At 32.5% G+C, this 144179-nt stretch overlaps 3 protein-coding genes across 3 annotated transcripts in view; 2 read left to right on the top strand and 1 right to left on the bottom strand.

Annotated features, from left to right (window-relative positions):
• The first annotated feature begins 6409 nt into the window (after positions 1-6409).
• Positions 6410-76826, top strand: LOC126887400 (F-box only protein 28). The gene is made up of 6 exons (XM_050654907.1): positions 6410-6708; positions 27996-28301; positions 33900-34344; positions 40763-41098; positions 43761-43925; positions 58471-76826. Exons 2-6 carry the CDS (start codon positions 28035-28037, stop codon positions 58713-58715), a joined length of 1458 nt encoding a protein of 485 aa, XP_050510864.1. The 5' UTR covers positions 6410-6708; positions 27996-28034; the 3' UTR covers positions 58716-76826.
• Positions 76827-94702: 17876 nt separating this feature from the next.
• Positions 94703-128595, bottom strand: LOC126887401 (serine/threonine-protein kinase 11-interacting protein). Its single transcript, XM_050654908.1, has 2 exons — positions 127371-128595; positions 94703-95592 (listed from the first exon to the last, which is right to left on the bottom strand). The coding sequence occupies exons 1-2, from the start codon at positions 128526-128528 to the stop codon at positions 94816-94818; spliced, it is 1935 nt and encodes a 644-aa protein (XP_050510865.1). The 5' UTR covers positions 128529-128595; the 3' UTR covers positions 94703-94815.
• A 1335-nt stretch (positions 128596-129930) lies between these two features.
• LOC126887402 (zinc finger protein 420-like) overlaps positions 129931-144179 on the top strand; it is a 35196-nt gene continuing 20947 nt past the window's right edge. The window contains exons 1-2 of the mRNA XM_050654909.1: positions 129931-130167; positions 143475-143600. Of these exons, the coding sequence (XP_050510866.1) occupies positions 130032-130167; positions 143475-143600 (262 nt within the window). The 5' untranslated portion in view covers positions 129931-130031. The remainder of the gene's footprint in view (positions 130168-143474; positions 143601-144179) is intronic.

The following is a 144179-nucleotide window of genomic DNA, read 5'->3' on the forward strand; positions in this document are numbered from 1 at the left end:
TTTACCCGTGCGTCATGTCGGTTTGGATCGCTAGAGTAACGCCCGGTTTCATAAATTCATAATCAAAGTGAACATTAACTAAAGTTCACTTTAACGTTGACATTTATCCATATGAATTGCATTGATAAAGCTACCAACTTAAAATTTAAAGTCCACATTAACTGATGTGATATGAAACCGAGCGAGGATCGAAGGTTCCAAGTCAGCAGAAGTAGAAATTAGGAGGGGAGTTAGACAGGGATGTGTTCTATCGCCTCTGCTGTTTAATCTTTACTCCGAGCTTCTATTTAAAGAGGCACTGGAGGACTTCAAGGATGGGGTCAAGGTGAATGGCATAAATATCAACAGCATCAGATACGCCGATGATACGGTGTTGATTGCGAATTCTGACTTGGGTCTACAACGAATTATCGATAAGAACTACTCGACCTGTGTGCAATTTGGTATGAAAATAAACATGAAAAAAACCAAAGTGGTCCAAAGTCAATCCGAAAAAACCAAAACGTACCTCAACCTTGCACAATAAATGGACACATTTTATAATTCGTAATAAAACTCGAAATTCGACTACGTTTATCCAAATGCTACGTCTGGTCGACCCTTCTCTATGCAGTTGAGACATGGACCCTTAAAACATCAACCGTAAATAAGTTGGAGGCCTTTTTGAAATGTGGATCTACCGGAGAATTCTCAGAATTGAGTGGACATCGCATACCTCAAACGAAGAAGTGCTGCATAGAATAGGCAAGGCAAGAGAACTTTTCAACACAGTGAAAATTAGAAAAACATCATAGAGTCCTTTTCATAAGCATTTTTCAGTGCGTCACAGATTTTCGATTTCTCTCTAACGCATTAAATTGTATGTGACAGAAGAAACGCACGTCGGTGATTACATTTCGTCGGTGACATCTATAACATTTATACTAGTTGTCAATAGATGGCGCTATAATCGACAAAAAAATTATTTACGAATTATATAATATATCTACGAATATAATCTGTAAAATTTATAAGACTATACAAATCAAAACACAATTGATTTGTTTTTATGCCAAATTGCAAATAAAATGTGAGAACTGTCAGATTTAACTAAAATGTCATGTTAGAATAAATGTTATAAATATGTATTATCATTATCACGGACTTACCTTTTTTCTATCATTTGTGACGCACTGACAAATGCTCATGAAAAGGACTCTACCTAGGCCACATACTGAGAAATAATAAGTACCAATATGCTCAACTTATAGTGAAAGGAAAGATCGAGGTAAGGAAAGGACTAGGAAGGAAAGACTATCGTGGCTCAGAAACATCCGACAATGGACAGGTCTAAATTTTGAATAGCTAATAAGAACAGCTGAAGACAGAGAGGAGTTTGGAATTGTAGTAGCCAACCTCCATTGATGAGACGGCACTAAGGAGAAGAAGACTAGAAATCTAAAAATGAAAGGAAACTCAGAAAACACAACAAATCGCCGATATAAATTAATTAACCTATGAAATGCCAAATGTATCAAAATTTCATAAATGTCATTAGTGTCAAAATTTCGTAGAGTAAACGCAAGAGTAAACGTGCCTGAGGTAAGACCAATTAAAAACAAGCATTACGGTAAATTTGAACAAATATACTATTATACATTCAACTCCCACAGAAATCTGGAGGCACGTTGCCGCTAGCGCCACTGTCGGCTTGAGTTTAACTACGTTTTGACAACGTAAAATTTGACGTCAACATTCAAATTTAATTTTATAAATTTTTGAATAACGAACTAATTTTGCTAAATTAAATTAAAATAAAAATAGTTCAAACACTTATACAAAAACAATAATAAATCAATTTTATAAATGTAAGGTTAGATTGCTCTGATTATCCGCTCATACCGCTAGATGGCGCTATTTTTTGCTTCCTCAAAATTAATGGGAATTGTCAAGAGTTGTATGTATTACAGTCTATAGTATTTGATTTGAATTACTTCTCCTGGCTTAAGAACAGAACAGACCATAGTCGCTGACCGTTAGCAAATAAATCATTACGTTTGTGCAAAAATCTGTTGAAACAACTATATAATATACCTTAAGGCGGCGCCAGATATGCGGTATTTGGCAAATATCGAACAAATTTTGCTATTTGCCTATCAGTTGCTTGCTATTTGGCATTGACCAATTTTAGTGCTTGTCGAATATTTGTCGTGTTCCCGTACTTTGTCGCTCTTTTCAACACTTCAAAGTAAACAAACATTCGCCGTTTGAATATTTTTAGTGTCATCCACATATTTTTGCAAGCACAAGCAAATTTTTTAGGTTAGGTTAAAGTTTGTAACCATTTTATAACGTTTATTAAAGTATAGTATTTTTACTACAAAAGCGATATTACGTAGGTCAAAATTTTTGACGTAAGAGAACTGTCAAAACATTAGAATGTGACTTTTCATTATTGCCATGTTTATAATAAAAATGGAAATAATGAAAAGTCACATTCTAATGTTTTGACAGTTCTCTTACGTCAAAAATTTTGACCTACGTAATATCGCTTTTGTAGTAAAAATACTATAGTTTAGTTATTGTCACTGAGTGTAGAAAATATTGAAAATAATAAATATGGAGTGGACCAATGAAAGTATTTTACAATTTCTGGATGCATATGAAAATAAACCCATAATATGGAATGCAAATTGCTTTTTTTCTGCTATTTAATAATAAACTTCTACTAGACATAATGACAAAAGCAGCTGAATTTATAAGAAGCTCTGTATCACTCAGTAGCGTACTGATTGATCAGCGGGCCTTGGTTCCAGTTGAGATGCGGGCCCGCCCGCCTAATAAAAACACATATTGTATATCAAAAGTTTTTACTTACTTACTTACTAAAGCCGTCCTCTTATATACCGTACGGTGTCGAGGATAATATTAAAGTTTCAACAAACATTAAATATAAAAATCATCATAAAATATCATAAAATATATGTATATCATATATTTATAACAACTCAAGCTAATTTACCATTTACTCACGGTTTTTGCTGTAAATTTTAAAGAACCGCTCGGATTGAGATGAAATTTGGCATACACAAAGCCAACATGCATGTGAAACAAAAAAAGTGATATTGTGCCGATATCTGTTTTTGCCCTGGGGGTGAGTTTCACCCCTTCTTGGGGGTGAAAAACATACGTTCAAGATAAGTCCGGAATTTGATAAACTGACTAATTCTAATCAACTTTAGTTCTAACAGTTTTTTCACTATGTCAATACTTTTCGAGTTATTTGCGACTGAATATGTTCATTTTTCAACAACAAAAAAACACGTTTTTAGACGAGTTTTCGTAAATAACTCAAAAAGTAAGTACATATTTTATCGAAAAAAATATTGTTAGTAAAAATATACCTTATAAAAAGTGAAAAAATATATGATATATGAAGTCTGTTTATAGACCCAATAGGAGAATAGTTGTAGGTAATGAAAAGTACGTTCTAATTCGCCAAATTCCAACTCAAATACTTCAACGTGAAATAACCAAAAACTAAAGCACTTTTCGGGAAAAGCTCATCACAACTTTCTATTTTTTTAAAAAGCTTTATATTTGTTTTTGTTTTTAGTTCCTAGCATCAACATTAAGTATGTAATGCTGAAAATAAAGTTGGTCCTTTTTTTGTAAAAAAAATCAGTATAAATCACCCCCTTAATTAATCGTTACTGCTTCACAAGTTGCTTTACCAATGTATTAATTATATGATCTAGGAGTGATTTTTGACGAAAGTTTGAGTTTTGTTGAACACATTAATTACGTAACAGTTCAGTCTTCAAAAATGTTAGGATTTATTTTGAGACACTGTAGTAATTTTTCAGTTGACACTGTAAGAGGAGTTTATTGTTCTTTGGTGCGATCTAAACTTGAATATGGCTCTATGGTATGATCTCCATACCATGTAGTTCATAATATGACTGTTGAAAAAATTCAACACAAATTTTTGAGGTTCTGTGCATTTAAATTAGGTGAAACTATTGTAGATCACGATTATTCATTAATAGAAAACAGTTTAAAACTTAATACACTGGAAAATAGACGTAATCAAGTAGGATTAGTATTTTTGTATAATTTAATAAATGGAAATTTAGATTGCTGTGATCTATTACAGTGTATTAATGTTGATATACAAACTAGAAATCAAAGAGGTGATTTTATAACATTTTATATTCCTTTCCATCGCACAAGTTATGGCCAAAATTCACCTATAGATCGTTACTGTAAACTTATAAATGACAAACACATTGAAATTTTTGATATATCTCTGAATATGTTTAAAAATAATTTAAATAGAGTATTTATTTAATTTTTTTGTTAGTTCTAAGGTTACAAGTACCTACCTATTCTTATTCTAATATTTGTTATCTAATTATAATGTTGTTAAAGTATCATTATAGTACATATTTAGCTCGTAAACTTATTATTGTTAATTGTATAACTTTTAATGGGGTAATCCCGTCAATAAATAAATAAATAAATAAATAAATGATCTGTAAGTTTTATCGGTTCAAAGTGCTCAAAAAAATGGTTTTAAATTAAAAAATTATTTTGTTAATTTTGAGAATAGTTTTTTTATTTTTAAAAAAATAGTTTTTTTTAAATAATTTAAAAATTATTGGTGATACCAAAAATCTTAACTATTAAAAAATATAGGTTTTGCTATTGTGAATATTTTGGATTTTGTTTTCCTGAAGACAAAAATTGGTTAAGATATCGCTGTTCAAAACAATTCACTCTTGTGTATATTTAGAATTTAATTTCAGCATCGAGACTATTGTATTGGAATTATTTTTATGACCCATCGTATAAAACTTGCATTGAATATCTCACTTTCCGAATTTCTGTAACTTTGTAATTTACCTACAACTTATTCATGGATCGTTCTAATATAAAAAATATAAGTGTTTGAGTTAACACGTGTAGGAAGGCACCGGCGGTTAGTCTTTGAAACAAGGGCTTCGGCTTAAGCCGTTAAAAACGAGGGAACCTTACAAAATCGTTCCCTGTTTCTTAATAAATTTTTTGATGAATGGGTATTCCTCGTTTTTATTTAAAAATATCTACACAAAAATTAAAATTTATTAAGCAGTTTCGTTTCCTAGTGTGTACTTGTGTAGTTCAAAACGTCCTCATCAAATTAGAAATAAAAAAGCAAAAAACGCATTAGAGCGGGCTCCTGCGGGGCCCGGGCCCTGGTTCCGCGGAACCATGCTCAGTACGCCACTGGTATCACTATCCATTCTGTACCTTTTTTTGTTCGTTTAGAATATATTTGTTGTTCCCACAGTGACTCGATATATGAAAAATCTCGAATATGTGGTGCAAGGTGCTTGCCGTTTAACGAACACTTTCATGAGCACTTAAATATTAATATATTTCGGCAATTGATGAAATCCGATTGACATAATTAATGATATTATTTTTATAGTAAACAAAAACAAAGAAAAATATCTGACAAGTAATGACATTAACGTGGCGATGATGAAAAGTCACAATCTAATGTTTTGACAGTGCTTTTACGTCAGAAATTTTGACCTACGTAATCTTGCTTTTGTAGTAAAAATACTATATTTGATATTTAGCAAGCACTTGTTCAGTATTTGCTATATACTGCATATCTGGCGCCGCCTTTAGGTTCAATAATTTACTAACCCTGTATATATAATTATCTCCGCTACTGAACAAATTTTTGCGCTTGGGCATGCGCAATCAAGTTTTCTTTGTGCTTTTATGCCAATTGGCAATTCAAACACCTCATACAATTGAACGTATTGTTACGCCTATGTGATTTTAGCAAAATTTTATTTTCTAATTATTAATACAAAGACTTTGAATCAAACTGAAATTCCAAAATCTAAATATCTTTGCTTATTAACAGTAATGAAAATATATTTATTTTAAACTTTAGAGTGCTTTAGATCTAAAATTTCTTAGCGCGCATCATCCTTCCCAAACTTAAATTTTTTTCCCCAGATCCAAGGATTTTGTATGCACATGAAGGCGTGAAGGTAAAGATTTTTCTAGCTTAATTTGATGATAATTCCAAATATATGTTTTCAACCAATTTATTTTATAATTTTATTAAATTAATTTTAATTTGTTTTTTATTCAATAACTTTTGGCTCACTGAACACAGTAAGATATCTCAAATAAAGTTGGTATTAATTTTTGCAAAATGTATTAGGTAACTAAATATAAAAAGAATTCTACTTCTTTTTATTAACAAAATATTGATACAATATGAAATTTTTCAGGTATAAAATATTGAATGATGTTTTACTTTGTTATTGCAATAATTTTCTAAGATGTCGGACATTATGATAATAACAAAACGAGATTTTTTAGCAAAGACTTGGCAACATCGACGCGCACATCGTGAAACCACCACGCATGCGTGTACAATGATGGACAAAATAATTATCCGTTCATTCTTGCAATGAAAACTTCGTCGTTTGCTTCTTCGAAATTCGTTAATTTTGGTAATTTTTTTCATTATTAAACAATATTTCAACATTCTGTTCTATAATCTTCTATTTTAAATTACTCTAAAGACAATCGGAACGCAAGAAGTAATGAATTGAAAACTGTGGGATCCTAACTAAGTGCTGAACTTCATAACAGAAAATTCAGGAAAGTTCGTCGAAAAAATGTCTCACTCAAATAAACTTTAAAATGTGTTAATTGGTAAGTTCGATATTTTGATCACTATTTTAAAAGATATTTTTACGTAAACGTATATTGCTGAAAATGATTTATAACAATGAAATTTAGCAACAGTTTCGACAGAATTTATTATCTAATAAGTCCAATCTTTAATCTGAGAAAATACAAGGTCTTAATTTTCTTGATATTTTGTTAGGAAATAATTAGTATCTGCATTTCCCACTAACCCTATCTTAACAAAGACATTTTCAGCATTTTGCATTAATATTGATAAAAACTGTTATGTTTTTGTTGTCCTAGAATTATGTACAACAATTAGCAACCTACACGTTACTTATAAATTAATTATTAATAATATACTACTACTTGGAAAGATGATATCCGTGGTAAAAAGACATTGAAATTGTAGTTACTTTTTTTTAATATTTAAAATTATAACTATTATAATATGATTAAATAGGTTTTTGTAGAACACTTTTTATCTTGAATATTTATACATACATATTTATTTAGGTGCATAAATATGTAGTTGATTATAAATTATTTAACATTTGTTATGAAGATAATTTGCAATTTTCTGAATGATGAAACCTACTTGTTTTTTAGTTTTTACATCTAAAAAATTAAAATTTCATCATAATTGCTTTTAATCTTAATGCTACATTCAAAGGCAGAAGGGTCTAGTTTGTATAAATTCTTCTGGTTTTCATTTCTTTTTATTCTTCCTTTCTGTTGATTCTTCCCACTCTTTCTTCCTTTTCTCCCTCTTTATAAGCAATTCCGTTTGTTCATTGGCAGATTGATACCTCTATGGAAGGTTGTGGAAGGGTGTCAGTCCTTCTTTTGCACAGTTGTCTTATACTTCTACTGATTGGTGGTTTATCTTTTGCTATTTTGACCACACAGGTCTCTCCTATTCTGCTTATGTTTCTTTTTTCTATTTAGTGTCCATTTGTTTATACACTGCTTTTCAGATAAAACTATCTACCTTAAATAACTTTTGAACCATTGATTTTTAGAAAAAGTTCAAAGACGTTTCAAATAATTTTTGAAGGGGGAGACATTATGCCATATAAGCTTGCCAGGAAAGGCACTCTCTTACCCTTAGAATTATCCCTTAATTTTTTAAATTACTTCCACCTTTTTTATTTGATATTTGGATTCTTCTTTTTGTACTGGTTTCAAAAATGTATAACACATGATGCTTAAAGTGATTAGTGTATGAGAAAAATAAATACAAAAGCAAGAAAACTGGATTGAAAAAAATATGTTTCTTTACAATTTTATTACAAACATTTAGAATGAACATTTCCCTACCAAAAACTTTAACCAATAATTTTTCAAAATGTTAACAAGACTTTTTGCGTAATTACTGTTAACATATTTTGTAGTGAAATGTTCATTCTAAATGTTTGTAATAAAATCATAAAAAAAAGATTTTTTTCCATCTAGTTTTCTTGCTTTTGTATTTATTTTTCTTAAAAACTAATCACTTTAAACATCATGTGTTATACATTTTTGAAATCTGTACAAAGAGGAAAATCCAAATATTAAATAAAAAAAAGATGGAAGTAATTTAAAAAAATTAAGGGATGATACAGATGTGAGAGGGTGACTTTTCTGGCAAGCTTAAGTATGGCATAATGTCTCCCCCTTCAAATATTATTTGACATGTTTTTGCGCTTTTGTAAAAATCAATGATTCAAAAGTTATTTAAGATGGATAGTTTCATCTGAAAAGTACTGAATATGTAGGTTATATTTTACATTACAGTCTATGTAATCTAAAATACAGGGTAGCGAGAAAGCATGGAAACACAGTGATTTCTCGGAAACTGCTCTAACAATTTTTATAAATTTTGGTGGGTAGGTGTGTCCTAATGCAGCCAATATTTTAGTGGTAACTACATTGTTGTCAAATCTTTTGTTTTTCTGGAAATCTAATGAACTTTCTTATTTTAAATGGAACACCATGTATATTTTTTGCGTTTTGAAGTCCTTAAGAAATACTGATTATTTTTTATCTTATGTTCCCTATACCTAAATGCCATAATTTCGGAGTTATTGCTACATTTATTAAAAAAAAAAATTAACAATTTATAAAAATCAATTTTTTCGGCCCAGGTAGAGATTATTTTAGGTTCTTTGAATCATTGGGAGCAAAAAAGGTCTTTTGTAATTTTCCTTAAAAGTTAATCGTTTCCGAGATATAAACAACTTAAAACTGAAAAAAATCGAAAAATGACAATTTTCAAGGTTCAAAAACACAAGTAAAAAATCATTTTTAAAAATTAAGAAGTTCCTTAATTTACGCTCAAACCTTTTTCTATCAGATCCCGATAAGAATTTTTGGCATACAGTAGAACTCCGCAAATCCGAACTAATTGGGGGGGACAGCCTGTTCGGATTCCGAAAAGTTCGGATTATCCGAAAGTTAGCCTTAACTAGTAATTCAAAGCTTTCATTGTAATTTTGAGTAGCCAAACGTTCTCGCAAGAGTGTGGACAATATTTTTGGACTCAAGTTGACTACGAGAGAACCAAAGTAAGTTTGTGTTTAACCTTTATAAACCTATATATTAAAGTATAATATTTATTTTTAAGAAATTTTAAATGTCAAAGTCCTAGTAATCCTACATTGTCCATGTTTTTAAGTTTTTGTCTTGAATTTTTAAATTTTTTTTATTTTCCATTGGTTCGGATTTGCCGAAAGTTCGGATTCGCGGGGTTCGGATTTACGGGGTTCTACTGTACTTTATTCTGAAATATTGTTATTTTTTTAATTGTTAATAAAGTTCATATGAGAGGACGGGCTATCGGGCTACATTAACAACTAAAAAATAATGTTTTATAATAAAATTAGACCAAATCACTTAAAGACATCTGATAAAATAACACACACAGTTTCAAAAATAATATCTTTTACTTATGTTTTTGAACCCAGAAAATCGTCATTTTTCGATTTTTTTCAGTTTTAAATTATTTATAACTCGGAAACAATTAACTTTTTAGGAAAATTACAAAACACCTTTTTTGTTCCCAATGACACAAAGAACCTAAAATAATATCTACCCGGTCCAAAAAAAAAAAAAATTAATTTGTATAATTTGTTAAAAAATTTTTTTTTAATAAATGTAGCAATAACTCCTAAATTGTAGCATCTAGGTATAGGGAACATAACATGAAAAATAGTCAGTATGTTTTAAGGACTTCAAAACGCAAAAAATATACAGTGTGTTCTATTTAAAATAAGAAAGTTCATTAGATTTTGATTTTCAGAAAAACGGAAGATTTGACAACAATGTAATTACCACTATAATATCGGCTGTATTAGAATACCCTTACCTACCAAAATTTATAACAATCGTTTAAGCGGTTTCCGAGAAATTACCGTGTTTCCATACTTTCTCGCTACCCTGTATAATTTTAATCTACACAACAACATTTTTGTTTAATTCATTAATATTTTTTGTATTTTGACAACGACACCCGATTTGGGCATCGAAACGTTAATAAAATCTTTTTTTAGTAAAATTGAGGCTTATTTCCCATCAAAACTAGTTAATTGCAAAGATGCCATAAGAAAATAGCTTCAAAACAACAGGATATGTACTTTATGTACTTGATCTCTCACTTTGTGAAGGTCTTTATAGCTGGACAGTGTAATTCCAAGGTATTTTATTTACATTTCTTGCTCAATACTAAGGCCATTAATTTCTATTTTACATCTGATAATTGGTTCTTTGCTGATCACTATTGTTTTAGTTTTCCAAGATGACAACATTAAATCATTGGATTAACAAGGGTCTACACAACCTACCTATATATTTGTCTAAATGGCGCTACATAATTTGTAGCGATATCCCATAAGCACAATGGAAATACGAATGCAAAGATTGCATTTATCTCAAAACTTCATTTTTATAGTTAGGCCACTGTTGCTCTGAGCGCCTCAATTATTTTGCTCTTGTGTTAAATCTTTCGATAAGTCTTTGCAGATTATCTTCATCTCAGCTATCAATATTGTGTCATCTGTGTAACAAAGTATTTTTCCTTCTTTGTTTCCTATTCTGTGTGCTCTTCCTTTGTTGGCACTTTCGATGATTTCATCCATGATATAATTGAAGAGCATAGGACTCAATGAGTCCCCCTGTGTTATTCCGTTGCCTATATCTAAGAAAATTAAATTAGTTAAGAAAATAAAATTTAGCAACAGTTTCGACAGAATTTATTATCTCATAAGTCTAATCATTTATCTGAAAAAATACAAGATCTCAATTTTCTTAATATTTCGTTAGGAAATTAGTATCTGCATTTGCCATTAACTGTATCTTAACAAAGACATTTTCAGCATTTTGCATGAATATTGATAAAAACTGTTATGTTTTTGTTGTCCTTGAATTATGTATAACAATTAGCAACCTAAACGTTACTTATACATTATTATTAATAATACACTACTACTTGGAAGGATGGTAGTATCTGTAGTAAAAAGACATTGAAATTGTAGATCCTTTTTTTTAATATTTAGAATTATAATTATTATTATATGATTAAATATTGAATTATAAATTGAATTATAAATCCTGAAAAAAATGTTCTTTTTTTGATTTTGGAATTCTTAATACCTATAAGTTGGATTTTTTACATATTATTATATTATATAGATATGCTGTTTACTTAGTTTTAAGTTTAAATTCCAAATAATTTTGATTTCTCGAATGTGTTTTTTTTTTGTTACGTTTGTTTATAAGTAATCTATATTTATTTAGGATTTTTCTATAGACACACACAGATGTTTTCACATCTAGGTGTCTCTCTGTATATTATATTATATGTACTTAAAAATGTAAATTTTGGCTAATAAATTGAAATTGAATTGAAATTGAAAATTGAAAATAGGTTTTTGTAGAACACTTTTTATCTTAAACATTTATACATACATATTTATTTAGGTGCATAAATAAATGTAGTTGATTATTAATTATTTAACATTTCATAATGTAGATAATATGCAATTTTCTGAATGATGAAACCTACTTGTTTTTAAAATTTCATAATAATTGCTTTCAATCTTAATGCTACATTCAAAGGCAGAAGAGTCTAGTTTGTGTAAATTCTTCTGGTTTTCATTTCTTTTTATTGTTCCTTTCTGTCGATTCTTCTCACTATTTCTTCTTTTTCTCCCTCTTTATAAGCAATTCTGTTTGTTCATTGGCAGATTGATACCTCTATGGAAGGTTGCCACTCCTTTTGCACAGTTGTCTTATACTTCTGCTGGTTGGTGATTTATCTCTTGCTATTTTGATCACACATGTGTCTCTCCCATTCTGAGTATGTGGCTATTACATTCCTTTTTTCTGTGTCTGTTTGTTTATACAGTGATTTTCAGATAAAACTATCCACCTTAAAAAACTTTTGAAATATTGATTTTTAGAAAAAGTGCAAAAGCATGTCAAATAATATTTGAAGGGGGAAACATGCCATATTTAAGCTTTCTGGGAAAGGCCTCTCTTACCCCTAGACTCATTTCTTATTTTTTTTTAAATTACTTCCACCTTTGTTATTTGATATTTGGATTCCCCTCTTTGTACTGATTTCAAAAATGTATAAGGAACACTTGATGCTTAAAGTGATTAGTTTATGAGAAAAATAAATACAAAAGCAAGAAAACTGAATTGAAAAAAAAAACTACCAAAAACTTTACCAATAATTTATTCAAAATGTTAACAAAAGTATTTTTGAATAATTATTGTTAAAATTTTTGGTAGTGAAATGTTCATTCTAAATGTTTGTAATAAAATTATAAAAAAACTATTTTTTTTTTCAATCCAGATTTCTTGCTTTTGTAGATATTTATTTTTCTCATAAACTAATCACTTTAAACATCATGTGTTATGCATTTTTGAAATCTGCACAAAGAGGAGAATCCAAATATCAAATAAAAAAGGTGGAAGCTGTTTAAAAAAATCAAGGGATGATACTGGGGTGAGAGGGTGCCTTTCCCGGCAAGCTTAAATATGGCATAATGTCTCCCACTTCAAATATTATTTGACATGTTTTTGCGCTTTTCTAAAAATCAATGATTCAAAAGTTATTTAGGTGGATAGTTTTATCTGAAAAGCACTGTAGGTATATGATTAAATAGGTTTTTGTAGAACGGTTTTTAGCCTGAACATTTTTAACATTTCTATAGATATCTATTTAGGTGCATAAATACATATATGTAGTTGATTATAAATTATTTGACATTTCATAATGAATATAAGATGCAATTTTCTGAATGATAAAACTTATTATTTATCTTTTAGTTTTTAAAATTTTACATCTAAAAAATTGCTTTCAATCTTAATGCTACAGTCATGGGCAGAATAGTCTAGTTTGTATAAATTCATCTGGTTTTTATTTCTTTTTATTCTTCCTTTCTTTGGATTCTTCTACCTTTTTCTTCTTTTTCTCCCTCTTTATAAGCAATTCTGCTTGTTCATTGGCAGATTGACACCTCTATGGAAGGTTGTCATTCTGCTTATGTGCTATTCCATTCATAGGCGTAATCAGGGGGGTTTTGGGGACCCCCCATTTGGATGTACTTTGAGCTTTATACGCATAACACCATTACTATTCCATACCCCCCAGAGACCATCAAGTAGTTGTAATCCCCCCACCCCTTAGGATCATCCTGGTTACACCTCTGATTCCATTCTTTTTTCTATTTAGGGTCCATTGATTTTTATATGTTACATTTTACATTACAGTCTATTTGCTTTATGTACTTGATCTCTCACTGCTTTTTCAAGGTCTCCGTAGCTGGACAATGTAATTCCAAGGTATTTTATTTCCATTACTTGTTCAATACTGATCCCATTAATTTCTATTTTACAGCTGATTGGTTCTTTGCTGATTACTATTATGTTAGTTTTTCAAGATGAGATTGTCATAATAAATTATTTTGCTCTTATCTTAAATTTTTGGATAAGTATTTTTACTTCTTTGTTTCCTATTCTGATTCCTCTTCCTTTGTTGGCACTTTTGATGATTTCAACCATGATATAATTGAAGAGCATAGGACTCAATAAGTCCTCCTGTGTTATTCCGCTGCCTATATCTATAGGTTCTGTAAGTTGCTGAACATCATAACAAGGGCGGAGCCAGGGAGGGGGCCATGGCCCCCTCCGAAAATTAAAAAATATATAAATTTAAATATTTGTAGTTCAAATGTTTTTAATTTCAAACACATATATATTATGTATATATGTTTTCTGGACTAGAAGTAACAGAAGCTTCAAGAATGACATAGAATGTTTTATAAATCAAAATGTTGATAATTTTACAAAGTGCCAATTGTTAGAACGACCTTGACAGCCATCAAAATCGTATCAATTTCCATATTCTATACACACAAAGAATAAAAAAGAAATGAAGCGTTATTTGGGTCACTAGCACTTAGAACAAAGGAGTTGGTTAGTATTTTCGCACAGTCAAAAGGAATTGTTTTACAAGTATTGCGTTTTATTTTTCTAATGTAAAATATGGTCACAATAAAGGGATGACAGCCCAAAGCCTTGTCACGAAACTTTTAACATCTATCACCAAACTCATGAGCAAAGACTCATGAGCCATACAAACCCATGAAAAAACATCATACCACAAGGAGTGCGTTCAGGTTGAGCTGGATTTTCTACAAAGTCATCGCAACCCTTCAAAAGTCAGTCATTAACCAGATAGACTCTCAGAGGTCTAAACAGATACAAAAAAAAAATAAAGAAAGACTACGACCAATAGTAGGGTCTATAGTGTTCTTATCTTAGGTCGACAAAATATTCCTCTAAGAGACCATCGTGATGATGGCCTTCTGCTTCTGGACGAAGATGCTGGACCTAGCAATGAGGGGAATTGTTAAGGTTTAAAATCGCATCAGGAGATAAGACTCTTAAATTACACCTATCCACAGCATCTTCCTGAGCAACATACATTAGTAGAACCAGTCAAAATCAATTAATAACATGTTGTGGTGAAGAAATATTTGAACAAATAATGAATCAGGTTCAAAGTGCAAATCATTACTCTGTGTGTCATATTTGACGAAACGACCGACGCCGACGTATCCCATGTGGAACAGCTTTCTCTAAATTTGAGATACATACACAATAACAACATTCGTGAAGACTTTGTCAAGTTCATTGACGCTTATGAGAACCTAAAAATAATTAGAGAAAATCAAGAAAGAGGGAAAGAACAATGCCTGACCGGAGAAGCATTGGGAAAAATAGTATTAAACTTGTTAAAAGAACTGCACTGGATCCGAAGAAATGTGTAGGAATCGGTACTAGGGCAGGAATTGTGAATTTTAAGGCACCTCTCACACATGGTAAAAGTGGGTGAAAAGTGCCTTAAAACTCACCATTTTAACCCTAATTTTTAAAAATTACCCCCCGTACCTACGGTACCTCTCCCCAAAAAAAGTTCATGGCCCCTCCCGAAAATCGGTCCTGGATCCGCCCTTGCATCATAACAAAAAATTAAGAAAAGTTTGTCGAAAAAATGTGTCACTCAAATAAACTTTAAAATGTGTTAATTTAATTGGTAAGTTCGTTATGTCGACCTTTATTTCAAAAGTTATTTTTTCTTTTCTTATTACAGTAGAGCGTCGATTATCCGAACTAATTGGGGGGCATGGGTGTTCAGAAAACCGATTTGTTCGGATAATCAAACTATATTGATATATATTGTTATGATCTGCTTTCTCTTACTTTTATAATAATTAGTATTTATTTAATTAATTAGTCAATTGTCGCAAATCATAAATAAAATTTAAGAAAAATCTCAGGGTGCCTTTTTATCATAAAAAAAAATAACTAAATTATCTAAGGTTATATTTATCCTTTCTCGTGGTTTCAGTATTTCTTAGTTGATCCTTATCGGGATAAAATAGGAAAAGGAAATAAATAGAAATACCATAAATAAGCACATACAAATATCTTTTATTATCAAAAGCAATACTCTGAAAATTTATCAATTAAATCCTGTGGGCATAACTGTCCCAATGAAACTCTTACAAACAAATATTTATCGGTTTGTTCTTGATAACATTGATAAAACAAACTAAACAAACAAATTTAGGTATTCGCAAAACTACTTATACTTCCTATTATTTTTGAAATATTGGAATCTTAGCTCATATGCTTTTACTCAAAAAAAAATTAACTTCTGAACATAAAGAAAATTTATCACATAAATGATTGACTGACCTTTTGATTCACACACAATGATGTCTCCTCTTGACCCAAACAGCTCTTCCTTGTTGATTATGTTAGGCTACCCGTCAAAGCCCTCTCCGTTCTCAGCATCAATCCAGCAGCATACCAGCAACTAATTCTCCAAAACACGAACCAGGCCTCTTTTGACCAGTACTCGTTAACAAAACTCCAAAATTCTCTCATCTCTTTCTCACAATAATATTCTCTCCCTTGGACTTTACAGAATCAAAGAGGTATTGGTATTTCTTCTCAATTTGATCTGTCTCTCGTTCCACTTTTCAGCTACACTCTCCACTATCTAACAACCACTGGTACTTGCTTCTGAACTATTCACGAAAACTTTGACTGCTCTTCCGCGATGCCGGTCACATACTAATCTCCTTTTCCAAACGATCTGAACATTCAACCTTCTCTCATCCCCATTCCAAATTTTCATTCGAAAAACCCATGCATCCTTCCAAACAAATACTTCTACTCATGATAATTACTTTTCGGGAATTCTACAAATTTACTTGGGGCTTAAACAAAGAGGCTTAAAATTCCAACTTTCTCTACCTTATTTTTCTAAATATAATAATTACCTGTGGCTTTTGGCCTCGCTCGTAACAAAGCAACCGTTTTAAAATTATAATCCCGAAATAAATTGTCTATTCATATCACTTTATTTACTAATGTCTTTAATTCTTCAGGGAAAAACTCATTAAGGATAAACCCACTGCTTAAAAGCTAACTTCTAATAAATAGTTACAAATCAATATACAGGGTGTATCAAATTTATGTGCCCGCGTTATATTAAAAAAAATAAAATTTTTATTCTATCTTTGATTGACAAAATGATACACAATAATATAATGTTGTTCTGAAGCTATTTCCTTGTGGCATTTTTATGATTAATTATTTATATGGGAAATAAGCCACAATTAAAATGAAAAAAATAATTTTATTAACGTTTCGACGCCCAAATCGGGTGCCGTTGTCAAAATACAAAATACAAAATACTACTAATGGAAACAAAAATGTTGTTGCTTAGTAAAAAAAAAATTCTTCTAATAATTTATTTAATTTGACTCATTTATATCGGCAATTCAGATACATATGATACATTTTAAAGTAGAAGACTTTAAAATGATATTGCCAATATTTATGAGTTGCGTTCCTGGGACGACTTTACTGAAAGATAGTTCATTCGATTACATGAAATCAACCCCAACTCAAGAATATCCGTCACAAAAAAAATCATAGCATGTGATCTGTCTTTAAAAAGACAACCACATGCAACGGTGACATTAAAATTCTAGTGTTAGAGATCTCATAGTAAATTTATTATTTATTGTATATATATATTATAAATATTATAAACATTCTGAATAACATGATACATTCCTGAATATTATAAACGATCAAGAAGAGACAATAAAATTTACAATGGAAAAGGAATATAATAACACCCTGCCCTTCCTCGATGTTTTAGTCTCAAAGAAGGATACTGGATATGAGACTCAAGTGTATAGAAAACCAACACATACCAACAGATATCTCAATTACAAATCAAATCACAACATCAGCGTTAAAAAGGGAATCATAAAATCCTTATATGATAGAGCCAAAATTACTTGTTCTAACGAAAATTCATTTTTAGAAGAAAAACAATTCTTAACATCTGTTTTATTAAAAAATGATTATCCTTTATCGTTTATAAATAAGGAATTGTCAAGATTGGATCGAATGGAACAGAACAACATAGAACGGGATCCTACAACATTCACAAGAAATAATACGAGGAAAATATCAATACCATAGATAAAAGGACTATCCGAGAAACTTAAAACAATAGGAAATAAATTCAACATTTCAACAACATTCAAAACAAACAACACATTGATATCTATTCTATCTAAGACTAAACCTAACAATGAACAAGAAAGGACAAAGAATTGTATTTATAAAATACCTTGTGAATGCGAGCAGTTTTATATAGGTGAAACATCAAGACCATTAAACGTTAGAATAAGTGAACATCAATCTTATATTAAAAATAGAGAGTTTGATAGATCTCAAATATGTCAACACGCATGGGATAATGAACATAGAGTTCAGTGGAGAGATTCAAGTATAGTCCTGAAAGAAACAGATAGTAAAAAGAGAAAAATCAAAGAAGCGGCTCTAATTATGCTAAACGAAACCAATTGTGTCGCAAATTCCTCGGTGGAATGCAGTAGGATGTGGATACCCATACTGAAAGAGGAAGTCAATAGAAAGAAAATACCACAATTAATAAGTCAATAGTCGAGTTAGTACATATTTTATATTTTAGTATTACTTATATATCCATATATTATTGATATTATTTATAATTTAAACAAAATTATAGTAAAGTCAGAATTTGGTATTAATTTTGAGAGTAATTTAAATGTAAGACCAAATACTTACGATGTCGGGATAGTATTACGAGGTTTTTCCTGGTTTTCCCTCGTGATTTACTATGAGATCTCTAACACTAGAATTTTAATGTCACCGTTGCATGTATTATTTAAAGACAGATCACATGCTATGATTTTTTTTGTGACGGATATTCTTGAGTTGGGGTTGATTTCATGTAATCGAATGAACTATCTTTCAGTAAAGTCGTCCCAGGAACGCAACTCATAAATATTGGCAATATCATTTTAAAGTCTTCTACTTTAAAATGTATCATATGTATCTGAATTGTCGATATAAATGAGTCAAATTAAATAAATTATTAGAAGAATTTTTTTTTTACTAAGCAACAACATTTTTGTTTCCATTAGTAGTATTTTGTATTTTTACAACGGCACCCGATTTGGGCGTCGAAACGTTAATAAAATTATTTTTTTCATTTTAATTGTGGCTATTTCCCATATAAATAATTAACAATAATATAAATAAATAAAATAAGATATAGTCATACATTACATACATATATAGTCATAACAATGATTCTTTAAAGTACGCAGAGTCATATTATGATTTTAAAAACGGTGATTACATCGATGTGAACTTTTTCTTGTCGGAAATAAATTGGTAGTCACTAAAGGCTTTGAATATTGAGGACGCTGTGTCTAAATTTTACGATATTATCAATCATGCAATAAATTCTTATGTTCCTCAAAAAGTATGTAAGACAAGTACATTTCCAGTTTGGTTTAGCCCAGAGTTAAAACGATTAATAATAGAAAAGAAAAAATATCATAAAAGGTATAAGATGTTCAACAATTATGATGATTTTATTATTTTTTTATAAGTTAAGATCTGAATGTAGTAGACTAAGTAAAGATTGTTATAATTTATATGTTAGAGATTCTGAATTTAGAATTAATAGTGACTCACGCACTTTTTGGAAATATATAAACACTCGCAAGAAAAATTATGAGGTACCTTGCCATTTATATTTAGGAAATGATCATAGTAGTCCTGGGGAGGAGGCTGTGAATTTATTCGCCAAATTTTTTCTACGGTGGTCACTGACCACACTACCCCCCACAATATCAATTTGAAAATGCTGGTAACATGAGTTCATGCTCTTTTAACATTAATACTATTTTTGAGAGTATTCACAATTTGTCTCCTAAACTAAATTTTGGCCCTGATGACATTCCTAACTATCTATTAAAACAATGTATTTGTACTGTATCTAAGCCATCGTATATACTCTTTAATAAATCTTTGCAAGAAGGGGTTTTCCCTGATTGCTGGAAACGTAGTTACGTAAAACCTATATTTAAATCTGGTTCAAAGTCAAATGTTGAAAACTACAGAGCAGTTTGTACTTTATCAGCAATTCCAAAATTATTAGATTATTTAGTTACTAAGCAGCTTACTTGTGAATTCAGTAGTATTCTGGTGAAAGAACAGCACGGTTTTGTACAGGGTAGATCTACAGTAACTAATTTACTTCTTTATCAGAATGACATTGTTATTGCTTTGGAAAACAAGTTACAAGTAGATTCCACCTATACTGACTTTTCTAAAGCATTCGATAAGGTCAATCATAATATCTTACTTGCGATACTTACAGCATATATGGTATTTCTGGAAGTATCTTTGATTGGATGCAAAGTTACCTGACTAATCGAAGTTTAAGTGTAAAAATAGGATGTTGTCTTTCTAATGCTTTTACAGCTACATCTGGAGTACCGCAAGGTTCCCACTGTGGCCCCCTTCTATTTAATTTGTTCTTGAATGATGTTCACTCTATTTTTAAGGAAGTTAATTTTTTAATGTTTGCTGATGATGTTAAAATATATAAGACTGTCAAAAATGAGGATAACATTTCTCAGCTTCAATCACAAGTAAATGATTTTTATGAGTGGTGTGGTAGAAATGATATTGAACTTAATATTAATAAATGCTTTTTAATAACTTTTGCTAGATCCCATTCGCCTATTCACCATCAATATTTTATTAATAATATGTACTCCTGTCACACGTGTGAATGAAATTCGGGATTTAGGTATAATATTTGATTGTAAATTAACATTTTACTCTCACATTGACCATACTGTTTCGAAGGCATTTAAGATGTTGGTTTTTGTATTACGTTCATCAAAAGATTTGTCAATTCACACAATAAAAATCTTATATTGCAGTATCGTGAGATCAATTATTGAATATGGTTCTATCGTCTGGTCACCTAGTTATGCATATCAAATTCTAAATATTGAAAAGGTTCAAAACAAATTTTTACGTTTTGCAGCTTTTAAGATGGGTTTAACAGTTAGAAATTATACTTATGACAATATATTAATGAAATTAAATTTACAAACTCTTGAACGCAGAAAAGTCATGTTGGATATTTGTTATCTTCGCAAATTATCTCTGGTGTTATTAACTCCGAAGAATTGATAAGTCTTGTGTGCTTTAATTTACCTGCTAGATTGACACGAAATCAACAAATATTCAATGAACAACGGCATACTACAAATTATGGTCAATAATATGCACCAATTAGTAGATTGACCCTGTATGGAAACAAGTTTAGTCATCTAATAGATCTGTTTGGTTCTTCAATTTCCTCTATTAAACAAGAACTTGAGCGTCTTGAATTTTGATTTTAAAAAAGAAAAAAATTAAATAGATTTAACTGTTGTAATTGATTCAGTTGTTTTCATCATTTGAAAATAATTTATATTCGTTTTTATTTTTTATGTTTGTGTTTTATAGTTGTAGTTTTACGTGTATCTAGAGTATCTAATTTTTATATTTTCATTATTATGACGAAAGCTCTGCTTTATTGTATTTTGTATGTATTAGGTTTATCCCGTTAATAAATAAAAAATAAAAAACATATTTATCCACAAGTGAATAAAAGCCATATTTATATTTAGTCCGTCCGCTATAACTTTTCCCATGCGGTGTGCGATTCATTTTCAATCAAATTAAGTCAAAACAGAAAGTAAAACGTACGCCGATGTGTGTAGTATATAGTACAGGGGTGGCCAAACTGTGGCTCGCGAGCCGCATGTGGCTCTTTGAAGGATCATTTGTGGCTCTCAATAAATATGGCCGAATTACTTTTAATTTTTATATTTCAAAATATCGTAAATTAGACAAGGAGACAATTAAAATATGTAATAAGTAAAAAAATATCATCTGAGCTGACAGGGATATTTGCGAATCTAGGATTCAAAAATAGAGAGAGGTGTTTTCACAACTCGAGGAAGAAACAGGTAGTCTGGGCCTTCGAATAAATGAAGAGAGGATGAAATACATGCTATAAAAAAGTAGTAACCAAAAATCCAAGACCAAGAGTTAGGCACAACATAACTATTAATGACCACAACTTCGAAGTAGTCTTCTTCTTTAGGTGCCGTGTCTGTATTCAGACGTTGGCCGTCATTATGTTTACAATTTGTTTTGTTTCGAAGTAGTAACAGTTTAAATATTTAGGGGCGATAATCACAGATGACAACCACATATAAAAAGAGGTCTCAGCAAGGATAGCTGCTTGGAATAAATTTAAACTCCCTGTCATCATTATTAAGATCTAAGCTTCTAATAATACAATCTAAATTAAGACTGTACATGCCAATTATTCGCCCTGTTGTTACATATGGAAGTTAAACATGGATTCTACATCAGCGGGAAATAAATAAGCTGCTCGTATTTGAAACGAAAGTTCTTAGAATGATATTTGGCCGTCAAAGAGATGAATTGACAGGAGAGTGGAGAAGGCGCAGCAAAGCAGAATTGGTGACTGTGTATGGTACTGAAAACATCGTCGAACATATAAAAGTTAAGATAAGATGGGCAGGTCATGTGGTAAGATAAGGCGAAGACAGAGTGTTAAAGGCAGTGTTTCTTGAGAGACCGTAGAAGATCAGTAGGTCGTCCTGGAAAAAGATGGAAAAGATAATGTGACAGGAAAAATTAAATACATACCTTTTTTACACTTTTTAAATAATTGTTTAATTGCGGCTCGCGAAAAATTTAAAATTTTGAAAATTGGCTCGGAATATCAAGGGGCTTGGCCACCCCTGGTATATAGTATACAGTATACAAAATGTATATACACATCGACGTTCGTTTCAATTTATGCTTTGACTTAATTTTATTGAAAATGAATCGTACCGCATGGGAAAAGTTATAGCGGACGGACTATACCTACATATTTATTTATATCTTGATAATGACAAATAGCAATTAAACAAAAAAGTGCAGTCTTTGTAACAACATTTTTTAGATACAATATTGAAGGAAATTGAAGATATTTTAAGCGTTAATTACTAACGCTTGTTCGATACTCAGGTGCAGGGCGCGGGTGTCGGGTGTTCGGATAACCGGTCGTTCGGTTGATCAACGTTCGGATAATCGACGCTCTACTGTATATGATCAAATAGGTTTTTGTAGAACACTTTTTATCCTGAACATTTATTACATTATATACACCGGAAAACAAAACTCCGGGTATATAAAACAATAATCAGGCCCATAGTAAGTTATGGCTGCGAAACATGGGTGGTGACACAGAAATCTGCCAATGCATTAGATGTGTTTGAAAGAAAAGTATTACGTAGGATACTGGGCCCAATAAGTGAAAATAACAACTGGCGAATTAGGTATAATAGAGAAATATATGAGCAATATAGCGAACCAACTCTAACACAACACACTAAACTGCAGAGATTACGTTGGGCAGGGCACGTGGTCCGCATGCATGAGAATAGAATCCCCAGAAAATTGCTGAATGCAAGAATGCAGGGAAGAAGACCTGTTGGAAGACCTAAAAAGAGATGGGAAGACGAAGTCGATGAGGATGCCAGGAACTTCCTGGGAACGCGTTCATGGAAAAGAACAGCGGTAAATCGAAATGATTGGAGAAGCTTATTGAAGGAGGCCAAGGCTCGATTTGGGCTGTAGTGCCATTGGATGGATGGAGAACACTTTTTATCCTGAACATTTATACATACATATTTATTTAGGTGCATCAATATGTAGTTAATAATAAATTATTTATCATACAGAAGTAAAAACTTCGTTTGTACAATGGTATAAAAGTCTATTAAAAAACTATTAAAAGGTCATCCAAAAGGATTCGCAAAACGTTTTCGATCTAGATCAGATCATCTTCAGTGCGTTCTGCTTAGTACATGAAACTAGCAACCTTATAAACTTGGTAACATCGAGAAATATGCTTTACATGGTAATAATGTGATATTTGTAGCGACTCAACTATTTAATAACTAATAACTATTTAGTTATTATTTTTTTTGCCAATTTTACCAAATTGACAAAATTACTTACTAAAATCACTAGCCAGTTGTGTCTGAGTTTAGCGAACCGACTATACCTATTTATTTAGTTGCATAAATAATATGTAGTTGATTATAAATTATTATTTAACATTTCATAATGAAGATAATATGCAATTTTCTGAATGATCAAACTTCCTTGTTTTTTAGTTTTTACGTCTAAAACATTAAAATTTCATCATAATTGCTTTCAATCCTAATGCTACATTCAAGGGCAGAAGAGTCTAGTTTGTATAAATTCTTCTGGTTTTGATTTCTTTTTATTCTTCCTTTCTTTTGATTCTTCTCAATATTTCTTTCCTTTTTCTCCCTCTTTATAAGCAAGTCTGTTTGTTCATTGGCGGATTGATACCTCTATGGAAGATTGTCACTCCTTCTTTTGCACAGTTGTGTTATACTTCGGCTGATTGGTGTTTTATCTCTTGCTATTTTGATCACACAGGTCTCTCCCATTCTGCTTATGAGGCTGTTTCGCTCTTTTTTTTTTTCTATTTAGTGTCCATTCATTTATATATGTTACATTTTACATCACAGTCAATTTGCAAAATCCACAAGGAAATAAAAGAATTTTTCCTGTAGCCTGTATACCGTCAATCACAAAAATTTATTGAGAAATCGCTTTTTTAGTGTTACAACAGTTGTTGATATGTCCAAATTATTCACACAATTGTTTAGTAACCTTATTTTAAGTTGAGAAAACTGTTTACAGCTGGGATTTGCTATGTGTAACATAATAAATATTATGTTCCATATAGGACAGTCAATGATGGTATTTGGCTCCGAATTCCATCCTACTACATCGATTTACTTGATATTTTCATAGTAAGTAGTGAATAGCTCAAGAAACATAGTCTACCCTATATACTATGGCGCTTTTTATCGTGGGGGCGGTTCCCACCCCTTGAAGGGGGTGGAAGTGGCTAGAAAACCTAATTCTGAGCAAAAACTGTATAATTTTTTTTAAAACTCAATCCTTTTTGAGTTATTCGTGGTTGAAAATTAGCCATTTTCATTGAAAAATTACACCTTTCCGGAACGTTTTTTGCGAATACATACCTTAAAAACTGTGCATCTAACTAAAAAAAACTATATAATAAAACATTTTTGTATCCTATAAAAAAGCAAAGGGATCTTCTAGTTATAATATAAAAAGAATTATGGTAGGTGAAAAGAGTTTGTTCCTTTGGTGCATGCTCAAATCGGTGTATTCAACTTGAAATATCAGAAAAACGGTCGATTTTAGGTGTATAATGACCAATACCTTCTGTAATACTTGAAAAGACCTTCAAAATGAGCAATGTAAATGTCAGTTACATTCAAACTAAGCGAAATATGCTGCAAAAAATTGATGACTAATGTATTTTAAGAAATAAGAAGTATTTTTAGCCCCTCATCCACCAGAATTTAAATACATCGTTTTCCTTCTACAATACCTTTTACTATAGTGTTATTTCTATGTTCAAAAATCTGGACGGGTTTAAAATGAACGGTTTTTGAAAAAAAATAAGATCAAATTATAGAGCGCATTTTTAAATTTTATTAAAAATCTTCCTTTATCTCCATGTAACTCGAAAATGATAAGAGATACGAAAAACAGATACCAAACAAAATGTAGGGTTTTTTTAGATAAACATTTTGTTTTTGTTTTTCATTACTGCATCTCTTATTATTTTCAAGTTACATGGAGAAAAATGAAGATTTTTAAGAAAATTTAAAAATGCACTCTATGCTTTGGTCTTATTTTTTTCAAAAACGATTCATTTTAAATCCGTCCAACTTTTTGAACATAGAAATAACACTATAATAAAGGGTATTGTAGAAGGAAAACGGTGCATTTAAATTTTGGTGGATGAAGGGTTAAATATAGGTACTTCTGATTTTTTCTTAAAATACATTTGTCATCAATTTTTTCGCAGCATATCTCGTTTAGTTTGAACGTAATCGACATATAATATTGCTCATTTTCAAGATCGGTAAACTGTTCGAAACAGTGTTATGTTTCAATGAAAATGGCCAATTTTCAACCACGACTAACTCGAAAAGTATCTAGTATTCAAAAAAATATATATATAGAACAGTTTTTGCTTATAATTAGGTGCTTTAGCTACTTTTGTGGTTATTTTAACCAAAACATTTTCCACCCCCGAGAAAGGGTGAGAGTGGGAACCGCCCCCAAGATAAAAGCGCATATCGGCATAGGGTAGACTTTAAACTAGGAGATAAGTAGAGGCTATTCCCAAAATATCATTAAAATACATGCAGTAGGATAGAATTCGGAGGTAATATCCTATAGTCTAAGAGCTAGTGAACCCTCTGACTAACGGTCTTCCAGCAAGGCTAGAAATTTGTATAGTGATAATTCATAGCACACCAAGACTAAAAACCATGACCTGGCAGGCATCAGCCCTGCACGTGTATCTACCAGGTCAATCGAAAAGTCCATAGTTTAGGGGTAAAAAAACTTTCCCCTGTAAGATTTCAATTTAAGTATGTGTTTGAGTAAGTCATTTAGAAGAAACGTGTACAATGACAGGCAATTCTGAACAGCATAAGACCTTGCCAGGCGAGGGGAAAGATTAGGGGTTTTTCCTAAAATTATTTTTTTTTGCATTGAACAAATTTTTTTTGAATAATTCCAAATACAAAGAGGTCTTTAGTGATTTTTCTCTTAGGTTAATAGTTTTTGTTATATAAGCGATTAAAAATTTTGAAAATTGTGAAATCTGCCATTTTTAACCCTAAATCGGACATTTAACTAAAAATTTCAATGTTGCCAGGGTAGGTAGATATTCTTTAAACATTGATTGATGAAATCCCGAAGAGTTTTTTGCAATACAATATCGGAAACCCCTTTGTTTTTTAATTGCTAATCAAGCGGGCGCGACACTCTAGTATGGGGACGTTTGAGTTGGCATAAATTCATTATCTCGAGAATGGGCAAATTTGAAAAGAAATCCTCAGACAGGTCGATTTTTATTTTTAAATTAGAACTTTTTGGCATATATATAATACTAGTGACGTCATCCATCTGGGCGTGATATGTAATCGATGATTTTTGTAAATGAGAGTAGGGGTTGTGTGATAGCTCATTTGAAAGGTTATTTAATTCTCTATTCAGTGATATAAACATTAACATAATTATTTATACAGCGTGTACAAAATTTTTTTTTATAAATTAACTTTGATTAAATTTGACAAAAAGAAGAAAACATTTTTTTGTACACACTACAAATAATTATGTTAATGTTTATATTACTGAATAGAGAATTAAATAAACTTTCAAATGAGCTATCACACAACCCTTACTCTCATTTAAAAAAATCATCGATTACGTCATCACGCCCAGATGGATGACGTCACTAGTATTATATACCTATATGTCAAAAAGTCCTAATTTAAAAATAAAAATTGACCTGTCTGAGGATTTCTCTTCAAATTTGCCCATTCTCGAGATAATGAATTTATGCCAACTCAAACATCCTCACTTATACTACAGTGTCGCGCCCGCTTGATTAGCAATTAAAAACAAAGGTGTTTCCGATATTGTATTGCAAAAAACTCTTCGGGATTTCATCAATCAGTGTTTAAAAAGTATCTACCTACCTTGGCAACATTGAAATTTTTAGGTAAATGTCCGATTTAGGGTTAAAAATGGCCGATTTTGCAATTTTCAAAATTTTTAATCGCTTATATAACAAAAACTATTAACCTCAGAGAAGAATCACTAAAGACCTTTTCTGTTTGGAATGATTCAAAAAACCTAAAAAAAATTTTGTTCGATGCAAAAAAATAATTTTAGGAAAAACCCCTAATCTTTCCCCTCGCTTGGCAAGGTCTTATGCTGTTCAGAATCGCCTGTCATTGTACACATTTCTTCTAAATGACTTACTCAAACACATACTTAAATTTAAACCTTACAGGATAAAGTTTATTTTCCCCTAAACTATGCACTTTTCGATTCACCTGGTAGATACACGTGCAGGGCTGATGCCTGCCAGGTCATGGTTTTTAGCCTTGGTGTGCTATGAATTATTACTAGAAAAATTTCTAGCCTTACAGGAAGACCGTTAGTCGGAGGGTTCATTAGCTCTTAAGCTACTATTCTTGCTCTCATTGACTGGCGTAATATTAAAAATTAATAGGCTTGATTGACATCATTGACTGACTTATCAATACCAATATAAAAGAAATATAACTGACAGTACATTTTTTCCTTTACAAAGTAGATACTTTTTGTATGTTATCCTTTGTGAACACATATTAATAAACTTTTAATTGTTTCAGATTGCATAACAAATTTGAAGTTATCAAAAGTCTAGAACAATGGTTTCTACAAGGCAAATGACAATAGGGAACAATGGGACTGGTGATGGAAGCCAGTCTCCCAGTGAAGGGCCTGCAAAATTCACTAGAAACAGTACCAGTACCACAACTACTGTTACTGCGGGGTGCAGTAGTACTGTGCAATATAGCAGGGCTCCTACATTACCAGTGCAATCAAAATTTATTAACATTCTTGACTTACCCCAAGAAGTCTTAGAGAAGATATTTAGCTACTTAAAATTTAAGAATATATGCCAGCTAAGACTGGTAAGTATGATTTTATCATATAGTATGTTTTAAGGTATGTTTCTACTTTGAAAACAATAATCTATCAAATGTAATCGTTTCTTTTTCATTGCAGTACTTACACATTCAGACTTGTTTATAGTCCCCAGTACACGGTTTTTTTAAATGACTACAAAAATGAAGCAAACTTAATAATGACAGTTATTATTTTCCCCCATAACTCTGAAAATATCGACAGTACGAAAAAAATTGTAATGAAAAAAATTATAGAAAATCACATTTTCAACAATTTTAGTTTTCATACTTTTTGTCGAGAAGTTGAAAATGGCGGAGATATTGAGCAAAAATGGTTCCCGTTTAAAATCAAAATGACGGCTAACGCAACGGCGGAATTCAGTTGAGATTTTAAATTTACACTACTATTATTGACCCTCCCTAAAATTTGAAAATAAAATTTGGGGCAGCTCGGCATGCAAGGTTAGGCCTCTTCTTTGTCTAACCCGACTGGACTACAGATAGATGATAAATGGCAGGTAGCAGAAGAAGCATCGGAAGAAGACGAATTTCATGGGAGAACCTGAGAGAATGGTTTGGATGCAGCTCAAAACAACTATTTAGAGCTACTGCCTCAAAAATTAAAATAGCTATGATGATTGCCAACCTCCGTAGCGGATTTGACACCGGAAGAAGACTGGACTATCCCTGCTATCTTTGTTATCTACCACATACGGAAATTGTTGTAAGGAAAAAAGTTGGGTGTTTCGTCAAAATGAAGCTACTCACGAAAAATTAGCTTGTTATTAGTAGTAAATGGTGAAAATAGGCATGGGATCCCTGTCTACAGGGTGATTGATTAGTGGGGTAAAGCTTAATAGATCCGCTATAGTAACAGATAGCAATAAAAGTTAACAAAAATTTTAGCCACCTTTGAGCTTCACATTACAAAATTAGTTAGAATGTTACAGGGTGTTCGATAACACAGTGGCAGACCAAACTTGTTTTTTTAAATGGAACACCCTATATTTTATTTTAAATTCATAATCCTGTTAACTTCTCCATCACAAAATATAAAGGTTTGTTATGTTATATAGGGTATTTACAAAGCTATAACCAATTTTATATGAAAATCGTAACAAGTTCAACTCCCTGTATAAATAAAAATAAGCAAAACATCAATGGTTTATTTTAAATGGAACACCCTGTAGTTTATATCACTATTGAAAAGTGCCATTACCGTACTCTAATTTTTAGATAACATTCCCTGTCTAAATTTATTAGTTTTCGAGATATTTTCATTTTTCAATGGACCAGTAGAGTGGCCACCCAAATCACCAGAATTTAATAAACTGGACTGATTTTTTGGGGTTACGTTAATAATTAAGTTTATAAAATACCTCCAACAACAAGGGATGAGATGAAAAATAGAATACAAAGTGTATTTCGATGTATTAATTTACAAATGCTTCGTAGAGTAAGTAGCTCATTCAATGATCGGTTTTAGGTGCGCATAAATGTGTTAGGAGGTAATTTTGAACACCTTATGTAATTAAATATTAAAAATATTTTATTAAAAGTAGCTTCTAATTTTTTCAAACATGTTTTTTTGCAAAATGTATTACTGATAAATTATTTTTCGTTCTTTATTTGTTACATTGTTACATTTACATACAAAAGTAGTGTTTAATAGGGAACTTGCACATTTTTTTTATTAGATAATAATGTTCAGTTTTGTTTAAAAATGAGATTTCCAAAATTTCACGCTTCAAAAACTCGTAATAACTTAGAAATACATATTTAAAGTCTTCAGCGGTATAAAATAGTTCAAACGGCACGTGACGTCACATAGTTTTGCATTAGTTTTTATTATGGTTATATTTCGCTGTGTCTAGGTACACGCTAACGTGTACGCAAATAAAAAAGTTAGGTAGACGCGAATTAAACTTCATCAAGCCAGTGACGTCATTATTTAGCTTGCGCAGTTACTATATATTTTGGTACATGCTATTTTCATATGTTTAGTGTTTGTTTGATGGAAACATATTTGTTAAGGGAAGGGAAGCAGAACTATTCAGATGTTTCAAACTTAATTGTAATAAATCAATGTGTATACCTATATAAAAATATATATTTAGGTTAGCAAAATAATTATATGTATTTAGTTGACATGACATGTAGGTACAAAATATTGTTAAAATAATTTTTATACATACAGTAGAACCCCGCAAATCCGAACTAATTGGGGGGACAGCCTGTTCGGATTCCAAAAAGTTCGGATTATCCGAAAGTTAGCCTTAACTAGTAGTTCAAAGCTTTCATTGTGATTTTGAGTAGCCAAACGTTCTCGCAAAAGTATGGACAATATTTTTGGACTCAAGTTGACTACGAGAGAACCAAAGTAAGTTTGTGTTTAACCTTTATAAACACTTTATAAACCTATATATTAAAGTATAATATTTATTTTTAAGAAATCTTAAATGTCAAAGTCCTAGTAATCCTACATTGTCCAATTTTCTGGCTTTACTCTGTATAATAAACATGTTTTTAAGTTTTTGTCTTTGAATTTTTAAATTTTTTTTACTTTCCGTTGGTTCGGATTTGCCGAAAGTTCGGATTCGCGGGGTTCGGATTTACGGGGTTCTACTGTAAGTGAATTATTATAATCAACTATTCTAAATGCAAAATAAGCCACAATTTAACTAAAAAAATTATTTTATTAACGTTTAGACGTCCAAATCGGATGTCATTGTCAAAATACAAAAATTAGTCAGATTAAATAAATTATTGGAAAAATTTTTTTACTAAGCAACAACATTTTTGTTTAATTTAATAATATTTTGTATTTTGACAACGACATCCGGTTTAGAAGTCGAAACGTTAATAAAATCAATTTTTTAGTTAAATTGTGGCTTAGTTCCCATTTAGAATAGTTGATTACAAAAATGCCACAAGGATAATAGCTTCAAAACAAGTTAATTATTATTGTGAAAGCTTTAGGTCTTCCTTTTATTTTAATCTTTTACGGTAATACTATTTCATTTATAACAAAAAAATATATATATTAATTTATAGTCTCTTATCTTTTGCGTACTGTTTTAAAATGTTCTTAAACTCATTAAAAGAACTAAATAATTGTCCGCACTCCGTAGTTAATTTAAAAACAAACACTAAACAAATAAAAAATAAGAAATCACTGACACTCACGTTAGCGTATACCTAGACACAACCTTATATTTAGGTATATTCTTCTTCTCCTTCTTTAGTTTATTGACCTCCACCTACTTGGGTATTTGGCAAGCTCATCGTCGTGGAATAAGTCAAAAATATTTATATTCTAATGACATTTATCGTATGTCATTGTAATAATATATACCAGTTTGTTAAAATTGTAGTTTTATACTGTTTTTGAAGGAAATGAACGAATGTTTACCTACTATTGAAAATAAAACCATTTTGTAAAAGTACAAATTTTCTATGAATAGGTCAAACGATCAAAAACACTTGTAACGTCACATAAATGTATTTTCTACTGACGTTTATAACGTCTAATTTAAAATTCTGTTTACTTTATTGGAAAAATGTAAATGTAAAACCAAGTGACGTCACGATGCGTTTTGGACCACCTGTTTGAATTTGAATTTTTAATCGTCTTTAGGGGCCAAACGAAAGACAAACAAAACTTTTTTATCTTTGATACATGTTTTAAATTATGTTCTGTTGTGATTTATAACATTTTTTTCGAATTTAAAAATTTATGCAAGTTCCCCATTGTCTTCACAAAATGTTGTATTTTGTGTTTGTGTGTGTGTTTTTTTTTAATTTATTACTAATTTTCTTTCTTTATTTGTTACATTTACATAAAAAAGTAGTTTTTAATTGTTTCAAAAATGTTGCATGTTGTGGTTGTGTTTTTTTTTTTGTAAAATGTATTACTAATAAATTATTTTTATTTCTTTATTTGCTACATTGTTACATTGATTACCGGATTGATAATAATCAGTAATCGTCAATTGTCAATTCAGTCATGGCTTACTTAACATTTAGATAAATTTAGACACCTAAAATAATTTGCTCTGAAAAATGAAAATATCTCGAAAACTAATAAATTTGGACATAGGGAATGTTATATAAAAATTAAAGTACGGTAATGTTATTTTTCAATAATGATATAAAATACAGGGTGTTCCATTTAAAATACTGAGAAAATAATGTACTTGCGTTTGGACTCGCCCTGTATTTGATATAAAGAAAATTAGCAATGTCAATAATTCTTGAAAATTTTGACAAAAAAATAAAAAAATATGTCATTAATAAACCATTGCTGTTGTGCTTATTTTTATTTATACAGGGAGTTGAACTTGTTACGATTTTCATACAAAGTTGGTTATAACTTTGTTAATACCCTGTATAACATAACAAACCTTTATATTTTTGTGATGGAGAAGTTAACAGGATTTCGAATATAAAATAAAATATAGGGTGTTCCATTAAAAAAAAACATAAGTTTGGTCTGCCACTGTGTTATCGAACAACCTGTAACATTCTAACTAATTTTGTAATGTGAAGCTCAAAGTTGGCTACAATTTTTGTTATTAACTTTTATTGCTATCTATTACAATAGCGGATTTATTGAGCTTTACCTCACTAATCAATCACCCTGTATAAGCAATGTGGCCTATGATGTGTAATGTGGTTTGTGTTAGTACCTGCGTTAGGAAATGATAGGAAGAAGAAACTTCATTGTAAACGTATGGTTCTTTTCATGAGCATTTTTCAGTGCGTCACAAATGATAGAAAAAAAGGTTAGTCCGTGATAAATACACATTTATGACATTTATTCTAACATGACATTTTAGTTAAATCTGACAGTTGTCACATTTTATTTGCAATTTGGTATAAAAACAAATCAATTGTGTTTATTGCATTTATAAAATGGTATTTTCTTTGATTTGTATTCGCGGTGTGCAAGTACTTGGAAGGGATACGCGAAACGATCGTGCGCGAATACCGGAGAAATATTGCAACTTTCTTAAATAACTCATATTGTCAACTGAAATTGTCAAATTGACGTACATTTCATACCTATTGTCATTTAGGAAGAAAAAATATATATTGCTTCACAATACTGATATGATATGCTATTATTATATAAAGGTAAATTTAATTAATTGTATTTTGCTTGCAATACTGCATTTTAATAACTAATTTTATTTACTACATACAATTGTTTATGTTTGAATAACACAACCTAAATCTTATTTTTTCTTCTTATTATTTTTTTGGACTATGGCCTTGACAATTATCCAGTAACCAGGACCATATGATTGGCCAATATAATTAAAAGTGCGAATAAAAGTTCAGAGCGTAGAAATAGGTGTCGCTTTTCCGAACTTGCACGGTCCCAATAGTCTTATAAATTGTACAGATTAATTTTTTTTTATATAGAATAATATAATATTATTTAATATTATATTATTAGCGCCATCTATTGATAACTAGATTAAATGTTATAAATGTCACCGACGAAATGTAATCAAATCGAAAAACTGTGACGCACTGAAAAATGCTCATGAAAAGAACCATATTTTTGTTTTCTGCACTAAATCATGATTTTTATTCCAGGTTTCCCGTACTATAAACCGCGTATGCGGACAGATTCTTAATTCAAACTTTCTACGTTATCAAAATCAAATGCTTCAACGATTTCAAGAGATCAAAGCAAAAATGCCTCGGAGAGAATCGGCCAGACGTAGTCATTTTCTTGCCTGCGAAAGCGATATTATAGAAACTCTACATATGCGATTGACACTTCTGCAAATGACCTTTGGAAAGCATATCGAAAGAAAACATTGCTGTTTCTTTCCTGGCGAAATTTTAGACGAAGTCAACGATATTCTGCATTATATCAAAGTCACTCCCAAGCTGGACTTGCCTTACAAAGTAACCGATGAAATGTTTGACTTATCTACGATGGCCATGGAGTATTTTAAGGAGAAGATCGAGCCCAATTTGCCAGAAATTGCTTACTTCAGTTCAGACTTCTTGAACTTTTCCGACAGATTTTCAAGTAAGTAACAATACTGCACTTGTTTTAGTGTCCACGCTTCCAAGTTGTAAAGGAGAGTAGAGAATATGTAACACAAGCAACGGAAGTTATTCAAAACTTCTCCGTTGTTAGATATTACATGCCCCATGCATCTCTGGACAAGCACATTCAAGTCGAACAAAGCATCTCTTGTGCTCATACCATTTCTAAAGCCAAATGGTGTGTTATTCATTTCATATTCAGACTTTTAATAATTCTGCTGTATATTATTTTCGAAAGTGTTTTAAGTACTCATTAGCCCTTTCATTCACTGTGTCTTCAATTAGGACAACCTATTGTATAATTTTTTGTATGTAATTCCATGTGATTTTACCCTGGTAACACATTGTCCCCGATTATGGACATCCTATTCCGTCCAATGAGTACTTGAGCTGCCATCTAACAGCTTTTGAACAAAATATTTAATTTTTGAAATATAGGTTTCTGTATTTTATGCGAAATATCCATATTGACATGCGACAAATGTAATGTTTATCTCTGTATAACTAAAGAAAAAATTGTTTTGTAAGATACGAAACATTACTTATTTTTTGCAGTTATTCTTCTTTAGGCGCGATTGAGAGTAAAATTTTTCATAAATCTGCGCGCATGCGCACACAGACAGTATGTAGTTCGTTTCTAATCTGTCAAGATAGTATCTGTATCAGCGCAAATAAGTCATTAAAAGAATATATTAGTGTTTTTAGTAAATGTATTATTTATTATAATTTTTGTGTCATTGAATTTCTCTTCTTCTGTAGTAAGATAATAAAATATGTAGGTATAACATTTTTATCACGATACCCCTCAATCTATTTGTCACCGTGTTGTGTAATTATATCCGAAACTTACGTGTCAATTACAGGAGACTCGGTGGTCTAGTTGTTGAGCGTTCGGTCAGAGATCGAAAGATCCCGGGTTCCAATCCTGGACGATTAATTTTTTTTTTTTGGTTGTTTTAATAAAAAATTTTTGAAAGTGGTAGATAAGAAAGTTAGTTTAATATTTAAATAGAATACAAATAACCTGTTAAGTATATTTACTTCGATAAAATTATATAATAGAAGAATAACTTCTTACGTGCGTACAAAGTACACACACATTCTTTTTTTTTGTTTAATGATTATTTTATGCAATATGTTACATCATACAATAACAATAAGCATACATGTTGATTGATACAATGTCGTGAAAGAGTTTGTCCAATGATCCACTCTCTGTATGCACTGTTACATTTTTACATTTATGTTAAAAAAGAAGGAAAAACATTACTTAGTGAATAAAATACTTTAGTTTTTGTTCTTTGTCAGTATTTAAAAAAATATCTAATATTTTTACTCCATTGGTTCACGATATCCTCGAATGAGAACATCTTGTAGTGACCAAACTATGCATTCTGGAAATGTAAAACTTATACCAAATTCGCAAAAAAATCATTCTCGCTATGTTGCAAATTTCATATATTTAGCTTAAAGATATTTAATTCATGAACGAAAGGGTTAAAGAGTACTCATTAAAGATACTCATCTGTGATCTGAGCAGGTTGTTGCACTCGACTTTTTGTACAAAGGTCGATTGCAGTCATTGTCTGGTGATTGTGGCAGTTTGATATATTAGATTAAAGAGTTTAACCATTACATCATTAACATCTTCATCCATGATTTTTAATAATTTGATGGGCACATCATCCGGCCTAGTAGCTTTACTTTTTTTTGTTTTGATGGCATAGATGACTTCTGGTAATGTTGGTGGTCTGGTACCCACTGTGCTTTTTTCTAACGGCAGTTCTTTTCTTTCTTCTCTCTTCCACATTAGTAATATTATCCCTTTATCATTTTTAAGGATATTCGTTCTTGAGATTTTTTTAGAATATGTCATTCCTTTGATTTTTTTGTGCAAATTAAAGCTTATCTAGACTTATACTATCACACTTTTTATCCAGATCTTCTCTATATCCTTGCATCTGTCAGAGAGTCACCTGTCTTTTGAATCTCTAATTTACTTTCTGATGTTTTTCTCTGTCTTTGAATTTATTCAGGTCTTTTACTTTATATTTCCTTCTTTCTTCCATAAGTTCAAGAATTTCTACTACCATTCAAGGTTTTCTTTTTTCCTAAGTGGTTTGAGTATTACTTTTACAACTAACACAAGGTCATGTTAAATTTTCCCCCATTTATTCAATAGTTCAACAAACCTATCGCCACATTCATTCCTCTCCTCGACTCTATATCATCCCACACAATTCTCCACTTCTTGGCCCACTTTAGCGTTTAAATCGTCCATTGTAATATGTATATCATATCTTTTAGTTAACTTTAAGACATTGCCAATTTGCTCATAGAAGACCTCTTTCTTGTCTGCAGTGGGTGCATATACTTGGATTATATTTATTTTAATGTTTTAAATGAGAGTTGAGAGACCAGCGGCCCATTGAAATGCAAATTTTGCATTTTATATTGTACTTGAAGCGTACCGGAGTGGTCATATTATTTTTATAACTTCTGTGCTATATTATATATAATATAGTATTTTAAGTCCCTTCTACTTTTCAGTGTCGGGACTAATGTCTATTCACGTGTACACAAACTTTGACCATTGTTTTCTATCCTGTGCCAGTCTGCTTGCTTCTGCTACGGTTTTCCCTTTCTTTTGGATAATCTTCGCAATAGTTGTATCCCAGTTTTCTGTTGGTCTTCCTCTGTTTCTTTTTTTTTCTGTATTCTTGCTTCCCATACTTTTCTTACTGGTATGTTTCTTCTCATTCTCTTCATGTGGCCCCACCAACTCAGTTGTTTTTCTTCGATGTGTTCTAGGAGTGGATTAGTTTTGAGCTCAGCTCGTATATCGATATTTCTTATTCTGTCCCTTTTTGTTACTCCTTTTACTCATCTTAGGTATTTCATTTCCAGTGCCTGAATCTTACTCTTCATTCTTCTTGTTAATACCCAAGACTCGCACCCGTATGTAAGTACTGGTCTGCATATCGTGTTGAAGACAGTTATTTTGGGTTTTCTGGATATTTCTTTTTTATTTAAAAATTTGTTGTTAATTGCGTGGAATATCTTAGACGTTTTGTTAATCCTTTCTTCTATATCTTTGTGTTGTTTTCCGTTGTTCTCCACTGTAACTCCCAGGTATTGGAAGTGGTTTACCTGTTCTATTGTTTCTCCATTGATTTGTATGTTTAATACGGGTTGTTCTTGTGCTATTACCATAATCTTTGTTTTGCGTGTGTTTATTTTCATCCCATGCCTATTTAATACCTCATTCCATGTTTTTAAATTATTTCTTAGATCTTCCTCTTTATCTGCCGTAACAATTACATCATCAGTAAATTCACATTCTGATATTCCGACTCTTTCTAGGTTTCGGTAACCTACATGTAGTTTTTTTAATTGTGGTATATGTACATTCTTTCATTATTTCGTCCAAGAAGATGTTAAAGAGTGTAGGGCTCATGACTCCTCCTTGTCTTAAGCCTTCAGATGTTTTAAATTGTTGCGATTTCATATTTTTATGCATTATATAATTCGTGTTGCTTCTATATAAACTTTTGATGACTTCTAATAGTTTTCTATCTACTCCTCTTCTAATTAGACTATTCCATATTGTTTCTCTTTTCGCTCTGTCGAATGCTTTTTCTAGGTCGATGAAGGCCATGTACGCTTTGGTTTTAGTCAGTAGTGTTTTTTCTGTTACATATTTGCTTCACTGTGAATATGTGATCTTGCGCCCCTCGCCCTTTCCGGAAACCACTCTGGGCTTCTTCTAGTGTCGTTTCTATTATATTCTTCAGCTTTTGTTCTAATACTGTTTCGTATACTTTCAGTGCCGTGCCTAGTACTGTAATTCCTCTATAATTCTTTGGTATCTCCTTTCTTATGTATGGGCAGTTACTCCCATCTCCCAGTCCGACGGTATTTCTTCTTTCTTCCATGCCTTATTGCATATTTCTCTAAGCAGTTTCCTACCTTCCAGTCCCATATCCTTCAGCATTTCTGGTGTCATTCTATCATGTCCAGGAGATTTCCCATTTTTAAGTTTCTTTATTGCTGTTTCTATATCGTCGTTTATTTCTTCTGTGTTTTCTACCTGTTGTTCTGTTCTTTCTTCATTTTCTTCGTTTTCTTCTGTTTACTTCATTACTAGTTAGTAGTTCTTGAAAGTGTTGCTTCCATCGTTCCATTATTTCTTTATCATCTGTTATTATTGTTCCATCTGTGTTTTTTATTCTTGTATCTCTTGTTGGTTTGTCTATTCTTATATTTTTCATTGTTCGATAGAAAAGTTTCTGGTTTTCTTTACTATTGTATTCCATCTGTTGTCCGAATTGTATCCAGGTCTTTTCTTTTTCTATTTTTATCATGTCTCTTACTTTCTTTCTTCTTTGTATCTATCGTAATTTTCCTCGGTTTTGTTCCCTAAATACTTTTCCCACATTTTCTTCTTCATTTTTACATGGTTTTTGATTTCATCATTCCACCAGCTCGTTTGTCTTCTGTGCTATAAAAAACATAAAAACCTGTGCTATCATGCATCTGCAATTCAAGTACAACAATACTATTTCTGGTTTATTGTTTATTTTATTTAATACCTCAGAGACTTCCTTAAATAATTTATCTTTAGTGTTTTGTATGTGAGTGTTGGATTATGGCAAATTATTTAAATGATAATTGCGATATCTTATAGATTATATGTGTATGTAACTTGTTTATATAGTCACTCATTATCAATTCTAACTATTATTTTCTTTCATTAAATAATAATGTTTATGGTGCTTTGGAAAACTACTATGATATTATTATCGTTTAACATCAGTTATCATTAATTACTGGTTGATAAAACTTATTATTGAACTAGTTTTTAGTAATAATGTTAGGACTACTTTTATATAGTTTTATAATATAATTGTTATAAAAGATTTTAACACTTTTACTGCCAGCTAACATTCGACAAAAAGTGTGGCGTACATTTCTTTACACTTTACGTTGACGTTTTGTGGGCTCAAAATTCCATCACTAAAAATTTTTGATTAAGTTTGACAATTTATAACTTTATTATTTGTACTCCGATTTTCAAGATTCTTGCATCAGTTTGTAGGTACATGTATTGACATTGTTTGTTATTATTACGGTAACAAAATTTTTTTGCTTAGATGGAATTATACGGGGGTGAATGGAAGCGCTGTATTTTCTCCCATTTTTAAAAAATTCTGTGAAAAAATTGAATGACTGATTTGTTTCATACTCCTTTCGTATTCACTCGGAGGTATCCGAGATTTTGTTTTTTGAATTATCCGAATATATCTTTTCTTGTAAAAGCTGTTAACTGTTAATTAAAAATATCAAACGCACTAAAACAATACAAAACAAAATCAACAACAAAACAATCAATAGCGGGTATGTCCACCTCTCGTAGCAACGACTGCTCGTAATCTGTTTGGCATCGAATAAATAAGATGTGTTGTCCTTGCCTGGGGAATTGCCCGATATTCTTTACCGGGGCCATAACTGTACCAAATTTTTTGGAGGCCTAGGATGATGGCGAATAGCTATTTTCAATTCATCCCATAAATGCTCAAGAGGATTGAGATCTGGGCTGCATGCGGGCCATTCTAATCTTATCTGCGACTCTTTTTGCTCTATTCATCTTCGCTTGGAGAGATTAGGATTGGAATCCCCCTGTCTTATTCCATTGCCAGCTTCAATTGGGCCAGTCAGTTCTTCTATTTTTACATTTATTGTGTTGTTCTGGTAGATATTTTCGTTTTAATTATACCTAGAGGTAGATTAGTACCTCTACCTCTAGTACTTAATTAACCAGGTAGTTATTGGTCGGTATGAAGTTGTTTCGTGTTTAGGTTTACCAGGTTTAGGGATTAGTTTTATTTGCGCTACCTTCCATTGCGCAGGAAAATATTTGAGGCTCACGACTGCGTTAGTAAGGTAAATTAACATAAGTATCCCTTTTCGCGGTTGTTCTTTCATAATTTTCCCAGTGATTAGGTCGTGTCCTGGAGCTTTTTTAGGGTCTAGCTCTGTTTTTATAATGGACCGTATCTCATTTAGTGTAATATGTTGTATTTGCTCATCAAAAAACGCTATGGTTTCGTCATATGTATCGTCTCTTGTTGAGAGAGGTTTGAAAACTGTTTCAAGATGTGTAGCGAAAATTTCTGCTTTCTCTTTATTTGTTTTTGCCCAACTTCCATCAGGTTTCCTTATCGGTAGAATATGTTCTTTGGGTTGCTTTAATTTTTTAGTTGTTTTCTATAAGCTGTAATTTGTATCATTTGTTGACGTTAGGTTTTCGACATAGTTTCGGAAGCTCTCATTTTTAATGCTTGATAGGTGATTTACTTGCTTGATTTAATTTACTAGTGAACAATAATCTTTTTTAGACTCTTCATCCTTGCTGGTAGAAACGTCAAAAGATAGTGGACACGCATCCACTGATGAACTAGAGAGTGGAGAGGACATGGTGGAAACTATTCCGCAGTCGAATATGGTCCTGCGAAAACGCATTCGCAAGATCAAGCAGGGCATGAAACGATACAATAATCAACTCAGTTTGTTGCGACAAGATCTAAGATCTTGCAAGAAGAAAACATCCGATCAACAGAAACAAATAACTGAACAACAGAAACAGCTGGCTGATCAACAGAAACAGACCTTAGAATATGCTACCCGTTTAGACGAATATGACAAAAAGAATGAAGAGATTTCACGGAAATTTAGTAAGTACTATTTATCAATAGTTTATTTTTATTTGTCGATGTTAGAATATGTTTTAGATGATTTTTTTGTAGTTAAGTACATTAAATAATACGCTGTTCAAAAGTTTTGCCGTTCTATAAGAAAAGCATACTTTTATGGTTTGAAATACACTTTAATATTTGGTATAATCTTCCTTAACATCAATACACTTATTCCAACGAGATTCCAATTTATGAATTCCATCCCTGAAGTTAGAAAGGGCTACAAAATACGCTTCCATAGCTGTTATGAGATCATCACTTGATGAACAATGATTTCCACGCATGAATTTTTTTAGGTATTGAAACATATGGAAGTCGCTAGGGACCAAATCTGGTGAATACGGTGGATGATCCAACAATTCGTATTCTCATTCATGGATTTTAGCCAGTATCAAAATACTCGGTGGTATGACACGGTGCAGTGTCCTAATGAAAAATAACTTTTTCTTCTGCAAATTGGGTCTTTTTTCACGATTTTTTTCCTTCAGCTGATCTAAAAGGCTACAATAATATTCAGAATTTATTGTTTTACCAGTTTTCAAGTATGTAATCCACAAACAAAGTTATCGCATCCCAAAGAACTGATGCTATACACCTTCTTGGCGGATTTCTGGACACAAACTCATTTGGGAGCCGTAGAACCAAGGTTTCACGCTTTTAGACTCGTGTTTTGATTCAGGATGATGGTTATAGACCGAAGTCTTATCCATAGTGATGAATCGACCCACAAAATGCACCTTATCATTTCAAAAACGCTTTAAGTTTTGCTGAGGAAGTTGCATTCGGATGTGTTTTTGTTCCATTTAGGCCTGGATCCCGCGTACCAAAAAAAAGTTTATTAATAGCAAGCTGAAAATTTGTTAATAGCTTAACGGTGTCGGGTCGACAAACTTTGATATACGGGAACACTGGAACAAGGAAAGTTTTAATTGTGGAGCAGGTTACAGGTTTGCAACGTCAGGCTACGAAAACGTTCCATGTATTTTGTCGGACAGACCTTCCAATTGGTTTTTTACCCTTTCTTTCAACTTTCATGCAAAAATCAGACTGCTATTGACCACCAATATAATTTCTGTCATTTGGCATGTTCTACGTGTCGGACCTATTAAAATGTCCAACATATTTGTTGACAAATATTTTTTCATATACATATTATATAAAGTTTGCTATTGAATAAACTGAAAAACGACTTGCTAGTTTTCACAATCCTAAACTTGTCAGAATGACACGTTCCACAATTAAAGCTTCCCCTGTTCCAGTGTTCCCATACATCAAAGTTTGCCCGTCTAGACTTAAGGTATTAACAAATTTTCAGCTTGCTATTAATGAATTTTTTTTGGTACGTGGGAGCTAGGCCTAATTTTTAGAGAATGCGGTACCCATTGTGACCACAGCTTTCTGAAACCTAATACTTCAGTCAAAATATTGCTTACACTGTACAATAATATGCCTAGGGCTTCTACTTACTTAATGTCTTACAGTTACTAGACAATAATTTTCCAATACTATATTTTGGTTTTTTACATTGTATCGCGATGGTTCCCCTTAAATAGGCAGATTGTTTATATTCCTTTCAGAGTTGTGACTGCATAGCTTCACTGAGGAGGCATAAGGATGCTGAAATAGCTATATGGAGATAATGGTCCAACTCTGAATCGAATATAAACAAAACCTGCCTTTATCTTTTCCATTTTTACTCAGTTTTGAGTATTTAGAAACTGTCTTTCGGTCCTTTTCCTAGACGAAGAGAAGGTAAATGCGTGGCCTAAGTGTCCTCTATTTGCTTTCTCCTATTTTCGTCGTCTCTGTGATTATATATTGTAAAATCCGGAGATACGGGATGCAGCCAGAAAGCAGTTTATTAACGAGAAATCTTAGATTTAAAATATTGTTTATTATATTTTTATTTCAATTATTCTAATTGTTTAAAAAGTAGTAAACTTTGTATCTAGGGCTTTTCGTTGTTTTCCTCGTAATACGAGAGATGTCGCTAGATTGCGTCTCAAAAGGTGGAATCATTGTATCGCGATGGTTCCCCTTAAATAGGCAGATTGTTTATATTCCTTTCAGAGTTGTGACTGCATAGCTTCACTGAGGAGGCATAAGGATGCTGAAATAGCTATATGGAGATGGTGGTCCAACTCTGAATCGAATATAAACAAAACCTGCCTTTATCTTTTACTATATTTTGTATTTTTCCAAGATTTCGGTTGTTGTTGCTGTTTTTGGACGTCCTTGGCGTGGATCGTCTTCAAGGCTTGTACGACCACATATAAATTCAACAACCCATCTTTCTACTGTACTAATTGAACAGTCCTTATACACTTTCAATATTCGTTCATAAATTTCCTTTGCTTTTAAACCTTCCAAAAATAAAAATCGATCATTGCGCTTCCACTGTTCAAAAGCACTGAAATACTAAATGGCTTGTTAACAAATAATGAATTGGTAGATTGAAATGAAACTTCACATACGTTCATTTGAAAAGTGTAGTAACATAACATAACTCACCCTCTGTTGCCGAAGCAAAACTTATTGAATAGCTTTTTATTCTAGCTTATTCATTTGATTAAGTAGTGTCTTCACTATGAGGCTAATTTCTTAATAATAAACAATTATTAATGATAACAAATTGTTATAGGCACACTACTCCAAGAGCTGAATAAATGCAAGACAGAGTTGCAGTATTGGAGGTGCAGGTCTCCAACAACTCCGCCATTCTGTAACACATGCGGCAATGCTATTGCTCCTCAACCAGAGGAATTGCAAGCTCTTATGAACCAAGGTGTTAATCCGGAGGGATTAGGTAAGTTGTCCATATTTTATTAACAAATCGATCTCCTTTTTAATAGTATTTGTAATAGCGGGGTGTTTTCTGAAGACTGGCTACAGTCAACTTTTGTTGCCATATCGAAAAAACCGAAAAAAAACCAAAAGCAACGTGTTGTGATCAACATCAGATGATAACAGGGTTGCAAAAAAACATGTTTTTTTAATTTTATACAAAACACATGTTTTTTTTTGTTTTAAACGTTTTTTTCTTGTTTTAAACATGTATTATTTTGTTTTTAAATTTTATGTTTTAAACAAATAAAACATTGTTTAAATCATATTTTCTTGAACATAATATTAATATCTTTGATTTTAACTTTTCTTTAATGGATAACATAATAGATTTCTTTAACATAATAGATAAGAAAACCAATTGCAATTAGGAACTATTGACTGGGGGAACCCAGACTATTTACTATTATTCGCATTACAAGTTGGCTATTGCAATAACGCCTACTGTAAGTTATTTTGTGGTGTTTAGTGTTTTTTTTTAAACATGCAAATATTGACTTTTTGTGCGTGATACCGAAGTAGGTTCAAGGAGTGTATGGAAATGGCTTTGACCATTTAAATAAAGAAACAGAAATTTTCAGACAATAAATTATCATCCAGAAGCATTGCCAATTATTATTAATTGCCAGGCAAAGTGTGTACCCTTTAAACCGTATGTTTTCTAAACATTTAACTGAGAATGTAGTACCATAGACATGGTGGGGTTCTATGAAAAATATAAACACTACAGGATTGGAACTTGCTCAACATCTCCACACAGCTAATGCATTGTCAGCCAACATAGAAATATTTATTTCCTCAACATACAGTTTACCATTCCAAACTACGTAATCGGCTAGGCAACGTCAAAGCTGCTAAGTTGGATTCAATTTTTAAAGAGCTTAATTACATCAGTGATGACGTAACTGATCAGATATCAGATCGATAATTTTAGATTACAAGATTACTATGAGACTGGAACAGTTTTGAGAAATTTATTAACTTTTTATATGCAAAATGTTTTAAGTTTTCCAATGTTTGTTACGTTCCCTTTATTAATAAATAAATAATACGTATGTTAAAAAGTTTGTATAATGTATTTGAGAATTGTTTTCAGATTTATTTATTATTTTAATAAAGAAAATGAAAAACAACGCTTATTTAATGTGTTTTAAATTGCTTTAAACAAAAACTGTTTTAAACATAAACAAATGTTTAAAACAAAACAACCCTGGATGATAAGTCTAATTAACCACATTTCGAAGGCATACACCAAGATTATATACAACAGAATAAGCAATGAATGTGAGGATAACATTGGAGATTCGAAGTTTGGGTTTCAGAATTTAGTACATTCTTTCACGGTTTTTGCTCTAAATTTTAAAGAACCGCTTGGATTGACATGAAATTTGGTATACGCATAGCTTACATGTGAAAGAAAAAAAGTTATATTGTGCCGATGTGAGCTTTTGCCCTGTTGGTGACTTTCATCCCCTCTTGGAGGTGAAAAAATATATGTCAAAATAAGTCAGGAAATGGGTAAACTGACTAATTTTAAGTAACTTTTGTTCTATAGAGCTTTTTCGCCAAGTCAACACTTTTCGAGTTATTTGCGAGTGAATATGTTCATTTTTCAACAAAACAACCTCATTTTAGACGGTTTTTCGAAAATAACTCAAAAAGTAAGTATTTTGTCGAAAAAACGTTCTTAGCAAAAATATAGCCTGTAAAAAAAGTAAAAAAAATGGTGTACGCGTTAGGTCTCTGGACCTCGTAGAACCAGAGTTATAGCCAATGAAAAATGGATTCATATTCACCAAATTTCAAATAGAATATTTCGACGTGAAATATCCAAAAAATTAAGCATTTTTTGGGGAAAACCATTATAACTTTTTTAAAGTGTTTAAAAAAAAGCTTTATTTCTGTTTTTATAAAAAGTTTCTAGCATTAAATTTAAGCAAGTTAAGCTCAAAATAAAGTTGGTCCCTTTTGTTTTGGCAAAAAGAAATCGGTAAGACCACCCCCTAATTAGCAACTTAAATGAAACTAATCGTTACCGCTCCACAAATTATTTTACTTATTTTGTTTTTATATGATCTGTAAGTTTCATCGATTTAAAGTGCTTATTTTCGAAAAAATTTGTATTTGTTTGAAAAGTAAAATTTTTAAAAATTTTAATTTTGAAAAATATGCTTTTTTTTTCAAAATAACTTAAAAGTTGTTAGAGATACCAAAAATCTCGAAAAACAAAAAAGTCAGCATTGCTTTTCTTAATATCATGTATTTTTTTGTTTTTCTGTTAGACAAAAATTGATTAAGATTTGGTGTTTCTAAATTTGCATACATTCGTGATCAGTGACTCGTTCAACCCCTTTTTAACAGCCCTTTCAAAAATAAGGACTTTGAACCGATGAAACTTACAGATCATATAAACAATACATACAAGAGTCAAGAAGCTTGTGAAGTCGTAACGATTAAGTTCATTTGAGATACTAATTAGAGGGTGGTTTTCCCGATATTTTTACCAAAAAAAAAGGAACTAACTTCATTTTGAGCGTAACTTGTTTACTTTTGATGCTAGAACTTTTTTTATAAAACAAAAATGAGGCTTTTTTGAACACTTTAAATTAAATAAGTTGTAATGAGTTTTCCCCGAAATGTGCTTAATTTTTGGTTATTTCACGTTAAAGTATTCCATTTGGAATTTGACGAATATGAACCTATTTTTCATTAGCTATAACTCTGCTTTCACTAGGTATAGAGACGTGATATATACACCATTTTTTAAAATTTTTTACAGGCTATATTTTTGCTAAGAATGTTTTTTCGACAAAATACATATTATCCTTTTTGCATGTGACAGAAAAAAACGCACGTCGGTGATTACATTTCGTCGGTGACATTTATAACATTTATTCTAATTGTCAATAGATGGCGCTACAATCGAAAAAAATATTTGGGAATTATATAATATATCTACGAATATAATCTGTACAATTTATAAGACTATACAAATCAAAGAAAATACAATTTTATAAATGCAATAAACAATATTGATTTGTTTTTATGCCAAATTGCAAATAAAGTGTGACAACTGTCAGATTTAACTAAAATGTCATGTCACTAAAATGTATAATATCACGGACTTACCTTTTTTTCTATCATTTGTGACGCACTGAAAAATGCTCATGAAAAGAAGCATATTTGAGTTATTTGCGAAAAACCGTCTAAAAGCTTGGTTATTTTTTTGAAAAAATGAACATATTCACTGGCAAATAACTCGAAAAGTATTGACTTAGTGAAAAAACTCTATAGAACAAAAGTTACTTAAAATTAGTCAGTTTATCCATTTTCGGACTTACTTTGGACGAATATTTTTCACCCCAAAAGGGGGTGAAAAGCACCCCCAGGCAAAAGCACATATCGGTACAATATCACTTTTTTCTTTGACTTGTTAGCTATGTGTATGCCAAATTGCATGTCAATCCAAGCGGTTATTTAAAATTTATAGGTTTTGCAATATTTTACCCTTAAAGAACGTACTAATTCTCTTAAAACAAGAGAAGTACTTTTTAGTCGACAGGCACTTATCCAGCGCTGCAGAGATATGAATAAAGACGTGTACATATACTGTATAGACTACGCAAAAGCATTCGATAATGTAAAGCACGAAAAGATAATTGAAGTACTCCATAAGATTGGAATCAACTACAGAGACATTTGGACAACAGCGAGTTCTATTGGGATCAAACAGTTAAAGTGAAAGTAGGATCTAAATTGACCAATAAATTTGAGATCAAGAAAGAGGTACGGCAGGGCTGTATCTTATCTCCTATCGAGGGGTTCGAGCGAAAACCCGATAACGTTTGAAGAAGATTTAAAATCGTCATAGGAAGTTTTATCAAATATTTGTTATAGCCAAATGGCAGAGAATTTAATATTTATAGGGGAGTGCGTATAGATTTTCACTTCGGAAAAAATCAAACAAGATAGAACTTTTTGTAATTTCATTAAGAAATGTTTAATAAACAACATATCAAAAAGTTCTACTCGAGAAGTGGGTGCTTCATTTTTTATTAAACAAATGAACTGCGAAATTAGATGTTTTTTTAAATAACTCCGAGAATATAAATTTTAGAAAAAAAGAATGTGTGTGTATTTTGTACGCACGTAAGAAGTTATACTTCTATTATATGATTATATGATTATAAACGAAATTAATATACTTTTTATTTATATTTTATTTAAATATTAAATTAATTTATACTTACTACTTCTCAAACATTTTTATTAAAACAGTGCCAAAAATTAAAATAATAAAAAAATAAAACAAACACAAACACATTAAAAATGCCACAAATGATTTCTGAACATTAATTGTCGGAAAAATTTTTAACTAAATACGTATTTTCTGAAAATAAAATTATATAATAAATATACTTACAATCATAAAATGTATAAAAAAAAAATAAAAAATAAAAGTTTCTATTGGGATTCGAACCAACTTAACACGCGGCTGGTATTTGCGTTGTATTGGGATTCACTCGCATTAAAACTTCGCCTTGTCATTATGTGCGAAGATCGTCTAACTAAACAGATTAACATTTTGACATTTTTAACTTATGTAAATCAAATTATTTTGATTTTGAATTGAAATCATTTAGAATTGAAAAAATACAACAAAACATAGAGTAAGAAAACAATATATTAGGTGAATATTGATAGAAATTTTGATGGTAATCAAATTATGTAAATAAAAGTATTACATACATGTATTTTGGTAGGTTCAAGGTAGGTATCGGAGCCCGTATAACGACTAATAAATTTCGCAATCACTTGCGTCGTGCAATGTGGCTATGTTCAAATATCATAACAAAATTTGATCAACTATTTATAAAACACTTACCAGTGAAAGATTCTTTAGCTTTGAATAAGCGAGATCTGCGGCACTCATACTAGACACAGTTTGATGAGCTTTCACATTGGCATGCAACAATCATCTCTTCTATGTAAATAAGTCCAAAAATATAATATGAAAACTATTTAAAAAGGCAGTATAACCATTAACTAACTTTTTGTTTGTTGTTTCTCTTCCTACAAATTTTAAAACGCAACAAGCATACATTATAACCAAACCACAGTCCCACAGCTGTGCCACAGCTGCCATATTGGATAATTTTTGTCATGTCATTTGAACATCCAATCAGAACAAAGTTATAATGCGCATGCGCCCGGTCGCTAGGTTTTCCCATATAAAATTTCACCGTCATTACGCCCGTAAAGAAGTATAACTTCAAAAAACTGACTTGATCATTGAAAAATTCAGAAAATTTTACAAAATAACCTTATATAAAGAATTTTCTAAAATTAAATCTGTATCTCCTATAATTTTTTATTTATAACGCTAAAGTCACCCTTCTCACAAACATTGGCGCACTGTAAACTAACGTACGGCGAAGTGCACGGTTGAGTTATTTTAATGTAATTCTTTAACTAATGGATCAAATGAAATTTTACAAATTGAACATGAAAGAAGAATAATTAAGCTATGTTATGGTTATACTAGAAAGAAATAAAATGTATGGGCATAAGTACGGTGTGGGCGGAAAGTGAGCCTTACATGAATTTTGTTTAAAAATGATTTAAAAATGTGTAACTAATAGAATTTTTCTTATAAAACTCTCAATTTTGCACAACTTACCTTTCAAGCATTTTCATGATATTTCATTTAAAAAAAAAACTCAAAAATTTAATTAAAATGATATGACGTCTCAAAAAATGTAATTTTTGAAATCTTCGTAGTTTTATATAATTACCACCACTTTAAGACGGTATTACTCAAGTTTGAACAGATCTATTACAGTTTTATAAGTGCTTTTTTAAAGCTTAGGATGTAATCTTTAAAATGCACTAAATTATTTTACTTTAGAAATGAAATAAACTATTTATTTTTAAGAAAATTAAGAAAGATAACAAAAGTGTAATACAAAAACCGAAAATTACCAGCTAAAAAAATGTTTATACAAAGTGATCAAAACTTTTTTCTGTAAAACTTACCTAAAATACATTTAATAATAAGCTTCAACTATAATAAGTGTTCAGCAAACAATTTTTTTTAGCTCTTATACAGTATGTCTGCGTAACTTGGAACCTATTGATAACTTTTTTTATTATCAGCTTTGCGAAAAAAAGTTACAGTCGGAAAAATGAAAGAATACCCATGAACGAACATATAAAACACGCTGTATTTTCCTGTCAACGTGTCACAAAGAAAATTGCCCAGCGCAAGTACATGTAATAATAATTATTACATGTACTTGCGCTGGCCAATTTTTTGTGTGACACGGTGACAGGAAAATACAGCGTGTTTTATATGTTCGTTCATGGGTATTCTTTCATTTTTGCTACTGTATTCTTTATAAAATACTCTGCATCGTATATATAATCTAAGATGCAATCATCAAATATGAAATTTAATTAATGTTATACGAGGTATGTCAAAAAATATAAATTTCACTCAAGAGTAAAGTACCTTTACATTTCACAATATCAAATTTTTGTTATTAAGAAAAGTTGTTTGGAATTAAAAAAATTGTTTTGATGTTCAATTACATCCTTCTAATTAAAATATTGTGAATAAAAATGGCACTTAACTCTTAAGAAAAAATCATATTTTTTACATACCTCGTATAAAATTAAAAAAGTTTGATATCTGATGGTTGTATCTTAGATTTTAGACCAGGGAGAGCATTTTATGAAGAATAACTTTTTTTCGTAAAAGTGATAATAAAATAGTTATCATAATTGTAATAAAATGATGATGAGTATCTGTAATTCGAGAAAAAATTGAATTTTTTTTTTCGATTACAATGATGTAATTGTTTATTTAGACATAGTTTCTAATTTCAAACAACTTTTCACAATAGCATTTTTTGATATTCTGGAATATAAAGGTACTTCACTCTTTAACGAAATTCATATTTTTGACGTAACTCGTATAAAATTGATAAAATTTGATATCTGATGGTTGAGTTTTAGATTTTTGACTATCCAGAGCATTTTATTAAAAATAACTTTTTTTCGTAAAATTGATAATAAAAAAGTTTTCCATGTGGTTCCTAGCTACGCAGACACACTGTATAAGAGCTTCTGTATAAGAATTTTCAAATTGCAATGCCTTATTCTGATTCAGCATAATCAAAGCAAAATAGAAACATATTTGATCAAAGTAAAATGATGAATTTAACGATATTTTTAAAATTATTTATACAAAACAATTGTTATTGTTTAAACAATTAATAAACAATGAGCGGCCAAATCTGCGAGTAGAACTTTTTACGTTAACATGTATATAAACTAACAAAAAAAGTTTTAGAAAAATATAAGCTTGTTTGAATTTTTCCGAAACAATGCATGTTTTCAGTAGTAATTGCACAAGAGCTCTAAAATTATTGAATTTTTCCCGAGTGACACTTTTGACAGTTTTAATTTCACGAGCCGAAGGCGAGTGAAATTATGTCCAAAGTGTCACGAGGGCAAAAATACTATATTAATGTTAGAGATCGAGTGCAATTTGTTGCGATTATTTCATGAATAAAACTGTTCAACACCAAAATTTTATTGTAATTTATTTATGTAAGTACAAATTAGTACAATTAAACACACAGTTGTTATAAATATTAATTTGACGGTTGGAAGTCATCACTTTCATAATTTTTAAAACATTAATTGTCATTAATGTTACTGAATGTATTTTTTCGTAGCAACGAAGGGCATCTGAAGTAATATACTTGACGACGGGAAATTATCAAAAATTATCGATTTAATTTAGATTTATGTAGCTTTCTATTGGTCAAAATCTCCTATGAATGAAATAATCGTTCTAATTGCACTCCCCTATTATTAGTTAGAATGATTTATTTTAAGTTTACTATATAAAAACATATTTACAAAAAAAAATAAAACGTGATATTTATCGGATTTTACCTCGTTGAATGAGTATAACATTTGACTTTATTGGTTTTTATTTTAAATTTTTTTAATTATAAAATAAAAGTTAATTGTATATTATTCCAACAAAAATAAATTAATCTGCAATCTTTTTAGAAAATTAAAAGGTAAAATGTGTCTTCTTCCGATTCTTCTCACATCATTGCGTCTGGAATTCGATCTACGATATAATTACCGGTTTTTATATTTGTCATTCAAGCATGCATATCTGGAAAATATTTTCTTGGCATATCTTTATAAAATCCGTTTTCTTTGCTTCACTTATTGGACTTTTATATAACTTTGGTAAATTGGCCGGAGTTGGTATGTCTATGGTTGCTTTTTGGGATGAAATTTGTTTTAGCCTTTTAGGGCGTAGAGTAGGAGTTTTTTTTTAAATTCAAACCAATATCTTCTGATATTTTTATTAACTGGTTACCGTTTTCCGCTATTGTCTTCTTTAGAATATCATCCAGTAGAATCACTGTTAGCTACAGCATTTTTATTATATCATCTGAGAATATACACCGCGTTTTTTAAAAAACTTTTGACACATTGGAATTTATTCATGGTAAGCTAGTGGAAAGAAACATTTCTTACTATATGTTCGTTCCTTTCTTTGGGAAGTTTTAGGGACAAGTCTAGTCCTAATTAGTTTGACAGTTATATTGTACAGAATAAAAAATTTTCTGGACTAGACTACTACTACTACTACTCTAGACTCCAGTAATTTCTACAGAGTTTTAATAGTCTTCAGACAACTTTTCAGTACACTTAAATTTAAATTTACTACAATTGATTTGCGGTGGTACCTTGGAAGCTCCGAGTTTGTTTTTCATTATAAATATGGGCCCCATTCTAACCGCTTTTTTTGTTTTCGTAATATTCAATTGTCAATTTACGCCATCTTTTACTGGATTTTCACAGGAAAAAAGTGTGCTGAAATTTAATAAACTATTGTTACGTTTTTTTAGGAAATATTACGCGAATTGACTTTTAATTATTATTAAATAAATAAAAGACTTACTTGAAATTGTTTATTTATAACACTTACAATTAACACTTATTTAACAACAATATCTAATTTATTTTACACTTTCTAACATTTAATTTATTTACAAATACGACTTATCTACTGTACAAATACATACATTTCAGCAACCCGATCAAACAATAAAACAATATATCGCGTCGAATATATTAACTGACTGACTGCTGCTTAAAAATCATCCGCTTATATAGATACGGCTCTGCTTCGAGAACATTTGGAAGGCCTGAGGCGGGTCCACGCCTATCATCGGGGAAACTTCTGGATTAGCGGAGACATTACTCGTCGATGACGTGTCGCTGTTGTTTGTTGACTACTAGGGGCAGGGCCGGCCTCAGTTAGAAATTCGTCACACTATCATATGTCTAAAATTCTTTATCGGATTTTCGCATGAATATATTTTGTCAAAATAAACAATTTTGTAATTCTCACTCCAATTTTCACTTTCTGAATACGTCGACTCAAAAAATCCCTGAACCATTTAATCATCAAGGGTGAAAATCCTAAAGTGTCTAGTTTATTTAATAATATGACGTGGTTCACCCTATCAAATGCCTTAGAGAATTCAGTATATATAGCATCTACCTGACATCGATCCTCAACGGCTTCAACAATTTTACTTTGAAAATCAATGGGAAATCCCAGTAGCTGGCTGTATACTCTGGGCTAATTAGCAAAATTCATGGAAAAGTTATTTACCAGCAATTTTATTGCTGGAATCGAATTATAAGATCCTGTATATTAATAATATAGGTATGCAAAGTCCGCAGATAGTGTGCTACTTTTTTTTTAAACAAAATGGCGCCGACAAATCGTATTTTTTTCAATTATTGCTCTATAACTCCGAAGATTTTAACTTTACAACAAAAACACTCAAATAAAAATTCACCGCAATTAAATTCTGCATAGAGATATGTTTTTCACGATTTGCTCCGACGAAAATTTTCCTCGGAAAATGCGGGTTTTCCTAACAAAAACTATAATTTTCAAATAAAGTTTTAGGTAAGTAATTATTAATCAATAATTAAATAACTTAGTGACATCAAAGATTTCTTGGTGTAGATTGTAATTCCAGAAGCCGGTGAAAATTAAACGAATATTTTAGCAACAATTCAATTCTTAATTACTAATTTACGATCGCAATAATAACCAAAATAATCATGATACATTGATCAAACTTATAAAGATTATAAAGATGAGATGCTTGTTTAATATTTTATCGACAAAATATAAATTTTTCTTTTTTTGCATAATCTTTAAATTTTGAAAAAAAAAATAGTTATAATACGTAGTCTAATTAGTAAAGTACAAAAAAAGGTTATTTACCAGCAATTTTATTGCTTTAATCGAACTATAAGATCCTATATATTATTAATATAGGTATGCAAAGTCCACAGATAGTGTGCTACTTTTTTTATAAACAAAATGGCGCCGACAAATCGTATTTTTTTTCAATTATTGCTCTATAACTCCGAAGATTTTAACTTTACACCAAAAATACTCAAATAAAAATTCACCCCAATTTAATTCTACATAGAGGCATGTTTTTCCCGATTTGCTCCGACGAAAATTTTCCTCGGAAAATGTGGGTTTTCCCAACAAAATCTCGAATTTTCAAATAAATTTTTTGGGCCAGTAATTATTTATTAATAATTATATAGCTTGGTGAAATAAAAGCTTTCTTGGTATAGATTATAAATTCAGAAGCCGGTTAAAATGAAACGAATATTTTAGCAACAATTCAATTGTTAATTAACAATTTACAGTCGCAATAACAACCAAAATAATCATGAGACATTGATCAAACTTAGAAAGATTATAAAGGTGTGATGCCTATTTAATATTTTGTCGACAAAATATAAATTTTTCATTTTTTTGCATAATCTTTAAATGTTTAAAAAAAATTGTTATAAACAAATTAACATTTCTTAGAAATTGTTTATTATATTCTAATTTTAAAAAATACTTAAAATGCGTATTTCATAGGTCTTGAAAATGAATGCTTTAAAAAAAATTTCCAACCATTTGCAAATTAGTTAGGAAACAGCAAAATAAATATACGATATCTCCATTGTTTATAATTTGTTTTAATTGTTTCAAAGCTTAAAAGTGAGTATATGGTACAATCTAATTACTCACAAAGAATGTCAAAAATTAGTGCAATGGTTATATTTTAATCAAAGATTAAAAATACTTTTTTTTGTAATTTTTAGCGCGAAAGTAGGCTTGATACAGAGCCGGAGATAAAATGTTCACTCGAAGCGACTGACACGCTTAAACTCGCGCGAGTTGCGTATGTGGGCGGGTAGCTACGGTACTGTATTATTCTACTTTCGCGCGTGTAAATTACAAAAAAATATATTTATAATCTTTAATTAAAATATAACCATTAAGCTGATAATCGATATTATTTTATAAGTAATTAGCTTGTACTTTAAACTCACTTCTACGCTTTGAAAGAATTTAAAAAAATTATTAACACCGTAGTAATCGTATGTTTACTTTGCTGTTTCATAACTTTTTTGCAAATGGTTGCAAAAAAGTTTTAAAGCATTCATTTTCAAGATATTTGAAATGCGCATTTTAGCTATTTTTTAAAATTATAATATAATAAAAACTTTCTGAGAAACGGTAATTTGTTTATAACTATTTTTTTTAAACATTTAAAGATTATCCAAAAAAATAAAAAATTTATATTTTGTCGACAAAATGTTAAATAGGCATCTCATCTTTATAAGATTTCAAAGTTTGATCAGTGTATCATAATTATTTTGGTTATTATTGCGACCGTAAATTATTAATTAACAATTGAATTGTTGCTAAAATATTCGTTTAATTTTCACCAGCTTCTGGAACTATAATCTAAACCAAGAAGGCTTTTAAGTCACCAAATTATTTAATTATTGGTAAATAATTACTTATCTAAAACTTTATTTGAAAATTAAAGATTTTGTTGGGAAAACCCGCATTTTTCGAGGAAAATTTTCGTCGGAGCAGATTGGGAAAGACACGTCCCTATGCAGAATTTAATCACGGTGAATTTTTATTTGAGTGTTTTTGTTGTAAAGTTAAAATCTTCGGAGTTCTAGAGCAATAATTGAAAAAAACACGATTTTCGGGCGCCATTTTGTTTATAAAAAAAGTAGCACACTATCTGAGGACTTTGCATACCTATATTATTAATATATAGGATCTTATAATTCGATTCCAGCAATAAAATTGCTGGTAAATAACTTTTCCCAAAAATGGCCTATTCTCCGATAATCAGCCCAGACTAGTATACCATAATTAAAAAATCATACAGAAGTAAAAACTTCGGTTGTACAATGGTATAAAAAAAGTTTATTAAAAACCATTGAACTGGCAAGAACCACAAGTTTTTATCGAGCAGGGAACCATGTTGCCCTTTGAGCACTCCTAACACATTCAGTCTTTTAACATCGACTTGGAGTCGCTATAAATATTATATAAGTATCATGTAAACCATATTTCTCGATGTTACCAATTTCATAAGGTTGCTAGTTTCATGTACACTTCGCGTCAAAGAAAACTGGTACAACTCTTATAACCGAAAATCGCGTTTTTCAAGTTGTGTAAGTTGATCTTGTCACAAGTGTCATTCTAATCTCTAGGGCAACGTTGCCAGTAATTTCAATTAAGTACCCATACATTGATCCGTGTTTTATTATAATTTATAAAAATATTTCAATTAAAAAATATTAATAGTTAATAAATCTAGACATAACTTTAAATTATTATGTTTAAATCAAAATCGCGAAGCGTGATTGTTTTCTCGTAAATTGTACTGTAAATACAAAATTCTATTGAATTGTGGGATACTAGAATAAACACAAGGGCAAAATAAAAAAATTGATTTGAAATTAATACAATATGAATAACTTTTACAGTGAACAAGTGTGGAATTTAAATATATTATTATGTATTACAATTCGAAACTGCTGAAATATTAATACTTTGTCATAGCTCTATTATTATTAATCACTTGTAATTTTCTGGGCACTGAGAAATAAATTTAGTTATAAATTTTCATCTTCGTCCAAGCTTTCCCAGGTTTCTTCAATGATGGTCAATTGGTAGTGATAAAAATAATACCTATCTAAAACCTTTATACAATTTTAAACGTCATTTTTTGTATTTAGATTTAGTGCAATTGCGTTATCTGTTATGGCAACAACGAAGTGATTCGCGAACTATTGTATCCAGTCTGAACACAGGTTTACATTGGGAAAAAAAGTGTACCAGTTTTTTATGACGGGAAGTGTACTAAGCAGAACGCACTGAAGATGATCTGATCTAGATCGAAAACGTTTTGCGAATCCTTTTGGATGACTTTTAATGGTTTTTAATAAACTTTTTTTATACCATTGTACAAACGAAGTTTTTACTTCTGTATGAAATTTTACTTTGATATGTAAGTAGATTCGTAAGAGTTGATTTCCCTTTGCTGAAACCCATGTTGCTCATTTACAATTATCTGTCTACATTGCCAAGTTAAATGAGAACTGACTAGACTGTCAAAAACCTTAGCAATAGAAGGTTGCAAACAAACCCCTCTATAGTTCCTTATTAGTGATGTAACGAATATTCGCATTCGCATTCGCATTCGCGAATATCCGCATCTTTTGGCATATTCGCATTCGCGTTCGCATTCGCAAAATGTGTGCGAATGTTTTGCGAATATGAATATCAGAGAAAAAATAATTTGAAAATAACGTTAGATTAATAAAATCAAAATCTATTCTCTTTCTCATCTTTTTTATTAAAAAAAGGTAACTTAACCTCGTATAATCAGATTATCAGGCTTCACGTTGTTTTATTATTTGGTATAATGTAATAAAGCTTAAGATTCAGATTGATTTACACTAAAGATTAATTAACTTCTCATTAAAAATTTAGAAAACATTTCAAAAATAGAAACAAATTAAAAAAAACTGAACATTCGCATTCGCATCCGCATTCGCGAATGTCGTTATTAGATATTCGCATTCGCATTCGTATTCCCGAATGTTCAAAAAACGACATTCGTTACATCACTATTCCTTATATCCTTCCTCTCCCCAGACTTGAAAATAGGCATGATAAAACTTTCTTTCCACATACTAGGAAAAACCCCTTGTGACAATGACATATTAAAGATTTGTAACAGAGGCCCTGATTATAGGTTTGTTCTAGCATCAGTTTCAAACGGTTTGAAACCATCAGCGAATAGTCTACCAGCGCGAGTAGAGGGGATAGCACTGGTGACTGTATTATGTTCTCTCACTGACCAACTGTTTCCTGACGGTTTCTGACTAGTTTGACTGTTTGCTAGAACAAACCTAATGAGTAAGCACACTGCTTTAATAAAATATTGGGTATATTATCAGGACCTAAAGTAAATTTTACTGGAAGAGAATAGTCTTATAATTATCGTACGCCTATATAAATTGTTTATTACTACCAAATATTTTATCTACTGTTAATGTTGTAGGTTTAGCCGTAGAACCAATTTCTGACTTAGTAAACTTGGAAAGTTTAGAAGTCTCTAAAGTGGTCGAAGAAGATTTAAAAATTTTAGAAAAGAAGTTAGCTCCGTTGGACCAACCGAGCACTTCTGTAGAGACGCTTCCCGTCAAGGTGAAAAGAAAAGTCGACGACGAAGTAATGGACGAGCAGCCAAAAAAGAAGACGAGGCGGTTCGCCAAGATACGCAACAAACGCAGTGCAAAGGTTTAAATAGGTTAATCTTCACATTTATTTTCGTTAGAGGGCATACATTTATGGAATATGCTTCATTATCGTAGTTGATGTGTAGCAGACCAGTTGTGAAACAAAAAATATAGATTAGAGAGTTTTAGAAGTTAGGGTAAGTGAACAATTGTTGCTTAAAGAACTAAGGCGCGGGGATGTAAAGAATTAAATCAAAATTTTTCTATATACGCACACTGTATGAATCAAAAGTTTGTAGAGGTTTGTAGTTTGACATTTTTAGTTCATTGGCGATGAGTTTATCATAAGATAATCTATTTTCTAAAAACTTATTTATAATTTCTTAGCAATAAAATTGTTTGACGTACTAATATAAGCAATCATATTGATTCAAGTTCAACTTACAGACGTTGGGAAGAAAGTTCTGGCGTTTTCGAGGATTACCAATTCGTTCTTATTCTAATAGTCCAAGAGGCAGCGCTGAAAAATCTCTTTGAATTTAGTAAAGCTAGATTTTTTACAGTTGATTACTGTGATTGTGTAGAGAAACATACTGCGGTCGGTCAAGCGAAACGTAGAACAGGGGTTACTAAGAGGGTATCAAAGTTGCTTTCCTACGAAAGTAATTAAATTCATTTACTAAGGCTGAAAATCGGTACACACATTCTAAACTGAATATAAATAAAAGTTATTATAGTCGGTCAGCTGTATGACGGGACAGAGCCGGTCGGTCGGCCCCAATGAATGTACAGGGTTATTCACTATATTTTGACCTCCTTGTAAACTGCTTTATTTACAGAATTAGAAAAAAATGTAAAGTACAAAAGTTATTCGATTTTTAAATTATGGTTTTTTGACATATATATCGTACTAGTGACGTCATCCATTTGGGCGTGATGACGCAATAGACTATTTTTTAAAGGGGAATAGGAGTCGAGTGCTAGCTCATTTGAAAGGTTATTCAATTCACTATTCAGTAATATAAACATTAACATGAATAATTATACAGGGTGTCCAAAAAATTTTTTTTAATTAAATTAATTGTTTAATTAATAATTCAAATTTTTTTTAGACACCCTGTATAAATAATGATCTTAATGTTTATAGTACTGTATAGAGAATTGAATAACCTTTCAAATGAGCTAGCACTCGACCCCTATTCCCCTTTAAAAATATAGTCGATTACGTCATCACGCTCAGATGGATGACGTCACTAGTACGATATATGTCAAAAAATCATAATTAGAAAATCGAATAACTTTTGTATTTCACATTTTTTCTAAATCTATAATAACTTTTATTTATATTCAATTTAGAATGTGTGTACTTGATGTTTTCAGCCTTAGTAAATGGATTTAATTACTTTCGTAGGAAAGCAACTTTAATACCCTCTTAGTAACCCCTGTTCTACGTTTCGCTTTACCGACCGCAGTATGTTTCTCTACACAATCACAGTAATCAACTCTATAAAGGTGCCTATCTTCTAAAGATGTTGGCGACCACATTGACCCATCTTATTCTATTCACAGCAGCTCGAAATAGATCAATTGACGTTAGACCTGTCCACTTCCTAAGATATGTCACCCAGGATATACGTCTACGTCCAGGGGCTCTCTTGCCCTCAATCTTGCCGTGTAGAATCCACTGTAGAGGTCAGCATTTATTATTACGCATAATGTGACCGAAGTAAGCCAATTTTATGTTCTTTACAGTGTTAATAATTTCTGTGTCTTTTCTTAGCCTCTGGAGAATAGTTTTGTTAATTATTGTGTGGTGTATATATGAGACCCTCAACATAAGTCGGTAGCACCACATTTCAAATGCCTCTAATCGTTTTATGGCATCTTCTGGCATTGTATCGGAGGCGGCAAACACTTTTCGGAGACATCGAAGTGACTCCAAATATATATGGCACCCACCCACTAAACTTGTACAAGCTGGTACATGGTTCCAGAATTATGGAATGGGTTTCATAAACGAATGGAAGATGTACAATAAGCCAAGTTGGTGCATTACAACCGGTTCACAACAGACGGCTTCCAGGAAAAAAATGGCATCTTCTGTAAGACTCCAGTTTTCTATTCTGTAGAGAAGGACCAATCTTCCTAAGAACATTAAAAGAGCTTTTGACTTTTTCCATTCGAGTTTTTATTTCGTAGCTATGATCCAAGTATCTTTAATATTGCAACCCAAATAGCATATTTTCTACAATCTTTCTAACGGTGTATCGCTTATTGTAATTTGGGCGTTTACGGTTGTGTTCTTACTAATGATCATTATTTTTGTCTTCTTACAATTTAGTTTTAGACCGTATTTGTTACATGTTTCCATCTTTAATGTTACAGTATCCATCATCGTTTGGAGTTCCTGCGGACTATCTGCTAGCAATACTGTATCGTCTGCATATCTAATATTGTTTATAAGTTGGCCATTTATTACAATACCATCTTCTGATTCGTCCAAGGCCTCTCTAAAGATGTTTTCAGAGTACAGTGGTACCTGGATAAGTCGGATTAATCGGGACCGCGGCCGATCCGGGTTAGACGGAGAATATGGTAAAAAGTAATAAAACACTGCATACTAACAGGTAAACTTCATTATAATTGCGAAAACATGAAATACGTATGGACAATAGATCTAAATTACGTACAGTTGTATACAGTATTGTTCATTTCTTGGTAAAAACTCAGTCAAACTGAAAAAATGTTTGTTTTGTCTGATGAAAATCGGTCCGGGTTATCGGAGGCCGACTTATCGGGGTTCCCATGTATATGTTAAATAATGCTAATACCACCAATTCGTTCTAAGCGAAGAAAACCTAATATTTTCCCGATTTTGGTGTCATTGTCAACTGTCATATGTCATGGTTCATCAAATCTGTCACCTGTCAAGATTTTGGGTGTAACAAACATTGTCATCATATTTTCTTTGGAGCGGGAACGTTTAAAAAATCTAGTTTCACCGTGAATCTCTGAGTTACAATGTAATTGATATCCAAGATAAACAGTTTGATCACCTTGCTCAAGTTTGGTACTGTTTACATATATAGGTTTTGTGTTCTGTTGTTTATTTATTACGAGTAATTTGATTTTCTGTGTGTTCAGATCCAGACCTGCTTCCTCACAGCTCTCAACGACACTCAAGTAATGTTTGCAGATCTTCTTGAGGAGAAACTTGGTGTACTGTGTCGTCCGCACATTGCAAATTATTGATGACTTATTATTGAAGAATTATTAGAAGAATTAGAAGAATTATTATTGAAGAAATATTGAAGACCATTCACAATTATTCCTTCTTGTTTTTCAGAAAGTGCATTTCTGAAAATTCTTTTGGAGCTAACGTAAAAAGCAGGGGCGACAAGAGGCATCCCTGCCGTACTTCTCGTTAAATATTAATGTCTGTGATTATAAAACCGTTACTAAAACTGAGGTTGTTTGATTCTCTTAGGTGTCGATAAGAACTATCATTGATTGGAAAAAATGAACCACAATATAGTAGCGCGTTATTATGCTTTTACTATTTTTTTATGCATCACAATAATTAGTGATCGGAAAGAGATAACGTGTGATCCAAAATTATTGTCACCGTAGGTGGCTCTGAACGACAGAGATAGCTATACAGTGCATGTCTATTATTAATTCAGATATACGTTCCAGTTTACGTCAACTTTGACAGATACTTGTCAGTGTACTGACATCATCATAGTTATTAACATCTTAGTAGATGTGTTGTGGTTCATAATTGGGCTTCAGCAGCTCGGACAGTTTGATTGATAATATTTCTCCACTGGTCGCGGTCATCAGTTACATGTATTGCCTCAGTATACTGTTTGTTGAGAAGCTTTTTAGTAATGTCCGCCCATCGCTGTGGAGATCTTCCGCGTTGGCGTTGAGTCTGAGGCCTTCCTTGGACCACCAACCGCTCCATTTTGTGATCACTCCGATGGATATGACCAAAGAACTTTAAAATTCTAGAGTAAACGGTACTGGAGAGGCGCTGATCCGGTTTAATTTCATCCAGAACCGAGTCATTTGTACGGCGAGCCGTCCATGGAATTCGAAGCAGGCGTCTCCATGTCCACATTTCAAAGGCGTCTATACGTCGTCTATCTGATTCTTTGACTGTCCATGTCTCGCATGCATAGTAAAATATGCAAAAGACCAGAGTTGAAACGAGTCTCTTTTTGTTTGTCATAGTAATGTGACGATCACGCCAGACCCCGTTTAGTTCACTCATTGCTGCTCTTGCTAGTTGAATGCGTCTTCTAATTTCGGGTTCACAACTGCCTGTGTTGTTAACTAGAGCTCCAAGATTACCTCGCATCCCGCAGTAGTTTGGGTTTCAGGAAATTGTTGTTGGCGATCAATAACCATGATTTTGGTTTTGTTGTAGTTAACCATGAGTCCAAATTTAGCACTTTCTACCTCGAGTTTTTTTAATAATTCAATAATTTCTTCTGGAGTAGAGGCTAGAAGTGTAGTGTCGTCTGCGAAACGCAAGTTAGATATCTTAACACCACCTAGGTTTACTCCTCCCTCCCAACCATCCAAGACTCTGCGCATTATGAACTCCGAATATATGTTAAATAATAAGGGAGATAAAACGCATCCTTGGCGTACTCCCTTCTCCAAAGTGCATTTGTCAGACAGGTATCCGTCCATTCGAATATATGCCAGGTTATCTTGGTACAGTTTGCTAATAAGGTGAGTCAAGTGTTTAGGTACACCCATTGTCGTCAATATGTTCCATAGTTTGTCCCATCTAACATTATCAAAGGCCTTTGTATAATCGACGAAACATATAAATATCGGGATCTGGTATTCTCTGGCTTTTTCTATGATGTTTCTTACATTAAGGATTTGTTCTCTAGTACCTCTGCCCTTTACAAATCCAGCCTGCTCAGGTGCTATTTGCCAACTCATGAAGTTTTCTAGACTCCGTTGCAGTATGTAGAGGATCACCTTACTGGCGTGTGATATTAGAGCTAATAGCCTGTAGTTGTTACAATTATTTGTTGAACCTTTCTTATGAAGAGGTATGATTATGGTCTTTCTCCAATCCTCAGGCCAGATGCCATATTTCATTACACAATCGATGTAATATTTTCACTCCACATTCCGGAAGATGCTTCAAGACGTCTGCAGTAATGAGATCATATCCTGCTGCTTTGTTTAACTTAAGTATTTTTAAAGCGAATTCCACATCGGAAAAAAGTATGTCAGGTTCAGATTCAAAACTAGTGTGGTGTGTCTCTGTTGAAGGAGAATGGAAAGTGGAGGTCTGGCAGTCAGGTAGAAACGGGGTGTCCGCTGGCATCTGGTCCGTATTGGCGTATAAAGACCTACAATACGCCCTCCAAACATCAATAACCTTGTCCAAATCCGTCTTTACATTACCTTCATCATCTTTGATAGACCAAGATTTCTGCTTGAATTTACGTGTGAGTAGTCTGACTTTATCAAAGAGTTCTTTGGTGTTATTTGTATCGGCATGTAGTTGAATTTCTCTGCAGATTTTCTCTATATGCTTGTTTTTGTCTCGTCTACAAGCAGCCTGAATAGCTCTAGATAGCTGTCGGTACTGGGAATTCCTGAGAGGGTTCTCGATTCCAGCAATTTTAAGTTTTCTACGTTCTTCAACGAGGTCAAAAGTATCTGCAGGCATCCACACTTTTTTTGGTCCGGTTGAGACGGCATTAGACTGTGCCTCGCAGTCAGCAAAGGGTTTTATCAAGGTATTTTTAAAAGATAACCCAATCTTTTCGGAATCATGAGTGGCAATAGTTGGTAAAATATTTTCGAATCTTTCATTACATTGGCTTTTAAATTGTTGTGTATCTTTTATTTTTGATATCCTCTTGTTTCGGATCCTAGCACATGCATTGAATTTTTGCTTTAGCGTTGCAAAAAGAAGTTGGTGGTCAGAGCCGCAGTCAGCGCTAGGTCGTGTTTTACATTGGCTAATAGATGTTTTCCAGCGATGTTTAATCATTATGTAATCGATTTGATTTCGGTGTCGTCAGTGTACGTACGTTAACTTAAAAAACACTATAATTGAACATAAAAAGTAGCAGAGGAAGCAAAATTTTAACTTTATACGAATTAAAAGGTCTTGAAATTGAGTATCTTTTCAACGTGTTTTCAATCTTTATTCTTTGTTTGGAAAATTGATCATAACAACACTGAATATAGCCGCAGTTGGCCGTGACGTCACACTCCGGCGGTCTTTCAGATTAAAACAAGACATGCGTAATTTTTTGCACGGATAGCTTTGATCCCAATAATTGTGGATCGCTCGTTACTTCTCCTATTCTTTGGAAGACGCCATTAAGCAATATTCCTGACAACATGACACATCACAACAGTATATGAACTGCAATGTTTGCTTTCAATGTCAGCTGTCATATGTCATCTTTCACCAATAACGTCGGTCAAGATTATGAATGTAGCATTCATCGTCAAGATATTTCTTTTTAAAAGCAATTTTTAGACGGTTTTGACTTGAAATTATCAATATGATTAGTTTATAAGCTAAAAACTTCACTGTTTGAAAGAAATGAGCCAAAATATAATAGACTTTTGAGTATTATTTCACATGCATCGCTGTAATGATTGACTGGAAGGAGATACTTCGTCCTAAAGCTTCCATTGTAGATATTATGGAGTATAAAAACAAGCACTTAATCGAAAAAAAAAACCCTACAAACATTTATCAACGACCCTACCGACTTACTTCTTTAAGCTCCTATTGTTATGTGATGTAGGGATTTTGACTAAAAACATCGGGAGACTGGTTCCTTGTGAAAATTTTGCCCCCTCCCATCCTTCCTCTCATTTTTCTAGTTGTAGCTTAATCCTCACGCACTGCAACTTTTTCGAAAGCCGCCACCTTTCAAAAGTAACGAATGATATTCTTTTTGAAAATTTGGGGAAGTCCATTATTACGTAGATGCGGTTGGGCAACGAGCGGTTCTTAACATGTATATCAAAGTACAATGAATCGAATTTTGGTTCTGTTCTGCGTTTTAACATATTGCGTGCGCATGGCTCCGATCGGAGCCAGTGTGATACTTTACTATGTGCGCATCACTGCGATGGGAGCCAGTGTGATACCTTACTAATTGCGCATGACTCCGATTGGAGACAGAATGTTAATAATTATTTAAATGAATTGCACCATTAACATACCAGTTCGTTTTAATGCTTTTTGCGTTTATTATAATATAATTTTGGAAATTTTTGCGAATAAATGTAGCTAGAAAACAAATCTTCAAACGAAATATGAGTGATTTGTTAGAAGACATGAATGTCCTGGTCTTAATGCCTAAAAATTGGTACTTCAGCTACAGTTTTGCACTATATTGGGACTCATTAGATAGTTGTATGTTGGAGACAAACAAGGAGACAGAAAAGCAGGTCTTTCAACCCTTTCGTTCACGAATTAAATTTCTTTAAGCTAAAAGTCTGAAATTTGCAACAAAGCAAGAATGATTTTTTGCAAATTTTTGCTATTAGTTTTACATTTTCAAGATGCACAGTTTGGTCACGAAAAGTTGTCCTCATGTGAGCCAATCGAGTAAAAATATTAGATATTTTTTTTTAATACTGACAAAAAACAAATATTTTATTCAATAAGTAATGTATGGTATCTGACAAAACAATTTTTTTATTTACTTATGTAGAGATGAACATTGCGTTTGTCATATGTCATTCGTGATTTGTTATATTTGCCTAAAAATTATCTTTTCCGTTGACTCACAACGTACACAAACAAGTACATGCTTTTCAGAAAAGCCGTGGTAGCGAATTTTAAGCAAAACTGCTACAAACAATAGTTTTTTAACAAATTTCCCTCATAAGTAACTATAAAAACCTATGGGTACATATAATTCAAAAAATTAAATGTTTTGTTCAAAAGCCCTTAGATGGCAGCACAGGTACTCATTGGACGGAAAAGGATGTCTATAATCAGGGGCAATGTGTTACAAGAGTAAAAACACATGGAGCTGCATACAAAAAAATAGAATAGGTTGTCTTCAATCGAGGACACGGTGTACGAAAGGGTTAACCTACTGATGGTCTGATGGTGAACTTTAATATAGAGCGAAACATGTCCGGGAGTCCAATTTTTTTACAGAAAGAGCAGACCGCTGCTCTTTATAAGCAAATTATCTCTGGAAAAGGTATTGTTGGTTGTAGCATCAAATTAACCAGGCAAGTTTATGACTTGCGTCTTTTTTATTTTTGACTATATCAGTTTTTTCTTTCTGCACTTAAAATTTTTGTAAAGTTTAAGAAAAAAAATAGTTCTTCCTGGGAGTCTGACCTCGATTTTGTCTTATTTGTCTTTGTCTCTAATGGTAAGGATAATCTCGGGCATCAGAGAAGATGTGGAAACTTTTTTTTCACTTCATTTCAGTTGAAGCTGTCACAAGTGCTCCTGACGAGAGGTGAATACTTCGAAACACAAGTAGAGCAATGGTGTAGCTTGAATTGAAAAGAAATGCAATCGTGTACTTTCTTGTTAGAATGCCACTAAGAAAAATTGATAACTACAATAATCAACTTTAACATAAAAATGTCGTGGTGAGAGTTTGTCCTTTCAGAGCATGATCGCTGGGGGCCAGATCTGGACTATACGGTGGGTGTGGAAGCAATTCAAAGCCCAATCGTATATTTTATCCATCGTTTTCATCAAATTGTGACACAGTGCATTGTCTTGGTGAAGCAACAATTTTTTCTTCAACAAAATTTGTTGTGTCAAAATTTGTCATTTAATGAGGCCCCATTCTTTGCGATTTCGGTCTTCAAACGCTCCAATAAACCAATACAGTAGTCACTGTTGATTGTTTCAAGTAGCAATAACAATAATTCCTTGTTTGTTGTATATTTGGACGGCTTTTTCCGGGTGTTGTCCACTCAGATGACTGCCAATTTCATTCCGGAGTGAACTGGTGGATCCACGCTTCATCCATTGTGACTTATTCCGATTAAACATGTCCAAACAGTACATGATTCCTCAATTCTTTGCTGTTTTTGGTCTGGTGTGAGAAAACGCGACACCCATTTGGAAAACAGATTTCTCATACCCAATGTTCATGTATAATAGTCAAAAAGCTCTCCTTTTTTATTTGTAGAGTGTCAGCTATCTCTTTCAACCTCATTTTGCGATATTTCATAATATTTTTCCCCGTTTTTTCGATTTTTTCGGGAATAACTGCCCCATTTGGCCCTCCACAGCGCCCATCATTATTGTTGTCTGTACTTCCCCGTTTTAATTCAGCAAATCATCGTTTAATGGTTATACTCGAAGAGCAAGAGTCCCGCTGACATTTGTTGATCCATTGCTCAGTTTGGACAGTATTCTTCCCATCAAATAACAAGGATAAACCCATGAAATTGTTTTGAATCCATTGTTTAGAAAAATCATAAAAGTAGAGCCACTTCAAGCCCTGGTCAGGAATGCGTATGTCAGGAAATTTTGACAGTATGCTTTTGATGGTTAGGACTGCCGAAATGTCATACGGAAAATTTATTAAAGACGCCATCTCATGGTTAGACCCGAGACTTATTGACCGACATATTAAAAACGTCCACATTGTACTAAATTGCTCTCTAGAATCCTAGTTACTGCAAGTTTTTTTTTTAGTGTGTTTACAGGCCATTTAGGCCCAGAACTTTGTTGTTCTTTTCCATAGCTTTTTGTTATTTGTCAACTTCTTCCAGTCTGTTATTCCTTTTTCCTTTAGGTATTCTACTACCGCCTCTCCATCGCTTTCGTGGTCTTCCTCTCTTTCTTTTATAATCTGGTACTCTCCATGCTATTTTCTTGACCACTCTGTCATCGTTCATTCTTTCTATATGGCCCAGCCACTGCAGCCTTCTTGATTTTATGTCGCTATCTACTTGTGGTTATTTGTAAATATTATAAACTTCCTCATTTGTCCTTCTTATATACCCTTCCTCTGTTCTCTTCCCACCTAATATACTTCTCAGTATTTTCCTTTTCCATCTTCTTACTGTTTCTTTTGTTGTTTGGTTGAGTATCCATGTCTCACATCCGTATATCGCTGTTGACCTTATTATAGTCTTGTAAATCCTGAATTTTGCATTCCATGACAGCTGTTTTGATCTTCGTAAATAATTCATGGCTCCCGCGGATCGATTGGCTTTACTTAATCTGGCATACAGTTTTTTTCATTTCTTCACACTTGTTTGTTATCCTTGCTCATAGATAAATATATTCGTCTATTTCCTCAAACTTAAACTCTCCTAATTGTGTGCTTACATTGAATTTTGTTCCATCTCTCCTTTCTCTTTCTTACTAATAATACAGAAAATTCAGATAAAAGAAAATGAACTAAAAGAACTATTCTCTTAAAACCATAAACGGTTAGCCCCACGTTGGGCGCCATTGAAACAAATAAAAGATGAACTTCTGTTGGAGTGAAAGTAAAGAGAAAGATAAACTCCAACAGAAGTAAGGAAAACATGCAGGAAGAGATATAAGTTAATGGGACAAAAATGAAAATAGATGGGATCTAGAGAAGAGAGTGAAGTGGCTTCTACGTTAAGAAGCCGCTGTAGGAAAAATACTACTTTCCAGTAGTATTAGTGGAGGAAAGTGAAAGGATGTAGAAGTGAAGAGAAGGGGATATTAAATAGAATTGGCTAGCAAGAGAACAACTTGACACTCAAGGATGGATACGGCTTGTTTGCATGCCTGTCGAAGAACAGTAGCTCTAAGTAGATAATAATGATGACTAAAAGGTGAAATAAGAAAATAATAATAATGTACTGAAAATTAATGAAGATGAATAATTGCTAAAGACGAACAAAATAAATAAAACTAACAAATCATGGGCGCCAAGAAAATGATCTTTGATCACTCTCCCAGGTATCTTACACTGCGGTCAAATATTAAATATATTAAATATATAGGTAAATGTAAATATAAAGGAAATAAGAATAAATGATGTGCAAAATAAATAAACATTTATTAAAATTAACTACCAGAGTTTTAACAATCTCTGAGTTAGACCAAATTGAATATAATGTGACTTTAAAATGACAAAGTTATACAAAAGTTATACATGACAAAAGTTATATCTAAGATAACAACAATAATGTTACCTGTTACAAAATTTACATAAGTACCTCTTATTTACATATAGGGTACAACTCGCATGAGATTTCTACCAAATGGTTATAGTACGCCTGCTACGTACAACTAAATTAAAACCGACAAATATTAAAAGTAATATAAATAAATAGGCACAAGCCTGACGAAGAGAAAATACAATAATGAATTAAACAAATTAATGAATAAAAGTGATAGAAATGAAGTTAAGATAAATACCGAAACGACTATTTAACCGAACAAATGAAGTAAAGCGAATAGAACAACGAAATATCTGGGAAACGAGCTACTAATATTACAAAATAAATATCAAACCAATAATAAAATATAAAAACATAGTTTTCTAGGCCTGATTACCTTGTGCACACAAGTAACTTACCATAGATCGTAAATAAGTTTGGGAACCTAATACAATAGTATACAAATATGTCATAAAAAAACAGAGGTAAACTAAATCTGGAAAAAAAATTAATTAACATAGTGCATTAAACCGAGAGTCTGAAATATAAACACTATAGTTACTCAAATCCACAAACTTTAAATGTTCCCAAACCAATCCCTTTATCGAAAGATTTCAAGGTAAAGTCTGATGCTGCAATCCATAAAATTTACACCAGAGGAGGTGCTAAACCATGTTTCCTGTAGGTACAGGTGGAAAGATGACAAAAATGGGACTGGAATGTCCCATCACTTGCTCCCAAATCGACATACTCCCAATGGTGACTTGGCTGCGGCTGTCTCAGGGCTTCTCAAGATGTTTTAAGGGCTATGACTTGGTATATTTCTTCCAAATGGCTAAAAACATATCCTTCGTTTTATTTCTCATATAAACCGGTGAGCAAAAAGTAAAGAGAAGAAGAAATAAGTAGATGAGAAAAACCTTTTTAGAAGAAATATGTAATACAGAAAAAGCAGCCATTAAATGGAGCAAAAAACTAATCTCAGGTAACCTTGAACTATTTTGGGTGTGAAGATATGAACAAATAATGACATTGAATTTGAAATTTGAATATGAGTTATCTGAGGGAATATATTTGTAAAAATATATTGAATTTATAAAAATATTGGATGTTCAATAAATTTAAAACCTACAGAGAAATGATAAGTATTTCCAATATTAATTAAGAATTGCATATGTTTGGTTATGTCTAACCAAAAAATATATTAATATATAATTTTCCTTAAGTGAATATTTAATAATCGAAATAATCTACATAAAATCCAAATAATGAGTTGACTAAGAAATTTAACAATGAACCTAATATATCAAATGTTCCATCACAAAAAAAAACCAGGCTATATATAAAAAAATTATGAAAAAATAAATATTTTACCGAGTGATTCTTATCCAGATTCCATTTGTGTTTTACACTTCTCTCCTTTCTCCAAAACAACAATTGGTAATAACTACTTTTCACTCAAACTGGAGATGTTAAATATAAATAATTTAGTTGAAATTATTAACCCACCATTTCGTCGAGACAGCCAACAGCCAAGTGGCGAACGAGATGCGTTTCTCTGCCAAGGTCAACGTCAAATTCTCTCAGAACACGAAATAATTCTCAATAGGTGGCGTATATAGAACGTTCCATCACCGAGGTATGACGTCACGTAAGTAGTCCTTTACGAGAAAGTTACAGAAATTAATTAAGTGATCAAAAGAAAATAATTAAAAAAATAATTAAAGCGCTAAAATGATATTATAACGGGTGGACTTGCTTTTATTTTGATTTATTTGTAGACCCAACTTATACGATTCATTTACTAATTTTTCTGTTATCTCTTTCAGGATCTTTTCACTCGTCGCTACAATTGCCACATCATCTGCATATCCCACTAATTGATGACTCTTGTACAATATGTGCCCATTTCTATTTCAGTTGCTATTCCTAATGAGTTTTTCTAAAGGCGCCATCTCATGGTTAGACCCAGGTCTTATTGACTGACGTATTAAAAACGTCCACATTGTACTAAATTGCTCTCTATAGAGCGTTTCACGTTCATTAGGGATAGTCTCATGTATTTCTTATGGACGATAGAAGCGCATCGATGCCACGCCGTACTGACTAGAATGAATCGTATATCGGCAGTCGAGTATCCACCCGTGTGCGAGAGCTTTGGCAACGCTGGTCTCCGTAAGCGTAACGTTATATTCTTAACGTAAAACAAAGTATAGAATCGCAGTTACTGCAAGTATTGCATATAATTCGATGCTGAGTACTTTGATATATAACCAGTGTTTGATATTCATCAACTGCATGCAATTTTCAATTAAAATCCCCAAATTTAAGATGCGGAATATCGTCACATTTGACGTAGAAAGTACAATAATAAATAATCAGCTTTAAGAAAATATTGCAATCACTGTCTATTGTATATTGTCGATATCCACTGTATATTTTATAAAACACTAACATTTCGAATAAAGACAGAATGTTGCTGAAATCTTAAGTGGTGTAAAATGACAGCGGATATGTCCCAAGTGTCCATATTTTTGTAGCCAACACAAAATGATGTGTCTAGACACAAACTATGTTATCTCATTCAAGTTTTAATGAATTTTGTTGTAGATGAGTTGACGGACAATATTTTCAGGAAAAGGGGAATTTATTAAAAAGGATAAAATATAGTAGGTGTAACAAATTTATTGCCTTATGATTGGCATAAGGTGATTGAGGTACCTACGAATGATAATTTTGGATACAGTGCAAATATTCCTTGTACAGAGTGAATCAACGATGCGATAAAGGAACTTAATGTATACAGATCAAATTTCCTTTCAATGACATATTATTATGGCTAGTAAATTATTATGCATTAAAAAATGTATATGCATTCTTCTAACTATACCTCACTGAATTTTCTTAAACCTTTCTTGATATTCAGCATTGCTTAATATAATTTCATTGGATTTTTTTATTACACAAGGTATCATTCGAGTTCTTCCATTTACCATCTTATTTGTAGTGGTAACTCCAGTTTCCAGTGAACGTTGTTATTAAAAAGAAAGGCTAGTATCTACGGGGTGGCCAGAAACTCCCTTTACACTAATTAATTGTTTTTGTTATACTGCACAGGGAAGAAATAACAGATTTGTTTGTGAGTTATTTATTAATTATTTATTTATTCAAAACAACGGTGTGCATACCTCTATTGTCGCAATACAGCTTGATACGACGCCATGTTCGTATGTTCATGCGTCTCATGATCGGAGTAACAGATGTAAAAGTTTGGCGAACTCCGTTTTGCATGCCCTCATTCGAAACATCTCTGCGTTTTCTAACCTCCCTTCTAATGAAACCCCATAGTGCATTTTCAGGCATAGTCAAATCTGGACTTCTTAGATCTGTAGAGCTGGTCATCATCATCATCATCATTCTCTTTGCCTTATCCCTATGCAGTACCAACATGTCCTGCCTTATCGTCTCCCCCCAGGTCTTCTTTGGTCTTCCTCTCCTACTCCTTCCAGGAATCTGCACTTCAGCTATTCTTCCTATTGGGTGATTAACGTCTCGCCGTTGAACATGACCAAACCATCTTAACCTATGGTCTCTCATTTTGGCATCAATTGGTGCCACACCTAGACTTCCCCTAATATACTCATTTCTAATTTTATCCTTTGTCACTCCACTCATCCATCTAAGCATTCTCATTTCCGCCACATGCATTCGTTGTTCCTCTTTCTTTTTCACTGCCCAACATTCAGTTCCGTACATCATAGCCGGTCTTATGGCTGTTTTATAGAATTTTCCTTTCAGCTTCATTGGAACTTTTCTGTCACACAACACACCACTCGCTTCTTTGCACTTCATCCATCCAACCCTAATTCTACTGCATGCATCTCCATCTATTTCTCCATTACTCTGTAATACCGATCCTAGTTACTTAAAACTATTGCTTTTCAAAATCATTTCACCATCCAAAGATACCATTTTATTTGTAGTAGCTCCATCTTTAAATGAACATTCCAAATACTCTGTTTTTGTCCTACTAAGTTTTAAACCTTTTTCCTCCAGAGCTTGTCTCCAATGTTCCAGTTTTTGTTCTAAGTCTCTTTCACTATTTCCTACTAACACGACATCACCAGCATCATCATCTGTAGAGCTGGTATAGCTTAAATAAGTCTATATTCTCTCTACTATGGTCATAAATTAGATATGACAAGCATATTGTTCAAAATAGTCGCTGTGGAACAATAGTATACAGAGGAGAGCATACTCATCTATAGCTTATTTCGATCCATAAGCTTGTGCTTGTATAATATCAAAAACGTACTAAGACAGGAACCAAGAGAGCAAAAAATTGAAAAGAGAAAACTGAATTGGTTTGGACATATAACTAAAATGAACGAGAAGAGACTAGTAAAGAAGGTGACAGATGCCAAAAGACAGGGGAGAAGAAGAAGGGGTAGACCTAGAAAGGGGTGGATGAAACAAACCCAGGAAATCGTGACCAAGAGAGGGAAAATAGTGCAACAGATCAATGGCAAGAGACCGGAAGGTGTGGAAAAATATGGAAAGATGGATAGATGATAGCAAAGTCCGACGCTCTTATTGAGCATAAGGACAACGAGAAGAAGCTTTTATAACAATTAAAAATGTCGTCCATCTACCCAAAAATCTTCTACATCCGAAAACGTGTTCATATACAATGCCTCACATGTTCAAAAATACATCTCATTGTGAAATACCCCGTAGATACTTACATACGTTTAAAATGTGCTTATTTGCTAACAACAATATATATCAAAAAAAGTTCTTTAACTTCCCTTAAAAAGTTGTCTAAATCTAAAAATTCCTTTAATTCTTACACAGTATTAAAAACAATCAGTAGTGACACTCTCGCCGGCGCCATTGAAGTTTTTGAAATCTCGTTTTGTAGAGGCAGCCATCTTGTTATCTGTCATATGAGGTAAAAAGTTACGACCGGACTGGCTCAATGAAAAATCTTTCTGGTAAATTACTAAATACCCTATTGTAGGACTTACGCCCGGTTTCATAATCAACTTAAAGTGAACATTAACTAAAGTTCACTTTAACGTTGACATTTACCCATATGAATTGCATTGATAAAGGTACCAACTTAAAATTTAAAGTCCACATTAACTGATTATGAAACCGAGAGTTAGGGTTAGAAATATTGGACGAATTAAATAGGTCAAATAAATTATCAAATCTTTGAATGATCTCAGTAGTTCCAACAGCTTCAAGAGGCAGCATATTAAAACGAATGTACAAGGTTAAACCAGCAGCAATTGTGCTACTACGCACCTGAGTTGATAGTCAAATCTTCAAGATTGAAAGTATGCAGAACTGGTATGGAAAGTGTCAATACTGTTTGTTATAAATACTGGGTTGCGTTGAGAGCTGAAATACTTTTGTTATATACAGGGTGAGTGATGAGGAACGCACCAAACTTGAAGACTGTATAATATACGTAATAATAACAATTAAAAATAACTCATATGTTGTTATTCGATTTTCATTTGTTTCCAAGATACGGGGTGTTAAAATTTTTCTTACAAGCTGACGATTTATTTTATTGCTTTAAAACCGGGTAAGATATGCCAATGAAATTTGGCGGGTTTTAAGCCGTAGTTATTGCGCAATTTTTGACATACAAGTAAGAATTTTATATTCACCATTGGCGCGCCTACGCGTATAGTCTGAAATTTTTTAAAGATAAAAATGGTACGCCACTGATATATTTCAAATAAAAAATCGTTTTTGAATTCAATAGAAAAATATACGGTTTCGTTTTGATTCGAATCTGTCTCCTGCCATCCCCCGATAGCGCTATTTCTAGGTCTACCTGTTGTCATGTTTTTGAATTCCTCGTTCAATTTGTGACCAAAAATCTATCTTCCCTTTTTTTTCATGCGACGCGAAGCTTCGTTTTCATGCGAAAAATAAAAAATATTAACGCTTACAAAGTTTTCGAGGAAGTTTCTATATGAATGTGTAGAAACTTATTTCGAATACTTTGTAAGCGTTAAGATATTTTATTTTTTGCATGAAAACGAAGCGTCGTATGAACAAACGGTAAGATAGATTGTTAGAAATTGAACAGGAAATTCAAAAATAATTTTTAATTTGAAATATCTCAGTGGCGTACTATTGTTTTTTTCTTTAAAAAATTTCAGACCATTACCGGTACGCGCGCCAATAGTGAATATAAAGTTCTCAATTGTGTGTCAAAAAATGCGCAATAACTATGTCTTAAAAACCACCAAATTTCATTTGCACACCTCAACCGGTTTTAGAGCAATCAATAAATCGTCAGTTTGTAAGAAAAATAACACCCCGTATCTCGGAAACAAATGAAGATCGAATAACAACAGTTATTTTTAATTATTATTACGTATATTATACAGTCTGAAAGTTTGGTGCGTTTCTCCCCGCTCACCCTGTATACTGGGATGCTTATCTGTGGATATGGAAGTTATTTTATGGTATTGTTGGCTCACCCTGTATGTTCTTTTGAAGATATTGTTTACGATATGATAATTTCGGTACCTAATTTAGTTGTAATATAAATTAAATTTTTTTACGATCATAACCAAGGTAGAGTTTAAGTGAATTTATAGTTTATTTCATATATGTTAAATTTTTAATGATAATTTCTTCATCTGTTAGATTTTAAAACGAAAAATCGACTTGAATTAACTCATTCGCAAAAAGTTAGAAAAAACGTAATTTTTCTCATAATTTTTAATACAAAAAATACAGTTTATCCGATCCCCTTTTTTAAAAGAAAAATAGCGTTTAAAAAATGGACATTCTAAAAAAGATTTTTATAAAATATTTTTGTGAGAAAAATTACTAAGGTTGAAGTTTCATTTCAATGAAGTGTCCTTTTGTTTATTTTTAATGATTAGTATAGGAGTGATAGTAACTATAAAAAAAGGAAAAAAAATATTAAATTTTTGTCTATTTTCAAATTTATTGTACTATGTACTCTATATTTTATTTACTTAATAAATTATTTGTGTGACTTATACTTCTTGTGTTTTCCAATGACCCCAAACTCAATCCCTATTAATAGCCCGATCAAAGAACAATTTGACCCCAAAAAAATAAAGGAAGGATGAAAATTTGAGAATAGAGAGTCGAAATTGTCAATTATTATATGAGAAAAAGTTTACAATTCTACATCCCCTCCATTTTACAAATACCCCCCTCTCGAATGTGAAAAATATACATTCAAAATAAGACACGGAATTGGATAAAATGACTAATTCTAAACAACTTTTGTTCTATAGAGTTTTTTTCGCTAAGTCAATACTTTTCGAGTTATTTGCGAGTGAATATGTTAATTTTTAACAAAAAAAAATCATGTTTTTGGACGGTTTTTCGGAGATAACTCAAAAAGTAAGTATTTTATTTAAAAAATATTCTTAACAAAAATATAGCTTATAAAAAATTGAAAAAAATGATGTATGCAAAATGATATGAAAAATTGTAGCTAATGAAAAGTAGGTTCTTCGTCAAATTCCAAATCGAATATTTCAATGTGAAATAACCCAAAATTGGAGCACTTTTCGAGGAAAATTAATTTCAACTTTTTTGAAATGATTATAAAGAGGTTTATCTTTGTTTTTTTAAAAAAACTTCTAACGTTAAACGTAAGTGAGTTACGCTCAAAATATTGTTGTTCCCTTTTATTTTTTGTTAAAAAAAATCGTGAAAATCACCCCCTAATTAGCATCACAAATAAATTTTATCATTACCACTTGACAAGTTACTTTGCTTATGTATTATTTATATGATCTGTAAGTATAATATATGTCTGAATTGCCGATATAAATGAGTTAGATTAAATAAATTATTAGAAGAATTTTTTACTGAGCAACAACATTTTTGTTTAATTCATTAATATTTTTTGTATTTTGACAACGACACCCGATTTGAGCGTCGAAACGTTAATAAAATCATTTTTTTTTAGTAAAATTGTCTTATTGGCTTATTTCCCATCAAAACTCGTTAATTGTACTTAAAATATGTGAAAACATCTCCGATCGTCATTTTTTGTACCTATCTCTCTTCAATGTACTGAGTCTAGATCGATCATATGTGTTTATACCAGTGATGTGTTTTTACTTAATAGGTCTTTTCATTCCCGGTCATTTGTTTTGAGCTATATGTCGTATAAACCGTGTATATTAATATTATACACAGATTATACAACACATGACAGTTTCATGCGTGGAAGAGAACGATGCTAGATAAAAAGTATGTGTTTTATCTCGCCAGGTATTAATGACGCACGGGTAAAGACTCGTGGACTCAAGTGTAGCATACGTTGGACGGAGGTAGCGGAATTAAAATGAGCTCACTATCATGGCGACCGTTGCGCAAGTAGCGCCACATTCAGAGAACGAGAGAACGAATTCCCAACAGTTGCGGAACCGCTCCTGAATGCGACAAATGTTTTTCCTTCGGTATTATTACAATTTACTATTTTTCTATATTTTCTTTTTGTGGATGAGAGAAGAGATACTGAATTTAATGGATGCAAGAAGAAAATATAAAAATGCTAATCTGACAGAATACAAAAAGCTAAACAGTATGATTCGAAGAAAAATAAGATCAGCTAAATCAGAGTGGCATAAACAACAATGTAAAGAAATTGAGAACTACGAGCGTATCTATGACGCATTCAATATGCGCAAAAAACTGAAAGAAGTTGCAGGACGAATAAAAAATGTAAACCTCCACTAATCGAAGATAAAAACGGAAAAATTATAATCGATATCGAAGGTCAACTAATACGATGGACTGAATATATAAATTAATTATTCGATGATGAAAGAAGCGAACTAGAAACGCTAAATGACATAAGCGGTCCTCCAATAACTAAGGAAGAAGTGCAATACGCTATAAAAAACGCAAAAAATGGCAAGGTGATCGGACCATGCAGATGGGATTTACGTAGAAACACTAAAGCTTTTAGGTACCGAGGGCATTAAGATACTTACGAAATTATTCAACTTAATCTACGAAAGCGGAAAAATTCCTAAAGAATGGCTTAATTCCTCATTTGTTGTACTACCAAAAAAACACATAGCCACAAAATGCAGCCTAATGAGTCATGTATTGAAAACTTTTCTCAGAATAATTTATCAAAGAACATATAGAAAAATTGAGGAAAGAATCTCAAGTACTCAATTCGGTTTTGGCTGTGGCCTTGGAACGCGTGATGCACTATTCGCAACCCAAGTTTTAATTCAAAGATGCAGAGATGTAAATCATGACGTTTTCATGTGCGCGATTGATTTTGAAAAGGTCTTTGATAAAGTTCGCCATGAAAAAATGCTACATATTCTCAAAACTACCGGTCTGGACGGTAGGGACATTAGAATAATCGCAAATTTGTATTTGGGCCAGGCTGCATGTGTTAGGGTTGGGAATCAGTGCTCTGAAGAAGTAAAAATCAAGCGTGGGGTTCGACAAGGCTGTATATTGTCACCAACGTTGTTTAATCTTTACGCTGAACTAATCTTAAATGAAGTGTTGGAAAACGCAAAAGAGGGAATACTCATTAATGGTATGCTTATAAACAATATCAGATACGCAGATGACACATTGTTAGTGACAGGATCAATTGAACATCTTCAAGCGTTATTGACCCGAATGGTGGCATTCTGCGCGATATATGGACTCAAACTCAACGCAAGAAAAACAAAGTTTATGGTTATTAGTAAACAGGCAGCCGTAAATAATAATACCTAACTATAACGTAACAATCGGTAATGACTCAATTGAACGAGTAAGTAATCTTGTATATCTGGGTACTCATATTAATGAAAGCTGGAACCCTAGTACAGAAATAAAAAGTAGAATTGCCAAAGCAAGAACAAGTTTTATGAAATTTAAGAAAATCCTGTGCAGTCATGATCTTAATTTGTAACTTCGCATAAGAATGGTTCGATGTTATATATTCCCAGTACTTCTTTACAGGGTTGAAGCATGGACCCTGACAGAATCGCTTTTAATAACCTAGAAGCATTTGAGATGTGGGTCTACCGCCGTATTCTGAAGATCAGTTGGGTAGAAAGAGTCACAAACGAAAGGGTTTTGCAACGTTTGAATAAAAGTTGCGAAGTAGTGAACACTGTTAAAAGGCGCAAATTGGAATAATTTGGTCATATAATGCGTCACCCAGAAAAATATGACATACTTCACCTTGTCATGCAAGGTAAAATAATGGGAAAAAGAAGTGTGGGCCTTTGTACAACTTCTTGGCTTAAAAACCTACGCCAATGGTTTGAGAAAACTAGCACTGAACTACAGTAGAACCCCGCAAATCCTGTAAATAAGACAGTGATTGTTAATATGCTGGGCAACATGAGAGCCAACGATCGACAAGCGGTCTCGGCACCTTAAGAAAATGTTTCTATATGCTTGACTCATTGTTTTGAAAAAAAAATACAGTGGGTTTTGTAGCACTACTTTTAACCTTTCTTTTAGCTACAATTGGGGAAAATAAATGAAAAATAAACACAAATATATACGATTTACTATAAATAAAAATATCAGATACATCAATGTTTAATAAACATATAATATATAACTTTAAACAATAAAATTTCCCAAATCAACAACAAAGAATTTAAAAATTGTAAATCAGTATTCAAATGGCTTACTTACGAATGTTAAAATAGTTGTCAATAATAGAGGTATAAATATTTGTAATCTTAACTCAAAGATCGCGTCGGCTTCTTCACTCAAACCCTCAAAATTTCTTTATCTTGGAGAGCTTCTATACCCTGTTTTTAAACCAGGAGGAGTAAACTCAAAAGACAGATTCACACTCAATAATGTCAGAAAAATTACCCGATTCATCATCTTTTTTGGTTCATTACGACGGCCTTCGACGGTAATCCATAAATTATACTATATTATATTATGCTGTTTTTAAACCAGGAGGAGCAATTCAAATTCACCGCGCCGTAATGTTTGTTTGTAATTGGTCCAATCTGAGGCAAGTTTACTCCACTATTATGAAATTTTGACACTAATGACATTTATGAAATTTTGACACTGTTGGCATTTCATAGGTTAATTAAATTATAGGTTTGTTCCAACACAACGAGAAACCGTCCATGTGACGATCACCGTCCTGCGCAGTACCATGGAACGTATTATTTCATTCCCATGGAACGTTAATTATCTAGTAACGTGATCGTTACATGACGGTTCTTCGTTGTGTTTGAACAACACCCCATATCGGGGATTTTTTGTGTTTTTGCGTTATTCCATTAATTTTTAGATTTTTAGTCTGCTTTTACTGGGACCGTTCAAGTTCGGAAAAGCGACACCTGGTTAGCTCGACATAGCTCGGCAAAATTTTTCGTACTTTTAATTATATTGGCCAAATTGGTCCTGGTTACTGGACAGTGGCGGCTCGTGACCTCAGTATCCGGGTAGGCAACACATAATATGGTGTATAATAATATGTACCGGGTGTCCCAATAAGAATGGCTCTCGGCCATATCTCAGGAACCGTTTATAGTAGAGCTTTGAAATAAAAAATTTTATAACAAAAGTTGCCTCAGGAAAAGCCTGGAAATTATTTTCATAATTGTGGGTTCACCGCTAGAGGGCGTAATTGAATATCAAAAATAAAAACATCTAAATTTTACAAAATTTTCCTAATGAAGGGGCACTGGAAATCCGAGTATTGTATTCTTCATCAAATTCTGCGCATATTTGATTTAACAAGTTTAACTCTACCTTTGCAAATAAGAGGTGGGGGTGAGTGGGAACCTTGTTATGAAAAAATGGCTGTAAGTCCGGTTCTGCTAAATCAAATTTTGAAAACTGGGTCTTGTTGAAGACAGATCTTTTCCTTCAATGTAAGCGTGATAATTTTGAACCATTCTAATAAGTATTAAGCCAGCTGGGAGGCGTTATTTAATTATTTTCAGAAATCTAGTTTTCTTTGGAAAATATTAAATACAAGTATGCATTTTTAATCATGCTTTATAAAATTAGATTAAATTAGCAATAGAATAGCGAAAACCGCCTGTCGATACCTTTTTTCTATCTCAAGATATCTCGAGAAACGTGTAAATTTTATACATAACTGTTACTATCACCGGTAAACTAAGTTAATGAAAAGTAGTGTGCTGTGGAAAAAAAGAAAATAACATTTTCCAGATGTCAACGTATAAAAATATAATTAATTAAAACAATAATATAAAGAGAAACAATACTATTAAAATTAAATATAACACAGAACAAAAAGAACTACTTAGTGACGACCTAAATATTCAAATTGTTGCCCATCATACACTTCTCTAGAATACATTATCCAGAGAATACTAAACGCCATTCAAAGCATATCGAGAGCAGAAATTGAGACTGCTGTTCAATCTACTCTTGAAAGAGTAAATGTTTGCAACGAAAATGATGGGCAAAAATTTGAACGTTTATGTCATCACTAAATAGTTGTTTTTATTTCTTTGTAATAGGGCTTTTCAACGCTTCTCATTTGTTTCGAGCCTCTGTCATATGCCGTATAATCCGTGTATAATATTAATATACGAGATATGAACGAGGCTCAAAACAAATGAGAAGCGTTGAAAAGACCTAATATACGTTGACAGCTGGAAAATGTTTCTTTGTTGTTTCCATAGCACACTACTTTTAATGAATTTCGTTTACCGGTGACAGTAACAGTTATGTTTTTAAATGTACACGTTTTGTAAGATATCTCGAGATAGAAAAAAGGTATTAACATGCGGTTTTCGCTATTCTGTTGCTAATTTTTTCTAATTTTGTAATATAGTATTAAAAATGCATGTTTGTATTTAATATTTTCCAAGGAACACTAGATTTCTGAAAAAAATTAAATAACGCCTTCTAGCTGGCATATTACTCAGTAAGTTGGTTCGAAATCATAACTTTTACATTGACGAAAAAGATCTGTCTTCAACAAGACCAAGTTTGCAAAATTTGATTAAGCAGAACCGGACTCACAGCCAGTTTTTCATAACAAGGTTCCCACTCACCCCCACCTCTTATTTCCAAAGGTAGACCTAAACTTGTCAAATCAAATATGCGTAGAATTTTATGAAGAATACGACGATCGGATTTCCAGTGCCCCTTCATTAGGAAAATTTTGTAAAATTTAGATTTTTTAATTTTTGATATTCAATTACGGCCTCTAGCGGTGGTCCCACAATTATGAAAATAATTTCCAGGCTTTTCCTTAGGCAACTTTTGTTATAAAATTTTTTATTTCAAAGCTCTACTATAAACGGTTACTGAGATATGGCCGAGAGCCATTCTTATTGGGACACCCGGTACATACCTATATAGGTACAGGGTGTTTGGTAAAGAATGGGCCATAGCTTAACCTTACATTCCTGAGCTTAAAATTGGTCGATTTAAGCTAACTTACCTTAGTACCAAAGTTGATAATAACCGAAATACAGGGTGTCAAACTTAAACTTTCATTTTATTTATTCTTGAATATTTCCTGACATACATGGGATAACAACACGAAATTTGGTAGGTAGGTAAGCGGGGTTTTTTGGGATTAGAAATCTAAATTTGCCACCAAAAATGATCTATTACCCAGAGGGCGCTACATACGTCTTTCAGCGCTCATTTAATACGTTCAATTTTTGAAGTTATACTTCTTTACCGGCGATAGAGGGTAAATTTTTATATGGGAAAACCTAGCGACCGGGCGCATGCGCATTATAACTTTGTTCTGATTGGATGTTCAAATGACATGTCAAAAATTATTCAATATGGCGGCTGTGGCACAGCTGTAGTTAGATTATTTATGGTTGTTGCGTTTTAAAATTTGTGTGAAAAGAAACAACAAACAAAAGTTAGTTAATAGTTATACTGCCTTTTTAAATAGTTTTCATATACCTATATTTTTGGACTTTTGGACTATTTTGGACAAGGAAAACTCATTCTAATTTGGTAAGTACATAGTTTTTATTATAATCATATTGTAATTATACATTTGGATTAGGTTGAAATACATACATTTACTTTCTCAAGAATGCGGATTTTAGAGAGAAATCCCAAATTAGGTTCGATTTTTATTTTTAAATTATGATTTTTTGGCGTAGATTTATTTATCTAGTAGGTATGTAATGCTTTGATTTACATACTTCATTTGATTACCAACAAAAGTTCTACCAATCTTCATCTAATATATTGTTTTCTTACTGTTTTGTTATATTTTTATATTTTCTTCCACAAAATTTAAACTACATAATTTTCAAAACAATTGTCAAACAGTAAAACGTTCAGTTACCGTATTTTTCCACATGATAAAGAATGTGCGATTGGACGAGTGAGTCTACGCTTCGATTACGAGTCAAAGCGGCACGAAATTCAAGGGTTCAATTCCCGATGCAAGTTTTATTTTTTTATGCATATTATGATTGTAAGTATATTTGTTATATAATTTTTTTTTTCAGCAAATGCGTATTTAAAATTTTTGCCAACAATTATTATCGTCCAGAAATCATTTTTTCTTTGTGGCATTTTTCAATGTGTTTGTGTGCGTTTTATTCTTTTATTTTTTTAAATTTTTGGTATAGTCTTAAAAATCACATAATATGTAGTAGAAGTATAACTTCTTACGTGCGTACAAAGTACACACACATTCTTTTTTTTTTATCTCCCACGCCACGTAGTTTTTGAATCAACATTTTTATTCTCTTAATATTTTTACTTTAAAAAGGTATACTACATTCATCTCGCTAAGCTCAACTGTTTTCGAGATAAACGCATTTTAAATCTGCGATACAACATAATTTTTGCATATCATTGCAGTTAGACCCGAAAAATAAACTTGAAACCATAATAATTGTGCCAGTTCTCATATTTATGTCGCAAATTCCATTTGAAGAAATTTGAGATACATTTTTGTAAATTTTTATGATTTTAAGTTATTTTTCGGGTGTAACTGTAACTACAATGATATGCTGCAAAAAATTATGTTGCCTCGCAGATTTAAAATGCGTTTATCTCGAAAACGGTTGAGTTTAGCGAGATGAATGTAGTATACCTTTTTTAAGTAAAAATATTAAGGCTATGGGTACATAATTCGCAAATATTTTACGTGTATCCCTACTTTTTCTGTCTTTACACGGCAAATTACGTGTAGTAAAATTCACACTGGTGTGGATATGTAAACATTACTAGAATGTCATTCTACTTGAAAATGTCATAATTAATTTAAAGAGATGGCTTTTGAATGTTCTTGGATAACTGTTATTTTTATAATTGCAAATTATTAATTCAGTTAATAAATGTGATAATTTTTTCACTAACTATGTTTTCAGTGGTTGTAATAATTTATTTGTACAACAAAAACTAATAATCAATCGAGAAAAGAGGAAAAGTGTTAAAGTGATTTTTTAATAATATGTTGTTATTTTGGAACGCTTACAATTTTGAACATCTCTAACAACAAAATACTTGGATCACAGGATATATCTGATGTATTCTCTGCTTGGATCTTCCACAAATAATACACAATAAATAACTTTTTATTAAGTTCACGTCTTAAATCAATTATTTATCAAATACACTATATATCAATAATATTTAATCAATTTCTCAAAATATTCCCGATGCAATGTCAAATATTTAAAATTGTCACTGATTGTCAGTGTCTGACTGACAATATATGCTGACAATATTATATTCGGTTGAGTGCGTTGTAAGACAAAGACAGATTTGGAAAATATTACCACGGCATTGTGTTCATTTTTTTCAAATCCTGAAAAAACCAATAAATATTTTTGAAAAATTTAAACGCAGAATGAAAGACTAAATTATTACCGAGGGCCGAAAGTCCCTTAGAATAACTAAAAAGTTTATTTTGAATGAGATATTTGAAATTAAAAATCACACTAAATTTTCTCTTAGTTTTTTCACCCCTGTAACTTATTAAAATAAACATTATAGAAGTTCTCAGGGACTTTCGGCCCTCACTAATAACGTAATCTTTCATTCTGCGTTTAAATTTTTCAAAAATACTTATTAGTTTTCTCAGGATTTGAAAAAAATGAATCCCCATTTGAATAGCATTGCAGCCGAAAATACGTACCGATCCTCTTAATAGAATAAAATTTTTTATTTAGAAAGTATGTAGAGTGGGTAATAAAAAAATTGAACCTATTAAATTAGCGCTGAAAGGCGTATGTGGCGCTCCCTGGATAATAAGTACATCATTTTTGGTGACGAATTTAGATTTCTCGTCTCAAAAAATCCCCGCTTACCAAATTTTGTGTTATTATCCCATGTCTGTTAGGAAATATTCAAGAATAAATAAAATAAAAGTTTTAACTTTGACACCCTGTATTTCGGTTATTATCATCTTTCGTACTAAGGTAAGTTAGCTTAAATCGACATATTTTAAGCTCAGGAATCTAGTGTTAAGCTATAGCCCATTCTTTACCAAACACCCTGTATACAGTGTGTCGCATTTAAGATGAGGACACCCTTATATTTCGGCTACTAAAATAAATACAGATTTGAAATTTTGCAGTCATTGATTTTGATGGTTTACACTTTTTAAGATAGTCAACTGAAATTTAAATTTTAAACGCGGCCTACTGCGAATTCACAAACAGGACGAATTTTCAATATTTTGTTTCGCGTTAGAGATATCGCAAAAAGTTATTTGGAAAAAGTGTTAGAAATATTATTCTGACCCCACATACCTTTCATGACAAAATTCGAACTTTTCGTTTTTTTCAGAATTGGTAGTCAAGATCCTAAAACATGTAATTGGCAGTTCCGAGATGCAGCTCGACACAACCAATGTCAAAGGCTCAAAAAAATCTAGCCTACCTATAGCCCGAAAATACACGGCCAGGCAAGCGACAATACAGCCGCTGTGCTTAGCGTAAAGAGTGAGACAAATGCGAATTCTGTTCGGCTACTTTTTAGAGAGCCTGGGCCTAGATTCCGTGCACTGTAGATATCTACATGTCGCTTTCTATCGATATTTGAATATCAAAATATATGAATTTTTAGCTTTAATTGAATTATTTTCTAGTTTTGCTCTAGTTTATCAATTAGAGTATAACCTAGCAAAACTAGAAAATAATTCAATTAAAGCTAAAAATTCAAATATTTTGATATTCAAATATCGATAGAAAGCGACATGTAGATATCTACAGTGCACGGAATCTAGGCCCTGCCCTAGGGTAAAGCCGTCGTAGTAATGCTACGCTACGGGGAGCGTACAATAATTATTACAACTTCAGAGATGAATTAAAAAGTAGCTTTGCTTTATTTTAGATTTTTAGATACTTCGGTATTGTCTCAAAATTTATAAATTACAGTTCTGAAATAAGTAATTTATATTAATAAATAATTTATCATTGTACATTTGAAGAGGTTAGGCTGCGCCTACCTTGCCTACCCTGACGGGCCGCCCCTGTTACTGGACAATTGTCAAGGCCATAGCCCAAAAAAATTATAAGAAGAAAAAGTAATATTAAGGTTATGTTATTAAAAGGTAAACAATTGTACCTATGTAGTAAATAAAATTAATTATTAAAATGCACTACTACAAGCAAAATACAATTAATTAAATTTACTTTTATATAATAATTGCATATCATATCAATATTGTGGAGCAACATATAATTTTTCTTCTTCATTGACAGATATGAAATATAGGCCAATTTGACAATTTCAATTATTGACAATTAATTATTTAAGAAAGTTGCAAGATTCCTCCGCTATTCGCGCACGATCGTTTCTCGTATCCCTTCCAAGTACTTTCACACGGCGAATATGAAAATCAGTTATTTTTAGAACTCTTTAGCGACGTACATATTAGTATAATACAATATTTATGGATTACCGTCGAAGGCCGACATGATCAGCCAAAAAAGAAGTATTTGGTGATTTTTCTAGTGACTTTCTTAGGTGTGAATCTGTCTCTATAGTTTACTCCTCCTGGTTTAAAAACAAAGCATAATACGTCGCTAAAGAGTTCTAAAATCAACTGTTTTTTATATAAATGCAGACTACAAATCTACAAATTAATGGAAACTCAGAAAACACAGAAAATCGCCGATATAAGTTAATTAACCTGTAATGTCCATAGTGTCAGAATTTCATAAATGTCAATAGTGTCAAAAATTTCATAATTTAGTGGAGTAAACTTGCCTGCGGTTCGACCAATTACAAACAAGCATTACGGCGTGGTAAATTTGAATTACTCCTCCTGGTTTAAAAACAGGGTATAGTTTATTAAGATGTTAAAAGTTATCCAAGACGTAAAATTATTGTATGTAGTGTATTTCTTGAAAAGTAATTTTTCCCCAAAATTATCGAATATTGATGAAAGTGGAAAATATGACTTGGTTCTGAAATTTTGGACCAATCAGATGGCCAAGGTTGTACAGTACATATCTAAAATAGGTCGTCAGAAACGGAAAAACGAAGGTATTTTAAGCACAATTTGTATACAATTTGTATCACGTTTTTACAAACTCTCAAAGCAACGAAGAAAATTGGGTTGTACAGAAATGGAACCAACACAAAATGTATATATGGCAAATTCAGAAATGGATAAATTTTAAAGTAGATGGAAGATCATACTAATTCAAAATGGTAGTAAGATTCACATATCTGTGAGCAGTTATCACACAAACCAAACATTAGAGGAGCAATATTATTATAGGTAGAATAATGGAGGGCAATAGAACCGTATTCTATTTATAAGACATTCAGTAAATTAATAAAATTTACTGAATGTCTGGGTAAAGAAACTTCTGATGACCATACGTAGAGGAATACCAAAAGACAGCTAAACTTCAGTGCCCAAGAAATTTCTTTTATATGAGTTTTAATATTGATTGACTACCTTTTCTTTTAAAATTGTTTTATCATATCACATTTATAATCATGTATTTTGTGGACTAACGACTGGGTCCATTATCATAATACAATAAATAATATTTTGTGTTAATTTAAACAAATATAATAGGGAACTTGAACATTTTTGTTTTATTACACAATATTGTTCAGTTTCGTGTAAAAATAAGATTTCCAAATTTCACCCTCAAAACCTCATAATTTACAGTTAGAAATACAAATTTAAAATCTTATGTATATTTAAATCATTTAAAACGATCTGTGACGTCATATCATAATATTTAGATGACAATTCTCATTATGACAATATAAAAATATATACCAGTTTGCTTAGATTGGAGTTTAATACAGTTTTTAAAGAGATAGTATGGAATTGTGTGTGTGTGTTTACTACGAAAAAATAAAAGTAAATACACTTAATATATTTCTGGGACTGTTTTTACTATAAAATTTAAATAAACTAATCATAATAAAAATATTTATGTTCATAATGGTTGTCTTAACAAAAACACTCAAATGCATATTTTAAAATAACTAGTGTACAGTAACTATTTCAAGATTTATAAACCGAGATATGTAGGTACATCATAAAATGATTATGTTACAAGTAAACGAATATCAAACGTAATGAATTACAAATTATAATGATCTGACGTCACGACCCGTTTTTGGCTGGCTGCTATAATTTGAATTTTCAGTCGACTTTATGGGCCCAACGAAACAAACAACTTTTTTATCTTTGATACATGTTTTAACACGGTTTTAAGCAGTCGCGCTCACTTCTGTAACGTAAATAGTCGCGCGTAGAGAAAAAATCTCACAATTCACAATATAGATTTAAATACGAATTTAAATACAAATTTCTATTTTATAAATGTCTATTTATGTTAAAAATATCTATTTCTAACAATTTTAAAACTAATTGGCTCTCCCCAAAGCCATAAATTCACAAAAAGAAGAAGAAAAAAAATACCTACGCATTAATACACCCTTCCTCGAGGCACTTACGAGTGGAAAGTTATGTTGCAAAATTTTTCATCAAGTTATCGCGAAAAAGGATAAAATGTGAGATTCTATCTAACGGCGCGACTACTCGCGGGATAAACCTTCAACATTAAAAGTATGCAGAAGCGCAGTGAGTTCTGCGACTTTTCGCTGCAATCTGTTTGCGCGGAAAAAAGGTCAGAGAGTGTCATTAATGTTTATTAAATAAATATACTGTAGAAGAAGAAACACGGCTCTTTGTTGACCTTTGGTTTGATATATAGTATATTATATAGCGTCCGAGTTTTACATAAAAATAAAGATCAAATATTACTAATTTGTTAAACAGTATGCGGCAAAATAAACAGTACTGAAATGAACATTGAAATGTTTATGATTATTTTTATACCTAGTATACATGATATAGCTTTGTAAACATTATTCACGACGGCGCACGTTCCCGATAAAACAGATACTATTAAAAATGCCCTCTGGCCAGTGGCGGATCTACGAGGTCGGAAAATGAGGAAATTTCCTCCCTAACAATTTAAGTTCTAAAATTAAAGAAAAAAAATTGTTCAAACATAAAAATATATTAACTGACATGAAACCGAAACCACAGAAAGACAAATACAACCAAATAGACACGCTAGTTAGGAAAATTATGGGAATCTAATGCCTATAAATTATTATTTATGTCTTTTATGTAAACTGAGTTTATCTTTTTTATGTCTTTTGGTTGATTTTTCATTGGAAGTTCCCCCTTAATGCAAATTTCCCCTCCAAGGTAAATTTCTAGATCCGCCACTGGCACGAAAAATCTTTAATTCTAGTCCGCAATTCCAAAATGGCAGACGATGGATCTGTCTGACTCCTTCAGCCTTCCCCATAATATGTACGCATCTGGTGAGTGGCAACTCCCAACTTGATCGCGCAGTGTATCACGTTGTCACGTCCCACAGTGGTTCCAAATGCCGAAAACGTGGTCATGAACCTTTAAAAGCGTATATTGTTTATATATTTTGGAATTACTTTCGTTCTTAAGGGTTTTTGGCATCGCTGATTACGAATCTGGCATTATTTTTTCTGAAAAACAAAATGGCGGATTCAACAGGGCGGAAAGAAATTGAAAACATCAATCAAAAAGGAAATTTTTTTGTCAAATTTGGTAGGTTAAGGTCGCTGATTACAAATCTAACTTTACTTTTTTTTTAAACAAAATGGCGGATCCAATATGGACGAAAGAAATTCGAAAATTTTATTTTAGCCGCATATTTGTTTAAAATTTTATATTATAAGGGACTTTTGAAACTGCTGATTAAAAATACATTTTCTTTATGAAGTACAATATTCAGAACCTATTACTTATGTAACAATCGCCAGAATTATGTAATATGCGTCATTTCCCACTTATGTATTCAAACAACTGCCAGCAATGCATAGGCAGTTATAGGCAGCTAAACCAAAGTGATTCTGTATCTCCGTACAATATATTTTAAGATTAATAAACATTAGTCGCAGAATTATGCAGAATTTTGTACATTTTGAATGCATCTTTACAAAATTTTAATTATTTCAAGTATATTTTCACTATTTATGCATTAACAAATTTAAGGCATTTATTATTAATATTACGTTGATTTAAGTTACATCTTACATTACTATATACTTAAAAAAGAAGAATCTGCTTTATAGTGATAAAATTGATAAACTACAAAACGTTTTACAGCGTTTTCAATATAGCGTTCTTTTTCACTTTCTCTGCCGACCAAAATAACCCCGGACATGACCCACTTGTTCCTGAGTTTTGAACCAGAATACATCCAGTCTGATCGTCATACCTGCATGTTAGGACTCTACGATAGTATGAGGAAACAACTGTAAACATGAAAATCCCTAAATAGGGACTCCTTATTTTGCCTCATGACCTCGTTTTCAGCATTTGGAACCACTGTGCGTCCTGCTGAAACCATTGTTAATTTTAAGCTTGGACCGTGTTCGTGACCTTTTCCGTATGACCGAAAAGAGTACTCCACCATAAAAAAATTTTCTGCAAAACTTAGAACCATTTTGAAGCACCTAACGGTACGTATCCATACAAGGGTGAACCCCGCCCGTTGTAGCAGCTCCACATAGTGGATACGTTGGTGATCGCCCCTCGGCGCTCACCCTCTTCGATTCAACCGGTTTGCGGTTTATATGTAGGGGAATGCATGCCGTATCCATTTGAGCAGCTACACGGAGCGGGGTTCACCCTTGTACGGATACGTACCGTAACATTATCACGACATTCACATACGTTATAACGACATTCGGAAACCACTTAGTACGTTTCGGCTCCTGGCACATATAGTCCAAGTAATGAAGCTTCAAATAGGACAAAACCTCGCAATTTTTACAGAATGATCGATTGGCTTGAAAATTTGAAAATAAGTAGTGGATTGTCCAAGGATCAAAATCTATATCATGCCGAAAGGCGCTTTTACCATGGGGGTGGTTGCCACCCCATCTTAGGGGTGGATTTTTTTTATATTTTGACCGCAAAAGTTGGTAGAAACTTTCATTCTAAGCAAAAACGTGCTATACATTTTTTTGATAAAATCAATAGTTTTCAATTTATTTACTATCGAAATGCTATGGTTGCCACCCCATCTTAGGGGTGGAGTTTTTTTATATTTTGACCGCAAAAGTTGGTAGAAACTTTCATTCTAAGCAAAAACGTGCTATACATTTTTTTGATAAAATCAATAGTTTTCGATTTATTTGTGTTAATTAGTGTTAATTCTATTTCACTCTATATTAATTTGTGTTAATTAGTGTTTCGATTAAGTGTTAATTTTATATCGAAAAAATCAATGTTTTTAATCAGTTTTCTGCTAATAACTCCAAAAGTTTTCGTTTTATCAAAACAACTTTCCTTAACAAAAATGTACCTTTTAAAAAAATAAACAAAACTGTTTTTTTTTTCTTTAAGACCAATAGTAATCGAGCTACACTTTATTATATGTTAACTCTTCTTCGTCAAATGCTAAAAATTGTAGTTTCAAAGTCAAAAAACGGGAAAACTGTGCATTTTTCGAGAATAACCTGTTAAAACTAATTTAAAGTATTTAAACATATCTATCTCCAGAAATAAAAAAAAGTCTCTAGCTCAAAAATTAAGTCAAGGTCAAAACGGCAAACAGGTGTATGTTTTCAAAAAACTTTTGATAGTGTGTAAAAAATATATTTTATATCAGCTAAGTACTTTCAACACATAACGTGCCATCATCAGAGCTTCGTCCTCTTAAAATACCTTCATAGAAGAGCAATTGCTTAACAACACAACAAAAAACATGAATACTGGGCAAAAACCACAGATATAGGGTATAATAACACTTTACAGTGAATAGAATCACATCTAAATTCTTTTATTAATTTATAAAGACAACATGGCTGAGTCAGACCATTTTGAGCCCACGTGAACGAAAATGGCTCAAAATGGTCTGACTCAGCCATGTTGTCTTTATAAATTAATAAAAGAATTTAGATGTGATTCTATTCACTGTAAAGGGTTATTATACCCTATATCTGTGGCTTTTGCCCAGTATTCATGTTTTTTGTTGTGTTGTTAAGCAATTGCTCTTCTATGAAGGTATTTTAAGAGGACGAAGCTCTGATGATGGCACGTTATGTGTTGAAAGTACTTAGCTGATATAAAATATATTTTTTACACACTATCAAAAGTTTTTTGAAAACATACACCTGTTTGCCGTTTTGACCTATTTAGAAGTGTGTACAAGTCTTACAGTATTTTCCAATTCAAAAATTAAGTGACTTATACTGAAAAGAATGTCAGTCCCTATTTTTTTCAGCGAAAAAGTGATCAGAAGCAACCTCCTAATCACCACCCTAATTAAAATTGGTCATTGACCTTATTTGGTCTTCTTTATTTATGTATTATTAACAGGTTCTAGAAGTTTGACCGGCTTAGAATCATTAGTTTAAAAAAAAAATTGAGTTAAAACCGAAAAACGAATTTTTGTAGTTTGGAAAATAATGGCTTTCCTTCAGAATAGAAAGACTAGAATCAGAGATACGAAAAAATGTTTAAATATGAAATTATAGCTTATTTAATTCTTAAGAACATGGTTTGCAAAATTTAAACTTGTAATAACATGCAAAAACCACCTTTACCAACCCTTTCAAAGTCATCTCTTTTTGTGACTGAGGATTTTGAAAAGATTTAATATTAATGGTCTTATAGATCTTGTAAAAACCTACAAAATTCTTTTTTACCAAACTTTCTAAGATAAAAAATAAAATACTTTTGGTTAAAAAAATCAATATATTTTTTTGAAAAAAAAAAGGAGAAATCCAATTGGAAGCATAATAATGTAAGTTAGCGGTGTTTTTAGCCATTCGCCTTATTTATTCTTCTTAATTTATAAATTATTAATAGATTGTAGAAGTTTGACTGGCTTAGAATAATTAGTTTTAAAAAAACTGGAGTTAAAAGAGAATAACGAATTTTTATAGTTTGGTAAAAAATGCCATTTTCTTCAGAATAGAAAGATTAGCATCAGAGATAAAAAAAAATGTTTGAAAATGAAATTGTAGGATATTTAATTCCCAAGAACTTGGTTTGAAAAAAATTTTTCTACGGCAAAAATTGAGTGAATCGTAAATGATTATTATCGAAAAACATTGATTTTTTCGATATAAAACTAACACTTTCGATAGCGAATAAATCGAAAACTATTAATTTTATTAAAGAAAGGCGTAGAACATTTTTTGCTTAGAATGAATGTTTTTATCAACTTTTGTGGTCAAAATATAATAAAAAATATCCACCCCTGAGATGGAGTGGCAACCCCCCCCCCCCCATGGTAAAAGCGCCTTTCGGTATCATATAGATTTTGATCCCTGGATTATCCACTATTTATTACCAAATTTTCAAGCAAATCGATACATTCTGTAAAAATTGCGAGGTGAATGGCTTCGGTTCCTGGACTAATATAAATTTGAGGCATACCAATTTCAGTACTGTTTATTTTTCCGCATACCGTATATCTTTACTTCGAGCGTCTTTGTTTAAAAATGAATAAAAATAATCTCTAAGAAAAATACAAAAAGATACAACTTGATTAACTTTCTACTACCATATTGCTTGTACACTTTGGACAGTTGAGCGACGGTTGATTCAACAAAGCATGTTTACTGCGCTGGAACACCTCTGTACACTGCATACATTGATACGACAGATTCTTATTATCAGTCTTTGATTGTGAATTGGCAACCCCAGAAATTTTACTATTAACACTATTATAAAACGTTTCGCTTTCTTCCGGATCCAGCGTATAAATCCTTTGTTTTCTATCTCGTCTAAGGGTATCGAATTCTAGCTTAAAACCATTTTCTTTGTCTTCGCATTTCTCGCACGACAAAATCGTGTTGATGTGCCATCGTGCCTTTTCTTTGCTGTTAATGACGTCACGTTCTGATATGTGGGACTCAGTTACTATTACAAAGACCTCGCTATTATCTGCTGTATTGGTCGCTAGAAACATGGAATCTTCTCCCCCTGAAAAAATATCTTCGCCATCGGAGACGTCCGATATTTCATCCTCTGCGGAACCATTACTAAACACGCTATGTTCAGCGTCAGCTACTGGTTCATCCACTGCTGTACAAAACGTTTCGTTATTGGATGTTGCTTCAGTGACAAACGACACATTTGCTGTATTAAAACCACTGGTCATTGTGGTGTCTACTGGATTATTTGTTTGGACTGTAAGAACGCCAGTATCGATCGGAGTGGACGATAGGACAGTGGCTTTTTCAAAACCCAATACGTCTTGCACAATTAGGCCAGAATGTCTATAAAGCCATGATTCTCCATATTCTTGTCTCAGTTGTTCGACCTAAAACATTAATTTTTACAAAATTATTAACTGTTTTAATTATACACTGGGTGTTTGGTTTGGTACTTGGTACCCTTTTTAATTACAAATATTAAGAAAATAACAACGTGGAATGAAGTAAACACTTCTGTTGTATGTAGGCATATTATGAATTTATTCAAATTTTTAAAATTTATCCACAAGGGAGTGGAAGTACAAAACGTTTTCGGTCAAACTGACAATCATCAATGTAAATGTAATTTAGAGCTTCTTACACCTATTGAAGTGGCTAGTTACAATTACTTGTACACTGGACGTTTACACTGATGATGGTCAGCTTGACCGAAAACGTTTTGTACTTCCACTCCCTTGTGAATGAATTTTAAGAACTTTAATAAATTCATGTGCCTACATACAACAGAAGTATTTACTTCATTCCACGTTGTTATATCGAAGGTATACAGCCAACTACAGGGTTTACCCCTTTTTAAAGTATTAAGAAAATAAATATTTTGATTCAAAAAGTATGTAGAATGGGGGATAAAAAAAATTGAATGTATTAAATGAGCGCTGAAAGACGTATGTGGCGCCCTCTGGGTACTACAACATTTTTGGTGGCGAATTTAGATTTCTCGTCCCAAAAAACCCCCGCTTACCAAACTCCGTGTTGTTATCCATGCATGCCTATCAGGAAATATTCAAGAATAAATAAAAGAAAAGTTTAACTTTTAAAAGTATTTCGATTATTAACAACTTTCAATTTATACTGACTTCAATTTATACTAACTTTTCCAAGGCCTTTGACAGAGTAAATCATGAACTCCTGATTCGAAAGCTTAGCTCATATGGCATAAGTGGACCTTTGTTGTAGTGGTTACAGAGTTATTTAACTGAAAGATTTCAACAGGTCCGAGTGAACCACTTTTATTCACAAACTTTTGCAGTTAAGTCAGGTGTACCACAGGGGTCCCATTTGGGTCCATTACTCTTTAATATTATTTATTAATGATATTACCAACTGTTTTCATGATTGTAACTGATGCTGATGACCTGAAGTGCTTTAAAGTTATAAAAAATCATTATGATGCTGCCATATTGCAATTACAACTGACTAACCTCTCTGTATGGTGTTCACTTAACGGTATGAACCTTAATTCCAGCAAATGTCATGTAATTAACTTTAACCGTACTCACCACCCAATATTATTAAACTATTACATTGATGGCCAATTGCTCAACACTGTAAATAAAATCAAGGACTTTGGGATTACACTGGAAAATTCTCTTTGTTTCAATACTCACATCATCAATGTTATTCAAACATCTATGAAAATGTTGGATTTTGTAAAAGAACAACTCGTGATTTTACAAACGTATCCAGTATTAGAGTTCTTTACTTCTCCTTGGTCAGGTCTCACCTCGAGTATTGTTCTTCAGTGTGGTCCCCACACTACTTGGTCTACATTAGGAAACTTGAACAAGTCCAAAATAGTTTCTTCCGTTACATAGCTTTTAAGCTTCATACCTATCAAGATTGCACTGTATGGCAGCATCAACTGCAGGTCCCCTCTCTTGCTAGCCGGAGAAAACAAAGGCACCTTTTGCTATTATTCAAGATCTTAAATGGTATATGCAGTTGTTCTCAACTACTTAATAAGATCGCACTGTTTGTACCACCTCGCACCACTAGAAAAGTGCGAACATTTTGTGTACCCTTCCATAGGTTTAATTATTCACTTTTTTTGTTCGTACCCAGAGTCTTGAATTTAGCAAACTCCCTTTACAATTTACAACTATTTGACAACTCCATCAGTCGTTTTAAAAGAAATTTACATGGGATCAATATTTGAGTGAAACGTCTGTAATTTGTTAACTTGTTTTTATGTTATTATTTCCTATTACATATGTACAGCTGGTTCCTAAAAAAACTGATACGACTCTAGTATATATACTTAGTAAGATTTGATCATTTTGAGCAGTGTATGATTGGTCTGACATTATATTATATTTATTATGACAGACAAATAATAAAATAAACAAACAAACAGCCATTTTTTGAGGTTGAAGTTATCTGACAAATTTTAAGATTTGGCAGTGACAGTATGTAAATAATAAGTATTTATCCTTCAAAATATAATAAATTAAATATAATTAAACTCATATTCATTATATCACACCTCATCAAAAGCTTTTTACAAGAACATAGTCAGCGATGTTGATATGGCTTAGAGCCAGACTACATCAAGATCGCCAATAAATCTTGCTGGTTATTGCCTTACAGCGAGACCAAAAACAAAAAGAAGAAGAAGAAGAAAGTACACTGCTCAATTTTCTACAAAATACGCTTTAAGAGTCGTATCAGTTTTTTTTGGAACCAGCTATACTTCTATATTATATTTATATTTCTGTATGTCTGTTTTCAACGAAAACTTTACGTTTATAAATTTGCAAAAGTCTGTGTGTTATTGCGTTGCCGCTCCTGCAATACTTAGAGCAGGTGTATCGATGAATTCTTATGTAGTTTTGCCTTCTGAATCCAAATCTGAAAACGGCATTTCGATATATCTAACCGTCTTCGAGATAATCGACCTCAAAGTCTAAAATGTGACGTCACAATCCGGTTATCTCCTACAGACGCACTAAACGTCAGCTCAAATGGTTGATTAGGAAGTAGGCTACATTTTTTTTTAAATCTCGATTTGCGAAGCATAGGTTATTTACATTTGAGTTTGACACTTCGTGAATATCAAACTAAATTTTAAATTAAGCATTAATAAAACATCAATGACATTTGATGGTGAATTTAATTTTAACTATTTAGAATGGGAAATAAGCCACAATATTATTAAAAAATGATTTTTATTAACGTTTCGACGCCCAAATCGGGTGCCGTTGTCAAAATACAAAATACTATTAACATAAACAAAAATGTTGTTGCTTAGTAAAAAAATTCTTCTAATAATTTATTTAATTTGACTCATTTATATCGGCAATTCAGATACATATAATACATTTTAAAGTAGAAGACTTTAAAATGATATTGCCAATATTTATGATATACTACATTCGCTCTCGCGAGATTTTTTTTGACACATTCGGAATAGGAAACATACAACACAAAAATTCCTACCTCACACTATTAACTGCTAAAATCAACTCAAATCGACTTAATCTTTCATTAAAAAAGAAGAATTATTAGAAATAGTGGGAGTGTCTACTAATATCATAAAATTTTGTGAAGTTTATTTCTACAAAATATTTTTATTTTGTACAATAAATAATTTTCTCATTTGCTATCAATACATTATAATGTTTTAAATAAATAATTATTGTTTGGCGTAAGGTTTATGTTATTTTTATGTCTGTTTACTATTAATAATATTGGATATGAGCAGGTGCGTTGGTTTTGTAGTAATTTCCAGTCACTTCTGACAACTGAACTTTTCAAAAAAGAAATTACTAACGTCAGTGTCAAAAAAAATCTCGCGAGAGCGAATGTAGTATAGTTCATTCGATTACATGAAATCAACCTCAAAAGAATAGGGCTTTTCATCGATTGTCATTTGTTTCGAGCTTCTGTCATGTGTCACATAATATTAATATATCTACGTCATACGTCTTTGGTTTGTATCATGGTACATACCAATAACGTACGACGTAGATATATTAATATTATGTGACACATGACAGAAGCTCGAAACAAATGACTGTGAATGAAAAGCCTTATATCCGTCACAAAAAAATCATAGCATGTGATCTGTCTTTAAAAAGACAACCACATGCAACGGTGACATTAACATTCTCTCGTTAGAGATCTCATAGTAAATCAAAATGAATTTAATTATTATATAAAATAAATAAGATGTTCAAAAATACAATTTGAGTATAAATATTTTAAAAGCAATAATTTATTAACGGTTTTAAAAAGGTTTATACCACTATAAATACGGCCTCCCCTTTATGATAAATGGACTGTTCCATTTGCTATAAAATTAAAATATTATGTATACCTATTGTTTATTTTTTAACCAGAAAGAGTAAACTAAAAAGACAGATTCACAGCCAAGAAAGTCACTAGAATAATTACCAAATACATCTTCTTTTTTGGTTGATCTAGTCGGCTTTCAACGGTAATCCATAAATATTATATTAAATTAATACGTCGCTAAAGAGTTCCAAAAACAACTGATTTTTATATAAAAGCAGACTAACAATCTAAAAATTAAAGGAATAACACAGAAAACACAAAAATCGCCGATATAACTTAATTAACCTACGAAATGTCACTAGTGTCAAAATTTGATAAATGTCATTAGTGTCAAAATTTTATAACAGTGGAGTAAATTTGCCTGCGGTTGGACCAATTACAAACAAGCAATACAGCGCGGTAAATTTGAATCACTCCTCTTGGTTAAAAAACAAACCATAGTCGTTCCCTAAACTCGACACAACTGGATGTAATTTTTTTGTTTTTTGAGAATTTTGCCGAAATTGGCAAAATTACTAATTATTTAGTAATAATTATTAACTATTTAGAAATTATTTTTTTGTCGAATTGGCAAAATTATTGACTAAAATCAATAGCCAGTATTTGTGTCTGTGTACATCCTTCTAATGGAAAAAAATATTTGAAGATTTTTCTCAAATTATGGATACCAAGAACATTTTCATTTATAACTCTTTTATTTTTAATTTGACAAATAAAAGTTATTCTTCATAAAAAGCTCTTCTTGTTCTAAGATTTATGATGCAACCGTGTCCCAAAACTAGGGGAACGGTCGAATATTTCGCGAACTAAACATCGGATAGAAAAACTGAAAAATACGTGTTCAATCATTTTCAAAAATCTATCCAATGACACCAAACACCAACTCCCACTACACCCCCTGGAGGTGGAGTGGGGGGTAACTTTAAAATCTTAAATGGAAACCCCTAGTTTTTCTTGCAGATTTGCATTCGTTACGTAAAAGTAAGCAACTTTTATGGAAGACATTTTTTCGAACTGTGGATAGATGGCGCTATAATTGGGAAAAACGATTTACCCTGATACCATAGGTAAATTATAGAAACGGTCTAATATCTCGAGAAATACACTTCCAAATAAGAAACCAAAAAGCAGGTTTTTAATATTTTTCGAAAACCTATCGATAAACACTAAACATGACCCTCCAACCCACCCCCTGGAGGTGGGGTGGGGGTAACTTTAAAATCTTAAATAGCAACCCCCACATTTTATTGCAGATTCGAATTCGTCATGAAAAATTAAGCAACATTTATTCGAAACATTTTTTAAAAATGCTGATAGATGGCGCTAATAAATCGCATTTTTCCAATTAAAGCGCCATCTATCAACAATTCAAAAAAATGTTTCGAATAAATGTTGCTTAGTTTTTCATGACAAATCCGAATCTGTAATAAAAAGTGGGGGTTGCTATTTAATATTTTAAAGTTACCCCCCACCCCACCTCCAGGGGGGTGGGTTGGAGGGTGATGTTTAGTGTTATTCGATAGGTTTTCGAAAAGTATTAAAAAAATTTGTTTAGTTTCTCATTTGGAAGTGTATTTCTCGAGATATTAGACCGTTTCTATAATTTACCCATGGTATCAGGATAAATCGTTTTTCTCAATTATAGCGCCATCTATGCACAGTTCGAAAAAATGTCTTGAATAAAAGTTGCTTACTTTTACGTAACGAATCCAAATCTGCAAGAAAATCTAGGGGTTTCTATTTGAGATTTTAAAGTTACCCCCACCCCACCTCCAGGGGGTGTAGTGGAGGTTGGTGTTTGGTGTCATTGGATAGATTTTTGAAAATGATTGAACACGTATTTTTCAGTTTTTCGATCCGATGTTCAGTTCGCGAAATATTCGACCGTTCCACTACTTTTGGGACACCTTGTATAAAATTTTATTAATTTTATACGAGGTATATAAAAAATATGAATTTCGATCAAGAGTAAACTACCTTTATAGTTCATAACATTTAAATTAAAATGATATAATTGCACATTAAAACATAATTATTAATTCTAAACTACTTTTCATAATAGAAATTTTCCATATTATGAATTAAAATACGTAAATATACAAAGTTTTCGTTATGACAATGCTCGCATTTTCAGCTTGTTTTTATTATATTATGTTATTGTTATTATCTGTACACTAAGTATTTATGTAACACTTTATGTTCAATTAAAATAAATAAAAATAAATAAATAAACTTTCGTACTAAAGTAAGTTAGCTTAAATCGATCTATTTTAAGCTCAGAAATCTAAGGTTAGGTTATGGCTCATTTGTTAGCAAACACCCTGTATACTTGTTTTGATTTTTAATAGCAAAAAAAAAACAAAAAGAATGCTAGAAACAGTATAGATGAAAATACTTGGAAAAATATGTGGTAAGACACTATGAGACAGAGCTAGAAGTATAGATATACGACGGAGACAGAGGCGTAACAGAGGCCCCCGCAGCGTGAAGCTTGCGGGGGGCCTCAATCGCTTAGGGGCCTCATCTTGTCATTTGATATTATGTAAAAACCTGTTATTGTTATATTATTTTACGTTGTGTGTTTAAAATTAAAAACGTAAATTTCTAAATAGACGTATTTGCCAAGTGAATCATCTTATAATATCTAGAAACTTAATCCCTTCCAGCCTACCGAAATTTTATGGTAACGACAATAAACTAAAAGACTATTGAAAGACTTTGTACGTGACTATTGAAAGATTTGAGAATTGCAATTTGCCGAATTTTAGAACAATATTTCTAAATCTTTAAATGGGTTTTCTGTTTAATCTGTACCTACGTTTAGTATTTCGATACAATTATCCAGAGGTGTAACAGAGATCCCCGCAGAATGAAGCATACGGGGGCCCCAATATGTCAAGGGCCCCATCTTGTTGTCTAATATTATGTAAAAATGTGTTGTTATATTATTTGCATACATACGTTTTTTAAGCAGTGCAGTATTGAAAATCAATTTGTCCATCCGAATTAAGAAAATTGTAGATATATTCGCTGATAGTAGATAGTGCACGAAGAAAGTTATTCATCTCATAGAATAATACTAATGTAGTCATTTAGTAATATTTGTTCTATTTTATTCTATACCAATAAAGATGAAAAATGTAAGTCGTCATAAACAATGCATGAATACACCAATAGCTCAGTAAATGACAGTTTTGGAGTGAAATTATCAGCGTCACGACGGACGTATTTGCTTGACAATTTGGATCTAGGTTCTAGTTACACTCCACTTCAAAGTTGGATTTATGCCGTTGGTTGCTTTTACTTCGGGGGCTGACACCCCTTCTTGTGGTGAAAACATACGTTTAAAATAAGTGCGGAAATGTATAAATTAACTAATTATAAGCAACTTTTGTTCTTCTGTAGAGTTTCTTTATCTATGCTAATACTTTTCAAGTCTTATAAACAACGTTTATAAATGACGTTAAAAAAAAACAACGTTTTCAGACGAGTTTTTCGCAAATAACTCAAAAATAAGTATTTATCGAATTAAATATTAATTATTAAATATCCCTTAAAAAGCATTTTCGGACTAGGTGAATTGGGTTAAATTGTCCTAAAATTATCAGAAGAATCTCCGGTCTTTGTTTGTCAGTAGAGTTTCTGGACACCCTGTATATTATTTTTTATTTTTACTCATCAATTTGTGTCACCTATTTTGTTCGTGTACATTTGTACATATAGGCTAGGAACCGAAGCTTTTCACCTCGCACTTTTTACAGAGTATATCGATTTGTTTGAAAATTTGAGAATAAATAGTGGATAGTCCAAGGATCAAAATCTATATGATGCCGAAAGGCGCATTTACCATGCGGGTGGTTGCCACCCCATCTCGGGGGTGGAAAGTATTTATTATATTTTAACTATAGTTGGTAAAACATTCATTCTAAGCAAAAAACGTTCTATACATTTTTTTGAAAAAATTAATAGTTTTCGATTTATTCGCTATCGAAAGTGTTAGTTTTGTATAGAAAAAATCAATGTTTTCCGATATATTAATTTACGATTCACTAAATTTTTGCCGTAGAAAAAATTTTTTGAAACCAAGTTCTTGGGAATCAAATAACCTACAATTTCATATTTAAACATTTTTTTGTATCTCTGATGCTAATCTTTCTATTCTGAAGAAAATGGCATTTTTTACCAAACTACGAAAATTTGGTATTTGCTGTTAACTCCAGTTTTTAAATAACTAATCATTCTAAGCCAGTCAAACTTCTAGAATCTATTATAATACATAAATAAATAAGAATGAATAACGCCAATGACTAAAAACACCGCTAACTTACATTATTATGCTTCCAATTGGATTTCTCTTTTTTTTAAATAGATTGATTTTTTAACCGTAACTTTTTTATTTTTTATTTTAGAAAATTGGGTAAAAAATCATTTTGTAGGATTTTACAAGATTTATAAGCCTATTTATATTAAATCTTTTTAAAATCCTCAGTCGCAAAAAGAGGTGACATTGAAAGGGTTGGTAAAGGTGGTTTTTGCATGTTATTACAAGTTTTAATTGTCAATAGATCACTCAATTTTTGCTGTTGAAACAATTTTTTTAACCTTTGTCGAGCGGCATAATTTTACACCGGTAACAGACGGCATAGGTACAATAATTGTACCTATAACATATTTTCTTAAAAATTCCTTTATCTAAAGGTAATATTTGTTAGTTTTAAGATAATATTATTTATTGCTAGCATAACTGGCAAAAAATTGTTTAATATTGCAATAAATAAATAATAATATTCGGTAATTTGTTCTTGTATTGATTTACAAACAAAGATTGAAAGCCGCTTTTAAGTGATCCCTGTTATCTATCGTAAATTATTGAAATTACTGCAATAATAAACTTTCGGAAATAGTGGTCGTAAACAAATTCTAGGAAGAGTAGCATTGTATTGTATTTCAACTGGAAACATAGATTTCATCCACATTTAGTTGTTTGGTGTTTGTCAATAGGTATATGTACACCTGAAAATTATCATTAGTATTAATGATTCTACATCTAGTTTACCAAAATGTCGACAAAAGTGGTATAAATAGAATCAACGAAGAAAACTTGTATGGAGTCTCTGCCACTCATACGTGCAGCTATGTCTCGCGATCATGTCAAGACTATGCTAATATTTATAAGATTTGACAACGAAAATACCCGTCAGTAACGCAAAAAAGCTGATAAGGCTGCACTCTGCACTCATACGAGATATCTGAACAACGCTGAATAAAAATGTGCAACAAGACTACATACAAACCATCTCATTGCATAACCATAGATGAACAATTGTTTCCGCTTAAGGGGCATACCTACAAAATGTACACAATATATATCTTCCAAACACACTAAACATGGTATTTTGGGTTTGTAATGCATCAAACACCTCATCCCATACAAATTCATCTTTATATTTGAAAAACAGAATATGGTTCCCGACAAGTTAAGGTTGGCAAACGAACACTTTTGGATCTGGTTACGTCTTATAAAGGTTCTGGGCGAAAGGTTACCACAGATATCTTTTTACCAGTTTTAAACTCGCTAAAGTCTAGAATTCGTGTCACATGACGTTCGTGGGCTCATTTAGAAAAAAAAATAAGAGATTTTTGCTCACCAATATGAAAGCAAGCAAGGAAAGAGCTGTTTTTCCACAAATTTGGCATACAATCATGATGCTACCGTGTATTCTTATTTGCTACAGAAAAACAAAGCAGTAGTGTTACTCTCGTCCATGCATATGAAAGGACAAGTAGCCTGAAATGATTAAGAATTAGAGTAAAACTAAAGGAAGGTTGATACGATGTGTATCAAGGAGCGTACGAATGTACGCTCAAGCGTCTAACATTGAGTTGGTACTTGACCTTTTTTTGTAATATGATTGACGTCACTGGCTTAGCATCCTACATTATATCGAGACCACAATCCATTACAAAAAAGGACCAACGCAAGAAGTTTTTGAAGGATCTTTCTAAAGATCTTTGTCTTGCTGTAGATACTCCTCCTAGTATCTCACAGCAATCGTCAGGGCCCCCGCTACCATAAGTGCAAAGTGTGTAATGCACACGGGCGCCATCCTTTAGGGGCGCAAAAATTGAGGATCAAAAATTGCAAAATATTTACAAAAAAAATCAAAAAGCAAAAATTAATTTTAAAATAAAAGTTGAGAAATTAAATAGATCAGTTTTACTTTCTTTGGATGACATTATTAGTCTTTCTATAGATATAAAATAAAAAATCCTGCTATAAAAATAACAAACACCAACTCCGTAGACAAAACTGTAGATAAGAAATACCTAACTAAGCCCTGATTTCGTGGAAAAATTCTAAACATGTAAGTAGTAGTGTGTGGGCGGTAATTCTATCTCATCTATAAGCCAACGATTGTGTGACACTCAAATGATGAATCGACAATATTTGATAATCGCGTACCCATCAAATAACTAATTAGACCGGCATGTATCGTCGTCCCCGTTAGCGAAATTATTTCGATTCGATTTTTTTGCAAATTACTCAAAATGAGGTCTTTATAACAAATCCAGAGAGCCAGGCGGTGCCTTGGTCGAAAAATTATTAAAACAAATTCACAAAAATAATTTTTTTCATTCGAACCAATTTTTTTAGATCGCTTGGGTCATTCCGAGTAAAAAATGCCTCTTGTCATTTTTCACTAAAATTGATTGTTGTTGAGTTATACGCGATTGAAACTTTAAAAATGCGAAAATGGCCATTTTTAAGGCTTAATAACTCGATTAAAAATTATTAATATAGAGAGTCAAAAAGTGACGAACTCAAAGTTTAAAACCCCTCCTTCAAGATCCTGAAGAAATTTTTGTCATTATTTTATTACAAAGCTGTTGTTTTTAATTATTAACAATTAGCGCTATAGCCCAAGCTGTATCGTTGCCCCCGTTAGCGAAATTATTTCGATGGTTTTTTTTTTTGCAAAAGCTTACTCAAAAAGAGGTCTTTATAACAAATCCACAGGGTTCCAGGCGGTACCTTGGTCGAAAAATTGTTTAAACAACTTTTTTAAACAAATTCTCAAAAATAATTTTTTCACTTCGAACATTTTTTTTTTTTAGATAATTTGGGTTATTCTGACCAAAAAAGTTCTCTAGTGATTTTTCTCTAAAATTGATTGTTGTCGAGTTAGGTATATGGCCATTGTTTCGCATTTTTCAAATCTTAAATCGCGTATAACTCGACAACAATCAGCCTTAGAGAAAAATGACAAGGAACCATTTTTTACTCAGAATGACCATAGTTATCTAAAAAAATTGGTTCTAAATGAAAAATTTTCTTTTGTGAATTTGTTTAAAAAAATTGTTTAAACAATTTTTCGACCACGGCACCGCCTGGTACCCTGTGGATTTGTTATAAGTATTATGGTAAGTCCCGTCTAGAGGTACGTTTTTACTGGCGCGGCTCGCTCGTTTAATCGCTGAAAGATCGTCGCTGAACAGGGTTGCCAGATTGGGGTATTTTCCCACAATTTTTTGGTAATTTGAAACCGTCTAGGGGAATTAAATTTGCGAATGTACATATAACTGTATATTATACCCTCATATAATCGAAGACGATAGGACCTATGAATTATTTCCAGGGCCTCTGTTAATAAGTAGTATAATTTTGGTTTACTCTTCTTTACATATGACTACTACTTAATTAAAATGTGCCAAAAATTTAAATTTGGGAGATTTGAGCTTCAATTTGAGGGAATTTCAGTTTTTAAGTGGGAGATTTATAAAATCATATCTGGCAACTCTGTAGCTGAACAGTGAATGCGGTGTATCTGATTGTGCGTGTGGTTGTGTGGATTGTAGGAGCCGTTTTGATTGAAGCGTCTATAACCTTTGTATGGGCGAGTCGAATAATATATTGCTTATATTATTCCGACGACTTTAAAACAGTACTCCCGATCGCCTTTCTAAAACCGGAAGTCCTAGGTCAAGTTTCTCACCTTTAGTACCATCCTTGAATCATAAGCTTTTGTTCGACATCTCATCTGTCATTCTACCTAGTGGAATGACGGAGGAGTTATTTTCACGGACGACGAACAGACGGGCAGACATGAAACCAGAAGTACGTATATATTTGTTCTCATCTTGCTATAGCGCGTCGAATATTACATCGCTTGTACTATTGACTTTAAAATAGTACTTGCGGTTGCATTTCTAAAAGCGGAAGTCTTAGGTCAAATTTTCTCACCTGTAGTAGTATCCTGGATCATAAGCTTTCATTGGACACCTAATTTTCATTCTACCTGGTATAATGAGGAGTTATGTTTACGGACGGACGGACAGACGACAGACGGACAATATTAATATTATTATTCAAAGAAAACAATTATTGTTAAAATACATGCGAGCAGAGGAAATAGAGGATGAAGAAAGAATTGTCCAATGCTAAAAGATTAGAAAAACATGCAATATTTAAAAGAAGACATGAAGAAGGATACTTCAAAATTGTGATAAACAACCATTTATTAGGAAATTATGAAATGATACATACTCATAAAAACAAGCTTCACTTCACAAAAATTTGTCAAATACAAAACTCCGAAACACGCACCGCCAACAAATCACACAAGCAGTATACCGCAATCAATGCTCAGATTCAGCGACGATCTTTCAGCGATTAACGAGCCAGCCGCTGCAGTAAAAACGTACCTTAATGGACAAAATTTGAAAATCGCGTTACTCTGGGTTCGCCATCCACAAAAAGGTGGGATGTTGTGAGGTGAGCAAAAATGTTCTCGGGTTAAGTCTAAACCCTCTATGTGTGAGAAGATGGTCCAGCAGAATTGATTCAATAAAGCCCCTTAAACCTTATTTAATTAAGATTTGCTATGGTGTTATTTGTTCCTATTTTGCTTTATTTGCACCTACCTACCTACCTTCAAAAAAAAAAATAAAAAAAATTATCAAAATGCCTTAAGGGGCGCTAAAATCATTTTTTGCACACAGGCGCCAGTAGTTCTTACGGGGGCCCTGGCAATCGTGGATCTACTTCAGTAACCGGAAGTTACCATGTTTGTCGAAACGAACGGAAAAAACAGCCTAAAACGAGAAAAAGTTGTGTAGCATGTTTTCTACCTGTGTGTGACGAACATTCTTTGTCTAAAACGACGTGTATGTTGCGATAATCCACACTAACATTCATTTTTGATTTTTGTTTCAAGTAAACTATCATTTAAATACAAAATGTATTGATTTTTTATAACATTTATTAAAAAAATACAAGGTACAAATGTACCTATGCCCTTGTTTATGGGGGTAGGAAAAATTTAAGCCCCCTGCTGGGAACTGAATAAAGATTTCTTTGTTATATTTGGCTCACATAATCTACTGGATAAATGTAGAGATGTCACAAAAGTTCAAGTCTCTATCTCTTTAACAAAAAAAGGTATCACAATTTAAAAGCTCAAAAGTTACAATTGTACCTAAGCCGCCCGACGAAGGTTAAACCAGGTTCTTGGGAATTAAATAAGCTACAATTTCATACTTAAACATTTTTTCGTATCTCTGATGCTAATCTTGCTATTCTGAAGAGAAGGCCATGTTTTTCCAAACTACAAAAAATCGTTATTCGCTTTAACTCCATTTTTTTAAAAACTAATCATTTTAAGCCGGTCAAACTTCTTGAATCTATTAATAATACATAAATAAAAAAAAACAAATAAGGTCAATGACTAATTTTAATTAGGGTGGTGATTGGGGGCTTGCTTGCGATCACTTATTCGCTGAAATAATAGGGACTAACATTCTTTTCATTATAAGTCACTTAATTTTTAAGCTGGAGACTTCTTTTATTTCTGGAGCTAGATATTTTTAGGTACTTTAAATTAGTTTGAACAAGTTCCTCGAAAAATGCATACTTTTCCCGTCTTTTGACTTTGGAACTACAATATTTAGCAACTGACGAAGAAGAGCCAACATATAATAAAGTACCTATAGCTCGATTACTATTGGTCATAAAGAAAATTTAAAAAAATAGTTTTGTTTATTTTTTCAAAAGCTACATTTTTTTAAATAAAGTTGTTTTGTTCTGAAGCTATTTCTTTGTGGCATTTTTATGATTAACTATTTAGTGGGAAATAAGCCACAATTAAATTGAAAAAATAATTTTATTAACGTTTCGAAGCCCAAATCGGGTTTCGTTGTCAAAATACAAAATAACATTTAAAAACGTTAATAAAATTATTTTTTCAATTTAATTGTGGCTTATTTCCCACTAAATAGTTAATCATAAAGTTGTTTTGATAAAACGAAAACTTTTAAAGTTATTAGCAAAAAACTCATTAAAAACATTGATTTTTTCTATATAAAACTAACACTTTCGATAGCGAATAAATCGAAAACTATAAATTTTATCAAAAAAATGTATAGAACGTTTTTTGCTCAGAATGAACGTTTTTACCAACTTTTGCGATTAAAATATAATAAAAAAATTTCCACTCACGGGATGGGGTGGCAACCACCCCTATGGTAAAAGCGCCTTTCGGCCTCATATAGATTTTGATCCTTGGACTATCCACTACGTATTCTCAAATTTTTAAGCAAATCGATCCATTCTGTAAAAATTGCGAGGTTTTGTCCTATTTTAAGCTTCATTACTAATTAGGACTAATAATAGGATTTAAAATTCAAATCGGCACGTAATTTTTATAAACAATAATTTTGTATTTATGTTGTATCCCGAATAAAGTACGTGCCTCCTAGTGGCGGGATACGGGCAACAATACATTGGCTTATAGGACAGTCCTTACAGTAGGGATCCTGGCCTATACAGAAAAATGCAGGCGAGTGTGGGGTAATACTGCACTTTGGTTGCATTGGTGGTGTATTGGCTAAACGTGCAGGGCAGGATATGGTGCTGATAGAAAAGGCATTCAGGCATCAAATATCTAAAAATCTTTTCAGGCCGTAATAATGAAAAGACCTTCTCCAAACGCAATAAAAACATACTGAAATTATGGCATCTCCTGAGGTAAAATGTTCCGGAAGTAAAATGAGCCTCCATTCGGATCTCCGGGTGAGGACTATCTCAGGGGGAACACCATTACAGGTTAGAAAAATCAGGACAGTGTCTTGGAATCTTGGTAGTCTTACAGGTAAGAGACTGGAGTTAGTGGATGCGCTCAAACGAAGAAGAGTTCAAATTGCTTGTATTCAAGAAACTAGGTGAAAAGGACAAAGGGCGAAAGAACTAGGTGATGGATATAAATTGTGGTATGTAGGGAGTAGTAACACTAGAAATGGAGTTGGTATAATTGCTGATAGTGAAATGAAAGATAACGTAGTAGAAGTTGTAAGAACGAGTGATAGAATGATGTCAGTGAAATTTGTAATTGATAAAGAGGTATTGAATGTTGTGTGTGTGTGTATGCTCCTCAAACAGGTCTGGGTGAGAATGAAAGAAGAGCTTTCTATGATCAATTAGGAGACGTACTGAGTGATATTCCAGCAGAGGAGAAAGTTATAATAGGAGGTGATTTCAATGCACATGTGGGCCAAGCCAAGACAGGATATGAAACAATACATGGGGGTTTAGGCTTTGGAACTAGAAATGAAGCTGGAGATGACATGCTAGAATTAGCAAAAGCATTGGATATGGCGATTGTTAACACATTCTTTAAAAAGAGAGAAACTCAACTTATTACCTACAAAAGTGGACAACATCAATCCCAAATAGACTACTTCATGATAAGAAAAGAAGACATACGTGAATGCAAGGACTGCAAGGTAATAGTGAGACAGTAAGCCAACAACACAAGCTGCTTGTTCTGGACATCGAAGTAAAAAGCGAAACTAAACAAAAATATCGGAGAGGACCACAAAAAATCAAGTGGTGGATGCTAAAAGATGAGAAGGAAGGTCTATATTCAGGGAAAGAATAGTAGAAAAAATATAGAACATGAAAGGAAGCCCTAACACAATTTGGAGAAAAATGGCCAATATTATTAGAGAGACGGCTATTGAAATACTTGGGAAAACGTCAGGAAAGAAGTTTGAGGATAAAGAGACTTGGTGGTGGTCAAATGAAGTACAAGGAAAAATAAAAGAGAAGAGAAAATTATATAAAAAGTGGCAAGAAACCAGATCGGACATAGATCTTCAAAACTATATGGTCGCCAAAACGGAAGCGAAAGTAGCAGTAGCAAAAGCTAACGCAGAAGCTTATTCAAACCTATACGATCAACTTGATACCAGGGAAGGCGAAGCAAAGATATATAAAATAGCCAAACAGAGAGCAAAGAAAGCAAGAGATTTTAATCAGATTAGATGTATCCGAGATGAAAATAATAAAATACTAATTCACGAAAAGGATGTCAAAAAGAGATGGAGAAATTATTTTGACAGTTTATTAAATGAAGAATTTTACAGACAGCCTGTGGAGTTAACGGAGACAGTAACAGCCATGGTTACCAGAATAACAAACGAGGAAGTGGCTCAAGCGCTTCAAAAAATAAAGAAAGGAAAAGCAGTCGGACCAGATGATATTAGAGTAGAGTAGAGTAGAGTATTTATTGGTAATAATGTACAAATGTACTTTTACAGGTCATATTCCTGGGGAAGTATGGAGAGCATTGGGAGAGACAGGGATAAGTTGGCTAGCAGTCTATTTATTAGAATTATGGAAGTTGGACAAATGCCAGACGAATGGAGGAGCAGTATATTAGTACCTGTCTACAAAAACAAGGGAGACATACAAAAATGCACAAACTACAGGGCTATAAAACTACTTAGCCACACCATGAAAATATGGGAGAGAGTAATTGATAGACGGATACGTGAAGAAACCGAAATATCCGATAATCAATTTGGCTTTATGCAGGGCAAATCAACAACAGATGCGATTTTCATTGTAAGGCAACTGATGGAAAAATACAGGAATAAAGAGGCCAACGCTCATATGGTATTCATTGATCTTGAGAAAGCATATGATAGAGTTCCTCGAGAGATTCTGTGGTGGGCACTCAATAAGAAAGGAGTCCCTGGCGAATATGTAAAGATTGTGAGAGATATGTACGAGGGAGTAACGACTAGTGTTAGGACAGGTGTGGGAGAGACTGATAAATTTCAGGTGCTTCACCAAGGCTCGGTGCTTAGTCCTTATTTATTCTCATTAGTTTTGGACCAGATAACAGCGAAACTACAGGGTAGTATTCCATGGTGCCTAATGTATGCTGATGATGTAGTGTTAATAGGAAATAGTGAAAGAGACTTAGAACAAAAACTGGAACAGTGGAGACAAGCTCTGGAGGAAAAAGATTTAAAACTCAGTAGGACAAAAACAGAGTATGTATTTGGAATGTTCATTTAAAGATGGAGTTACTACAAATAAAATGGTATCTTTGGATGGTGAAATGATTGTGAAAAGCAATAGTTTTAAGTACCTAGGATCGGTATTACAGAGTAATGGAGAAATAGATGGAGATGCATGCAGTAGAATTAGGGCTGGATGGATGAAGTGGAAAGAAGCGAGTGGTGTGTTGTGTGACAGAAAAATTCCAATGAAGCTGAAGGGAAAATTCTATAAAACAGCCATAAGACCGGCTATGATGCACGGAACTGAATGTTGGGCAGTGAAAAAGAAAGAGGAACAACGAATGCATGTGGCGGAAATGGGAATGCTTAGATGGATGAGTGGAGTGACAAAGAAGGATAAAATTAGAAATGAGTATATTAGGGGAAGTCTAGGTGTGGCACCAATTGATGCCAAAATGAGAGAGTATAGGTTAAGATGGTTTGGTCATGTTCAACGTCGAGACGTTAATCACCCAATACGAAGAATAGCTGAAGTGCAGATTCCTGGAAGGAGTAGGAGAGGAAGACCTGGGGAGAGACGATAAGGCAGGACATGTTGGTAAAGGGGATTAACATTGATATGACCCAGGATAGAATTGTGTGGAGAAATGCAATTAGGGAAGCCGACCCCGCATAGGGATAAGGCAAAGAGAATGATGATGATGATGAATAATTTTGTATTTATTGCCAGTGACATAGTGACAATTAGTCCTGTCGCCAGAGGGGGTACAACGGCCTCCTTAATTCAGATGGACTTACCCAAGTTTTTTTGTCTTTTGACCCGTAGAACACGAATTTTTTGGGTAACAGTTTATCCGGATGTCGATAAGATTTTTATATACAAAGAACTTGAGGAATCACATAACAGCGATTTTTCGCCAAACAAAACATTTTTTTGTATTTTTTGGGTCATTCTAAGCAAAAAATGTTTTTACAAGTTTTTTCGTACGATGCATAGTTTTCTACATAAACGCGATTGAACTTTCAAAAAATCGAAAAATTGCAATTTTTGAACCCGAATAACTTTTGATTGAAAAATAAAATAGCAATTCTGCTTACCGCATTTGAAAGTTCATGTCAAATTCTATCGGTTTTGATTATTTTTATTGCTAAAAATTAATTTTTTTATTGTTAAACAAAGCTCTAAACACAGTAATGAATGAAGTTTTCAATGCATTCTCATTTGAAATCGAACGAGTAGGCGCGCATACAGACAATGTCTACGTAGACTACATATTCTTTTTCTCATGATCATCTTTCAGTGCGTCAGAGTTTTTCGATTTCTTTCTAACGCATTAAATTGTATGTGACAGAAAAAAGACACGTCCGTGATTACAGACATTTACAACATTTATTCTAGTTATTCTAGTTGTCCATAGATGGCGCCATAATATTACAAATATAATCTGTATAATTTATAAGACTATACAGATCAAAGAAAATACCATTTTATAAATGCAAGAAACACATTTGATTTGTTTTTATTCCAAATTGAAAATAAAATGTGACAACTGTCAGATTTAACTAAAATGTCATGTTAGAATAAATGTCATAAATGTGTATTATCACGGATTTGCCCTTTTTCCTATCATTTGTTACGCACTGAAAAATGCTCATGAAAAGGACAATACTACAAAACGCATGCATTGGGCACGGGAAACACTATGTGTTTATAGCTTTGTTTAACAAATAAAAACTTAATTTTTAGCAACGCAGATAATCAAAACCGATAGAATTTGACTTGAACTTTCAAATGCAGTAAGCATAATTGCTATATTATTCGGGTTCAAAAATTGCACTATTTCGATTTTTTGAAAGTTCATCCGCGTTTATCTCGAAAACTATGCATCCTACGAAAAAACTTGTAAGAACATTTTTTGCTTAGAATCACCCAAAAAATACAAAAAAGTTTTGTCTTGCGAAAAATAGCTGTTATGTAATTCCTTGTTTATAACAAGTTCTTTGTAACAACCTTATCGACATCCGGATCAACTGTTACCCAAAAAATTCGTGTTCTACGGGTCGAAATACATAAAAAAAACTTGGGTAAGTCCATCTGAATTAAGGAGGACGTTGTACCCCCTGGCGACGGGACTAAATAATAATAATTAACTATTTAGATGGGAAATAATAATAAAGTCAAACAACATCAATCAACAAATTAAGCCAATACTAGTCCGAGTCACATTATTTATTATAGATAAGGATTTTTATTGTCTTCGAGTTATCATTGAGGATATTTAAACATTGTATTTTGCATATAATAATAGATTTCTAACTGACGCATTGTTAAAAGTATCTATTTAAAATATTGACAATCTCTGTTGCTTTTTATGTACGCTACATTCCAAACAAAGAAAATCATATTGTTCTTAGGGCTTACAATACCGCGATTCCGGTATCCCGAATACCGGGATCCCGGACGATTTTTTCCGGTATTCGATACCGGTATTTATAATAAAAATTCCAGTATTTCGGTATTAGCTTAATTTATAAAAAGTGAATTGATGCACAATAAACTTTCTTCTAAAATATTTTTTGCTATTACAAGAAATTATTTTTGAAGATAAACAACCAATTACATTGTAAAATAGTTATTTTTCTACAACCACTATTCAAAGTGCACTTTTCTGCACGGTTTTATGTTAGCAAACTTGATATTTTCTCACAGTATAAGATATTTGACATTAGTGTGCAGAAAAGTGACGTTTCTGTGCCGCAAAGTGACGTTTCTGTGCCGCAAAGTTCTTTTCTGCACAGTTGACTACCTCATTCTGAGTAACGTTATATTCTGTTTACATCCGTGGACTACCGCATTCTGAGTAACGTTATATTCTGTTTACATCCGTGGTTAAACTTTAGACAAATATATAACCTATAAGACAATTATTATATTTAACTATAGCATAGAAACTAAATTATGGATGTTACAACTGTTTTATTTTACAATTTTATTCTTATTAAACATTTTATAATTATCAAATAACCAATTTAACAAGGATTTAGCAACCTGTGCAAGAGACGTCGAATGAAGTAGGTTTTGTGTAAATCCGTGACTGCATAAATATAATGTCAATAATGTGTAATAATTGTTTAAATTTAAACAAATTAAGGCAGTGCATTAATTTTTGAACTGATTTCTGTGCAATTTATTTAGGTATAAGGAATTTAAATTGATTAGTAGGTATTAATTAAATACAGTTTAAAATTTATCACATAGGTACCTATTATAATTAATCGTCGTTTGGAAATTGTGATTTTTATTTTTAGGAAAAACTGTGCTTGTAGAAAAAGTATAGTGTGAAACACGTGCAGAAAGGTAATTTCTCACTCGTTTGAATTGCGGCACTCGCTTGCGCTCGTACCGCAACTTTTCAAACTCGTGAGAAATTAGTACCTTTCTGCACTTGTTGCACAATATACTATTTCCTAACAAGTGAAGAAAATCATTCTTTTCCGCACGCGACTGCAGTTTGCCGAACGACGCGAAGCGGGAGTTCGGCAAGCAGTCGAGTGCGGAAAAAAGACTTTCTGCAAGAGTTAGGAACAATATTTTTTCTAAGAGTCTTTAAAAAATTAACAAATCTTAATCAATTAATTTAATTAATATGAAAATACACACAAATTATTTCTTTGACAAGGTTGTCAAAACCAAACTTTCAATATAATTAGTTAGCATGACGACGATCTTGGTTTCCATGACGATAATTCAAAACGACTGTTATTGTCTACCGATTTAACTTTCGAATATTATGTCAAAATAATTTTATTTTATCGAATTGTCGCGTTAATTTCATTAAAAGAGGGACACAATAAGATATATTTGAAATAAATTAGTAAATAATAGTAATTAGTAAATTAGTGTATTATAATTACTTTAAGGCCATATTAACATATTTAAATTAACACGCGTGGGGAAAAGTAAAAACCGCGTGCGGAAAAGTAACACGCGTGCGGAAAAGTAACACGCGTGCGGAAAAGTGAAACTTTCTAAACTAAAATGCGTGCGCGAAAGTAGACATTTTTGCACGCTCGTAGAAAAAATATTTATTAAACACTTTTATTACACGTACAAGTCAAGTATACAAGTCGGAAAAATGAAAGAATACCCATGAACGAACATATAAAACACGCTGTATTTTCCTGTCACCGTGTCACAAAGAAAATTGCCCAGCGCAGGTACATGTAATAATAATTATCACATGTACTTGCGCTGGCCAATTTTTTGTATGACACGGTGACAGGAAAATACAGCGTGTTTTATATGATCGTTCATGGGTATTCTTTCATTTTTCCTACCGTAGCGCTTTCTAAAATCGTGAATGTCGTTAATTTAAGGCGAAGGTTTATATCAGCTTCTACAACCAAATTATTAAATTTTGTCTATACAAATACATAAAATGAGTTATATAAAAATTCTTAAATATGTATTTAAAATTAGACTACTTTATTTTATAAATAAGCCGTAAGATATATTAATCAGACTTCTTTTTACATTTTCAGATCTATTTTTTATTTTTTTGTGTATTGTGGTGTATAAATTAGGCTCACTCATTTTCTAAATTATTATTAATAATTGAAAATATATAGCGTTCTAAATACAGAGTAATCCATATAAAATATTTGTCGCAGTAAGTTAATTTTTGTATTAATATATTTTAAAGTTAAATTAATTTACAAATAGCAAATCATAAGTAAAAGTACTATCCTATTACATATATGCAAAATTTATCCTGGAATCAAATATATAGTTTTTCTATTTGCACATTTTTTGTATCTATTCCTACTCTTTATGTAATGTTATAAACAACATCTACTCATTTCAAAACAAAATTTAATAGGTTTCATATTATTAGCTAATAACAAGTTGATATAACAACTGAGGATAGTATAAATATAACGTGTATATTTTTTATTCATAATACCGGGATTCCGGTATTTGAAATTTTAAATACCAAATACCGGTATTGAGATTTTGGCTCGGTATTGTAAGCCCTAATTGTTCTGAAGCTATTTTCTTGTAGAATCTTAATACAATTTATTTTTATTGGAATTAACCACAATTTTACTTTTGGATAATATGTTTATGTTGATGTTTAAAGTTCCACTTTGGAAAAATTCTTTTTTTATTTTTCATTGTTTTTAATACATTGATAGTTTCGTTTAAAAACTTTCATTTGGTATTAGTAGAATTGCTGTATCTTCATTATTTTCTAACTGATGTTATTGGAAATAGGTCTCTGGGATAAACAAAAGAACGTGAGAAACTAGAGAAAACTAATAAATATTTTTTGAAATTTTTAAACGGAGAATGAAAGATTACATTATTACCGAGAGCCGAAAGTCCCTTAGAATAAACAAAGAGTTTCTTTTGTATGAGGTATTTGAAATTAAAAATCACACCAAATTTTATCTTGTTCTTTCACCTCTGTAACTTATTAAAATAAACATTATAGAAGTTTTCAGCGACTTTCGGCCTTCGGTAATAACATAATATTTCATTCTGCATATAAATTTTATTAGTTTTCTTAGGATTCGAAAAAAAGCAATGTGTTTAAAAACGTTTGGAGCAGAAATTTTGATCCTATGCCCTTAATATAACGTACCTTTATTTTAATTATTTAAAATAATTTGTTTAAGTACCTTATATAAGTTTAAGTAAGTAACGTACCTATACCGCAAGGGGTAACCTATAACATTGTTTAGGACCCACGGAGTATTATTTAATTGTTCAATATAATTCTCTATTCTTTGTCTAAGATCTTCCAAATCCCATATAGGAGTTTTAAAAATTAAGGTTTTAAATGTGGCCACAGTAAGAAATCGCAGGAACTCAAATCACAGGATCAAGGGGGGAATATAATAGCCAATTTAAACTTATGACCCTATTGCAAAGTCCATAATAAAATTCAAATTTTGCAGCATTTTATGAATTTGAGCTCTGTCTTGCTGAAAATATCCTTCTATTAATTCATTGTCCATCAACTTATTTATAAATGGGGTTAAAATTTCTTGACAGTATCTTTCAGCATTTAGAATCCATTCGAAAATATGGATGCCACAATACATTGCTTGCGTATAGTAGCCCAAACTCCAAGTTTCCGTGGATATAAAAGCATTTGAATAAAATAATGTGGGTTATCTTCATTCCACATCATCATATCCTTAGAATTTGTGTACCTAGAAAGATAAAACTATGCTTTGTTTTTAAACCAGGAGGAGTAAACTAAAAAGACAGATTCACACCCAAGGAAGTCACTAGAAAAATCACCAAATACATCTTTTTTGGTTGATCGTATCAGCCTTTGACGGTATTCCATAAATATTTTATTATACCAATATGTGGCTAAAGACTAACTGTTTTTTATTTAATTATTTTATTTAATAGCAGACTAACAATCTAAAAATTAAAGGAATAATGCAGAAATCACAAAAAATCGCTGATACACAACTTTATTAACCTGTGAAATGTCAATCATGTCAAAATTTCATAAATATCATTAGTGTCACAATTTCATAACAGTGGAGTAAACTTACCTGCGGTTCGACCAATTACAAACAAGCATTACAGAGTGGTAAATTTGAATATCTCCTCCTGGTTTAAAAACAGACCATAACAACAGCAGTAAAAAGGTTTTGCCTAATACATTGTCATTAGTATTGAGATTGTTGAGAAACCAATTATAGAAGGCTAGCCTTTGGAGATAATTGTTTAGGATGATTTCATGGAAGGCTTGTAAACTATACTGATGAAAATGTAAATCTTGCTTAAGAATATGCTGGCAAGTTCCATATGAAACATCTACCTGTTGATGTAAATGCTGAATGAATGTATGTAGTTGATCTACAATAACTGTTCTGACCAGTTCAATCTTTTCTTCAGTTCGTACTTTAGGCCTGCCTGCCTCTGGCTTGTGAGTTATGCTTCCTGTTTCTCTATAAAGATCTACAATGAGATGAATAGTTCTGCAAAAAATATCATAATGAACATTGGAAAATTCTTCAACAAAATGTAATCAAAAATGTTCAACAAAATCGAACATGTTTTTAAGGAATTGTTCATTTTCTTTGTGTAGACCATTATGGCTTATTTTTAACAGATCCCTGGCAGAGGGCCATTTTCCATCAGAGTTTTAAGAAAGCCTATGTGAAACCTATACACAAATCTGGTCATAAGTCATTTGTTTGTAATTAACGTTCCATAACAATTCCTTCTGCCATTCCTAAGATTTTTGAAGCCATGGTAACTGATTTCTTGACGGATAATTTGAAAAATCAACTACATACTTGCTCAACATGGTTTTCTGCCTGGCCGTTCTATTTTGACCAACCTTCTTCTTTACACTGATCATATTGTAAATGCTTTCGTGGACGGTTGACAGGTGGATTCCATTTATACGATCTGTCCAAAGTGTTCGATAAGGTAGATCATTGCCTTTTATTGCATAAATTGGAATGTTTTGGTGTGAGTGGTAAACTTCTTTGCTGGTTGAAAACTAACTTGCGGGACAGTTCTTTATGTGTCAAACTGAATAGTTTCACTTCTAATGAGTATTTTCCACTCTCAGGAGTGCCTCAGGTGCCATCCGTGGGATGGCACTAGATGCTACCTCAGATGAAATAAAGAATGCTTTCGAGGAACAATTCGGTAAGTGGGAGGATTTTTACAAGATGGGAGACCTCCGCCCCCTTAAGGGACAAACCCAGGCCACGACGGTAGTAGTACCGGTACCAGTGGCAAACGTTATGGCAGACAAAGGCTACCTTAGAGTTGGCATCGTAAGATGTCAAATAGAAAAGAGACTCAAGGTAATGAGGTGTAGCAAGTGTTGGGGATACACCCACAGCACAAATGTTTGTAAAGGACCAGACCGAAGCGGCACGTGCTACCGGTGTGGAAAAACCGGCCACAATATAAAGGAGTGCAATGATGTCGAATGGTGTGTTCTATGTGACTTACAGCACAGGACGGGCAGCATGGATTGCCCAGAATTCAAAACCGCCCTAAAAAGGGCAAGAAAGAGCGAACAACAAGGACATAGTTCCCTAATCCGCTTTACTTCTCCTTCAGTTGAACCTGAGAAAAAAGATATAGCCCTCGCCGAGGAATCGCATCCTCTAAAACCCCCGCAAAATACAGAAACTGCGCAGGACTCACTTCTAAACGAGTTTGACCAGGCCGGCGACGTATCTACAGTGCGACAGGTCGAAGTACCTACTGAAAAAGCCGAAGTTCTCGAAGACCCTCTTATGATGGAGTTTTCGAAAGCCTGCGACGAAATACAGATGACACTCAGCGAGGCTCGAACACCTGAAGCTGTAAGTCAGAAGGTGGATGAACTGTCGCCGGATAGTGTCCAGAAAATTATCATTGGATAATCATAATAGCAGACACCACCACCCATCTAAGTGACATAATAAGTTACTGGTAGATATTAAAAATGGATTCGATAGGGACAAAGAGACTAAAAATATTACAAGTCAACGCCGGAAGAGCAAAGGTAACACACGACTTAATTCACGCGAAAGCCTTGGAGATAGAGGCAGATCTCTTGATCGTCCCAGAACCTAATAAGAGAATAGCTACGAATAAAGGTTGGATATATGATAATAACATCGACGTAGCGATAAAAATACTAAATAGAAACGTGTGCATCAATAAAATAGTAAGAAAAGAGGGGCATGTAACAATAAAAATCGACAAAATAACCATAATAGCATGCTATATTTCCCCGAATATTACTAGAGAGCGTTACAGACAACACGCGGAGAATATAATAGACACGACACAGAGGGAGAAACATTTTTTAGTAGCGGGAGACATAAATGCAAAGTCCATTCTATGGGGATCCCCCCGAAACGACGAGAGGGGTGAAATTTGGAATGAGTGGATCTCCGCGGCGGACCTCATAGTGCTAAACAATGGAAAACCAACCTTTGTGAGAGGTACATCGAAAAGCCACATAGATGTCACCATAGCTAGCGGTGGTGTTGCCAAAAAGATCAGGGATTGGGACGTACTGGACGAGAACCTTTTCACCTTTCACAGGTACATTACTTACGAAATTGGCACCAAGGTCACGAAATACGGCAGGAAGAGAGCAGTATTCGACAAGGAAAAATTTAAAAGAGAAATAAATAACCTACAAGAAGAAACTACCAACTTTAACGAGCTCCGAGAAAATATCATAAATGCACACAGAAGAAGTACCATAAATAGGCACACTACATATACAATACCCTACTGGTGGAATGACCAAATCCAAAATAAGCGAGAGGAATGCTTAAGACGCAGGCGAATAGCACAAAGGCATAGAAACCAAGAAGAACATAAGGAGGCATATAAGAGAGCCAAAAAAGAATTAAGTAGTGAAATTAAAAGGGCTAAACGCACATGTTGGCAGGCTTTGTGTGCCGCGCTGGAAGAAGACATATGGGGCGAAGCATATAAGATCGCCATGAAAAGTCTAAGGTTCGAGTCCCCATATAACCTTTGTGCAAAACGAAAGATGGAAATAGCGAGCACTCTATTTCCAAGGAAGCCCGACAACACATTCCTACGGATAGACAATAATATTAGACCTACAGAGTTCACTACTGAAGAGATCATACAAGCAGCAGAAAGTATAAAGCCAGGAAAAGCACCAGGTCCAGATAAAGTAACGCCAGAAGCAATAAAACTGGTAGTAAAAGAGAAACCTGAAGTGATGCGCAAAGTATTCAATGAATTGTTGAACACACAAGAATTCCCAGATAAACTGAAGTTGGCGAGACTCGTATTATTACCAAAACCAGGAAAGAACCCGGACGAAGCCAGCTCATATAGACCTCTATGCTTACTAGATTGCATAGGAAAATTATATGAAGGTCTTATAAACAAACGTCTTGAAGACGAACTTGAAATTCTGGGAAAAATTTCAGATAGACAGTACGGTTTTAGAAAATCCAGATCGGCTATAGATGCGGTGAAGAAGATCTCTGATACTGTAAAAAGATCAGAAAAAAGATGGGCCATTCTTGTGATGTTCGACGTGAAGAATGCCTTCAACTCTGCAAATTGGCATCACATACTAACGAAGCTCGAAGTGGCAGGAGTGTCAGACTACATCATAAATATTATAAATAAATACCTGACAAACAGATATTTAAATGTGGCATATAATACAGACATGAAACTCTCATCAGGAGTACCGCAAGGGTCCGTTTTGGGACCTACTCTATGGAATGTACTGTACAACGGGGTATTGGAAATAGACTATGGGCAAGACACCTACGCCATAGCATATGCAGATGACCTTGCAATCCTAATAGAGACTAACATAAACGGGGATATTGAAGAAAAGGTGATAAGTTGTTACAGAAAAGTCAACAGGTGGATGACAGAGAATGACCTAGAGTTGGCAAGTAGTAAAACAGACATAGTAATATTAAAGGGACCAAGACAGAGACCAACTTTGAGCTTTGATTTAAATGGTAGTATTATAGAACCGAGTAACTGTGCTAAATATCTGGGCATACACCTTGATTCAGGTTTGAGATACACTAAACACCTTATAAATACAGTTCAGAAAGCCGAACAGAGAGTTGCTGCTATGACAAAGATTATGCCAAATATAGGCGGACCTAGCAACTATAAAAGAAAATTGTATCTCCAGGTAGTACAATCCACCCTCCTATATGGGGCACCTGTATGGCTTGAAGCGTTGAGATACAAAAAATATGAGGAAATATTAACGAGAAGTCAAAGAAAACCCCTCCTGAAGGTAGTAAGTGCATACCGAAGATTATATACGAAAATGATAACGGTCACCTAATAGGAGTGAAAGCCGAGGTAAGAGAGCAAATGCTAAACGAATGGCAACAAGAATGGGAGCAACAGATAGAAAAAGCACAATGGACGAAAACACTAATTCCAGATGTGAAAGAGTGGTACCAATGTAGGTTTAAAAGAATAAATTACTTTTTTACACAATTCCTGACCGGGCACGGCTCATTCAGGTCTTACACATATCGTATAAGGAAAACTGAAGATGACTTATGTATAGAATGTGGAGTGCGTGACGACGCAGAGCATTGTGTATTCCATTGCAACGTTTTCCACGATAAACAACAAGACATGAGAAGAAAACTAGGTGAGATAACACCAGAGACTATAATGAATGTAGCCATGCAAAGCAAAGAAAATTTCAACGTGATAGTAGACCTAATAACAGAGATAATAAAAAAAAGGAAACGAGAGAGAGAGCGAGACAAGATGGGAGATGAGAGAGTGACAGAAGACATCGTCAAGGTCATTTTATCATTTATTTTACTTATACACCTTTATCTAGTATATATATAGTATATATAGTATATATAGTATATATCTGTATCCGTAACATCTGGTGTTCCACAAGGAAGCCACTTAGGGCCTTTCCTTTTTAATATATTTGTTAATGACATTAAATCTCAAATTAACTCTAAATTTCTGCTATTTGCTGATGATTTAAAAATCTATAGAATTATCGAATCCGTCTTAGATTGTGAAAAACTTCAAGATGATATTAACAAAATTATGGCATGGTGCAATTGGAACCAAATGAGCATTAATGTTGGAAAATGTCACTTCATTAGTTTCTGTAGAAGAATTAACAACCTCTTTTATAATTACAAATTAGCTGAAGAACCACTGAAGGCTGTATCAACTGTAAGAGATCTAGGTGTTCAATTAGATTCCAAACTAAATTTTTGCGCTCATTTTGATTATGTGAATAACCAGGCATTTAAAATGTTAGGCTTCATTATTAGAACTTCTAGATGTTTGCATAACATTAGTTCCATCAGACTGATTTACATTTCCCTAGTTAGATCTGTTCTTGAGTATTGCTCAGTTGTTTGGTCACCCACTTATGAAGTCCATATAGCCAAGCTTGAAAGAGTCCAAAATAAATTCATTAGGTACTTGAGTTTTAAATTACACAAACCTTTAAGTGACCATTCCTACTCAGAAATTAGAAATAAATTAAACCTTCCTAGGCTATCTTCCAGACGGATGTATGCTGATGTTTTGTTTCTTCATAAAATACTGAATTCAAAAATTAATTGCAATGATTTACTGTCTCTAATTGACTTTAATGTTCCCTCTAGAGTTACTAGAACATCCCAAAATTTTGCAATTAAATTTCATCGCTGCAACTTTGGTAGGCATTCTCCGCTGAGTAGAATCATTCTAAATGGAAATAGAATAGACCTGGATTTGTTGCTGTGCGCTTCGGAAAATGTTTGTAGACAGTGTTTAAAAAAAATTTGTAATCTTATGTGATTTATATTTGTTATTTACTTTGTATTATTTTAATATTTGTTTTTTCTATATAGCTACATCGCCAATTTTTGTCATACATATTTACTATATCTTTATATTTATTGTATCACTAGATAATTATATTTTGTGTATATATTAAATTGGGTGGTACCCCGTTAATAAATAAATAAATAAAATCTATACACTTTTATCTTTACAATGTTTTATGAATACTTATTTTATCTTACTTTATTTTATTTCAGTTGTGTAAACTTCATTTTATTTTAACTTTTTTCATATACTCTTCTTTTTGTACACAGTACTCAATGTTTTATTTCTAGAACAAATAAAAGAATAACTACTCCTCACAGTCGGCTCCACTGACATGGAGTAGAGATAGGGTCAGCAGCGGGGCATCTGAAGTAACGTTTGTTAAAAATACGTACCGGGTGTCCACGGCTGGAATGAGGGGGTTTTAGTGGGTAGGCAGTTGCGTTTTCACGATTGATTCGCTCGGCTTCACGGGTGTCTGAATCGGGCAAGCGGACTGAATCCCACACACCAGGGTAGAGGGCAGAACACTAATTTCTTGGGGTGCTGCGGTCTACCCTGACGGTCTTATGAAGATTTCCTCCTTCCCAAAAAAAAAAAAAAAAAAAAAAAAAAGGTGTCCCACTTAAGACCTTTATTGTTTGCAGTTTTTATTGACGATGCTATTAAATCATTGACTGATTGCGAAGTGTTGGCATATGCCGATGACATAAAGTTGTTTTGTTCTGTTCGGGATTACTCTGATTGTGCTAGGCTACAGAAATCTCTCGACTTAGTGTCAGTTTATCCAGTTTCATCGATCAGTGGAAATGGTAGATTTTGATTACAATTTGGATGGTTTTTGATTGAGAGAGTCACTAGCGTCAAGGATCTTGGTGTAATTTTTCGGAGAGACTTATCCTTCAATTTGCATATTGATTTTATTTTTGTAATAAGGCTCTTAGGCAGCTAGGGTTTATTAAGAGGCATACAAGGGATTTTCAAGTTTATTAAGAGGCATACAACTTGAAAATTCCACTATAATCTGGTCTCCCTTTGCCCAATCCTCTGTTCAAAAGTTGGAGAGAGTGCAAAAACGGTTCTTTATGCACTGTGCATTTAAATTACACAGACCTTATTCATATTCTGATATGATGAGATACTTCTAACTTGATCCTCTGTCTACTAGACGAGTTAATTTCGATCTCATCTTCATTTTTAAATTGGTTAATAGAATGATACATTCACCCGAACTGCTTCAATTGGTTTGTTTCCACATTCCTTCCTGTGTCCTTCGTGAGAATACACTATTTCATATTCCTTTTCGTCAAACTAATTATTCTGTGAATACAGGTCTGGTCAGACCGCTGGTACCTATGATTAATGTGATTCCTAATACATTTCCAGTGAAAATAATAACTCTTTGATAAGTGTTGGCGATACATTTCTCTTTTATATGGGTGTCCGTGAAGATTATAACTCCCAAAATATTTATAACGGAAAGATTTAGTTCATAATAGATGTCGACGAAAACAATTATTTCCCTTTCTGTTTCTGCCGACGAAAACAATTATTTCTGAGAACTTTTTAGTATTATAATTTTCGTGGACCCACAAACAGAAATGATGTTTTTTACTGATATTCCTCAAAAAATAAATTTTTTCGCTAACTCTTTATTAGGGATTATAATTTTCACAATCATATAATCGAAAATACTATTTTTCACAGTGTTTAATTGTAATTCTATATACATATTTATTTTATGATTTTGTATTTTATTTAGTATTTGTTTGTAATGTTTATAAATGTTGCTTAATTGTATATTTTTTGTCAATGGGCTTGCCCCGTTTATTAATAATAAAAAAAATCTTTAAAAACATCTCAGTTGGAGTAAACCCATTCTCTTTTAATTCTTTGATCTTTGCTAAAATACATTTCGAACATTATATTGTTTCTGTTCATCAGTGAAAACGATTTTTAATAATAATTTTGTTTACTAAAGCTTGAAATATCAAAGTTGACGTAAACTGACAAGCATATCTGAATTAATGATAGACATAGAGCTATATAGCTACCTCTGTCCTTCATAGCCTACTATGATGACAATAATTTTGGATCAGTTGATACAAATAAATATATCAATATAAACCAACTTACCTGTCTCTTTATTTCCAAATGCTGTGAAGACGAATTTGGAGTTAAAATAGGTTTCTCTTCTTTAACAACATTGGCATCTTCAATAGTAACCTGCCTAATTTTCCTCGGTTTCTCATGAAGCGAAGCTACTGACGATTCCAGTGAATTTGTTGAGGACAAAGATGTTTGAATCGTTTGTGTTATGGGATATAGAGATCCAGTTAGGCTTTTTTCATTTTTATTCAAAAGTACACCATCAAGCAAAAACTTGACTGTACTAGCATTTTTGTTCAAATAATTGCATGTTAGTTGTCTATGGTGTGGATGAAAACCCAACGGATTACCTTGCAGATTTAGCCATTGAAGGGAAACTAGATGGGATATTGAAAGGAAGGCTTTATGATCTAGCAAACAATTATGTCCTAAATCTAGCTGCTGTAAGTTGGAAACTGATGTTAGACCATTGAGACTTTCTATGAAGTTATTGTTTAAAACTAAAATTTGTAATCTAGACCTTATCTGGCCTTTAAAGTCTGGGACGTTTTCCAGTCTGTTGTAGGAAATATTCAAATGCTTTAAATTTGGAAGTAAATTTACGAAATTTGCTTTGTTCAGGTGATTATGGCTAAGATCCAAAGTATTCAAAGAGAGAGTACATTCAAAACTATTGTCAATTTCTACAATATTATTATATGAAAAATTAGCAGTCTTCAGTTCATTCCAACTAAACGGTTGGCTGTTATCAGCACCACATTTTTCTAACACCTCACTTATGGATTTTAAATTTTTGCTGCAAGTCAGTTCTACTATTTGGGATCTAAGTTTCTGTAAACCAATCACAATATGCACATCTAATTTAATAATCTCTAGAGTCCTTATGTTTCTGAATTTCGTTATGTCCACCTCAGTATATTCAGTGGTTTCATCGGGGGTAAGCTTTAAGCTGGCAGTCTTCTTAATCAGATCCAACAAAAATTGAGTGTCTCCTATAAGATTACTCTTTGTGTTGCTTGTTTGAACAATATGAAAAGAATTCACATCTTCTTGGATGTTCAAGTCGATTGCACAATTCAACCTGTTTAGATAGTTTGCAGATAAGCATAATTTACCTTTGCCTGAAAATACGTCACGGCTAGTGGGTCGCAAAATATTTGCCAGGTGTATTATTTCTGTCTCCATTATTTACATTTTTATCACAACAAAACAAACACTTCCATTCACAGTTGTCAGATATTTGACTTTGACAAAAATGTGATGTCGACGGAATATTTACAGACAGTGTTGCCAGACGTACGATAATTATCGTATTTGTACGATAATTTAAGGTAATGTAGGATGTACACTTCGCGTCAAAAAAAAAACTGGTACAACTCTTATAACCGAAAATCGTGTTTTTCAAGTTGTGTAAGTGGGTCTTGCCAAATGTGTCATTCTAATTTCTAGAGCATCGTTGCCAGTTCATCTATAATATTATTCAACTCTTAAGCCAGTTTTCGGACAGACCACCCATCTTCTATTTTAGAAATTATTCTCGTTTTATCACACTGAAGTGGCATCGTAAAAAATTACTTTGACCAACTTGTCAAATCTGACAGATGTTAAGTAATTAAATAAGTCATCGAGGACTGGACCTATTGCTTTTTATTATGTTTAATCATTCAATTATAAGTGGATTTTTTAAGATTAACTTAACCCTCTCTCTGTTTATTAAATTCATTAGATACGGTTTTTTGTTATTAATGATAATAAAAATAATACCTATCTATAAACTTGATATAATTTTAAATGTTATTTTTTTTTATTTAGATTTAGTGCAATTCCATTATCTGTAATGGCAACAACGAAGTGATTCACGAACCATTGTGTCAAGTTTGAACACAGGTTTACATTGGGAAAAAAAAGTGTACCAGTTTTTTATGCCGGGAAGTGTACGATCAATATGAATATAAATGTACGATAATTTCTGAATTATTTGAAATGCATAAACAATTGATCGAAAAAAAACCTTTTTTTGCTTATTTTATAAATACATATATTTACTTTAATTTATAAAAAATGTTAATAACATAACTGTTATTTATTATCCTAACAAAGATTTTTATTTTGAACAAAGATGAGGATTTGTATTGGGACTGAGGTAGACCTGTGGTAAATTTTTCTAAAAAGTCTACAACAGGAAAAAATATGCAGTTTTATTTTGTTATAAATAAATTTATTCATTATAACAAAACTAAAGCATCCTTGATATTTAAGTATTGCGTCTGTTAGGCGGCTCATTCCAGTTACTTTGGATTAAAAAAAATGAAGAAAATGCTATAAAAGTCGAGAAAATACATTTTTTTAACGTATACGTAAATACTCATTCATATTCATCATATTATGATGATGAAGGTAGTTTTTAAATACTCATACCTGAAGTATCACTTTTTTGCAATGCGATAGCAAAACAAGTAAAAAATAAAATCTACCGAAATTTGACGATTTCTACCGAAAAATTAAGGGCAGTTGGTTGTACGATAAAATCATTTAAATAACGATAATTTCTGCAGCATTTTCGTTTTGATCATCTGGCAACACTGGATCTGACTGACGGCTGGCTTGTGACAGAAGGGTGGTTGGTTTAAAATGGTTATAAAATAAAATAAAAATTCATTGTTTGCGATAGTTTTATATTATTTAGCTATGGAATTTAAAGTTGAAATTAAGAAAGAGTTTCTTGAATATAACCAAAAAGATCTAGAGAGCCCGCTAAACACATCCATAGATCTGGAAAACTTCAAAAATGAACTTGAACTAGAAGATAACTCCGCCAACTCAGGTAAGCTAAGTAAATTAGTAGTAACAAAGAATATTATACTCTCTCTCTACTCTAAATCTATATACTCTGGTAGTACAGTACCTAACGGTAAAATATTGCAAAACCTCTAACTTTTAAAGAATCCCTTGGTTTGACATGAAATTTGGCATACACATTGAAATGGTAAAGTAAAACCTGTGGTATAATGTTTTAATCAACATAAAATTGTACATAACGCTAACAAAATGAGTTTGAGAATAACTAGGCAGTGACACTAACTTATGTCAAACACTAGCAGAATAAAGTTGTCTACACTATTTAAAGTTACAGCCAATGCAATACTAGTAGGTTAATATCACATCATTCTCCCACACTATAGTCTTCCAAATACCGTGGTATATGATGAACTCTTTCAGATCTTCTAGGAGCTCCTGAAGGTGTTGTTGAACTTCGTCGAGAACACTCTGGGGGTTCTGCAACATGTAATGGAGCCGGTGGAGGGGGAGATATAGATATATCTACCTGGGGCTGCATGTTTTGTGTGGTGTAGATGAGGATTCATTGAGGCTCGAATGTAACTCATGTAGGCCCTCTACCAACACTGGTTCTTGATCTGGTATCTCTAGTATTTCTCCCTCACAAAGTATGTCTTTCAGTTTAACAAAAGAGTATTCAGGATTTGCTTCTATTACCTCTACTTCTTCTACGATAGGGAGATACTTGCTTTTCCAATCGAACGTTTTCATCAAGAAATGCCCTGATTCTGCTAGCCACGACAGTATTGTATTCCCATTTGGAGATCTACGTGTGTGCACGAACATTCTTTCATGTGGCATACAGTTATTTGTGGTACATAACAATGACCGAATGGAATGCAGAACATTTGGTAGATATTGTTCCCAAGTCTCAGTAGGTGCTTCATATGATTCACAGGGCAGTTAGATAGCTTTCCAGACAGTAGAATTCAACTTCTCCACTTGACCATTTCCTTGAGGATTATAAGCAGTAGTTCTACTTGTAGCGATTCCTCTGGAGTTGAGAAACTCTTTGACTTCAGCTGATAGAAATTGAGTCCCTCTATTCGAATGGATATATGCAGGCGTTCCGTTCCAAACATCATGAAAAAGTTATTTAAATTCTTGATTACCGTTTCCTCACTAATGTCACTACATTGAAAAAGCAAATGGGAATCTGGAATACTCATCTATTACTGTAAGAATATAACAATTATTGGTATTTGAAGGCACTGGTCCTTTAAAATCGACACTAAGGCATTCGAAGGGAGATGTGGCTTTTATGAGCTTCGGAAGAGGTCCCTCATTCTTAAAGTACCTAGGCTTGATTTTAGCACATACTTGACAGTCACGAGTCATATTCTTAACTTCATCGAGAGAGAAAGGTAAATTCTTTGATTTTATCCAGTGAAACATACGTGTTTCTCCTGGATGACAAACTGCTGTGTGAAGTGACTTGAGTTTTGATGCACCTGCCGTCGTGGTAGTAGTGCAAGAGCAGGTGCGTGATAAAGCATCTGCTGCTAGGTTGTCTTTTCCTGGTCGATACACAATGTCATATTTATAAGGTGTCAATTCAAGTCGCCATCTTTGTACTTTTTCATTTTTAATTTTGCTGGAATGCTTCGTGTTGAACATAAATGTTACAGACCTTTGATCAGTGATGACTGTGAAAGGCTTTCCTATAAGAAAATGATGCTACTTCTTTAGAGATTCAACGATAGTGTACACTTCTTTCTTCACAGCAGAATGGTTCAGCTCGCTAGAGTTAAATGATCTTGAAGAAAGCAATGGGTCTGGAATCCTGACTCAAGGTAGCAGCAATTGAGTGTTCTGAAGCATCGGTTTCAACAACAAATGGCATATTTTCATTGATAGCATGAACAGACAACTTTGCAACTATAGATTTTAGATTTTCAAAACATGATAAAAAGCATCTTTGCTTAAAGGAAAATTGTTGACATGAGCTAATGTGTGGACCTTTTCGGAAAAGTTGGGAATCCATTTTGAATAATGAGCAAACATACCCAATACCCTTCTGAGACATACAGTGTCATTCGGTGGATACATTTTTAATAAGGGTTGGCTTAATGATATGGTTTGGGCCTATAGTATAACCAAGTAAGTTTATTACTGTTTGATTAAATTTGCTCTTCGTTTTGTTTAGAGTCAAGACGTATTTGTCTGTGGCTTTCAGAGAGTTCTCAAGATTTTTGTCATGTTCTACTTTTGTCTTGCCACAAACAGTTATGTCATCAAGGTAGGTATATGTCCCTTCAATATTTTCTGTGCGTATGAGGCAGTTGATTGTTCTTTGGAAACTGGCTACACCATTGGTAATACCAAACGGAATATGTCGAAATTGGTACAGTTTACCAGCGGCTTCAAAGGCTGTGTACAGCTTTTCATGTGAAAGGATTGGGACCTGATGGTATGCACTTTGAAAATCTAGTGCACTAAAGATAGTGAATTGCGACACTTTGGAAACCATTTCCTCGATATTTGGTAGTGGATAGGCATCAAGTTGTGTGAATCGATTAACTGTCTGAGAATAATAATCAATGACAAGGCGCTTCTTGTGAGTTTCGTTTTTGGTGATAAGGACTTGCGCTCTCTAAGGGGATTGACTTTCTTCAATAATGTCATCGCTTAAAAGCTTCTTCACCTCATTTTTAATAAAAATCTGATCTTCAGCACTGTACCTGCATGATTTTACTGCGATTGGTTTACAATTTGAATTCAGGTTACAAAACAAAGGAACTGTAGGAAACGACGCTACATACTTTGAATACTTCTTTAGATCCTCCAAATTCAAACTCTAGACTCGAGTGGTTAGATAGAACATCATGACCAATTATTAGATCAGCACAGATGCAGTCGGAAAAATGAAAGAATACCCATGAACGATTACATCAATCACTTATTTTGTACTTGCTGTCTTTTTCTATAACAAACATTTGTTATTTATCGAAAAAGAGAGCAAATACAAAATAAGTGATTGATGTGATCGCTCACTGGTATTCTTTCATTTTTCCGACTGTATTTTTAACTATAAGTAAATTAATGTTGTCGTAGGAGGGGTCACCAATTTTAATATTTTGACATGTTACACCTTTAATTTGAGAGGAATGCGATAATGAGGCCATAGAAACAGTCTGCATACATGGCTTCCTATGGAGTTTGTACATGTTAGCAAAGTCTTCATTAACAAAACTGACAGAGCTACCTGTATCTATAAGGGCATCAGCACGAAGGCCTTTTATAAAAGCAGGCACGATAGCTTTCTTCAATGAAGCAGGAGTAGCAGCAAGAATGCAGGCTTTACAGTTGTCGTAGCCTTCAGATACATTGGTAGATGCACTAGTGCTCTTGGAGCAACAAACCTTTGCAAAGTGCCCCTTTTTATTACAGGATCTACAGATGGATTCGCGAACAGGACAGTTCCCTTGGATGTATTGGCCCACCGCAGAAAAAACATTTGTGTCCTGACCTAGAAGAGTTAGCAGTAGAGTTAGTAGCAGCTGTCACAGTGACAAGTTCAGAATTCGTTGGAGACCTCTGTGACTCAAATTGCTAGTTACCAGGTAGAACACTGAGTGTTGGATTTTGACTTGCATAAACCTGAGAGTTGATTTCTGCAATTTCCATTGAAATAGCTATATTATAAGTTTCTTCCAAAGCTAATGTCAGACTCTCTAATAATCGTGATCGTATATTTGTGGACGTCATTCCAGCTATAAAAGCTCCACTGATCGTATCATTTTTATTAATATCAGCATCTACAGCAGTAAAATTGCACTCCTTAGCTAACTGTTTTAAAGATTGTTTATTTATTTATTTATTTATTCACGGGCAAGCCCTATTCAGATATAAATGTTACACTGTTTTAAATTATCATAATATAACATAACAAAGTGGTTTGAGAAAAAATAATTCTATGAGTAGTACAGTTACAAAAAAGTAAAAAGAATAAGATAACATGTAGATCAGTACAATTACAAACAAAATATAACACATAAATCAATTCAGAAATTTTCCAAGGTATAACGGTTTTCAGTTATCTAATACATACAGGTCATGTAACACTAATCACAATACAAAAGCTCTGGCCAAAAGTATTAAAAAGTTAAAAAGTTAGGGAAGAAATATGATTTTTAAAGCGGGAAACTGATATATTAAAAATTTCGAGGTTATTTAAAGGATTTGTTGTAAGTGTCACAATCGCTTATCAAGGTATATACTCGTGGCGAAATATGATTTATTAACAGTTTTAGCTTAATATTGTTAATATCTAGGAGTGGTCCAGCAGAAACAGCAGGGGTGACAACCTGGGCAGCCAAAAAGTTCATAAAAGTTCTTTTTCAATGGTCCCATTCCTTTGCTGTTGATTGCAGAGATGGATCCCTTCGAACCTCTCGGGTCTTAGATACTTCTCCATTATGTTGATTAAATTGAAATGATAAAGTAAAACCTGTAGTATAAGGTTTTAATCAACATAAAATTGTACATAACGCTAACAAAATGAGTTTAAGAATAACTTGGCAGTGACACTAACTTATGTCAAACACTAGCAGAATAAAGTTGTCTACACAATATTTAAAGTTACAGAAAATGCAATACAAGTTACAATACAAGTAGGTTAATATCACATCGCACATACCTAACAAGCCAAAAAGTGATATTGTGCCAATGTGTGCTTTTGCCCTGGGGGTGAGTTCAAACAAGCTACGCTCAAAATAAAGTTGGTCCCCGTTTTTTGTTAAAAAACTTAATCATTACCACTTCACAAGTTGCTGTACTGGTGTATGTATTGTTTATATGATCTGTAAGTTTCATCAGTTCAATGTCCTTATTTTTGAAAGGGCTGTAGTTGAAATGGCTTGAACGGGTCACTAATCACTAGTGTATGCAAATTTGGAAACACCAAATCTTAACCAATCTTTGTCTTACAGAAAAACAAAAAATCCAAGATATTCAGAAAAGCAAAGCAGACTTTTTTAACTGTTTGGGATTTTTGGTACCTATAATAATTTTTAAGTTATTTTGAGAAAAATATTTTTCTTTTTTTTTCAAAATTAAAAATTTTACTATAAAACCAATTTTTTTTTCAAAAATAAGCAAGTTGAATCGATGAAATTTACAGATCATATAAACACAACATAAGTAAAGCAACTTGTGAAGCGTTAATGATTAATTTCATTTAAATTGCTAATTAGGGGGTGATTTTCAAGATTTTTTTTGCAAAAACAAAAGGGACCAATTGTATTTTGAGCGTAACTTGCTTACATTTGATGCTAGAAATTTTTTATTTATAAAAACAAAAAAAAGGTTTTTTCAAACACTAAAAAAGTGTTAATGAGTTTTCTCGAAAAAGTGCTTCATTTTTTGGTTATTTCACGTTGAAATACTCTATTTGGAATTTGGCGAATATGAACTTAATTTTCATTAGCTATAACTCTGCTTCGACTAGGTCTAGAGACTTCATGCATACACCATTTTTTTTTTCACTTTTTACGGGCTATATTTTTTCTAAGGATGTTTTTTTCAATAAAATACTTAGTTTTTGAATTATTTGCGAAAAATCATCTAAAAACGTGTCTTTACTTTGTTGACTTCACTCAAAAATAACTCGAAAAGTATTGACTTAGTGAAAAACTCTATAGAGTAAAAGTTGCTTAAAATAATTAGTCAGTTTATCGAATTCCGGACTTATTTTGAATGTATGTTTTTTACCCCCGAGAAGGGGTGAAACTCACCCCCAGGGCAAAAGCGCACATCGGCACAATATCACTTTTTTCTTTGACATGTTAGCTATGTGTATGGCAAATTTCATGTCAATCCAGGCTGGCAGGCTGTTCTTTAAAAGTTACATCAAAAACCGTCAAAAATATACTCTAGTAAAAGTAGTGTTAAATAATATGATGTATTAAACTATTAAAAAAATGTAGATGCACTTTAACCCGTCCCTTATATTTTCTGTTTTCTCTTCCACTTGATTCAGGTATTTGTCCAAGTTTGTGGAAATCTAGCTTTATTGTTCCTATTCATAAATCAGGTGACAGAAGTAATATAGCTAACTACAGACCAATAATATAAGTATTCTTTCTTCTATTCCAAAAATTCTAGTGAATATAATATGCGACTCTATTAAAATACCTTTATGCAATGTACTAATTGAAGAGCAACATGGTTTTCTTTCAGGTAGATCCACTTCGACAAATCTTTTACTTTTCTCACAATACGAGTACATATCTGATTCTCTGTAAAGGAGACTACAGGTATAGTATTTTTACTACAAAAGCGATATTACGTAGGTCAAAATTTTTGACGTAAGAGAACTGTCAAAACATTAGAATGTGACTTTTCATTATTGCCATGTTTATTATAAACATTAGAATGTGACTTTTCATCAGTGGCGGCCCGTGAGGTAGTGCCATAGAGCCATGGCACTACCTTGCTAACTATGCAGAAACATATTTTTTATCTTAAAAACATTTTAATGCCTGTTTATTTTTTTTGTGAATATTTCTCTTTATTTTTATAAATTATATCAAATCTGGCAACTGTGTAGCGCAATGCAAATCTACCGACTCTGGCCACCCACAGCTGACCGGATAAAGGATGAAAATCATAAAAATCCCAGTGCCGAACGGCATAGTGGCTCGTGAGAAAAGAGAAAGATTGTATGAGCATCCTGTGTAAGTGACAGAGAGAGAGCGGTATTGCACTTTTAACATACGTTTAAATTGGAGTCTCCGTGCCAGGCTCGAAATCTCGAAAAGGAAGTTAGTGGATCTTAAGATACAATGTTTTAGATCTACATATTTCTAGTTTCTTTACGCGTTCGCTTGACGCTATTGTGTTTATTGTCTACTACTGTATTGTATATTTGTGTTTATACTCTACTATATTTTTTAATTTGTAATTATTAGTTAGTGCGTTGTGATCGTGGGTGTCGTAGGTATAAAAATAATATTTTGATTATTTTCTACGTTTAATTTATTTATTGACAATGAATCAAATTAGTATATTAAAAAACTCTTTTGGTGGTTTTTCGTTAGAAAAAAAACTACAAATTAAAGAACTCGGTCGGCCTTTACCCGATTTAAAAATTGAAAAACAAAGTGGAAATGGACAAAAACTTCGCTGTCGTAAGTTTAATAAAATTATTTATGATAAAAATAGCTGGTTGTGTGGTTGCGAACAAACTAATAAACTCTTCTGTTTTGTATGCGTTTTGTTTGAAGGTGACGAGACTTGGTCAAACAAAGGCACCGATGATCTTGTACATATATGGGAGAAATTGAAATCCCATGAAAAATCTAAAGTGCACATGAATAACGTTTTTAGCTTTTCAATGCTTGGTAAGTTAAATATAAAAACCCAATTAAATTCAGCTTATCGTGATACTCTATTTATATTTTATATCCTTTTTGACCATATCGTAAAACCGCCACAAAAAATTTAGGCAGCTGCCCGGATTCTGGCACTACCTTCCTAAAGTTATACGAGCCGCCACTGCTTTTCATTATTGCCATGTTTATTATAAACATGGCAATAATGAAAAGTCACATTCTAATGTTTTGACAGTTGTCTTACGTCAAAAATTTTGACCTACGTAATATCGCTTTTGTAGTAAAAATACTATAGATGCTATTTATACAGATTTCTCCAAAGCATTTGACATCGTGAATCATAAATTGTTGTGCAACAAGCTTGAAGCTATTGGATTTACAGGCAATCTGTATAACTGGCTGTGTAGTTACCTAACAGCAGAATACAATTTGTTAAGATTAAACACTTTCAATCTAGTGAAATTTCCGTAACATCTGGTGTTCCACAACGAAGCTACTTACGGGGCCTTTCCTTTTTAATATATTTGTTAATGACATTAAATCTCAAATTAACTCTAAATTTCTGCTATTTGTTGACGATTTAAAAATCTATAGAATTATCGAATCTGTGTCAGATTGTGAAAAACTTGATATTAATAAAATTATGGCATGGTGCAATTGGAACCAAATGAGCATTAATGTTGGAAAATGTCACTTTATTAGTTTCTGTAGAAGAATTGACAACCTCTTTTATAATTACAAATTAGCTGAAGAACCACTGAACGCTGTATCAATGGTGAGAGATCTAGCTGTTCAATCACATTCCAAACTAAATTTTTGTGCTCATTTTGATTATATGAATAACCAGGCATTTAAAATGTTAGGCTTCATTATCAGAACCTCTAGATGTCTGCATAACGTTAATTCAATCAGACTGATTTTCATTTCCCTAGTTGATCATTACACCCAATCTTGAAAAAGTTCAAAATAAATTCATTAGATATTTAAGTTTTAAATTACACAAACCTTTAAGTGACCATTCCTACCCAGAAATTAGAAATACATTAAACCTTCCTAAGCTATCTTCCAGACAGATTTATGCTGATGTTTGGTTTCTACATAAACTATTGAATTCAATAATGAACTGCAATGATCTACTGTCTCTAATTGATTTTAATGTTCCCTCTAGAGTTACTAGATTATCTCAAAATTTTGAAATTAAATTTCATCGCTGCAATTTTGGTAGGCATTCTCCACTTTTTTTATCTCCTTTGCGTAAAACAGTGACATTGTGTAAAAAAGTTTTTGTAATTTAGGTGATTTATATTATTTGTTATGTGCTTTATCTTATTTTATTATTTTTTTTATTTATTTATGCCTCAACCTCAAAGGGTCATTGGCGCAGTACAATTAAAAGGTTTACAATTTATTTAGTAGGTACATTTATAGAATACAAGTAGAGATTGCAATTGCTGGATCCAGCCAGCAATCCAGCTGGATCCAGCGCTTTTTGTTACATGCTGGATCCAGCAAAGCGTGCTGTATCCAGCAGCGCAGATCCGCAAACGTATCAAATTCTAATTAAGTTGATTAGCCTCTTTTTTCAAATACGTGAGTCGGTAGCTTGCCATTCTATCGCGCTAGCAGTAGCTCAGTATACTGGAAAGTTTCTACAGCCTAAAAGTTTGCACCGATTAAGCGTTGATAGTAATTGATTCTGCGATAATATTCTCTGCTGGCCACTGATCAATAATCGATGAGTTGATCGCCACTCTTAAACCGGTGAAACTGTCTGTAGAAGCTCTTTGAAGAAGAGAGTCCACTTTGATAACGGCCGACACAACCATGGAATTTGTCTTAGAAAAACTAAATAGCCAGGACTCTAGCCTCAGTGCCGATCCTTTGGAAGCATTACTCAACAGAATCGCGGAACGGCGCCCCTCTGAAGTTACAGGTACATTAGTATACATACTTACAAAATCCAAAAAATATGACGAAGGACTAAACAATCCTGGTTATTTCCCAGCCCGAAAAAGAATGCAATGCGACAAGAGATGAAAAATTTGTTGAGTCGTATAGATAAACAAGTGATTGTGGAACCAGTGCAAGAGGCCATATTGGAAGAAGACGGGCCAACTAATCCGGAGCCCGTGAATTTTAATTTTGAGCAAGAACTTGAGATTGAATTGAAACGAGAAAGAGAAAACTTTTATAACCAAAAAAAAAACTGGTTCTAAAATATTATGAAAAGATTTTGGAAAAGGAAATGGCCGTTTATGAGACAGAAGGAATGAAAGGCGATCATTTGTCCATGGTCTATGACTATCTGATGACCTTATAACCGACCAGCTTCGAGGCCGAAAGGGTCTTCTCCGCAACCGGCTGTATGTGCAGTTCTGTGCGAAATAGGTCTCAATTTCACAAATCTAAATAATTCATGTTTCTGTTGTTTAGAAATTTAGAATACAGACAAAAAACATTAAAATCGTTTTTTATTTTGATTTAGGCCAATCTTGCAAAAATCCAGCTGGATTGAAAATGCTGCTGGATTGCAATCCCTAAATACAAGTATGATGTCAAATTGTTCATATCAGTTCCGTCACTTAATATTGCTTGTAAGGTGTCTTGTAGTTTATATTGAAGTCTCTCCATGCAATAGAGAGGACACTCCAGTAAAATGTGGCGAACACTGAGCACAATATCACATACGTAGCACTGGGGTTTTACTTCACTCTCCAGCAGATGTTTATGGGTGATGGCGGTGTGGCCTATTCTCAAACGAGAGAGAATGGTTTGATGTAATTGCTTATTTACGGTTGATTTCCAAGGTACTATCGAATGTTTTACTTCTCGCAGTTTGGATGTTGATTGATTCCACTTCGTCTGCCAAGCATTGATTACTAAGTTCTTGATTACAGGTTTTACATCTAGATGTGGAATGCTTCTGATTTCTAGAGCTTCCGTGCTTAATACTGCTAGTTTTTCCAAGGATTCTACTTCTTCATTGCCAGCAATTCCGATATGTGATGGAATCCATACAAAGTTGACATTGATATTCATAGTTTGCAATTGGTGTAATGCTGATTTAATAAGTAGTAGACTTGGATGACGAGGATATAGGTCATTTAAGGCAGTTACAGAACTTATGGAATCCGTAATAATGACAGGATTTTCATATTATTTTCTAACACAAAATTTATTGCGTTGAGGATAGCGGTTAACTCGGCTGTGTAAATGGAAGTTAATTTCGGGAGTTTAATTAATATTTTAGTTTTATTGAACATAAATGCTGCTCCCACTCCCTCTATGGTTTTAGAGGCATCGGTATATATATAAGATTATGATTACTGTAGGTCTTGAGTTCTTGGAGGGCATATTGATATAATACTTTGGGATGGTTATCTGTTTTTTTTATGTATTGAGAGTTTGGTATTTATAGTTGAGATAGAAATAGTCCAGGGAGGAACCGTGTTGACAGTTGGTAAAAAATACGTATCTGGAAATTCGAATTCGAGTTCATTGAAGTTTATATTGACCCTTTCGTAAAAAGGAAGGTCAAGCCTAGAATGTCTTGTAAAAATATTCCTAAAACGGTCTGAATTTCATTTGTGACAGTGGCAAAAGATTTTTTCATATTTGTATTTGGTTAATTATGCTCCAGTTCTCGATCAGGAGCCCCAAGAGGCGGAAAACTATCAATTTTCAATTATTATTATTGTCATCGATAAATTTTAAAAGTCCGGTCCTGTCCCTTTGGTACCAGAAGTAATAGCAGGTAGGTATAAAAAGTTGTTGTTTTATATCCAAAATTGATTACTGTTTACGTGGATTTAGCGTAAATGTTTGTACTCACAGTTTTTGTACTTGCCGTAAGAACAATCACTTAGATTCACTCTATAGGTAAAACTAGAATTACTTTGTTGCTTTTTAACACTTAAAAACTAGTTTTATTGTGCAGCTTGTTTTAAGACTCGTTCGATTTCTCATTAGGAAGTCCTATTTTAATATTTATTTGTTTTTTCTATATGGCTGCATCTCCAATTTTTGTCATATTTACTATATTTTTAAACGCTTTTATTTAGTTCAATAGTTTGCGTCAAATCTTTAGACGTTAATTTGACTGCCTTTTCTTCAATGCAAATGAATGAAAATTTGCAGACATATGCATTCGCGGGAACAATACACGAATAGTCAATAACAATTTTTTTTTCATGTTTATTAATTGTTTAAATAAAAAAAACGATTTTATTGGAAAACGCTTAACTTCTCTTGTTTTTTACAATGTAAAAAACTTGAAACTTTTACGGATTGTATAGCTAATGATATGAACAATACATAATTTCACTTTTTACGTTAATTGTTTACGTTATGCTTCATTAATAAACAATAAAGTTTGAAATTTTTTGCTGATTCCGACTACTTTTCATGTTAGTACATCATATGTTTTATACATATTTTAATAAACATGACGATATATTTTAATGTTTAAGTGTAAGACTAAAAAGTAAAAAATAAAAAAGTATGAAAAAATTTTTTTTAAGAAACGCTTTTCTTTAGTTACGAATGACAAAAATTAAAAATATTATAAAAAAATCAACTAAAAAGCAAAAAATAAAAAGAATTGAAAAAATCTAACACATTCGTTAAAGAAAAGCGTGGGGCGAAAACCGTTTATTCGATGAACATGCGCCACGCTTTTCTTTGACGGATGTGTTAGATTTTTTAATTTTTTTTTTATTTTTTGCTTTTTAGTTGATTTTTTATATTTTTAATTTTAGTCACTCGTAACTAAAAAAAAACCGTTTTTTAAAAAAAAATTTTAATATTTTTTTATTATGTTTAATAGTCCTGTCGCCAGGGGGGGTACAACGGCCTTCTTAATTCAGATGGACTTACTCAAGTTTTTTTTATGTATTTTGGCCCGTAGAACACGAATTTTTTGGGTAACAGTTGATCCGGATGTCGATAAGATTGTTATAAACAAAGAAGTTGAGCAATTACATAACAGCGATTTCTCGCGTAACAAAACATTTTTTTGTATTTTTTGGGTCATTCTAACCAAAAAATGTTCCTACAAGTTTTTTCGTAGGATGCATAGTTTTCGAGATAAACGCGGTTGAACTTTCAAAAAATCGAAAAATTGCAATTTTTGAACCCGAATAACCTTTGAATAAAAAATAAAATAGCAATTCTGCTTACCGCCTTTAAAAGTTTGAGTTAAATTTGAGGTAAATATCTATTTTGAATATTTGCATTGTTAAAAATTTATTTTTTGATTGTTAAAAAAAGCTATAAACACATAGTGTTTCCCGTGCCTAATACATGCGTTTTAACGCATGCTACGTAGAAATAGCCCCGCTTGCACTTTTACCTCCTCTACCTACTCGTTCGATTTTAAATGAGAAATCATTGAAAACATCACTCAAGCACTAGGTTTTATAGCTTTGTTTAACAATAAAATAATAAATTTTTAGCAATACAAATAATTAAAACCGATATAATTTGACTTGAACTTTCAAATGCGGTAAGCAGAATTGCTATTTTATTTTTTAATCAAAAGTTATTCGGGTTCAAAAATTGCAATTTTTCGATTTTTTGAAAGTTCAACCGCATTTATCTCGAAAACTATGCATCCTACGAAAAACATTGTAGGAACATTTTTTGGTTAGAATGGCCCAAAAAATACAAAAAAAATGTTTTGTTTTGCGAGAAATCGCTGTTATGTGATTCCTCAACTTCTTGGTTTATAACAATCTTATCGACATCCGGATCAACTGTTACCCAAAAAATTCGTGTTCTACAGGTCAAAATACATAAAAAAAACTTGGGTAAGTCCATCTGAATACAGGAGGCCGTTGTACCCCCCTGGCGACAGGACTATAATGTATCACTAGATAATAATTGTAATATTTTATGTACATATAGATTTAATTGGGTGGTATCCCGTCAATAAATAAATAAAAGTATTTGTATTTATTAGAAATGGGACTAAAAGCTGAAATTAAGGAAGAGATTGCAGAGGGTTGTCAAGGATTTACGGAGAGTCAGCTATATACATCCCCAGATATTAAAGACTTGGTTAATAAAGCAGATGAATATAACTCAGGTGAGAGAGATTTTTGTTGTTTTTAACACATATACTGTCACTGACGCCAAAAGGCGTTTTGTGCTACTTGAATCAGGTGCCACTGAAAGCCTTTTGGTGTTTTGATATATTTAAAAAAGAAAATACATAAGCAGTATAAATTATTTGGTAGAAGGGATGATTATACCCTATTCCACGAACATACGACTGTTGTGGATTATCTCGACAACGAATATTTTACCGTGCAAATTATGAAGAACGAAAGTAAATTGCAAAATACATTGTTGTTTATTGGAACAATTATTAGAGCCATTTACTTTCGCACTTATTATGTTGCACACTAAAATATTCGTTGTCGCGAAAATCCAAGACAGTCGTATATTCGTGGAATAGCCATTACTTAAGATTTTCTCAGTTAAGATATGAATGTAAACAAGTCTCCTCTCAATGTTATAGTAACTACGAGGGTCGTTTTTTTTTTCAACCTCCGTTTGTCCATAAAAAATTCCCGTGAAGCGTTTCGCCATTGCGGTGCGCAGTCATCATCTCCCCCGCTACACTCTACATTAATCCCGACTTCCAGGCATCAGTCTGTACTGT

Source organism: Diabrotica virgifera, chromosome 6 (genome assembly GCF_917563875.1).
Source record: "Diabrotica virgifera virgifera chromosome 6, PGI_DIABVI_V3a".
NCBI lineage: Eukaryota > Metazoa > Arthropoda > Insecta > Coleoptera > Chrysomelidae > Diabrotica > Diabrotica virgifera.

What these genes read in the sequence shown, in the direction of transcription:
- LOC126887400 (XM_050654907.1), top strand. Translation starts at nt 28,035, where the DNA reads ATGGTTTCTACAAGGCAAATGACAATAGGGAACAATGGGACTGGTGAT. An exon ending in CTTTTCCGACAGATTTTCAA is followed by an intron (nt 34,345 to 40,762) that starts GTAAGTAACAAT and finishes AATCTTTTTTAG; the next exon opens with ACTCTTCATCCTTGCTGGTA. An exon ending in TGTTAATCCGGAGGGATTAG is followed by an intron (nt 43,926 to 58,470) that starts GTAAGTTGTCCA and finishes TTAATGTTGTAG; the next exon opens with GTTTAGCCGTAGAACCAATT.
- LOC126887401 (XM_050654908.1), bottom strand. Translation starts at nt 128,528, where the DNA reads ATGGAGACAGAAATAATACACCTGGCAAATATTTTGCGACCCACTAGC. An exon ending in ATTTGGAAATAAAGAGACAG is followed by an intron (nt 95,593 to 127,370) that starts GTAAGTTGGTTT and finishes TTAATGTTTTAG; the next exon opens with GTCGAACAACTGAGACAAGA.